The following is a 111,230-nucleotide window of genomic DNA, read 5'->3' on the forward strand; positions in this document are numbered from 1 at the left end:
GTTGATTTATTGATGATAGCCATTTTGACTGGGGTGAGGTGGTATCTCATTGTGGTTTTTATTTGCATTTCTCTGATGGTTAGTGAGGTTGAGCATTTCTTCATATGTCTGTTTGCCATCTGTATGTCTTTTTCAGAAAAATGTCTCTTCAAATCCTCTGCCCATTTTTTAATTGGATCGTTTGTTTTTTTGGAGTTGGGTTAAGTTTTCCATAGATTTGTGATATTAATCCCTTATCAGATATATCATTGGCAAATATCTTTTCCCATTCAGTAGGATCCCTTCTTGTTTTATTGATGGTTTCCTTTGCTGTGAAAAAACTTTTTAGTTTAATATAATCCCACATGTTTATTCTTTCTCTTAGTTCCCTCGCGCGAGGGTGTATATCAGTAAAAATCTTACTCCGGGTAATGTCTGAGAAGTTTCTTCCTATATTTTCTTCTAGGTATTTTATGGTTTCAGACCTTACATTTAAGTCTTTAAGCCATTTTGAATTTATTTTTGTATATGGTGTAAGGAGGTGGTCCAACTTCATTTTTTTGCATGTGTCTGTCCAGGTTTCCCAGCACCATTTATTGAATAGACTGTCATTACTCCATCGTACATTCTTGCTTCCATTGTCGTAGATTAAATGGCCATATAGGCGTGGATTTATTTCTGGACTCTCTATTCTGTTCCATTGATCTATGTGTCTGTTTTTATGCCAGTACCATGCTGTTTTGATTACTGTAGCCTTGTAGTATAATTTGAAGTCAGGTATTGTTATACCTCCCACTTTGTTCTTATTTCTCAAGATTGCCTTTGCTGTTCGGGGTCTTTTATGGTCCCATATAAATTTTAGGATTATATGTTCTATTTCTGTGAAAAACGACGTTGGCAGTTTGATAGGAATTGCATTGAATATGTATATTGCCTTAGGCAGTATGGACATTTTAACTATATTAATTCTTCCTATCCATGAACATGATATGTGTTTCCATCTATTTATATCTTCCTTCATTCCTTTCATCAGTGTCTTATAATTTTCTGAGTATAGATCTTTTACTTCTTTGGTTAAATTTATTCCCAGGTATTTTATAGTCTTTGGAGCGATTGTAAATGGGATTGTTTTTTTAATTTCTCCTTCTGATGTTTTATTATTGGTATATACAAATGCAACTGATTTCTGAATATTAATTTTGTATCCTGCCACTTTACTAAATTCATCTATCAGCTCTAATAGCTTCTTGGTGGAGTCTTTAGGGTTCTCTATATATAGTATCATATCATCTGCATACAATGATAACTTTACTTCCTCCTTACCAATCTGGATGCCTTTTATTTCTTTTTCTTGTCTGATTGCTGTGGCAAGAACTTCCAGAACTATGTTGAATAGAAGCGGAGATAGTGGGCATCCTTGCCTTGTTCCTGATCTTAGGGGGAATGGTTTTAGCTTTTCCCCATTGAGTATGATGTTAGCTGTGGGCTTGTCATATATGGCCTTTATTATGTTGAGATAAGATCCCTCTATTCCCACTTTCTTAAGGGTTTTTATCATAAATGGCTGTTGGATTTTATCAAATGCTTTTTCTGCATCTATTGATATGATCATGTGATTTTTATTTTTCATTTTGTTAATGTGGTGTATCACATTAATAGATTTGCGGATGTTGAACCACCCCTGCATACCAGGGATGAATCCCACTTGATCGTGGTGAATGATCTTTTTAATGTATTGCTGAATTCTGTTTGCTAATATTTTGTTGAGGATTTTTGCATCTATGTTCATTAAAGATATCGGCCTGTAGTTTTCTTTTTTTGTGGTGTCTTTGTCTGATTTTGGGATCAGGGTGATAGTGGCTTCGTAAAAAGTGTTTGGGAGTCTTCCCTCCTTCTGGATTTTTTGGAAGAGCTTGAGGAGAATTGGTGATAATTCTTTTTTGAACGCTTTGGAAAATTCACCTGTAAAGCCATCTGGTCCAGGACTTTTGTTTGTTGGGAGACTGTTGATTACTGATTCAATTTCCGTGGTGGTAATCAGTCTATTCAGGTTTTCTGTTTCTTCTTGAGTTAGCCTTGGAAGGTTGTACGCCTCTAGAAAATTGTCCATTTCTTCCAAATTGTCAAATTTGTTGGCATATAGTTGCTCATAGTAACTTCTTAAAACTCTTTGTATTTCTGCAGTGTCCGTTGTCACTTCTCCTCTTTCATTTCTGATTTTATTAATTTGGGTCCTCTCTCTCTTTTTTTTAATAAGTCTGGCTAAAGGTTTGTCGATTTTGTTTATCTTCTCTAAGAACCAACTCTTGGATTCATTGATCTTTTGTATTGTTTTTCTGGTTTCTATTTCATTTATTTCTGCTCTGATCTTTATTATCTCCTTCCTTGTGCTCCCTTTGGGCTTATTTTGCTGTTCTTTTTCCAAATCCCTTAAATGTGAAGATAAACTGTTGATTAGTGATGTTTCTTGTTTCTTTAGGTAGGCCTGTAAAGCTATGAATTTCCCTCTTAGGACTGCTTTCGCGGCATCCCATAGATTTTGGATCGTCGTGTTTTCATTTTCATTTATCTCGAGATATCTTTTGATTTCTTCCTTGATCTCCTGCTTGACCCATTCATTATTTAGTAATAAGTTATTCAGCCTCCATGAATTGGTGTGTCTTCCAGTTTTTTTCCTGTAGTTCATTTCTAGTTTCATAGCATTGTGATCAGAGAAGACAATTGGTATGATTTCAATTTTCTTAAATTTATCAAGACTTGTTTTGTGGCCTAACATATGATCTATCTTGGAAAATGTTCCATGTGCGCTTGAGAAAAAGGTGTATTTTGCAGCATTGGGGTGAAATGTTCTGAAAATATCGATTAAATCCAAGTGGTCCAATGTATCATTTAAGGCTGTTGTTTCCATATTGATTTTCTGTCTGGAAGACCTGTCCCTTGTGGTCAGAGGTGTGTTGAAGTCCCCGACTATAATAGTGTTACTGTTGATCTCTGCCTTTATGTCAGTCAGTACCTGTTTTATATATTTAGGTGCTCCTATGTTGGGTGCATAGATGTTTACTAGGGTTATGTCCTCTTGTCGGATCGATCCCTTTATTATTATATAGTGCCCATCTTTATCTTTTAGTATGTTCTTCATTTTAAAGTCTATTTTGTCAGAAATAAGTATTGCAACTCCAGCTTTTTTCTCGTTTCCATTTGCATGAAATATCTTACTCCAACCCTTCACTTTCAGCCTGTGTGTGTCTTTTGTTCTGAGGTGAGTCTCTTGTATACAGCATATACAAGGGTCTTGCTGTCTTATCCAGTCAGCCACCCTATGTCTTTTGATTGGAGCATTTAATCCATTTACATTTAAAGTGATTATTGATAGGTACATAGATATTGCCATTTTTAAATTTGTAGTTAGGTTGTTTTGATCTTTCTTCTATTTACAGAAGTCCTTTTAGTATTTCTTGCAATGCTGGCTTGGTGGTAATAAATTCCTTTAGCTTATTTTTTTCTGGAAAGCTCTTTATCTCTCCATCAACTTTAAATGATAGCCTTGCTGGATAAAGCAATCTAGGTTGTAGGCCTTTGTTTTCCATCACTTTAAGTATCTCCTGCCACTCCCTCCTGGCCTTCAATGTTTCTGTAGAAAAATCATTTGATAGTCTTATGGGAGTTCCCTTGTATGTAACCCTCCGTCTTTCTCTTGCTGCTTTTAGGATTCTCTCTTTGTCTTTAAGCTTTGCCATTTTAACTATAATGTGTCTTGGTGTGGACCTGTTTGGGTTAATCCTGGTTGGAACTCTCTGCACTTCCTGGACTTGTATGTTGGTTTCCTTCATCAGGTTGGGGAAGTTTTCAGACATTATTACTTCAAATATGTTCTCAATCCCTTGCTTGCTCTCTTCACTTTCTGGTATTCCTATGATGCGCATGTTGTTGCGCTTGATGTTATCCCAGAGGTCTCTTAGGCCATCCTCATTGTTTTTTATTCTTTTTTCTTTCTGTTGTTCCGTTTGGGTGATCTCTGCTACCTTGTCTTCTAAGTCGCTGATTCGATCCTCTGCTTCATCTAGCCTGCTGGTAATTCCTTCAAGTGAGTTCTTAATTTCGGTAATTGTGTTCTTTAGTTCCAACTGGTTTTTCGTTATGATTTCTACATCCTTCTTTATGTTTTCTCTAAGCTCGTTTGTTATGATTTCTACATCCTTCTTTATGTCTTCTCTAAGCTCCTTAAACATTCTTATCACCAGTGTTCTGAACTCTGTCTCTGAGAGGTTGGTTACGTCTGCTTCATTTGGTTCCAGTTGTGGAAGCTTCTTCTGTTCTTTTATTTGGGACGTGTATCTTTGTTTCCCCATTCTGGCTGACTGTGTTTATTTTGATATATTAGGTAGATCCCCTAGAGTTCTTAGTTCTTGCTAGGTTATCTTATGTAGTATGTGTCCTTTATATTTGACTCGCACCACGTCGTCCTCCTCTGCATGTGCTCCAAAGGTGAGTCTTGTGTTGTGTATACTGTCCTGTTCAAGAAGATCTTTAATTGCTTCCCGCTAGTGAGCAGGTGGGGTCAACTCCTGGGCTGACCTGCCGTGAGACTTGGCTCTGCCCCCCGCAGGGCACTCTGCTGCGTGAGGGTTGACCACCCCAATGTGATTTGGCCTCTATGGGCTCCAGAGCCTGCCGAGAACCCCCTCTAGGTGTGTGACCTGCAGGTCAAACCCGGCTGCACTCCGATTTGGTCTGGAGTTGGCCCCCGGATATGCCGAGTCCCGTGCCACCCAAGCTGGGCCCCGGCAGGGAAGTCCCAGAACAAGGCAAATCACCAAGCACAGCAGCAACGACAACAGCAAAGAAAAAAAAAAAAAAAAAAAACAGCCGATAACCCCCGCTCGACACCGGCAAAGATATCAAAGATACAAGACAAAGCAAAACAAAACAAAGCAAAGCAAAACAAAGCAAAACAAAAAGCAGCGACCGTCTCGGCCTGAGCCCACCAAGCAATGACCAGGTTGTCCTCTGCTGTACCAAAGAGCCCCCTGCTTATTGCGCAGGCAGAGCCGGTCACCTGGTGCTCAGAGAGACTTTGGGACTGCAGACTTAAAAGCGTGGGCCTGAGGGGTCTGGATGATAGTCTCCACAGAGTCAGTGCAGCTTCTGCCCTTGTCCGCACGTATGCACACCGAGAGTAGCACCACCAGTCCTTTGTCCAGAGCTCCAGAGTCCTAGGGCACTCCTTCAGTGTGTGTGTATGGGTGCGGGCGGGAGATTTCTGATCTGCTGACCGTGCCTCACAAGCTGGGCCCCGGCAGGGCAGTTTCAGAACAAAGCAAATCACCAAGCACAACAGCAACAACAACAACAAAGAAAAATATCAAATACGTTCACATGCAAAACCACCTGATAACCCCCACTCGACAGAGGCAAAGATATCAAAGATATAAAGACAAAGCAAAACAAGACAAAACAAAGCAATACAAAAAGCAGCGACAGTCTCGGCCTAAGCCCACCAAGCAATGTCCAGGTTGTTCTCTGCTGTACCAAGGAGCCCCCTGCTTATTGCGCAGGCAGAGCCGGTCACCTGGTGCCCAGAGAGACTTTGGGACTGCAGACTTAAATGCGTGGGCCTGAGGGGTCTGGATGATAGTTTTTACAATGTCAGTGCAGTTTCTGCCCTTGCCTGCACAAATGCACACTGAGAGTGGCACCACCAGATACGTGACCAAAACTCTTGAGTCTTAAGGCATCTCTTCAGTGTGTGTGTGTGAGTGCGGGCGGGAGATTTCTGATCTGCTGAAAGCCCAGAGCTGCGCCTGCCTCACTGCTGATCTCCGGGTGTGTCTCGGCAGCTGCACCCACCCCACCCTAGGCAAGCCAAGAAGGGTGGGGGCTGGGGATGGAGGGGTCTTCACTCTCCCAGCCCAGCCGCGCGTCGCCCTCTTCCCGCAGGCCAGAAAAGGTGGTGGCTGGGGGTGGAGGCGTCTCTTCTCTCCTAGCGCAGCCAAAATCACGCACACTGCCCAGTCTGCCTGGGTCAGGGCTGCCCGTCAGGCTTCCCAAAGCGTGAGCCTTAGATACCACTCCTCGGTTCAGGGGCCGTTTTAAGTCTCTGGAAGGGCGGGGTAAGATTGGAAGAGCGGGGCGGGGGAGGGGCCCAGGTATGGAGTCTGCACCCCCCGTCTTCGCAGGGCGCGCCGCCTTCCCGCCTTCCCGGCGGGAGAAATCAGCCATGGGACGCAGGGAAAGAGCCCGCCTCCCGGTCTCTGCACTCTCCGCTCCGCCTGGGCTCCCGTGCGCGCCCGGCACAGCGGGGCTCCACCGCGGTTTCCAGTCCCAGTCTCTGGAAGGGCGGGGTAGGATTGGAAGAGCAGGGCCGGGGGGGGGGGGGGGCCCAGGTATGGAGACTGCGCCCCCCGTCCGCCGCAGGGCGCGCCACCTTCCCGGCGGGAGAAATCAGCCGTGGGACGCAGGGAAAGAGCCCACCTCCTGGTCCCCGCGCTCTCCGCTCCGCCTGGGATCCCGTGCGTGCCCGGCTCAGCGGTTTTCGGTTTTCGCCCCCGCCAGCTGAGGCTCCGTTGGGGGCTGGGCTCTCCCGCCGCTGCCGGCCGGGCGCTCTCACGCCGCTCCTCTTTCTCTTTTCCCTGCTCGTCCAATTAGCATACCTTCAAGAATTTCTTAGCTTCAAGTAATCCACGAATCTCTCCACTATTCTGTGTGGTGAGCGAAAACCTCCTTGATGGGTTATAGGTCCCGTTTGCAACAAGATCCGGAGGAGCACTCAGAAAGTGCGCCCTGCTGCCGCCATTCCTATGACGTCCCTCGACATCATTTTTAATATAGGTGTTTACAGCTATAAATTTCCCTCTAGGCACTGCTTTAGCTGTGTCTCATAGTTTTGGTATGTTGTGTTTTCATTCACATCAAAGTATTTTCCAATTTATGCTATTACTTTCTTTGACCCATTGGTCATTTAGGAATGTGTTTGTTAATTTCCAGATATTTGTGAATTTTCCAAATTTACTTGTTATTGATTTCTAATTTCATTCCACTGTGGTTGGAAAACATACTTATGATTTAAATCCTTTTCAAATTTTTGAGGCTTGTTTTGTGACTTTACATATGGTCCATCCTGGAGAATGTTTCATATGCACTTGAGGAGAATGTGTATTCTGCTGTTTTGGGATCTAGTTTTTTAAAAATGACCCTTGCTTTAGTGTTGTTCGTGTCTTCTATTTGCTTGTTGATCTTCTGCCTAGTTGTTCTATCCATTATTAAACATGAGATAATTTTTTAAAAAACACATAGATAAGATCAAAGGACTCCAAACCTTAGAAGGTTCACAGGTAGTAGTGCTGAATTACACTGACAGACAAGGAAATACAAGTGTTGCTCAGCATGCAGACAGCCCACGGGATTATGGTACAGTCTGAGTGCTCTGTGATAGAATGAATGGTGAGAATAGAGTTGTAAGGCTTTATATACAGCAGTGGAGATCGTGGGGGCTGGATATACAGAGAACAATTTCATCTTCTTGCTACACTCTATCAAGAGCCACTTCAGTAAGATAGATGTAAATCCTAATTCAATGCCTCCACCAAAGCTTCAGAAAATCAAAAATCTCTTAAGTCCACACCACACTGTTCTGTTAATTTTTGGATTCTCTGCAGTTCGTCGACAACCTCTGATCCCAGAGTAGTGACCTCGGGCATAGTTGTTTGCAGCTAACCAGCTGCTCTGGGTTAATGAGTGAATAGTACCTTCCCTGTATGAATCCCATCTATAACAGTTGTTTCCAGGTCTGAAAAGATTGCTCTGGTCACACGCCTCCCCGCTCTTGTCTCACAAAAGAAGGTATCGAAAAAATGCATTCGTATGCTACATCTAAGCATTTTCCAACTGATCCTTTTCACCACAAGAACGATGCCATCTGGCTGGACCCCATGTTGCAGGTCACAGAGTTCCCAGCAAGCACCCCCAATCTGGATGCCACTTCTGCCAATGTGATTGGAAAGGCACGCCTTCCTGCTGATCTGAAGGTGGCGATACTGTCCTGTGGTAATGACTCTGAATTGTGTTTCTTATAGACAGCACATAATTTGATCATACTTTTAAATATATTTTTCCAGCTTCTACCTTTTGATAGGAAAGTGTATTGCATGTGTATTTAACATCATTACTATGATAGGATTTGTATCTTTCATTTTGCTATGTTTTCTGTATATCTTACGTCCTTTTTATCTCTCTGTATCTCCGTTACTGTCTTCTTTAGTGTCAGATATTTTAGTGTACCATTCCCTTCTTGTTTCCTTTATCATGTTATTTAGATTTTATTTTCTTAATGGTTGCCCTGGTAATTACAATGAAACTCTTAAAATAATCCAGTTTAGATTAATACCAACTTAATTTCACTAGCCAACAAAAACTTTGGCCCAGTATACCTCCACTTGCTCCCCTCTCCTTTGTGCTATTGTTACACAAATTATAAAAATTACATCATTAAGCGTTATAAGCCCATTAGTACAAAATTAAGTAGTCAGCTGGTAACTGAACAGACATCTCCTCACATGACTAGAACCAGGAAATCTCCCAGCCTTTGCTGAGAGGCTGTGTGTATGTGGGGCACACCATCAGCACTCTGGCAGTTTACAATTCTGCCTTAGCCTTCACATCCTGTTTTCCGGGACCTCCAGGACAGCCGGAGATGAAAGATTAGGGCCTTCACAGATCTTTCCTGGGTGTGCACACAGCCCTGAATGTGTGCATGGCCTTTTAGAACCTCAGGCGTTTGCTGGAGTTTTTCAATGAAATCTATGAACATCATTCTCAGATTTTCCTATTAAACTGTTTTCCCCAACAGGTATCACCACCTCAGGAAGCTGTAATGTTAAATAATTGTCATGATTTCTTTCAGCAAGTACCCTGGGAAAAGAGTTTTTGCCCCTGAGCAAGCTCTAAGTCAAGTCAAATAGACACAAGCCCTGTGAATGGGGCTTGCCAGACAGGTCAAATAGTTAACAATTCTCTGGCAATGGAGCTTTTTGAGAAGCTGAGAACATTCTGCTACTTCCCCCTGGCTAGTAGGCCACTGGTCTTCACAGCTAACATCATTCTGAGTGAGGCTGCTGATTTACAAGGCTACAGCAGAGCACCAGGGGATGGAATAGGGAAAGTTAGAACACTGCAAAGCTTGAGTCTTACCAAGATTCAGCTGATCTCTTGAATAAATGCTCTTCAAATTGTTGCAAGTTCTTGATTAATTCCCAGAGTTCTGAAAAAGTTGATTTTGACAATTTTTGCCAGTGTTCTTGTTGATTTTATAAAGTAGGTTTTCAGAGGCCATTACTCCACCATTCCACGATTACTCCTACTGTTTGTGCATGTAGTTTTATGGCAGAAGACATGGTTATACCAACAACTAAGAAATGATAAAGCATGTCATTTGATGAGTTAAAGAGAGATCCTAAGAAGAAATTTTACAAATATGAACATTTAAATACACATTGAAATGACTTAGCACCTATACTATGAAATGGATCAAAGGCTCCCCATAAATTTCTTTTGAGAAAGTTTATATTCTGAATTCTCTCCTTTTCAATACCTTTATCTAAAACAGGACATTTCTTCGCCTCAATGATGTTAGTGAAATGTACTATCCTTACCTCCATTATTTCCCTGACCAAATCATCCTCTCTAGTTAGCTATTTTATTCTAAAATAAACAGGACTGTGTGATTCAACTGCTCTTAAATTTTTAAGAGTCCAACCTCTCACACAGCAACTCACAACGTCTATGCTGTGTCCCCAAAATACTTTTCCAAGTTTATTTCTCAGCTCCCCCATGAATGCCCTAAGCTCCAGCCAAATTCTTGTTCTTTCCCAAATCTATCCTTTGAGCCCTCTTAATTTCCATGGCCTGGAATACCTTGTTCCAGTTCCAAACAAGGGGAGTCCCACTGCTCCTCTAAAATGAGTCAAATGTCTATTCCTCAACCTCACCCCTCCTCTTTGCTTCCTCTTTGTGGTGACATCCATTATTATTTCTCTTCTTATAGTTTATTACATGCTGCATCATCCTCAGGGTGCCCGCAGGGCAGTAAACACATTTGTCTTTGCATTTCCCTTACACATATATAGACATATTTGAAGAAACATTTGTGGCATTGAAGGGATACTTAGACATTTGTCTCTTTAATATCTGCCATTTAAAAACAAGAATGAAAATAAATACTAACTTAGTATGCCACAAAATCGGATTCCCTATTTTCACAAAACAGAAGTTGCTAGGTATTATGTTTAAAACGGGGTCTTGCTGTCAAATTTGGCAAATGTTGGAATAAAAACTAAACAGGTTTCTCTTCTAGAGCACTTTTTAGGACCTTTACCATCTAATATGCATGATCAATCTCCAATTTAGCATTCATTACTTTTCAAACAACTAATCACAGGATTCCTTTTGTGCTGAATATCCCAAGGGACTAGTATTCAGCAGAACACATTTGGAAAATACTGGCCTAATTCTTTATTTAAAATAGTTGAGTATGAATAAAATGATCTATTCTTTGTTCCCTTTAATTATCCAAGTTTGCTTCAAACCTAATTGCTGTGCCTTTATTACTGAATCAGCTAAAATTAAGTTCTATTATAAAATAGGAAACCCAAAAAGTAGCAATGGCTTGAATGTGTGGCAATGGTTCTCTTTAGTATGTATTAGAATAAAGTAAAGCACTTGTTAGAACACAAATTGCCCAGCTTCACCCCAGACATTCTCATTTAGTAAGTGTGAGGTGGAGCCAAGAATTTGCCTTTCTGATAAGCTTCCAGGTGATACTGAGGCTGCTGGTACAGGGGCCACACTGTCACTATAACGTAAGGGTTTTTATCTGAAATAACATGAAATCTTGAGACCAGTACAGAATCGTGAGAGACATCAGCTCCCTCTAACTTGCTGCTCCATCATCCCAGTTCCCGGGCTTCATCCTCGAGGTCACTTCATTATGCAAGCAGGCTATTCAAATTAGAACCACAGTGTTAGTTCCTAGGCAATAGGAAAGGGGTAAAGGCAAAAGGGCACATCTCTCAGCAAAGTCACCTATGTTTAAGGAGACTTATTTGCAAGAACCTAGTCAAAAGGCCTCAAATAATGTATGGTGCCAGCTGCATACTAGACTAAATGGGGGATTCATGTTGTAAATTATATAAATGTTTAACCACTATGCTGTACACCTGAAACTAATATAAAATATTGACTGTCAACTGTAATTGAAAAATCAAAATTAAAAAAGGCCTCAACCAAAAGAGAAAAGGGTCAATGTAGTATTTTAGCCAAATACAGTGCCACCCAAAGAGAACTGGAATCTATTACGTATGTACTAAGAAAAAAAGGAAGACTGGATTTTGAATATGCAACTACAGACTACCATTCTTTAGTCTACATACACTTCAATCCCAAGTCTAACTGATTTGTCTCCTAATTATTTCATAAATTTGTCCCATATGTTTCATCACTATTTCTACTTCCCAAGATGTGTTTTCATTTCTCATCTACTTTATTATAATAGCTTTCTAACCAGTCTTCCTACCTCCTATCCTGGTGGAAGGTAGAAGATGAATTTTGAGGGAGCTAAAGCTGTTTAAAATTCTTCAATGACTCCACGTTTCCTATAAAATGATTAGGTATAGCCTTTTATTATTTCCTACAAAGCCCCCATCTGCCTATATGACTATTCCCTGCCTCAGATTTTATACTATTAAACACAGCAAGCTGTTTCTCCCTTCAGTGCTTTCATCACGCTTTCTCTGCTAATGAAGATGCTCTTGCTCCTCCTTGACCGTCACTACCGACTCATCCTTTAAGATTTAACTAAGGTAGTGCTACCCTCTTCCTGAAAGCTTTCCCTGACACCCTTCTTCCACTGGATAAGTACTCCTCCTCTGTAATCCCATAAAGCTGTTTCTAGAGCTATTACTAGATATTCTATATTGTATTATGAAGATCTGTTTGTATCTCTGACTTTCTCAATAGATTGTTTGCTTTGTAAATGTAAGGACTGTGTTTTTGCTTTGTAAATGTAAGGACTGTGTTTTATTTATCTTCACACATCCTCAGAACTGGACACAAAGCAGATGCAAACTATCATTTACTGAACAAAAGTATCACCCTTCATCATCGGGCGGCCAACATACTGACAATCTGTATTGGGTCTGTCCAACAATCTAATAATCTTTTCTATTACAAGTATAATAGTCTAATTATGCAATTTCAAAAAGTAATTACAGACAGAAAACCCTTGCTTAACACCTCCAGTTAAATGAAATTTCAAAGTATACAATTTTTTTGCATAGCCAAACATCTTTTATTTTTCACTACTGGAATACCAAAGACACAACTAGCTCCAGAATACTTCCACATTTTGTTTATTTAACCAAACTAAACAAAGTTTTTAAAAGGAACATCTGCAACAACAAAAGAATCCTAATCTACCAATCAAAGTTGGCTTCACCACTTCTTATCTTTTCCTTATATTTATCCAAGTTCTCCATCCTTAATTCTTCTTCATCTTTATCTTGGGTATATTCAGTTTCTTTTTCTGGGTTTGGAGTTGATTTCCCCTTTGGTAGCAAGAAACAGTCAGCATTCAAAACTTGCTCAGCAGTCATTGAACTTCTACAACAAATCAAGCTACAGAGGAGGGATTTGACATTATCATCCTGCAAGAAAAAAGAGATGTTATAAAACCAAAACAAACCAGTGAAAGGAGAAAACTGTAATAATGACGGAGGATCCAATTCAAAAACACTTTTAATCAATGATACAGAGCTAAAATCAATGTTTTCTATTTAGATTTTTAAATATTTCTACAAAATTCAATTCGTTTTTATTGAAAAGGGATTACTCCAGTAATAAAACAATGGAATTGAATTACAGGGAAAAAATGTAAAAGGAACAAAAAGAATCACAGCTGAAATATCTCAATAACAAATGAAATTACAAGAAAGGACACTTTGTGACTTCCTTTCTTCCCTCTTTTTAGGGCACTGGTCAGAGTACTAGCACATGGAAACAACACTATAATATTGCTCCTCTATTATTTCTACCTCCCAAAGCACCTGGGAATGCCTTCCCCCTCCACCCCTTTTGGGACTCCAATGAGAGCATGTTTCACACTAAATGAAAATCACCTGTTTATTACTAGTGTCCTCATCAGACTCTAAGATTCTTAAGATCAGAAATTTTACTTCATCACTTCATTCCCAACAACTAACAAAGTCAGGAAAATAACAGACACTCATTTGCTAAACGAATTAATTCCAATGCCCTCACTGCACTCTACAGAATTTTTTTTTTAATACTAGATATAAACAATTAAAAATTACAAAATCTAAATGAGAAAAAATACCACATGCTCTTGAAAAGCACCACGGTAGATTTAGAACAAGTAGAGAGAATCATATTTTTGGACAAAGGGACTCTCATCACAAATACAGCAACTTTCCCTACGCTAATTTATAAACTTTACATGATTCCAATAAAATACAATCAACAAAACTTCTGAAAAAGAAATACAACAATCCCACTTAAAAAAGCATCAAATAATAAAATACTTAGTAAAAAATTAACCAAGGCAGTGAAAAATCTGTGCATTAAAAACTATAAATCATTGATGAAAGAAACTAAAGATACAAACAATGAAAAACATGTTTCATGTTCATGGATTCAAAGAATTAATACTACTATTAAAATATCTATATTAGGGTTTCCAGGTGGGAATTCCCGCCCTTTCTCAGGAATTTCTTTCACTTTCCCGTCCCGAATCCCAAGAAAAGTTGGTTGGGAAATTGGGAAAATTGGCTCTTTAACCCAGTAATAGCCACAATGGAAAATAAATGTACTACTCACAATGTATCTCTTAGACATTTTTCCTATATATCGCTAGGGTTTCCGTGCAGAAATTCCCACCTGTTCTCTGGATTTTTTTTCGCTTTTCCGTTCCCAAATCCCGAGAAAAGCTGGTCGGGAAATCAAATTGGCTCCTTGAACCCAGGTTGTTGGTAGCATCGGCCATCACTTTGTGGGAATGATTCATCCCGTGGAGAACAGAAAACTATTTATATCTCGGGATTCAGGAATGGGAAAGTGAAAAAAATTCCTGAGAATGGGCGGGAATTCCCGCCTGGAACCCTAGTCTATATTACCCAAGATGACCTAAAGATTCAATGCAAATGCTAAAAAAAGTTCCAATGGCATTTCTCACAGAAATAGAACAAATCCTAAAATTCATATGGAACCACAAAAGTGATCTTGACGAAGAATTAGCCAAAGCAATCTAACAAAGAATAAAGCTGGGGGCATCATACTTACTGGTTTCGAACTATTATAAAGCTATAGTAACCAAAACGTATGGTACTGGCATGAAAACAGACACACAGATCAATGGAACAAAACAGAAAACCTAGAACTAAACCTACACATATATGGCCAACTGATCTTCGGAAAGAATGCCAACAATACAAAATGGGGAAAGGATAGTTTCTACACTACATGGTTGGAAAACAGAATGTACACACGCAAAAGAATGAAATTGCACCTTATCATATATCATGCACAAAAATAAACTCAAAATGAATTAAAGACTTAAATATAAGACTTGAATTTATAAGACTCCTAGTAGATATCAGGGGAAAAGCTTCTTATGCAAGTCTTGGCAATGGTTTTTTGGATATGACACCAAAAGCACAGGCAATAAAAGCAAAAATAGACAAATGTGATTACATGAAACTATTTCTGCACAGCAAAGGAAACAATCAACAAAGTGAAAAGGCAACCTGTGGAATGGAAGAAAATATTTTCAAACCATACATATGATAAAAATTAATATAGAAGAGATGTAAGGAACTCTCACAACCTACCAACAACAAAAAATAACACAATTTGAAAATGGGCTTATAAGGACTTGACTAGACATTCTTCCAAGAAAGACAGATAAATGGCCAATAAATACATTTAAAAGGTGCTCAATCACTAATCAGGAGGGAATTGCAAATCAAAACTATAATGAAATATTACCTTACACCTATTAGGATGGCTATTATCAATAACAACGACCAAAAAAATGGCTAAATGTAGAGAAAAGGTAACCCTTGTACACTGTTGGTGGGAATGCAAATGGCTACAGCCCCTCTTAAAAACAGTATGGAGATTCCTCAAAAAATTAAAAATAGAACAACCATATGATCCAGCAATTCCACTTCTGGGTAGATATCCAAAGGAATTGAAATCAGGATCTCCAAGAGATATCTGCATTCCCATGTTCACTGTGGCATTATCTGCAACAGCGAAGACATGGAAATATTCTAAATTTTCAATATATAAATTGATAAAGAAAAAAATATGGTATTTACATACATTAGAATATTATTCAGCCTTTAAAAAGAAAGAAATTATGCCATGTGCAACAACATAGATGAACCTGGAGTACATTATGCCAAGAGAAATGAGCCAGACACAGAAATACAAATACTGTGTGATCCCCCTTTATGAGGAATCTAAAATAATCAAACACACAGAAGCACAAAGTAGAATGGTGGTTACCAGGAGGACTGGCTGGGAAGGGGGGAGTTATTGGTTATACAAAATAAGTAAGTCCTACCGATCTACTGAACAGCACAACGCCTATACGTATTTAACAACACTTTACTGTATACTTAAAATATTACTAAGAAGGTAGATCATACGTTGAGTGTGTGTGTGTGTGTGTGTGTGTGTGTGTGTGTGTGTAAACATAGTGAGGGGGAAAAAATAAAACAAAATTTATATAGAATTGCAAGGGATCCAGAAGAGCCAAAATAATCCTGAGAAAGAACAAAACAGGAATACTCACATTTCCCAATTTTAAACCTTTAATACAAAGCAACAGTAATCAACAGGTGTGGTACTGGCACAATGACAGACTTATCATACATATCAATGAAATAGAACTGAGAGTCCAGAAATAAGCCTGTGTATTTATAGTCATCTGACTTCAACAAAGGTGTCAAGACCATTCAATAGAGGAAAAACAGTCCTTTCGACAAATGGTACTGGGATAATTGGATAGCCATATGCAAAGGAATAAAGTTGAAATCCTACTTTATACAACATACAAAATTTAACTCCAAAGAACTAAATGTGAAAGCTATAACTATAAAAACTCTTGAAAAAAACTTACAGGTAAAACCTCATGACTTTGGATTTAGCAAAGGACTCTTAGAAATGACACCAAAAGCTCCAGCAACAAAGGAAAAAATAGGTAAGTTAGACATTATTAAAATTTAAAACTTTTGCTCTTCAAAGAACACCATTAAGAATGCAAAAATGCAACCCACAGAATGGGAGAAAACATTCACAAATCATGTATCTAATAAAAGATTTGTATCTAGAATATACATAACTCTTACAACTCAATAATATAAAGACAAGAACCCAATTTTTAAATGAGCAAAAGTTCTGAATAGACATTTCTCCAAGGAAGATATATAGATGGCCAATAAGCAAATGAAAAGATGCTCAACATCATTAGTCACCGGGGAAATGCAAACCAAAACAACGAGATACGGCTTCACAAGTTATGCTTCATGATATACATACTTTTGTTTATAATCTAAACTACTTACGAAGTTGTTTAAAACAAAAAATAATAAAATCTGTATCATAATCAATGCAATAAAAAGTGTCCAAAATATGAAGAGGTATTATTTTCCCAACCAAAAAATATCATTAAGGTAGCAATTCTTCAAATTATCCTATAAATTCAATATACTTCCAAAGTCTCAACAATGTTTTTCAGAGGACTTCAGTTGGTGCCAAAATTCATATAGAAGAATAAAGTGACAAGAATAACCAAGACAATGTTAAAGAAAAAAGTAAGAAAGGAAAGCCAAAACCCTCTATAAAGATACAGTATTTAAAACAGTGTAGTGCCGGCCCAGGGATCAATAAACGAACAACAGAACAGAGCCCAAAACAGATTCCTGAGTACATAGAAACTTGGCACACTATAGAGTAGCATTATTAGTCAGTGGAGAAAAATTGACTATTGAATAAATGGTGCTGGGTCAACTATCTGTTCACATATAAAAAGATAAAATTAGATCCTTACTTCGTATCATATATAACAATGAATTTCAGAGAGATTGAAAATATAGGGAGGGAATGGAGGAAAAAGGACAGTATAAGAAATGGCAGATGAAGAATATTTACTAGAAAAAATATAAAACCAGATTCATTCATTCATTTAAAACATTTATTAAGGTCCTACTCTGTGTCAAGCGCTGCTAAAGACACTGGGGATACAATGATGCATAATATAAAGTCCTATTTATTGAGCTTACGGACCAAACATAATTTACTTAAATTAAGAAAACAATAATCTATTTTTAAAAGGATACATACATAGGCTTTTCTAGAAGGAATCACAAGAAACTAGCAATAACGCTGGTGTTTCTGGCAAAGGGACTTGAGTAGCTGACGAACACACTGATAGGGAGATTACTTTTTACAGTATGTACTTTCTCCTGTAACTTTTGGATTTTGTATCATAAACATATTATGTGAAAGAATATCTATTTGAAGGAATGAATCTTAGAATAAATAATAAAATGGGTTGCTCTAAACCTAAAAGTACTTAAGCAGAGGCTGAAGGCCATTTGTGGGGAATATTCCCTAAAGAAATTCTTCTGAGGGCTATAGACTAGTGAATTAATTATCCTCTAATACCTCTTTCAAATGCATGATTCCATGATTTCTCTCCACCTGTGATATAGCCCCTGTAATATTCAGTCTATAGTTCCCTCATTTGTTTGATAACTGTGTAATCACAAAATGTAGGTAAACGACAACTCCATTCCCAGCACTAATGGCTGCCTCAAATCATAGAAGCAAATACTACACAAGCCAAGTATGCTCATTTGATGTCCACAGTGGCTGCTCACCTTAAATAGAAACTTCTACTTACAACAAAGTTGAAGAACTTGACAGTACCCAACTCCCTAAATATACACCTAATAGAGTGTCTCACACATAGCTGACAGATGACAACCTGGTAGGCAGACTTCTAAGGTGTCCCCAAGTGATCCCTACATCCTGGTATTCATATCCTAATGGAATACCTTCCCCTTGAGTGTAGGCTTGACCTAGTGAAATTCTTCTAATGAAGAAAAAAAGTGATGGGATGTCACTTCCATGAGTTGTTTATGAAAAACTGTGACTTCTGTCTAGCTAACAGACTTAGTGCCTTCTCTGCTCGTACACTTTGATGAAACAAGCTGGTATGATGAATATATGGCAAAGAATTGAGGACAACCTCTGGCCAACAACTAGAGAGGAACTGAATTCTCCCAACAATCATGTGAGCTTGGAAGCAGATTCTTCCTCAGTCGAGCTGTAAGATGAGTACAGCCCAGTCAACATTCTAGATTAAAATAAGGAAAACACAGCTATGAAGATCAATGTCAGGCAATTGATGAAATTTTAATACCAATATGAATGAACCTTGAAAACGTTAAGTGAAAGAAGCCAGTCACAAAAGACCACATATCATGTTATTCCATTTATATGAAATACCCAAATTAGGCAAATCTACAAAGATCAAAAGTAGATTAATGCTTTCTTTAGGCTGGGGAAGATGCCTGGGTAGAGGAGTGATAGCTAAAGTGTTAAGAGGTTTTTTTTGAGGTGATGAAATGTTTAAAAATGGTGGTGATGGCCACACATACCTGTCGATATTCTAGAGCCCTTGATTTGTTTCCTTTAAAAGGGTGGATTGCATGGTATGTAAATTTTATTCTCAATAAAGAAGTAATTTTAAAAAGCAAAACAAGAAAACATAATACCACTTACATTAGCACCCCCAAATTTGAAATACTTCAGTATAAATCTAACAAAATATGTACAAGATCTACATGAGGTAAACTACAAAACTCTGATAAAAGAAATTAAAGAACTAAATGAAGAGAGATATTCCATGTTCATGAATAAAAAGACTCAATATTATCAAGACAGAAATTCTTCCCAAATTGACCTACAGATTTAATGCAATCCCAATCAAAATCCCCGCAAGAAGTTATTTTGTGGATATCAACAAACTAATTCTAAGGTTCATGTGAAGAGGCAAAAGATCCAGAATAGCCAACACAATATTGAAAGAGAACAAAGCTGGAGCTTTACTATAAAGTTACAGTAATCAATACTGTGTGGTTTGGGTAAAGAATAAACAAATAGATCCATGGAACAAAATATACTCATATAAATATAGTCCACTGATCTTTGCAAAGGGGAAAAGGCAATACAATGGAAAAAAATATAGTCTTTTCAACAAATGGTTCTGGAACAACTGGATATCCACATGCAAAAAAAAATGAATCTAGACACAGACCTTACAACCTTCACAAAAATTAACTCAAAATGGATCACAGATCTAAAATGTAAGCAAGACATAGATGACGTATTATACAAATGTACCCTTGAAACCTATATAATTTTAGTAACCAATGTCATCCCAATAAATTTAATAAAAATTTTAAAAATAAAATAAAATGTAAAACAAAAATCTATAAAACTCCTACAACATAACTTACTAGGAGAAAACCTAGAAGAACTTGGGTTCAGCAAAGACTTTCTAGACACAACACCAAAAGCACACAATCCATGAAAAAAAGAACTGATAAATCGGACCCCATTAAAATTAAAAACTTCTGCTCTGCAAAAAATACTGTCAAGAAAACAAAAACATAATCCACAGACTATGAGAAAATATTTGCAAAGACTTATCTAATAAAACACTGTTATTTCAAAATGTACAAATAATTCTTAAAACTCAACAATAAAAAAACAACATGATTAAAAATGAGCCAAAGACTTTACCAGACACCTCATCAAAGAAGATATACAGATGGCAGGCAATAAGCATATGGAAAGATGTTCCCCATCACATGTCATCAAAGAAATGTAAAATAAAACAACAAAAAGATACCACTACGCATCTTTTAGTATTGAAATCCAGGACACTGACACCACCAAACACTTACAAGGATGTGGAGCAAGAGGAGCTCTTATTCATCACTGGTGGCAATGCAAAATAGTACAGCCATTTTGGAAGACAATTTGGCAGTTTCTTACAAAACTATACATACTTTTATCATATAATATAGCACTTGCACTCCTTGGTATTGACTCAAGGAAATGAAAACTTATGCCCTCACAAAAACCTGCACACAGATGTTTATTGAAGCTTTATTCATAATTACCAAAACCTGGAAGCAACCAAGATATTCTTCAGTAGGTGAGTGGACAAATAAACTGTGGTACATCCAGACAATGGAATATTTTTCTACAACAAAAAGAAATGAGGGGCAGGCCAGGTGGCTCAGGCAGTTGGAGCTCTGTGCTCCTAACGCTGAAGGCTGCTTGTTCGATTCCCACATGGGCCAGTGGGCTCTCAACCACAAGGTTGCCAGTTCAATTTCCACGTGGGCTAGTGGGCTCTCAACCACAAGGTTGCTGGTTCAACTCCTTGAGTCCCGCAAGGGATGGTGGGCTCCGCCCCCTGCAACTAAGATCGAACATGGCACCTTGAGTTGAGCTGCCGCTGAGCTCCCGCATGGCTCAGTTGGTCGGAGCGACGGCACTCAACAACAAGATTGCCAGTTCAATTCCTCCACTCCCACAAGGGATGGTGGGCTGCGACCCCTGCAACTAACAATGGCAACTAGACCTGGAGCTGAACTGCGCACTCCCCAACTAAGATTGAAAGGACAACTTGACTTGGGAAAAAAAGTCCTAGAAGTACACACTGTTCCCCAATAAAGTCCTGTTCCCCTTCCCCAATAAAATCTTTAAAAAAAAAAAAAAAGTAAGAAAACTTAAGTCTCAAAATTATTAAAAAGAAAATTCTGTGTAATACTATAATGGCGGGTACATGTCATCATATTGTCTAAACCCATAAGAATGTACAACACCAACAGTGAACCCTAATGTACACTACAGACTTCGATGATAATGAAGTATCAATGGAGGTTCATCAGTGGTAACAAATGCACCTCTCTGGTGGGAGGATGCTGGTAATGGATAGACTATGTAAATGTGGTAGAAAGATGTATATGAGAAATCTCTGTACCTTCCTCTCAATTTTGCTGTGAACTTAAAAACTGCTCTTAAAAAATTGAAGTCATAAAAACACTTGTAAAATACTATAAAATATTTTCTTTTTTAAAAAATGGCATGAAAACTTTTAGAGCCTAATCACTGTATTTTCATAGACTCATTTATTGCCATATTTAACCTTTAGTCATACTGGACTATTCCATTTCAAAAGAATTCAATATTAATATTTTAACGTCTTAGTGCAGACAGTGCAGTACTGTCTTTATCAGAAATGCCCATAACCACACTCTACCTCACATAAACTACTAATTCAATCTTGAAGATTCACCTCAAATAATTAGTTGGTGGCATTTGTGACCTACCTCTTGCCTCCCCCTTTCTCTGCAGAATTAACACTTAACTTCTTCCAAAGTACTTCCTTAATACTCTATTTGTAGATCTTGGTTGTTTAGTTGTTCATATTTCTAAACTATTAATTTCTTCAATGCTGCAATCTTAGTAACCCAGCCCCTACTTCAATTCCTGGTATAGAACAAGTACTCAAAATATGTTGGCTGAATACACAGTACATGAAGAGCAAAACAATATGAAAAACATAAACATTTGACAAAGGGGAGATATAACTATGTGCTTATAAAGAGAGTGAAACATTAATTATAATATGATCTTGGAAGATATAGCAAAGACTATTTTTTCCTTAATTATTACTTACCGTGTTTCACCGAAAATAAGACCTAACCAGAAAATAAGCCCTAGCATGAGTCTTCAGGATGACATCCCCTGAACATAAGCCCTAATGTGTCTTTTGGAGCAAAAATTAATATAAGAGCTTGCCTTATTTTTGGGGAAACACGGTAGATTATTTACATAATTTGTGTGACAAACATATATCCCGCAGTTTTCTCTAGCAGTACTCACTGGCAATGGGCACATACTTTTTTTTTTAACGTTTCTTTATTGTGAATATTGTTAGTGTCATTTTGCATTCTTACAAAAATTAGAGGACATTCAGTCAAATATTTAAGATTACGTTATTGCTACACATCTATATCACGTTTCCAACTAGTAAATGACAAAAAGGTCACATACCAAGTGAAACTGATCAACTTTTGGGATTCCATCTTCATTTGTCTCCAATTCTTGATTTTGAACAGAAAGCTGTTAAAGAAAATGAGAAGGAATAAATTTATAATGTACCAAAATACTGACCCTATAGCAGAGTCAAGTCTGAAACTCTTCAGATTCTGGTGAGAAGAGCTAACTCAAAGCAAGCACATTATCCCTTAAAGGATAAAAACACTTACATTATAATAACTACTTGTTCACAAGTAACCAGACAGTCTCTGGGTTCCTAAAGTATCAATCAGAGTTTATGCACATAGTATAAGTACTTTCAGTACTTCCTCACCTTACAAATTTATTAAAATTTAGTAGCTTACGAGGTGAGACAATTAAGTTCAAGAACTTGTCCTCGAAAAAGTGCTACATACCTCACTGCTGAATATCACTATGGTCACCTTTGAACTACTCCCCTTAGGAAGCTATGCACCGACAACAGCACCTAGTCCACCCTTCAAAGCAATTTTGGAACTCTTTTTCTGGAATGGCCATCAGAACTGTCGTTGTATTACCCTTGATGCCCTAAATGTCATCAAAATGTCTTCCTTTCAATATTTCCTTTATCTTTGGGTAAAGAAAGAAGTCATTGGGGGCCAGATCAGATGAGTAGGGAGGGTGTTCCAATACAGTGCCATGTGAGATGGTGCATTGTCATGATATAAGAGCCATGAGTTGTTGGCGAAAAGTTCAGGTCATCTAACTTTTTCACACAGCCTTTTCAGCACTCCCAAATAGTAAACTTGGTTAACTGTTTGTCCAGTTGGTACAAATTCATAATGAGTAATCCCTCTGATATCAAAAAAGGTTAGCAGCATCATTGCAACAAGTTCATGAACTTAATTGTCAGACCTCATATAACATATTGGTTTCCCCAATACTCATACATTAAGTACAAAAAAAATAAATCAGGCAAGTTTTCCTTCCTCCCTAATACCTAACTTGTGCTCAAGAAATAAATGTTAAACTTTTTTAATTGATTAAATATGGATAATTTCTTACATATACAAAGATATTCTGAATCCTATGTACTCATCACCAGCCCCAGTAACCATCAACCAATGACCACTCTTGCCCTATGTGCAAACCCATGTATTTTATTTTTGAGACAAATCCTATATATCTCATAATTTTATCTTCAAATATTTTAGTACATATTTCTAAAAGATAAAGTATATTTTGACACAATCACAGTATCACACTAAATATTGATACTTGTTTAAAATACCCAGTTTTTGAATTTTACTCATCTCATAAATATCATATTTACAATGGTACCTCAGTTTTCATTACAATGGTACCTCAGTTTTCAAACATAATCCATTCCGGAAGACCATTCGAGTTATGAAACATTCAAAAACCAAGGCACGATTTCCCCATAGAAAGTAATGCAAAATGGATTAATCCATTCCAGACCTTTAAAATCAACCCCTAAAGCTGCAAATTTAGCATGAATTTTACTACCTAATGATACCATAGATCCATAAAATTTACAGCATTTGTAAACTGAAATGTTCATCAACAGAGACGTTCGAAACCTGAGGTACCACTGTATTTTTCTTTTATATAGTTTATTTAAATCCAGACCAAAATAAGTTCCACACAATAAACTTAAAAATGAGCAGAAGTATTATTAGAAAGAAAAAAAATAAGAAGGACTTATGGTTTCTTCCTGACTCTTACCACTAAATACAACTATGAAGCTGGAAATAACATGAAAGGACCAAAGGAGATCTCTGAAAGGTCAAGAGAGGAAGTCAAACTGGTTAGAGACCCCAAGACTGGAGGAACAACATAGTGACAAAGGACCTTATGACCTTATGACTCCCACCCATTCAAAAAAAAAGTGACACAAATAAAATAAACTCAAAATTAATGAAATTTTGAAAATTAAAAACAAACAAGAAACCCTTGAAAGCAACCAAAGATAAACAAAACAATACCTATAAAAGAATACCAATTTTAATAATAGAGAAGGTCACATGTGAAACTATGGAGAACAGACGAAGTGACAAAACATTTATCAACTGAAGAAAGGAAACAACTTTCAACCACAAAATCTATATCCTGTAAAACTATCCATCAGGAATGAAGATGAAATCAAGAAGTTCTTAGATAAATGAAAACTAAAAAAATCTGTCACTAGAAAACATACTCTTAAAGAATGGTTAAAGGAAGTACTTCAAGTAAAAAGGAAAATAATTTTAAAAAGGAGCATCAGATCATCAGGGAGGAATAAAAAAACAATAGAAAAAAACAGAAATATGAGTAAATGCCAATGACTATCCTTCTTATCCTGAGCTTCCTAAATCAAATATGATGATTGAAATAAAAGTTATAACACTATCTGATGCTCAAGACAATGATATTTACAAATGGGTAGGGTAAGGAACCTGAATGGAAGGCTTCTCTACTTCACTGAAAGCATTAAAATTCTGATATCAGTATAATGTGATACAATACATATGTATATCTTCATACCCAGACCAACCACTAAGAAAACTATAGAGGGAAATACACTTAAAAACACTATAAATAAATCAAAATGGACTCAAAAAATGCTCATACAAGCCAAATGAAGGCAAGAAAATTGAAATAAATTAACACAAAACAGTAACAGCAAAACAAATAATAAAATGGGAAACAACCCTAACATATCAATAATCACCGTTAAGTGTAAATGATTCAAATTTCCCCAATTAAAATGCAAAGATTAGACTGAGAATTGCCTGAAATCTTGCTGAATTGAAGCCCTACAACTAGGAACATACAGAAGCAGCTACCTCGAGACTGGTAGGAGGGGCAGAGATGTGGAACAGGCTGGCCCTACACTCATGTGTGGCTGTTAAAAATCAGGAGAAATATCTCCTCCGAGGAAGTCCTCCCCAGAGGAGCAAGGGGTCCCAGTGCCAGACCAAGTTTTCCAGCCCAGGGTTCTAGTACTGGGGAGAGAAATCCCCATAATTTCTGGTTGTGAAAACCAGCAGAAATTGTGGCTGAGATAGAGGGCAGCTACAGTTCCAGGCGCTCCTCCTATAGGACCTGTACACAGACTTACCCACTGACAGACTCACTCACTCTGAGCTGTAGCACTGGGGCAGCAGCTTAAAAGGTGACAGAGACATACGGGGAGGAACTAGTGTCTGGCTTCAAGGTGAGGGCTGGCGGGGCAGCTTTCTCCCAGATGGAGGAGCTGGCGAAAGCCATTGTTTCTTTGTTGAGCCCTCTCCCTCCCTGCATGCAGACACAGGCAGACACAGACAGCCACCATATCTGAGTCTCCATCAACCTGGTAAACACTGTTCATTCACCCCACCTTGCTGATTCAAGACCCAGGCCCATCCAACTTTCAGACACACCCAAGCCGCCTCCAGTGGCTTTTTCATACAAACTGTCTGCCTTGGCTCATGCCTTCCCCTAAAGTCTCTCAAAAGTTTACAAACCCAACAAGCAGCATCTGGCTTCAGCATGTCCCATACCTCTGGATGAGCAGCCCCAGGGCTAGCACTAGCTACAGCAGGCCTTGCTTTGGGGCTTGGCCTCTCAAGACATGAATAAGCACAGCGCGGGTGGCAGTCATCTGTAGATTGCCTTGTGGCTCACGCTAGGTGGCCCCAGGCAGAGTACAGGCTGTGGCTGAACTTGGCCGGCAGCAGGTATGCTCCCAGATTGCCCTGGGGCTGGTATGCCCAAGGGCCAGCCTCAAACCGAGCTGGAGCATCACCTGGCCACCTCCTAGAATGATACACCCAAAGGGAAGAGCTCTGCTAAAGCAAATCCTATTCCATCGGGTCAGCCCCTGTACAACAGCTCCTTCACTATAGTCATGGCCAGTCCTCACAACCAGTGAGGCCAAAGGTCAATCCCTCCCACTGATGTGCAAATAGCAACCAAGGCTCAACTACAACAGGAAGACAAACACAACACACTCAAGGGACACACCTGCAGCACCTGGCACTGGTGACCATGAAGACCACGCCACTGGCACCCACAGGACACCTACTACACAAGGCCACTCAACTAAGACCAGGAGACATAGCAGCCCTGCCTAATATATAGAAACAAAGACAGGGATGCAGCCAAAATGGGACAACAAAGAAACATCTCCCAAATAAAAGAATAGAACAATGATCCAGAAAAAGAACTAAACAAAATGAAGACAAGCAATCTACCAGATGCGAAGTTCAAAACACTAGTTATAAGGATGTCCAATGATCTCAGGGAGAACTTCAACAAAGAGATAAGAAACATAAAAATGTAGATAGAAAACAAAAAAAGAACCAGTCAAAAATAAAGAATACAATAACTGAAATGAAGAATATATTACAGGGAATCAACAGATTATATAAAGCAGAGGATCGAATCAGAAATTTAGAAGCTAAGGTAGCAGAAAACACCCAAACAGAACAGCACAAGATTGTCATCTGATTTCTCAACAGAAACTTGACAGGCAAGAAGGGATTGGCATGAAATATTCCAAGTGACAAAAAATAAGGACCTACAACCAAGACTATTCTACCCTGCAAAGCTATCATTTAAAATTGAAGGAGAAAGAGCTTCCCAGACAAGAAAAAGCTAAAGGAGTTCATCACCACCAAACCAGTATTACTACAAAAATTAAAGGGACTTCTTTAAGAAGAAGAAGGGTGGAAAAAAAAAAAATGTAAAGACAAATAATAAAATGGCAATAACTATGTACCTATCAATAATCACTTTAGATGCAAATGGATTAAAAGCTCCAATCAAAAGACAGGGTAGGGTTGGTCCGGTGGCTCAGGTAGTTGGAGCGCCATGCTCCTAGCGCCAAGGTTGCTGGTTCGATTCTTACATTGGCCAGTGAGCTGCACCCTCTACAGCTAAGATTATGAACAACAGCTCTCCTTGGAGCTGCGTGGCTGTGAGCAGCCAGAGATTGGCGTGAGCTGCCGTGGGCTGCCATGAGTGGCCGCAGCGTGAGTGGCCAACAGCGAGCATGAGTGGCTGGCAGCCATCATGGGCTGTTGTGTGCTTCCGTGTGCTGCCATGAGCAGCCAGTGGCCAGAGTGAGTGTCTGGCAGCCAGTGTGAGCAGCCAGAAGACGGCAAGAGCTGCCGTGAGCTGCTGTGAGTGGCTGACCAATGACTGGCGACCGACTGCCTCAGCCGTGGGAAGAACAAGGCTCATAATACCAGCATGGGCCAGAGAGCTGTGTCCTACACAACTAGATTGAGAAACAACAGCTTGAACTGGAGTGTGGGGGGAGGCCTTCCCCCCACAAGGGGAAAAAATAGAATAATGTTAAGACTTTACACAATAAAATGTAATAAATGTTGTTGCTAACTTATGCATTTTAAAAAAAAAGACAGAGTAGCTAAATGGACATATATGCTGTCTACAAGAGACCCACTTCAGATCAAAAGACACACAAACTGAAAGTAAAGGGATGGAAAAAGATATTTCATGAGAATGGAAATGAACAAAAAACTAGAGTAGCAATACTTATATCAGACAAAACAGATTTTAAAACAGGCTATAGTAAGAGAAGGGACATTACAGAATGATAAAGGGATCGATCCAACAAGAGAATATAATCTTTGTAAACATTTATGCACCCAACATAGGAGCACCTAAATATATAAAGCAAATACTGACCAAAATAAAGGGAAATATCAACAGTAATACGATCATAGTAGGAGACTTTAACATCCCATTGACACCAATGGACAGATCCTCTAGAGAGACAATCAACAAGGAAACAGCACCCTTAAATGGCACACTAGACCAGATGTTGAGAAAAAACCCTAAATCATGAATTTAACATACTGAAATATAAATATACATATATAAAAATGACTGATCTGTTTCAATTAAAAAAATAACATACCCACAATAAAAGGCAGCCATAAGCATACAAGTCAGAACTTGGAGAAGCAGGTTTTCCCATTTTCAACTCAGGTGATCTCAAACTCAAGTCACCAACCATCATGTTCACTGAACTTCGCTGACTCTACAAAAACAACAGGTTAAGTATCTTAGAGGCAACACAGTTAACATGGCTATCTGTGAAGTACTCAGCATTTAATCAACAACAACAACAAAAATTCATTTGCAATATGTCATTCTTTTTTGCTTTCAAGAATTTTTACCTAATTTCTGCTATCATAAATTGCTCCTAAAATCAGTCTCATAAAATTAACAGTGAGACTTTGGTTACATTTCACATTGCAGACTCAAGTAGATTCAAAACTAAGAACCACTGATTCTTTAAACATTTGGTACTTTAAAAAAAAAAATAAATTTCATAAGGGTAAGAAGGAGTGTTATTTTCTAAATCTAAAAATTCTAAGTAACTTTTTAAAAACTGAAAGTCTACAAAGTACATTCCTTCCTTACTGACCATTTTCTAAGTATACCTTTTCTATTGTGTTGAAGAATGATCTGTGACAAGTACGTGAACACCGGATTCAGACAAACCTTGGCTGAAATTCCCCCCCCCCCCCACTTACTTGCTGTGTTGCCCTGGGCTTTAACCTCTTTAAGTCTAAATTAATTATTTTGTAAAATGGAGATAATATCTACCTTGCAGGTTTATTGCAAACCTAAAGGTAATTAGCAAAATAATTACCTAGCATACATCACTAACTGCTAACCATCTCTTCTCCTCCTACTATCTTTATCCTTGCATCTCAGTGTGTGGTCCAAAGACCAGTAACCACAGCATCACCTGGGAGCTTCTCAGAAATATAGAATCTCCATCCCAGAAATGCTAAATAAAAATTTGCATTTTATTTATTTATTTAATTTTGACATTAGTGCAGCTCAAGTATACTTTATTTGGATTCACAAGCAGTAGTCCTTTAAAAAATAAAAGAGAACAGAATGGACAAGAAAGAATATATTAGAGTGCATCATGAGTAATAAGGGTTTGTAGTTTTATCAAAGTAAAATGTCAGGTCTATGATCAAAAAGCTTGAAAAAAATTGACCAAGGCTCTCATATTAATTATAATAATCTTTTATAGTGTCAGAGCAGGTTTTGAGTGCAAGTAGTTGTATCTTTTCTGTTTTGAAAAGATTTGAAAATAGATATCTTCTAAAATTCTGCACTTTAACAAAGATCCCTAGATGATTCATATGCACGCTACAGTCTGCAAAGCGGTCATCTTGACCACAGACTAGTTTTCAAATTTCTCTTCCTGCTTAATATTTCAATCTGAAAATGGTGTGAGAAATAAAGCAAAAGGTGAGTTTAATCAATAAATATGCATTTCAGAGTAAATAATTTTAAAGATTAAAACAGTTTTGTGAGATAATACAGTTGACCAATCAGTATTAAATAGGTAGAATAATTCTTGGAGTAGAAATGGTGTCTACAGCTGTGCAAATGGCATGCTTAAAAGGTAAACTAACCAGGATCCCTAAGAATTTAGAACTTTTTAAAATTCATAATTTAGTTATTTTTAGGATGTTATTTAATTTTCAGATAAATTAATACGATAAATATTCCAGCAAATCTACTTTGTGTAAATACTTTATAATCCAGCATTTCATTACAGTTCTACGTTGTCATTTTATCTTTTTGAGCTACTATACGAAAATCATTAACTACATATATACAGGTGGCATTAACTTGTGACTCGCAGATGACCAAAGGATAAAGCATTATGATTTATGTTATCAAAAGGGAACTGCTCAGACAATAAAATGTTGGCAAGGATGAAGACAAATTGGAATCCTCATATACTGCTGATGAGAATGTAAAACAGTGCTGCCACTTTGGAAAATAAGTTTGGTTCCACCAGAAGTGAAACACAGAGTTACCATATAATCCAACAACTCCACTCCCAAGAGAAATGAAAACATATATCCACACAAAAAACTTGTATACTAATGTTCATAGCATCATTATTCATAATAATCAAAAAATGGGAGCTACCCAAATGTCAATCAACTGATGAATGTAAAAACAAAATATGGTATATCCTTACAATGAAATATTAACTTGGGCATTTTTAAAAGAAATGATGTTTAGATGCATGCTGCAACACAGATGGACCTTGAAAACATTATGCTAAGTGAAATAAACCAATCACAAGTAGCCACATATTATATGATTCCATTTATAGGAAATGTCCAGAGTAGGCAAATCCAGTGACAAAGCGGATTCAGTGGTTTCCAAGGGACTGAACAGAGGAGAAAATAGGGATTGATTGCAATTCAGTATGGGGTTTCTTTTGGGGGTGATTAAAAATGTTTGGAATTATATAGCGGTGATCAATGTACAACATTGTGAATGTATTAAAAACTACTACTGAATTGTACACATTATATGTGAATTATGTCTCAATAAAGCTGTTATCTTAAAACAGAGAACTGCTCCCTCACAAGTATGTCTATTTTAGGACTGCCCATTCTACCAAAAAGAAATAAAAAAGATCACAATATGCTCATTAATTATCTGATATTTGCTATCTCTACAAACTGCCTGTTGTGAAGTAAAATGGGACCAAATTAACAGCCAATGTAGTTGAACTAACACTTAAACTAAATGTTTTCCATTTAGTCCAAGGTTCCCAAGTTTCTTAAAATGCCCATTAATTAAAAAAATAGCAAAGTATGTATATCTAAATTTAATCTATTGAGCGGAGGGCACCAGCAGTGGGGGAGGTAGGAGATGGTCACCTAGTTTTCCCTGTGTATTTCCTAGCAATTAAATGTTTCTTGATGATGATAAAATAATTAATGATCAATGATGTCAGCGCCATTGACTATAATGTCAGCCTACTCCTAAGACTTATGGCTGAAAAACATAATGCACAAATTTAGAAACTATTGTTCCAGCCCCTAGCAAATTACTTGTACTACATGACACACCTTAACTGAAGGCAAAGATCTTATAATAAATTACATCATGTAAATGTGCTGAACTACTGCCTACTAATATTAAATGAAGTCTAGAACCTATTTGTAAAATCACGGTATTTTACCAAAGATTTGGTGAAGTCAAAATCTCCAACAATTCCTTGTTCACGGTTTAAAGCAAATACATTGTTCTGATGAAGTGATCCATGGATTATGTCAGCCTTGTGCAATGTATGCAGGCCCTGGGCAACACCTTTCATGACCTTTAATGCTTCCTATAGATAAGTACACACAAAAGAAGTCAGAAAGTACACAAATCATTTTAATACACGAATTTTTTCTAATTAAAAGATTTTTCCAGAAATGAGTATGGCTTCCTCCAAATGAACCAGCACAGAGAAACAATTAAAGGCCAGAAGGCCTGATTATGTAACTGGTCACATCATATATTCTACATATGACTTAAGAGACTTCAGTCTCTAAGAAGACTTAAACTACATATAATGACTATATAAAGCATCTAGAAAAAAAAGACACTAAAACAAATAGTGTTAAAGGGTAGAAAGAATCATCAGGGCATCCTTTATGGTTATTACTAATTCACATTTACAATAGAAATTAAAGCTATCCCTTAGCATTTATAATGCCAAGTGCTATACCACGCAACTTATGAGTACATACAGTATAGCTTAACAGTTTCAAGCATAAGCTTTGGTACCAAAAAGACCTAATTTCAAGTCCCAACTCTGCAGCTGAGTGAATATGTGCAAGTCATTTAATCTCTGTGAGCTTCATTTTTCTTATCTGTATATAAAGGGATAACTTATATCACAGGGTTGATGTGACAATTAATTAGAATAATAGGAATCAAAATTTTACATAGCATAAAGCATGCAGTTTGCCCTCAATAAACATTAGGTATTATTTTCTCATCCAGTATATCCATGGAAATAGTGTTCTTTACTTACTTCTAAAGTCAGAGGCACACTGGCTTGAATAGCACTCAGGTTTGCCCTAGGATAGTAAGGGACCATCAGATAAGCCATGGGATCGGACTAAGAAGCAAAACAGAATGAGAGCCAAAGTAAAAAATTCTTCAGTATATTTTTAGTGTGCACTGATTGTAAAAGATAACTTTTTCTTTATGTTAAAAAGAACGAAATCCCTCTCTAAAACTTAGAGCTAAAACTTTTTAAAATGTTTTCTACAAGAGATTAGTATAAGAACTTTACCTTACACAAAAATAGGAATATCAGTGGTAGTAACCCAGACTCTTCTTTAGTTTCTCTCCAAGCTCTATGATAGGTGGCTGCTCTCTGAATCACCCCAGCTTCTGTGTCAACATCCACAGAATAGCCCTTGTAACAAAAAAAAAAAAAAGACACTGGTAATTCCAAGATTAAAAATCCCACTTATTATAATAATACATCACTCCAGCTTAAACATAATGATTTTTATGTAAATTACACTACATCTATTTTATTTTTAAATTGTTTAAGTACTTTTTCTATCTGCTTTGAATGCTATGATTTAGAACAGAAAGAACAATTCTATCTGTAGTTTAATATACATTCTATAATGCGTTGCTACTAAGGCCAAATTAATTATCCTATTATCATGATTAACAGTTTCCCAAATCAGTCAGAAGAAATCCCGGAAGAAATCAAAGAATAGAAGACTGTGTTGGCAAAACAGTTAAGATTTCAAAGAGAAATTTTTTTAAAAAACAAGAATTTTATAAGGCTGTTGGATAGAATATAATAAGGTCACCTGAAAAAGGAAAACAAGTATATCCTACTAAAGATATATATTATTTAGGAAATGAGGGAAGTTTTATACTCAAAATTAGTTCTGGCAATAAAACAGGAAGTATAATTATCATGTCAGTCAACTCATGATTTAGAAAACAAATAGTAGGTTTTTAACTTTCCTGTAAAGTAACACAACCACTCCCCATTATATTTCTCAATCTTCCACAATTCAGAAGAACTTCAACTTACCTTTAAAAGAATTATCTGTCCATTAACTTCAGAACATACCAAAGGACGCTTGCTGCTAAGTTCCTTCATGGGCTCAGCATCAAGAAGGTCCCGTTCCAAGTTCATTGTAAGAAGACCACCAGAATTCTAGGCAAAAGTTTTTGTTACAGTTGAAGTATCTAAACAATCCAAGTACTTTTAAATCATAAATATAATTAGTTACATGCTATTAGATGGACTGGACATCAACATCCCTAGTGGAGAAACCACTAAAATAGAAATATCTAAACTACATAAAATAAAAATATCTAAAGTTTCACATTTTTTCTAGATCCTGTCTTTGAACTCCTCCCACCCAAAGTGTTATCACTATACATTTAATTGCAGCTACAGTTCTAGAACAGATTCTGAAGATGACTGGGATTAACCAAACATGCTTCCAAGGATCCCTGATGTTTACTTGGAAAACTTCATGTATTTCCTAAATACATTAAAATGATAATAAAAAGGAGATTGTAGAATGGGAATGAGAAATCTAAAAATTATGACTACGATGAAATAATTCTAACACTTCTGTCTCTGTTTGAAGTGGAATCCTCAGAAGTGAAAATGGTTTTCAAATATTTTAATTCTACTTAGATATTTCTGCTACTTTTTAAAGGAATAATTTTTTGCACTAAAACGCATCAACAGTTTAAATCAAGCTAAGTTTTATTGTGGGGTAGTTTTAGTAAGAAGGGTTGTAAAATGGTTCTTTGGTTCTTTTTGTAAATGTTGTCAGTATATTTAAGTAACCTACAATATAAACTCAACCCACAGGGTTTTCTAAGTATACATCACAGTTAAACATCTTAAAATCATTAAAGATACCCATAAGCCATGATTCAAACCTTTTATAATCTTCCACAATAAAATAGATTAGCATTTTTAATTCAATTTCAAGTCTTACACAGCACCACATATTCACTCACCCATCCTACATGAGATAGACTCTAAGCCCGAGTTAAACAATTGCAAGGGAAAACCCACATTATTTTAAAGTCTACTCTGAAAATATTCTACAGTAATTGCTTTAACAATTTAAAGGATTTTTATCTTACATATTTATGAGTTCATAAGTCTCTGTAAATACCATTTTTAAGTTATTATCATGGATATAATGACAATCTTAAAGAATAAATATTGCATGTAGTCCCTATCCCTAGCAAGCAATATAAAACAAGATCTCACAGATTCTGCCGAGAACCAGAGTTTATATCCTGCTCCATAATGCACGTATGTCTTAATACACTGACCTCCCACACTTTGAATCCTGCTTGCCTAGAAAACTAAACCCGCATCAACATCTCTACCTTAACCAACTTCTCTTTTTCCAACCTGCTTTAACTTAAAAGACACATTCCGCTTAAAGTCCTCATGACTAGCAGTGTCCTACTTTTATTCTAAAGCTTGGAACAGCAGCTAAAACTACTTGTCATTTCAAAAAATAAACACCTGTAATTCAAATAAGTGCCATGCAGTGTATTGAATGGCTGTGAGAACCCACAGAAAACATGCCAATTAATATAAAAATTAAAATATACTATGCCAGTATTAAAGAGTGTTTTGAGGAAAAGTTCTAATAATACCCAGAAACTATTCATCAGAAATATTTTTATAGTAAGGATATTATACATTTAACACTGACACAATTTTAACATCATCAGTTTTCAACACTCTCTGCAAGCAGTAATTCTCAGGGGAAACAAAGCTTACCATGTACTTAAGTAATCCTATTTCAGGATGAAGCAGAGGTACCTCAGGGAACCACTTCTGTGTCAAGCTACTCAGCTTTTCCTAAATTTAAAAAATTATAGATCAATATATATTCAATTGTGATATGTTGGTCTTCAGGAAAAAATAATATACCAGTATCTTCCTTATTATATATCTAACAATATGCATAATCTAATAAGATGTATAACTTAGTAAGATAAATAACCACTGATTTTGCCTTCTATTACAAGAAATATCAAATAAAAACCAAGAATCATCTTGGATCTAAATTACCATCTTAGTAACAGAATAAAACTTAATTATCAATTTTAAGCTTGGTGTACATACACAGGCACAAAATCCTGCCTAAGGTGAAAGTCTGCACTCACTTCCAAGCTAAAATGAAAAAGTGTGCTGATATACCTATTTGAATCATAAAACTGTCTTCATTTCTCAAAAAATTAAGAATACAATGACATTTTTAAAATAATGGCTATTTCATTTATGAGGGAAAAAAAGCATAAAAGCCTTGAAAGAAAAAATGAATATGTAGCTCTATAAAAGCCACTTTGATGCAAATGTGAAAATTGAGATCCTTAGAAAAGTCCTTTACCACATGTTAATTAAATAAAACTTCTAGACATTTGTCAAGTCACTGGGAGATAACTATTTTATCCAAGGTGAATAATAAAGTACACACAAGCATATGAGTTTGCTAAATGAAACATAACTTAAAATGTCTATTATTTTCATACTATTTTTATTTTTCAAAGCAGTGTTTAACTTATTACGTCTTCCCTGAAACAAAAAAATACAATATTCTTTCCATTTTAAAGAGAAAACGTGCTGACTGACTCTCCAAAGGTCACAAAAATTAGTGGCAGACTGGAGACCTAAAGATGTAACTTCCCCCAAAACCAAGTAGTTTTATTTTGTTATATTCTTCAACTAAATTATACTGCTGCATTAAGGCTGTCATTTCAGGCAGCATTATGTTAAAATGATGTTCATATACATATTAATAAAGGAAAAACTTTTAGGCTTTATATTAAACAGAATATAAGCAATGTACAAATTGTGTTTATGCTATAATCTCAATTCTTGTAAAAACCAAGCAGAAAAAGACTAAAGCAAAGTTAAGTCAAAAATTAACAGTGATCGGGCGGCCGGTTAGCTCAGTGGTTAGAGCACAGCGCTCATAACAACAAGGTCTCCAGTTCGATTCCCACATGGACCAGTGAACTGCGCCCTCCACGACTAGATTGAAAACAACTTGACATGGAGCTGATAGGTCCTGGAAAAACACCCTGTTTCCCAATATTCACCAATAAAAATTTCAAAAAAGGAGGAAAAAGACAACTTGCTAAAAAAAATTTAAAATAAATAAAAATTTAACAGTGATTCCTACTCTTACTACTGAATGAAAAAGTTGTAGGTAATGGTTTTTCTTCTTTATAATTTTCCACATTTCATACAACGGTTCTGAATTATTTTGTCATCAGAAGTTAATCTCTAAATTCACATAAATATTACTGTCAACATAATTTGTATTTTTGTGATTACAGTCCACTCATAAAATGGATATATTAATTCAATTTCTAATAAAAACTAATTCAAAACTTCAAAGAATCAAATACTTACATATTCCTCCTGCTCATGATAAATTTCCTGAAAGACACGATTGCGCAATTGAGTTATTTCTTGTTTTAGTTTCTCAATTTCAGATCCATCATGGTCATCAGACTTTAATCAGAAAGAAAAAAACGTGACCTTACCGGCTTGTTAGAGTAGACTGACAACAACTTTTCCTAGTAAGAATTCATGCAACTTCTATAGCAAATCACTTTGTCTGATTTCTATATATCCTTCTGTACCTAGCACATGATAGACCCTCATAACACTTGTTGAATTATTATTTATTAGTTTCTTCTAACACTGACTTTTCCAAAACCTACAAAAAGGAATTATAAAATGTAAAGACATAAAATCAATTACATAGATTTTTCTCATGTCTTAATTTGCTATCGACTTATCTCTACGATAAAGATGACCAACTGCCATAACAAAGTAAATGTCAAGAACAGGAGCCAGAATGCAATTAAATTCCCTGGATTGTTTTCTACAAGAAATTTGTTTTCTACAAGAAATGTTTTGTTTTTTAAATGAATAAATGTATGGCATGTCTACTAGAGGAAAGACAATGCAGGACTCACAAAGACTCCAGGAAATTCCAGTGATAATAAATAAGCCACCTTAAAAGGCACGTTTTCAAAGTTAGATGTATTTCTCCAAAAGTTAACAAATTAAGCTGAAAAGGATACCACTCCCCACAGTCCAGAATATGATAAAACTGGAAAAATCTTAAACCATTATATTAGTTTCATTGCATATCCAATTAAGTGCTTCAGAGAGAACTAGAGCTAATTCAAGTTGGATTAAGATATAATATAAATGCCTTTTGTTACCTAAATCGAATTCTCAAGGGAACACAAAGAATTACCAGTTTCAAGCCTAAGGAAGGAGGCAAGTCCATATTAGAACGTTTTAGCTCTATTACTATATGAAAACAACTTAAAATATTTAGGAGAAATAGTATGTCCAGCCATTAAAAAAGAATAAACAGAAGACATCATGATATTAAAAGCACTTTATGACAAAATTCTACCTTTCAGGGAGCACCCCATCACTTTGCATGTAGTACTGGCTTGTAATAAAATATACATTTTAACAGTCCAAACCAAAAGTTTTTTAAATTATTCAAAAATATCTTTTACTGAAAACTACTGCGGCAATGTAAACTGTTTTTAAAGAACATTTAACGACATGCGAAAATGTTTACACTATTAATGTAAGATTTTATTTACATACACAGAGGAAAAAAGACAAAATATGTAAGACAAAATGTGAATAATGGTGCTATTTTAAAGAGTGCATTTATGCATTAGTTTTATAAAGCAGAGCCCAAGTAAAATGAGATACACATAAAGTTCAGTAAGAACTAACTGTTTCCTTACTTCTTCCAAATTATTCTTTTCAACCAATTTCCATCTCAGTCGAGCTTTTAAGCTTTTCAGTGTCTTTTTAATGGACAGCAAGTGATCCAGACTGGGGCTCTTATTTAAACATTCGGTAATCTGATTCTTAAACTAAAAAAAAGAGTTATTATATTTTCAAAACACAGACAACATAGTCACTTACTATTTATTATTTCTCTATTAAGATTCAACTAGTATTTACTGAGTTCGGATTGAAATAAGCAAATCTACAATTTTCAACTAGACAATTCTGCCCACTGATTTCTTAATTACCCATATTTCTATTTTTAAAAACATCAGTTCCAGCAATCAAAGTAGCAAAGGTAAAATAAATATTTCAAGCTGATACATTCAGTAAGGCATACTTTGCTAGAGAGGATGCAAAGTGGAATTTCTAGTAATGTAAATTGAAATTACCCTTCCCAAAAGTAGTTTGGTAATATGTAGTAAGTTTTTAAGAATGTTCACTCCTTTTGACTTGGTAATTAATGATTTTTGGGAATTTGGGGAAACAGACACACAAAATTATGTACAAAGATTATGTACAGTATTATTGATGATAAAAATAAATTGGAAGTAACCTTAATGTCTAAAACAAAGGAAAATAAAAGGAAAAGTTAAATAATGCTGTACATCTATACAAGGGATGATGTCTTAGTCACTCCAAATGACTCATCATATGGGAAAACTGTTCATAATACAGTTAAATGGAAACACTTTCAAAATACCTTACAAAATGATGCAATGCATACAGTATGCACACATACATATAAGTCACCATCCAAAAAAGAAATACAGGCATAGTTCATTTTATTGTCCTTCTTTTTATCGTACCTCACAGATATTGCGGTTTTTTGTTTTGTTTTTGTTTGGGTTTTTGTTTTTTGGTTTTTTTTTTTGATAAATTGAAAGTGCAGGGCAACCCTGTGTTGAACAATTCTATCGTTGCCATTTTTCCAACAGCATTTGCTCACTTCTTGTCTCTATGTCACATTTTGGTAATTCTCAAAATATCTCAAACTTTTCCATTATTATGATATTTGTTATGGTAATCTGTGATCAGTGATTTTTGATATTACCATTGTAACTGTTTTGGGGGAGCAATAAGCCACACCCATATAAGACAGCAAACTTAATGGATAAATGTGTGTTCTGACTGCTCCACTGATTGGCCATTCCCCCATCTCTCTCCTTTCCCTCGGGCCTCCCTACTCCCTGAGACACAATAATATTGAAATTACGGCAAATAATAATCCTATAGTCACCGCTAAGTATTCAAGTGAAAGGGTGTCACACATCACTCTCTTAAAAGTTAGAAATGATTAGGTTAGTGAAGAAGGCACATTCTCGAAAGTTGAGATAGACCAGAAGCTAGGCCTCTCACACCAGTTAGCCACGTAGTGAATGCAAAAGAAAAGTTTTTGAAGGAAATTAAGAGTACTACTCCAGTGAACACATGAATAAGAAAGCAAAACAGCCTTACTGCTACTCTGGAGAAAGTTTTAGCGTTCTGGATTAAAGATCAAACCAGCCACAACATTCCCTAAACCAAAACCTAATCCAGAGCAAGGCCCTGACTGTTTTCAATTCTATAATGGCTGAGAGAGGTGAAGAAGTCGCAGAGTGAATTTAATTATATACCCAGATAACAATGGTTATAGTACTTTGCTAGCAATAACAAATAATTTACCTACACATTGGGTATTAAACTACTTGAGAAAAGTTTAAATATTAAAAAATATAAAGCATCAATATATAAGACAAAATAAAACATAATCCAACCTCAATACTGCTCTTGTACTTGGACTGGACTGTGGCAATAAGCCTTTCCTCTGAATGAATCTTTTGTAGTACTTGACTATATGTATTTAAAATGATCTCCTTGTCTGCATCACCTTGCTCCTAAATGAAACCACACACATGGAATTATACACAAAGTTAAAACCTTAAAGTCAAAACAGTTAAAACCTTCAATAACAATGGATAAACTTCAAAATGATACCTTTAACAAATTTCTATATCTATTTCAAAATATTTCTTAAACACAAATATCTTTCTAGACAGAAGATTGATGTCAAAGATGTTCATGTGGGAAATTTTACTCTCATTATACTATTATTCCTAGAGATGTCTGAAATAGTAGAACATTCTAGGAAACTGGGGATACTACACTACATGTAAGAACTAAACATACAGAACTTCAACATTTAAAATTATTTTTAGAAATCATCTATTAACAACCACTTCTAAAATCAAGTCTGACAAAACCATCTAAATAAGGACTATTTGACCACAGGGAAATACAGTAATGCATATATATTTTTAATACCAATCTGAATAAAATCACTGAAGGCTAAAAGAAACAAGTAAAATGAAGAACATTATCACTGAGACTTTGGTAAACAGCCTGAAAAACTGCAAGAGTTCCAGTGAGCAATATTAACATTACAAAATACTCTACACTAATTTTTAGTGTAGAGCTACACTAATTTTTAACTTGACATAACAATAGAGAATATACACAATAGAGAAAGGGAGCTACTAACCAACCTTGTATCTCTACTTCTAAAGCTCTCCCAATTTTTATTTCAAATTTTCACAAACTCTAAAGAGTCTTTTCTTACAATCATGAGATATGATGGACTCATATCCAATATATAGAAAGCTGTTACACTCAGATTAAGAGAATTTTTCCTAAAATTAAACATAAGATTTTATTTATTTTTGAAATGTCCTATTAAAATGAAAATACCACCCTGTGGAAGACTGAGATTTTGCTTTGTGTTTGGATTAGAACTTGACAGTGCTACTATTTCAAATAGGCCTATAAGAGGCTAAGATCAGTCTTGATACTTTCTAACCAGCAAGAGAAACTATACTGCTTCAAAGAAAGCAATAATAAAGAATACCAATACTCACAATCAGAGACATCTCCAGCTCTTTGCATACACTTGACTCAGTCTTCTCTAGGATTTCATCAATATTACCAATTGCGTCTTCCGAAGTCAGTGATTCTTCCACAGATAGATCAAAAGCCTCATTGGCAAAAATAAAAGTAAGAAGCATCTCATTTAATTATTTCAGTTATTATTGTGTCCTTATACCTGGAGCAGAGCATTAGCCTACACACTGGGCAATGTGGCGGAAAGAAGGATACACAAGATGTAGTACTTCCCTCAGAAAACTTATGCACCAGGAAAAACAGGTACATACACATCACACACCTAAAAAAAACACGGATTTTTAAAATGTAGTTAGTGGTTAACAGAGGTGGGAGGACAACACAGAGAAGTATGAAAAAAACAGAGACAAGACCAGGATGTTTTCTGAGAATTCAGTAAAAGAAGCAGTCTGACTAAAAACTGGTAAGGAACCTTGAATGTTCAGCTGGCATCTTTAAACCTGTAAGGTAGAGGCAGACAATGTTAATTCTTGAACAAGGAAGGAATATGATTATACCTGGTATTTACTGGTGACCTACGAGTAGTTAGGTATCTGGCGATTAAAAGTTAAAGACTAAACTCAGATGGTTCCATTTCATTAGGAAAACAAAGGTATTTTCTATCAGGAAATAAACTTTACAATAATGTATTATATAGAAAAAATCAGGGGCCCAAATTATAATACAGAATATAAATGTTACAAGCAGTCACTTTGATTTCAAATATTCACATCTCTGACTAAGGAGATCTGGATTTGGGAAACAGCTGTGGAAACAAAAGAAAAGGGTAATTGCTAATTAACCTAAACAGGAAGACAATTAAAATCATTAACAAAAAAAGATAAAGAAATAACTTAGTTATGTTACTGTAGCCATAAGAAAGTACCAAAAATGAAGAGTTCCAGAAGTGGCTAGAAACTAAAGTTTTTTTTTCCAAAACAAAGCTAGAAATGCATATTTTGGAAATCATTCACACAAATAAATGACAATATGGGTGTGCTTGTCCTTGCTAAGAAGTTGTAAAGCAGACAGAAAAACAGAATCAGTAATAAAATTAGTCTAAAATGTAATTAGAGTTCAGAGTACTTTATACAAAACAACATGCCCCCAAGCCTTTGGAAAATTACATGCTGTTTTTATAATAATAAACAAGAATGAGAAAGAATATTCAAAACATCTTTTCTAATATCTAACATCAACTGAGACTAATATTCCCCATTTATTTTAGGTATCTTTAAGATATTTAAGATACCTAAAATTTATAAGACTTATTAAACACTGCCAATTAACATATAATTTTAAGCATGACTAGTTAGCCAACTATTAAAACACGTCTTGCTAAAAACGAAACCAAAAACTCTACTATCCTCAAAAGCACATGTATATATACATACCTTTATCTCTATACTATAGCTGTAAAATACACACTACTTGTAATAAACTCCGCTGATACTATCTTACACCTACAGCTTCATTGAAGTTGTTTTCAAATATGTCCCAGAAACCATAAATATGTAAATTCCTCATTCCACCATCCTGGCACACACATTCTCATTTATATTCATTCTCATTCTGTTTGTCCTCTCTCCCGCCCAACTCCCCTCTCTCTCAGCAAAGAAGTAAATTACATTTGGAACTTGTTATTTTTTTTAATTTCCTGGTTTATGCTATGACACTCCTGGGCAAGAGCTCTTATTACCTTTAAGCTGCTCTGGAACCATGCTACAAGACATTGTAGAGAAACCTCTGTTTCACTTCTAACACTGGTGAACTTCTCTCTTTTATCACACTTCCAGTCATAAAATTTCTTAAGTATTTCTTCAGAGCTTGTCCCTTTGTTGACCTGTCCATATACTGCTTCTAAAGACGTTGACAAATCCTGCAGAGATATATTTGTTTATTAAAGTTTATTAACTTCATATTAGGATTCAGGCACAGTATTAGAATCTGAGAGGCAGAAAAGTAGTATGCTGCATGCCTATCCTTGAGAATTTTATAAATAAAACTTAGAATAATTAGACATGAAAGCATAAAACTACCTAGAAGCTGATTTATTTGGACTCCAATAGTAAAAGTTTATTAAGTGAATTAAGGTTATAAATAGAAAGCTTTATATTCTTAGGTTTTTAAATAAATAGACTTTAAATTAGAATCACTACTGTTTTGTTCTGACATGGAAGTTTCCAAGACCTACTGCTAAATAAAAATAAACTACACACCAAAATATACAAATAATTCCAATTAAGGAAAGACACTAAACATGTATATGTACTTAAAAGCATTTTTAAAAGGACTGGAAGAGACAAGAGAGCCTGCTGGCTCTCTCCAGGAATCAAACTCTAGAAATGTCAGAGACAAAAGGAAAACTTAATAGATCCCAGAAATTTTTATCACAAAACTCGGAGAACCCTTGGAAAGACAGAAGACAGTTGGAGCTTAGTACTAAATACAGTCACTGTAAGTGGGAGAAGGCCTGCACCATCTGTGGGAAAAGAGAACTTTCCTCATATGCCCTTCTCTCTCCTTCACATGGGACAGGAAAGCAGCAGAGCAAGCAAGAGGCAATGCATTTACACAAGCGCAGCACAGGAAACTACATGAGGAAAAAACTGATAGCCAGTACAGAAGAGCTGGCCAAGCCCTAAGCATTCTCTTTTCTTCCCTTTTCCCTGAACACCTGGTAGCATTTACACCCAAGGATGGTGGCCCCTGGGAAACAGCAGTGGCTGAGGTACAGGAACTGGGAGGTCTACTGAAGAGTAAGATCATCTAGAAGAGAAGCCAACAGGAAGTAGAGCCCAGAGTACAACCCTAGAAGCTCTGAGAATCAACCCCATCGCACTCCCTAAACCCACCTGAAGTCTTTGAAGTTATGGTCCAAGCTTTCACCCTTCGCAGGCCAATCTACCACACTATCTCATACCTACACAACTGCACAGAATTGAGAGAGCTTATAGTTCTCCAAGGGAATATAAGACCTTGAAGGGAAGTACAGGGAAGGATGAAAGGTGTAACTAACATAAAGACTCTGAAAGAAATATAACAAACTAAGCCACCTTATAAAAAAGGAAACAAAATCAGTGGCCCAAATAATAGTAATAACTCAAAATAAGCATAACAAATATTCTCAACAAAAAGAAAGAATATTGAAAACACAAGCACAAGGCAATGCCAGTAGTTATAAATAATAACAACCAAAGTTATGTGGTATGAAAGAAGTGATCTTTAAAATAAAGAACACCGTGGACTGGCTAAATGGCAGAAGGGGATCAGATCCTGAAGCAATTAGTGAGCTAGACGGTTAAGTCAAGAATCTCTTCAAAAAGACACAGACAGGGATCAAAAGATAGAAAAAAATGGGTGGACACTTATGTAGAGGATAGAAGTTTCAATACCCATCTAACAGAAGTCCCAGAATGAGAGAAAAAGTAAATGGGATGGGTGTGAGGAGAAGGGAAAGTATCTTAAGAAATAATTATCAAGTATTGACTAGAGTTAAAGAAAAATATAAATCCTCAGACTAAATTGACTCATTGAAATCTAAACTTAAACATGTTTTAGTGTAATTAAGGAACAAAGTCAAGAGAAAATGTTAAACTTCTGGGAGGATAAATAAGATCACAAAAGAATAAAAATCAGACTGATATCAACAACTATGGAAACAAGAACACAATGACTTATTATTGTCAAAGGTCTGAGGGAAAAATGGCCTTTGGACCTAATATTTTATAGCCAAGTAAATAATTGTTTAAAGTGCTTAAATGTACACAATTGCTTAAATTAAGATATCCTGAGACATTTAATACCTCACAAAATCAACCAAAGAGCTCTTTGAAAGCACTCTTAGACAATATTCCATCCAATACTAGAGAAAACCAAAAGACATCCAAAAATTTATGAAATAAGAATGATAAAATAACTCTAAAGTTCATTATTTAATTGAGCTATTACATACAATATCCGTACAACCTCTGACTAAAATCCTAGACAAGAACTGTGTTGTTTGGTTTAGCTGATTTTGGGGAAGGCAATACAGAAAAGGAAGAAACACACCAAAGACCAGTGAGACTGTTCTAAGAAATTAGGGTTAAACAGTAGAAAAGGAGAAAAAAAGAAACCATGATAAACAGAAACTATATAATCACAGGAATACGTTCTAATACTATAAAACAGTAATTATAAATATATAAATCAATTTAGTTACACATCAAAAAACAGATTTATAGGATGGATTCTTTTAAAGATGTTCCGTGTGTTGTCTAAGAGAGGGAAGGGGGAAGAAAAGATATACAAAGCAAATATTAACCAAAAAAGACAGGTGGAACAAGAATTTTATAAAGAAATGAAATAAGATTTTATCCCAAAATACCTTAAGAAAAAATAAGGTCAGACAGTGGTTAAAAAGAAAACAGTTTAAAATACGTAACAATCACAAATATGTTAACATCCAATAACACAGCACTGAAATAGTTTGAACAACAATTTAAAGGACTAAAATATATTAACTAGAATATATAACAAAAATATCTCAAAACTGATTAACTGATTAGCCTAAAAACTGGGTAAAGATACAGAAGATTAAAGTTTAAAAAAACAGCTATATATCAGGAACTGCACACCAAGAGAACCTAGAATATACTTTCTTTTTGAACTTATAAGGAAAAGTCATTAAAAAATCAACGCTGTACTGTAGACCACAAAAGAAGTCTCAATAAATGCAGAGAAAATCAGAAATTATGACATTTTTCTTTGACCTTCATTATTGAAGTATATTTCTTAATTATTTGAAGAATATAAATAGAAATAAAACTATTTCTCAGCAAAATAAAGAGAAGTTTAAATATTCTGGTTGACTTAGGGGAATAAGTCTGGTTGACTTAGGGTTGACTTAGGGACACAAACCAGATATGGCAAAAACTCTTTTAAGATTAAACTTTAAAAAGCGCTTTAAAAATAACCTGATTGCAGACACTTAACCTATGTTTACTGACAATTAATGAGAAGAAATAAACCTTTACAGGGTAAAAGAGAAGTTGCATTGTAGACAGGTCAATTCTTGCTACACCCACAGCCTTTTATATGCAAGACTTGTTTCACCATTCTGGAAGAACTTATACTATTAATGCAATTCCATTTAAGAAAATGCTTCAAGCCAGGGTGCCAATGGTTCCTGAACCATACACTGTACCATCAAAGCAATGTCTTCATCCAGGTGGACAGAAAGAGACAGTGCCCAGATGTCCTTGAATATCCTTTTCTCCAACTCTCTCGCAAGCTCATTCTCTGGAGTCTAAGACAAGACAAGGATACCAGCTAACATAGCTACTACTCAACTTGGCACTAAAGATACTGACCAAAGCCATAGAAATTCAAAGATATATAAAAGGTAGAAAACATACAAGAGGGTTGTTTTCAAATGATATGACCACACAGAAAGCTCAATTTATCAATAGGCAAATGAGAACTAAAAGAGAGTTCAACAGAGTTGCCAGAGAGACATCAATATATAAAAATCAACAGTATTCCTGAACACCATCAAAAATAACTAGAAAATGGAAAGTAAGATAATATTCACAAAAGCAACCACAAGTATAAATATCTTGGAGTTAAATGAAGAAAACGCCTGAGACCTTTTAGAGGAAAATTTTAAATGTCATTAAAGGACATTTAAAAAGGATCTGAATAAGTAAAGAGCAATGTTACGTTAACAGGTAGACGAATAACACTGTCATGCTCATTCACTCCAAGTTCAAGTCTTTGCTGAGATGGCAGGTTAGGGCTGAAGACAAGGTCCCACAACATACAGCTATTATTCCAGCCTCTGATCGTGGATCTTAAAAGTCCTATACTTTAAGGACAAGGGTCCCTCTCCCTAACTCTGACAGGTGGCCTGACTGGATTTTCTGCTAGAATGTAATGGGCAACAGGGACTCAGATGCCTGCCACCGTTCCTGCCTCCAGGAGTTTTCCCAATGAGTGCTGCTCTAGCAAGTCTGATGTGTCTGACCATTTTACCTTGTTTGCAGAGTATACAAATATACATAAACATATTAAATATACCAAGGGTGCCAAAAAATGTACACACTTTAAGAGATGTTATCTATGTATTATTTTTTGAACTTGAATTGAATTACAGTAACAATGTGTAGTATGACGTTCACTCAAAAGATGGCGTTAATCAAATGAATGCTAGCGTCATTCATTGGATCACAATTTTAATACAGTTTTTTCCTTTCTTAAAATGTGTATAATTTTTTGGCACCCTCTGTATTAATATAAAATTTTAATTCCATTAAAAAGAAATGAGAATTCATCAAAGAGAAGAAAAGCTTTTGCAGCCATCAGTACTATCTGAAGTGTCAAAGTAAATGCTAATTACCCCTCTCAAATAATAAACATGTATATTTAATGTAATGTATATTTACTATCTTTTTAAATTCCAACCTGCAATGTTTTCAAGCGTTTGTTAAGAGATAACTCATCTACTTCCATAATAAAAACTTCTACTGCCATGTACAGCTTCTGTTGCACTTCATTTCTTTCGCCAATCAAAATATTCCCTTCATTCTGAAGGAAGGAAAAAAGAATAACCATCATTAATATGTCACGTGTTTTTTTACCCATTGACCTATATAAAAAAAAAACTGATCTCTTAAAAACAGTAAAATTTAAAAAAAAAAAAGTAAAATTTAACATTCTCCAAACACAGTAGCAATTAAGACAAACACCTCACCTTAGATCACCAAACTAAGAGCTTTCTTTCCCTTAATCAGAAATAAGATATTTAAATTCAACAATCCTGCTATGCTAATCTTTATTTTTTTCCCATTATTTCTGCAACAATGAAATATTTTTCGTAAGAAAATTATACAAGTTCCTATTATTAATTACACACTGCCTCCCTCTTACTCCCATTCCACCCTCAATTCCTTCATCTAGTTAACCTTCAAGAGTCAATTAATCTCTACCAGGATAATACCTGCAACTTGCCCAAGGGGCTGTTTGGAAACAGATTATGTAAGGGATATCTAAGAACCCTATACATTACCTTTATTACAGTACTTGGAAAACTATATTGATACTATCTATTTATATATCCATCCTGTTCCTAAGATAGAATTGTGTATTAAACAAATGTTGTGTCTCCACTACCTATAACAGTATCTGACACACACACTTAAAAGCTTGAATTTTAGGATATTCTTTTTCGATAAAGCTCAATCAGGCCATTTTATAACTGTAAAGACAAAAGAATCTCTTTCACCAAAACTATACATAGTAATCAAGTTAAGAAACTGTGCAAAAAACACAAATGAAAATAACAATACTGAGACCTAAAATAACTACAATAAGGAAAAAAATAACTTTGCGTGGCAATTATGACTCTATATTTATAATCTATAATCTACTCTTCAGTCTATTAAGTAAATTTTACAGCAGTGAAGACTAAGAGTAAGTCCTGAAACATCGAACAGTAGCAGAAACAAATATTTACTTCAAAAAATATTTTTTTACTAGAATACCATGTCCTAGAGCTATATTAAGCCCTCTCCCTCCGTCCTGAATTACTTTTCCTATGCTCAAAGCACAAAAACAAAACAAAAAGAAAAAAGCAGTTGTTTTTCATCTTATTACATAAAATATGTTATAAAGCATTTTAATGTTAGCAGTACAGTCTAAATGGAAAGAGAACATACGTTGCAGTCAACCACATCTGGGTTCAAATTCCATATTAACGTTTAGAACTATGTAATTTTGAGCAATTTTCCTAAACCCTGTGGGCCTGTTTCCTCATTTATAAAATAGGAAATATGTAAAAGTTAGTATAAGAAGGTTTATAAAGTACCATAACACTGCCTGTGTTTCATAGAGATTCAAAAATTATTACTTCTGTCACTTTTTTTCTTCTATAATCTGATGTGACCAGTTAGGGTCTAATATGTAAAATAAGCCAAATTTAATCATTCTCCCAATTAAAAATTCCTGCCATTCCCAAAGGCCTATTTATCCTTTCCACTTTCAAAGCCACTTAGGTCGCCAACTAGACAAGCTAGGTATGAATAGGGAATAAGACTTTCAAAGTACAATCCCCAGAGGCAGAAACCACCAATACTTAAGATGGGACGCCACACACAAGCATAGAGCTCAAAGATACTATGGAAAGCTATGATTGTTGTGCCAAATATCTCTGTATGAAAAACAAGGAGTTCTGCTCAGCTCAATATAATTCACTAAAGAAAATTTCAAGAGGAAATAAATATACTTGTACATACACTAATAAAGAAGTCATATGAAATATTCTATTCTTCATACCTCTTCCTTATCCACAAATAACCACCTCTCAATAATGGGTGGCTTCAGTACCACTGAATAGTAAGACAGAGTCCACTGCTACAGCATAAAACACGCCACTCAGACCAGGCGACAAGAACAGCGTTAGCAGGTGTGGAACACACCCTGGCTTATAAGCCCCATGCCCCTCAAAAGCCAAAATCTCTTATAGGCATAGCTTCCAGGGGCCCTCAGTGGGTATGTCCAGTTTTAACTGTTCCACCAAGAATTTATAGTTTATAGTTCTTGCCTGTCCAGATAAAATTTACCAATGAAGGGTTTTACTTACCTAAACAATGTTGCCTAGTAACATGATTGAAATATCATTTTATCAAATTTCCGTATTTTGCCATGTAAAATGCACATTTTGCCCAAATATGTGAGGGGAAAATAAGGGTGCACATTATACATGGGTAGTACTAATTCCATATCTACATAAATGTTTTTAGTTCTTTTATTTATGCTTATGAGTTAAAAGTGTAACTCTAGAAATCAATAATGATATCCATATGCAAAATAACCTGGAATACGATAATCTGTTTTGTTGAACTTACGATGAATTTACAACAAGGAAGAGTTCTTGGCCAGATATGGTAAATTTGTTACCAGTACATAAAATTTCTTGTACCTTGCATCTGCTCTTGTGTTTTGTAATTATTTGTTACATAAAATTTCTTGTACCATAGTATGTTAAAAAATAAACGCTAAAATTCCTTTATAATATAAAAAAACAAGTACCTAAATGTAAACAAATAAAAATGTGAATTAAAACGAAAGATTTTTTTCCCTTAAAGTTTGGGCTAAAAAATGTGGGTATGCATTATACACTGTAAAACACAGAACCAAGGAAACAATGAGAGTTAACCAAAGGTCAAATTCGCATGAAACCAGGAAAAAGATTTTGTTAATCCTTTTTCCACAATCACTATTTATCGACCTTATCTTTCTTACAAGGCAATAAAGGAATCAAATTATGAATATGAAGATACTGTAAAAGCTAGAGATCATGCAAAATATTATAATACCTGCATTCTTTCTGCTTTCTTGAAAAATAATATCTCCTTATGTTTTATCAACACATAAAAATCATAATAGAGAAAAACTCTTGACCCACCACATTTTGACAAGTTTTAATATTCTCCTGAGCCAGAATGTATTCTGCCCAAATTATCTCTAGTTCATTCAAAGAAGCTGGGGTAGTAAAGCACTCTTCATCCAATACTTGTATAGCATCTGAAAGCTCATTTCCAAAACGAACACTTATGTTGCGACGTCTATTTAAAAAAAAAAATAGCAAAACGTAAAAGATCCAGAAATTTCTAAGTGTGGTATGAGAAAAAGTTACACTTAAACAGTAATAGTCTAAAGTTACTATTTACAACACTGGCTATGAAGAGGTACTTTTAAAAATTTTATATAAAATAATAAATGATACAAACTTTTAATTAAAAAAATATATTTAACTGAGAAAAAAATTAAATATTTTTTTAAATCTTTCTATAAAAAGACAACTTCCAAAATCTGCAGAATTTAAATGATTATCAAATGGACCGTCAATTCTGGTCTACAATTACATTTGTAAATACTTTCTTAAAAATTTTAGACTTAGCTAATCTTGCTTACCAAGACGACAGGAACATAATCCTTGACCCTAATAAACTGACTAGCATTCGCGAAGGTTGGAAAAGAAATTAAAAAAAAAAAAGAAAAAGCAATCAGAGAGGCAAGCCAACTAGCAAAACCAACAAGGTCCATCTGTATTCTTTTCTCTAGCTTCCAATTAGATTGCCTCCATTCGAGTAGTAGCACATTATTTCCTCAATTTGATCCAAAGTCTGTCTCACAGCTTTGTAGCTATGTAGCTACTTAATTTTTGGCAGTTCATCAAAAGTTCATGAGGCTCTACTGGAAGCAAAATATTCAAACTATTCAGGCACTTATAAACCAGATGCCATTTGATGGATTTATACTGGAGAATATAAATTTCCACCAGACAAAATACCAACATGCAATATTCATTCAGGGCAACATCTCTCGGTTTTTCAAAGCACAGGGGAGAATTACTTACTGGCTTAAGTTCTGTGTGCAGCATGAAAAGGGAACTAGGCAGATTTGAGAACTATTTTTCTCCACATTCCAGGAAAGGTTGACAAACTATCCCTAACCAATAAAGCAATCCTCTATTAAGATACATTACCTACATAATTCACACACAGAGTCTGAGAAATGCTGAATAAACTCTGCACACGACTTGCTAACCAATTTCCTTTCTTCTGACTCCATGAAGACCATTTTTTTCTTTCGTCAGAGTAGTAATTTAGATTACTGAAATCTTTAGTTTAAGTACAGGCCTGAAAATAACATCAAGCAAAGCGACAAGACATAGTAGTTTTCCATCAACTACCACTTAGAAGTGATGTTTTAATTTCACTCTCATGGATGACTTTAGGACAATATAACAACTAGCAGTAACAACAGAACACTAACAAAACCACCACAAAATTTGTCTCAGGAGTAACTATTTTCAGTTTTTCTCTTTAAAGTCATAAAATTACAAAGATTAAGTTTCAAAGCAAAAATAATGGACATGCAATTTAAACAAAGCACCAACTAATTAGCAATTATTTTAAATTATCCATATTACCCAAAGCAATGTACAGATTTAATGCAATCCCCATTAAAAATCCCAATGGCAGTTTTTCAAGATAATTCATCAGATCTGTATGGATCACAAAAGACCCCGAATAGCCAAAGCAATCCTTAGGAAAAAAAACAAGGCTAGAGGTATCACACGCCCTAACTTCAATTTATACTACAAAGTGACAATATTTAAAACAGCATGGTATTAGCAGAAAAACAACCACACAGATCAATGGAACAGAATTCAGAATCCAGAAATAAGGCCACTTATATACAAGGTCTGACAATTAAGTTTGCGAACTTGCCACTGTGTGCTTACATTAGCAGCACTGTACATAACAGCTTGATAAGATTTCATAACCTTGGTATATCAGTGTCTCACAGCTGTGTTCATCTCAATGTGTGGCAATGTCTTGCTGAGTCGTGTTCATTATTGTTGCGTGTTTTTGTGTGCTGTCGTGAGAATGTCTGAACTTGAATTAGAGCAACAAACAAACACTAAATTTCTTGTTAAACTTGGCAAGAGTGTAAGTGAAATTAGGGACCTGTTAGTCCAAGTTTATGGGGATAATGCCATGAAGAAAATGGCAGTGTATAAATGGATTAAATGTTTTTCTGAGGGGAGGGAACGCGTCACTGATGAAGAGAGGTCAGGACAGCCAGGAACGAGCAGAACTGACAAAAACAGTGCAAAAATTTGTCGAATTATGCATCAAAATTGTCAGCTGACTGTGAGAAGCATAGCAGACCCAGTAAACATCGATAGAGAAACAGGAAAACCTTAACTGAAAATCTTAAATTGAGAAAAGTGTGTGTAAAAATGGTCAAATGAATGAATGAATGAATGAATGAATGAATGAATGACTAGGTCCCGAAGGAGCTCTTGTATCAAGACAATGCACCAGCTCACACCGCACTGTCTGTGAGGGAGTTTTTAACCAGAAAACAAATCACTATATTGGAAAAACCTCCCTACTCACCTTATCTGGTCCCCAATGACTTCTTTCTTTACCTGAAGATAAAGGTAATATTGAAAGGAAGACATTCTGATGACATTCAGAACATCAAGGGTAATATAATGACAGCTCTGATGGCCATTCCAGAAAAAGTTCCAAAATTGCTCTGAAGGGTGGACTAGGCGCTGACATTGGTGCATAGCTTCCCAAGGGGAGTACTTCGAAGGTGACCATAGTGATATTCAGCAATGAGGTATGTAGCACTTTTTCTAGGATGAGTTCATGAACTTAATTGTCAGACCTTGTATGGAGAGAGAATTTTTGACAAAGGAGCCAAAAACATACAATGGAGAAAAGAAAGCTTCTTCAATAAATGATGCTGGGAAAATTGGAAAGCACATGCAAAAGAATGACACTAGACTGCTGTCACCATATACCAAAATTAACTAAAAATGGATCGAAGACCTAAACATAAGACCTGAAACAAAAAATTGCATAGAAAAAAACATAGGTACTGAACTTACGGACTTTGGATTCAGAGAGGATTTTATGAATTTGATCTCAAAGGCAAAGGAAGTACAAGCAAAAATAAGTGAATGGGACTATATCAAATTAAAAAGCTTCTACACCAAAAGAAACCATCAACAAAACAAAGAGGTAACCGATTGAATAGGAAAAGATATTTGCAAACACCACCTCCAATAAGAGGCTAATATCCAAAATATATGAAGAACTCACACCACTTAACAAAAAAACAAACAATCCAATCAAAAAACGGGCAGAGGACCTGAACAGGTCCCAAAAAGATAGACAAATGGCCAACTGATATATGAAAAGATGCTCAACTTCATTAGCTATTAGGGAAATGCAAATCAAAACCACAATTAGATACCACATCACACCTGTTAGAATGGCTACTATCAAGAAGACAAGTAATAACAATTGTTAGAGAGGTTGTGGAGAAAAAGGAAACCTCATACACTGCTGGTGGGAATATAAACTGGTACAGCCACTATGGAAAACAGCATGGAGCTTCCTCAAAAAATTAAGAATAGAATTACCATACAATCCAGCAATCCCTCTTCTGGGTATCTATCCCAAAAATCTGAAAACATTTATCCATAAAGATATACGTACATCCCTATCCATAAAGATATATGTACATCACTGCAGCATTATTCACAGTGGCCAAGACATGGAAACAACCAAAGTGTCCCTCGATAGATTATTGAATAAAGAAGATGTGGTGTATATATATACAATGAAATATTACCCAGCCACAAGAAAAGACGAAATACTGCCATTTGTGACATGGATGGATCTTGAGATTATCATGCTAAGTGAAATAAGTCAGACAGAAAAAGTCAAGAACCATATGACTTCACTCACGTGTGGGATATAAGACTGAAAGCAATAAACAAACAAAAAAAATCACAGACACAGACAACAGTTTAGTGGTTAACAGAGGGTAAGGGGGGTGTGGTAGAAGAGGAAAAAGGGGGTCAAATATATGGTGATAGAAAGAGAACTGACTCTGGGTAGTGAATACACAATGCAGTATACAAAGGTCGGACAATTAAGTTCAGGAACCCATCCTAGAAAAAACATTACATACCTCACTACTGAATATCACCACGGTCACCTTCGAAGTCCTCCCCTTGGGAAGCTATGCACTGACGGCAGCATTTAGTCCACCCTTCAAAGCAATTTTGGAACTTTTTCTGGAATGGCCATCAGAGCTGTCATTGTATTACCCTTGATGTCCTGAATATCATCAAAATGTCTTCCTTTCAATATTATCTTTACCTTCAGGTAAAGAAGTTAATGGGGGCCAGATCAGATGAGTAAGAAGGGTGTTCTAATACAATTATTTGTTTACTGGTTAAAAACTCCCTCACAGACAGTGCTGTGTGAGCTGGTACATTGTCATGATGCAAGAGCCATGAACTGTTGACAAAAAGTTCGGGTCGTTTTCATCTAACTTTTTCACACAGCCTTTTCAGCACTTCTAAATAGTAAACTTGGTTAACTGTTTGTCCACTTGGTACAAATTCATAATGAATAATCCCTCTAATATCAAAAAAAGATTAGCAACATTGTTGCAACAAGTTCGGGAACTTGCCAGACTTCATATACATGATGTATTAAAGAATTATACACTTAAAACCTACATAATTTTACTAACCAATGTCACCCCAATAAATTTAATAATTTTTTATTTAAAAAAATTAAATAAGTTATCCTAAAAAGTATGCTTTTACCTACCTAATTTCTTTCAATATTTCAACATTAGCTGCCAAATTTTTCATTCTGGTACCTACACAAGTCTTCAGCGTGCTTTCTAAATGTTTAGTCAAATTCATGGTAGTTGCTTTCTCTTGCTGAAACAAAGAACAAACACAACCTAGTGAGGCCCCAATAGGAAACTATTTCTATTGTTAAATGATTTTTTAGGTGTAATTTAAAATTTAAAGGTTAAAAAATGTTAGGTCATGGGATAACAAACACTGATTTCCCTACTATTTGGGATATGAAAAAAACAATCTATTCCAGTTTTCTGCCCTCACACAGGTTACAGACTCATATTTCATCATAATAAGAAGTCAAACAAAAACAAAATTTCACATACTATGTGTCTTAATACCTAGATAAAAAATAAATAAAAATATCTCTACAGAAACCAAATGATTATCAATGCCAATTTCTGATAAAGTCTTACATCATTCTGCATTACAAAAGAATCAAAAATATCATTTCCTTCACCCAAGCTACATTAAATTCCTGATTCTAAGTGGTATCTCAAATATATGTCTACCATGATTATCCAAAATAATGTATAGAGTTGTAATATGAACAAAGACCTGGTAATTTTATTCCAATTATACTACAAACCAGATATTACATAGTTAAACATAGAACTTTTATTCAATAAACAACATGCACTCTAGTCCTCCCATTCTTCCCTTAGAGAGAACCAGCATATACTGAATGCCTATAAATAGTAAGTTACATTCAAATATGCTCATGCCCTTTTGCTCCCATTTGTTGGGTAAGGTGACCATGAAGAAGCAGAGATATTTGTCCTTAAATCTGTTTATATCCATAGTAATTGTTAGAATAATTACTCTAAAAATTACATAAATCTAAAAGACAGGAATGGGAAAATAACAAGTTGTTGAATCCTTGAAAATGTGTTAAATGCTTTGCAGAAACTCCATAAAAGCAAATTTTTAATACAAATTGCTTAGGAATTACATCTGGATGAGAACTCTAAAACACTGAGGAAAAGAATCATTTAAATCTAAAATAATCATGAACAGAAAGATCCAAGATGGTGGATAAGGTAACCGCTCTGTCTACTGTCTCCCAGGATCACAGAAAAATTACAAATAAATTATAGAACAATCAACCTCAAGAATCATATGAAGACTAGCTTGACAGAACTCCTATAACTAAGGATCTAAAGAGGCCACATTGAGACTGGTAGGAGGGGCAGAGACGCGAACGGTCTAACCCCAAATCCACAGACAGTGGTTGAACAACAGGAGGGACACCTCCTCAGCAGAGGGCCCCTAAAAAAGGGTGGGGTCCCAGTCCCACACTGGATCCCCCAACCCAGGAGTTCTGTGCTGGGAAGAGGAATTCCCACAACATCTGACTGTGAAAATTAGCAAGGACTCTGTCTGTTCATCCCAGTGAGACGGAAGCTGGCTGGAAACCCAGATGCCCTCTTTTTTTTGATTTTTGGTTTTTTGGTTTTTTGTGTTGTTTTTTTTTAAGGAGGGTGCAGCTCACAGTGCGGAGATCAAACCAGCAACCTTGGTGTTATTAGCACCATGCTCTTAACCAACTGAGCTAACTAGCCACCCCCAGATGCCCTCTTAAAGGGACCACACACAGACTCATTCACTTACAAACACTCACCTGGTTTCTGGTGGAGGGTGGCAACTCAAGAGGCGTCAGAGACACACAGGAAAAGACAGAGTTGTGTGGCTTCAGAGCGAGGACTGGAGGGACCAGCCATTGTCCCTGTGTGGAGTCTGCCTCATGTGTAGCCTATAGGAGAGCACCATCTTATCTATGTTGAACCCTTCCCCAAAGGGCCAAATCTGAGACTGCATTAGTGTGCTAAAATCCACATATATGCACCACGTTAGTGATGCCCTGGGTCCCCGTCCCACACAGCTAGTACTATACTGCCAGGGACACTGCCAGCTACTGAGCGTCCAGCCCTGCCCCATGGGCTGCAGAAGCTTTTTACAGCAGTGGACAGCCCAAGGAGGACGGGGCAACTTTTGGTGATGAGCAGCAAGCTACAACCTGCACCAAAGTCTCTCTTGGGTGGCTCTCAGGGACCTGCAGGCCTGAGGCGAGTGGTGGCTGGTCACAGCATTCTTAGAGCGTTTTTGCGAAGTCGTCACAGGCCCAGCACCAGTGCAAGAACCGAAACTGAATTAACTTTGTCAAAACCACCACCCACACTCAGTAACTCCTTGGAACCCCACCCTACTCACCTAGGGCTGCATTGCTGGGGCCACTTTTGGCTACTGAGCAGCAAGCCCTGCACCAGGAGCTGTGAAAGCCTTTTACAGCAGTGGACGGCCTATGGCAACCCAGGAAACTTTTGGTGGTGAGCAGTGAGCCACAACCTTCACCATAACCTCTCTTGGGCTGCTCTAAGAGAACTGTGGGCCTGAGGCAAGTGGTGGCTGGCCACGGTGTTCTCAGAGCATTTTTACAAAGTGGTCACAAGCCCAGCACCAATGCAAGAACCAAAACTTCATTAACTTTGTAAAAACCGCTGCCCACACCCTGTAACTCCCTGGAACCCACCCTGCCCACCTAGGGCTGCACTGCCCAAGGCACTCTCAACACCAGGTCAACCAGCCTCACTTTCACATCTAAGGAGGCTCTTTCAACAGGTGAGCCTTATAGGCAGCTGGCAGATGGCAACAGGCAAGGAGGGCCCTGGGCCTTTTGCTAAGCTGCCCTAGACCCAATACTGGTGGCATCCAACATCGGCTCACAGGGAGGCCACCCTATCATGCCTCCAGGCCCAGTACAGGCAGCAACCAACCACATATAGCTGTGTAGCTTCTATCAGGTGGCCCCAGGCCAGTCACAGGCAAGGCTGAAAGAGGCCTGCACAGGAGACCCTCATAAGAGACACACCAGAGACAACACACCAACAGGGTGACTTCAGACCACACTAGAGCACTACCTGGTTAGCCCCACAAGAGGCACACCCAAAGAGTGGATGCAGCCAGCACTAAAGCCCATGGGGGCAAACCCTACTCAGAGGGGTCAGCCCTCACACAGCAGCTCATACACTGTGGGCACAGCCAGTCCTCACAGTCAGCCTGGGAGGCAGTCAATCCCACCCATTGACGCGCCAAAAGTAATCAAGGCTCAACTACAACGGGGGAACACACACTCAAGGGACACTCCTGGAACACATGCACAGAAGATCAGGGAGACTGCACCACTGCACCACACAGGACACATACTACATAAGGCCACCCAGCAAACACTGAGAGACACAGGAGATCTACCTAATACATAGAAGCAGACACAGAGAGGCAGCCAGAATGAGGAAACAAAAACATATATCCCAAATAAAAGAACATTCAGAAATAAGAAATGGAGTCAACCAACCTAGAAAGAGAGTTTAAAACATTGATTATAAGAATGCTTAAGGAACTTAGTGACAATTTCAACAGAGACAGCAAAGATAAAAAAGGACACGGAAATCATAAAAAAAAAAAAAAAGTCAAAAATACTTGTAAAGAATACAATAACTGAAATGAAGAATACACTAAAAGGAATCAATAGCAGATTAGATGAAGCAGAGGATCAATCAGCGATTTAGAAGACAAGGTAGCAGAATACATCTAACTGGAACAACAAAAAGAAAAAAAAAGAAAAAACAATGAAGATAGTTTAGGGGACCTGTCGGACAACATCAAGTGTAACAACATTCGCATCATAGGAGTACCAGAAGGAGAAGAGAGGGAGCAAGGGATCGAGAACCTATTTGAAGAAATAATGACTGAAAATTTCCCTAACCTGGTAAAGGAAATTGACATACAAGCCCAAAAAGCAGAGTCCCAAACAAGATGAACCCATACAGGCCCACACCAAGATACAGCATAGTTAAAATGGCAAAGGTTAAAGACAAAGAGAGAATCCTAAAAGCAGCAAGAGAAAGACAACTAGTTACTTACAAGGGAGCACCCATAAGACTACCAGATTTCTCAACAGAAACTTTGCCAGAAGGGATTGGCAGAAAATATTTAAAGTGATGAAAAACAAGCGCCTACAACCAAGATTACTCCATCCAGCAAGGTTTTCATTTAAAATTGGAGAGATAAAGACCTTCGCAGGCAAGAAAAAGCTAAAGGAATTCATGACCACCAAGCCAGCATTACAAGAAATGTTAAAAGGACTCCTTTAAGCAGAAGAAAGGAAAAAACAAACAAACAAATGAAGATAAAAAATATGAATAATATAATGGAGATTACTATGTATCTATCACTTTAAATTGTAAGTAAATTAAATACTCCAATCAAAAGACATAAGGTAGCTGAATGGATAAGAAAAGAAGACCCATATATGGTGTCTACAAGAGACCCACCTCAGATAAAAAGACACACATAAACTGAAAGTAAAGGTATGGAAAAAGATATTTCAACAAATGGAAAAAAGCTGGGTAGCAAAACTCACATCGGCTAAAATATACTTTAAAACAAAGGCTATAATAAGAGACAAAGAAGGACATTACCTAATAATAAAGGGATCAATCCAACAAGAGAACATTAACCCTGGTAAACTTCTATGCACCCAGCGTAGGAGCATCTAAATATAAAACAAATACGGCATGAAGGCAGAGATTAACAGTAACACAGTCATAGTAGAGAACTTTAACACCCTACTGACACCAGTGGACAGATGTTCCAGACAGAAAATCAACACGGAAACAGTGGCCTTAAATGACACACTAGACCAGAAGGATTTAATTGATATTTTTAGAGCATTTCACCCCAAAGCAGCAGAGTATACATTCTTTTCAAGTGCACATGGAACATTTCCCAGGACAGACTACATGTTAGGCAAAAAAAACAAGTCTCAATAAATTTAAGAAGACTGAAATCACATCAAGTATCTTCTCTGATCACAATGATATGAAACTAGAAATCAATTACAAAAAATAAAACTGAAACACACACAAACCAAACACATGGAGGCTAAATAACATGCTACTAAATAATGAACTCCGGTACCTTTATATAATGGAGTAGTGTTCTGCCAGAAAAAAAGACTGAAATCTTACCATTTGCAACAACACGGATGGACCTAGAGAATATAATGCTAAGTGAAATAAGTCAGGCTGAGAAAGACAAATACCATATGATCCCACTTCTATGTGGAATCTAAAGAACAGAATAAACGAGCAAACAAAACAGAAATAGACTCCTAGATTCAGAGAACTGATGGTTGCTAGACGGGGAGCTGGGGGGATGGGTGAGAAAAGTGAAGGGCTTAGGAATTACAAATTGGTAGTCACAAAATAGTCATGGGGATGCGAAATACAGTACGGGAAATATAGTCAATAATGTAAAAACTACATATGGTGTCAGATGGGTACTAGACTTATCGGGAGATCACTTCATAAATTATATAAATGTCTAACCATTGCACTGTACACCTATAACTAATATAAAATTATACTGAATGTCAACTGTAACCCTACATATAACTATATAACTATATAAACATATATGAAATACATGTAAATATATATTTCTATTTATTTATAGATACACACACACACACATATATCGGGGTGCCAAAAAAATGTATGCAAGTGGACACTTTGGTCAGTGCTGCTCAAGCAGTAGTTCACCGTAATCAGAGGTGTCTGACGGTAACCACTTTGAGCACCTCTTGTAATTGCAGAAGTCACACGTGACTTGTATTCATCTTCTGTTATCAGTATATATTGAGTATTACAATTTAGTACAGTTTTCCTTTCTTAAAATGTGTATACATTTTTTTGGTACCCTCTTTATAAACAGAGAGAAAGAGAGAGGGATGTAAAGTACAGCATAAGGAGTATATAGTCAGTGGTGGTGTAATAGCTGTGTATGATGTCAAAGGGGTAGTAGACTTGTTGGGGTTATCACTTTGTGAGGGGTGTAAATGCCTAATCATTATGTTGTTTTGTACACCTGAAACTAATAAAATCAAAAAGATTCAGCTTCTGGGGCCGGCCTGGTGGCTCAGGCGGTTAGAGCTCCATGCTTCTAACTCCGAGGGCTGCCGGTTCGATTCCCACATGGGCCAGTGGGCTCTCAACCACAAGGTTGCCAGTTCAATTCCTCGAGTCCCGCAAGGGATGGTGGACAGCGCCCCCTGCAACTAAGATTGAACACGGCACCTTGAGCTGAGCTGCCGCTGAGCTCCCAAATGACTCAGTTGGTTGGAGCGCGTCCTCTCAACCACAAGGTTGCCGGTTCAACTCCCGCAAGGGATGGTGGGCTGTGCCCCCTGCAACTAGCAACGGCAACTGGACCTGGAGCTGAGCTGCGCCCTCCACAACTAAGAGGGAAAGGACAACAACTTGACTTGGAAAAAAGTCCTGGAAATACACACTGTTCCCCAATAAAGTCCTGTTCCCCATCCCCAATAAAATCTTTAAAAAAAAAAAAAGAGGTAAAACGTGAAAAAAAAAAAAGATTCAGCTTCACTAAAAAAATAATCGTGAACTTAGCTCGAAACATTTGTTTCTCCAGTGTCTTGAACTTATTATTAATCCACTTGTAAAAACAAAACTGGAAATCAGATGACAAATAATGAGTATGGTTTTTAAAACAAAGAACAAATAATACAAATGGAAAAGATGGCAAACTTGAACCCAATCACATCGATAATTACATTAAATGAAAATCAGGTAAACACTTCAATTAAAAGATATGAGATTATCAATCCGGATGAAAAAGTTTAGACTCAACTAATATTCAGCTTATAAGAAACATTATATGTAAAAATTAAAGCATATGAAAGATATACCATGCAAATAATGCTATATTAATATTGGGCAATGTGGACTTTTTGTCCACAAAAGTAACTGTACAAGAATATCTACAATGGCTTTATTCATAATGGCCCAAAACTGGAAACCTAAATGCCCACCAACAGGAGAATGGGTAAACATACTGTGGTGTACTGATACAATCGAATGCCACTCAGCAATGAAAATGAACTAATGATATACACAACAGATAAATCTCACAGACATTATTTTAACTGAATGAAGCCAGACACAACAGAGCATGTACACATATGAGAGGATTCCATTTATATAAAGTACAGGACCAGGAAAACTAAGCTATGATGATGTAAATCAAAATAGTGGGTGGAAGGAGAAGATAGACTGGTTAAGAGCACCAAGGAACTTTCTGGGCTTGAAGGAAACATTTTGTATCTTCAGTAGGTAAAACAGGTGACCTGTAATCCATTTATTCTCTTCATGGAAATGGACAGGAGAACACCCCCAAAGAAAAGAATAAAGGCAGATGACTAGTCTAATCTCCTGTCAACTAGACATCTAAAGAGAACAGACTATTATTTTCTAAGAGGAAGAGACTGTATCTCTGAGATGCCCCTAGCAGGAAATCCCTGCCTAAAGAACTGGTTATAGTGGATAGAACCCAAGATTTATTGATTTATGAGGCCGACCTCCCTGGAAAATGTCACATATGCATTTAAGGGCTGGAGTCTGAGTTCAATTACCAATGGTCAATGATTTAATCAAACAGGCCTATGTAATAACCTTGATTTAAAAAAAAAAAAAAAAAAAAAAAAAACTCAGAATAAGGTTTTGGAAAACTTCCAGGTTAGTGAACAAATCCATGTGCTGGGAAAGATCCCTTGCCCCCTACCCCCTACCCTGCCTCCGCTCCCACCATAACTTCCCCTACGCATCTCCTCCTTTCATTTGGCTGTTCCTGAGTTCTATTCTTTATACTAAAACTGTAATCTTAAGTATAGCCCTTTCTTGAGTTTTGTGAGTTGTTTCAGCAAATTATTGAACCTGAGGGCAAGGGGGGGAATCTTCAAATTTATAGTTGGCCAGGCAGAAATGTGGGTAGCCTAGGGACCTGATTTGTGGCTGGTGTCTGAAGTAAAGGAAGTCTTGTGGGGCTGAGTCCTTAACTTGTGGCATCTGAGCTAACTCCTGGTATTTAATGTCAAAAACGAATTGTAGGACATCCCATGGATATTGGAGAATTAGTGTAGAAATAATGCATTTGGTGCCAGAAAAAAACTACATATTTGAAAACCAAACAGTATTCTTGGTGGGGGGAAAAGAAAACTGCCCTGAATCTAAGCAACCTTGCGATCTACCTACTGTAAAAGTAAATGTGTACATGAAAGATAAAGGAGCCTGTTAAACAACTCAAGGATGTAAATTAAGCAACTTTTATCAACCAATATGCAATGTTTGGACCTAAATGGGCTCCTGATTGGAAGAAACCAACTGTAAAAGGGCATTCATGGAACAATATGGGAAATCTGAACATTGACTGGATATTAAAAGATATTAAGGAGTTATTGTTAAATTTTAAGTATGGATAGTATTACGGTTATGTGTTTTGAAGTTCTTTTCTATTAGAGATATATACTAAAGCATATACGGTAAAATATAATGAATGGGATTTGTTTTAAGATAACTTAGAAGGTTTAGATTTAAAAAGATTGCCTATCATCCATTGCTGCTTCCTTTACGCTTAGTTTTATATCACATGCTCAATAATACTACAAAAATTAATTTATTTAGTTTGAACATTACACTTTAGAAGCATATTTGTATTCAACAGGATTTTTAGGGTAAAGGAGGTGATAACCATTTCCTGAAAGGTTTGCATTGTGCCTGAACTCAAGGATACCCAGTCACATTTGTCAGAGGAACTTGGAAAGTGGAAAGAAATAAGACATATGAAATTAGCTTAGAACAATTCACTATTTCAAAAACATCTGCAAAAAGGGGCACTGAGGGTTGAGACTGAGGAAAATAGTCTTGACAATGAGATCTTGTTCTGGAAAAATCACCAAGATATATCTACACTGGTAAGTTTCCCCTTGACAGAGGAGTACTTAGTGTTCCCTGGAGAGGGTTTTCAGGCAAATTTTTACCTATGTGTTTAATACTTGTAAACTGGGTGATGGGTACATAGGGATTAATTATTCCATTCTCTCTCCTTTTGGAATATTTGAAAACTTCCATAGTTAAGTTTTTAAAAGAACATAAGAGGAAATGTAAATGAGAAATTATTAATCTTTTAAACATCCAATGAAATTCAAAGATTAGTTTGAAGCATAATAAAAAAATTCATCTATAAACAAATGTAAAGTAAGAAAGAAAGAATGACAGAGTGGGGTAAGGACAGGAAGAAAGGAAAAGTGACATAAAACAAGTAAGAGTAGATGAATACACAGATTTCCCAGTACCTTAAGCCATTGAACATACCATACCTGAAGTTCCTGGGCAGTCTGTTCTACTTTCAATTCTAATGCCTTGTAACTTTCAAGAAGAACCTCCTTCTCTGATTTAAGCTTTTCATTTTCTTCAATCAGTTTCTGGTCCTGCTTAATTTTTGCCAGGCTGACATTAGACCTTAAACTAAAATCACCAACAGCCAAATTTTCCCTATAAAAACAAATTCACTCATGTTAAAAAACAAACTGTGTAATGCTGACAGAGATCAGAAATCTAAACTAAATTATCTTAGGCTTTTTATACCAGAATATATCTTAATTTTGGAAACGAATCTAAAACCTTTACCTAGTTCAACATTAAAAAATATTTTACTACAAACTAGATTTTACAACTAAAGTCATACTTCAGAAACAATGCCTCCAACTCTCACAGAAAACATGTTACAACTTCCTCGTAGCAACACCAGCTCCAGCAAATACAGTAAAAACCATATTCTGTATCAGTATCTTCCGACCCTCCTCCCCGTGACCCTCACTCCATTTGACAGTTTAGTTCCTAAAGTGCTGATAAGATCCCAACAAACAGCTGCATACCCTAACACATGGCATCATGGCTTGGATCATGATACAGAAGTATATAAATGGCTTGGTACTTATAAACATCAAATCTGGTTTTCTGCTTCAAGTTTATAATTCAAAATTATCTAAAACACTCCATCACAATACGTTTTCAAAGAACAAAGAGCCTCTTTTCTATTAAAAGGAAAGGCAATTCCCTCACACTCATTATTCTTGAAGCCATAGGAAAAACTTCAAAGCTTATGGGAAATTCTAACTTTGCTTAAATAATTCAGATTTAGGGGTAGATCTTTATTTTTGATAAATGTATTCACGAGTTGGCATGAAGAGTTGGTATACAAAATTTAAACATTTCAGGAATGATTTTTCTTTCAAAATGGCTTTTAATGAAAATATTCCTGCTGAAAAAGAAAATAATACATGTTTGAGAAAACTCGAAATAATCACTTCCTCAAAATCACTGACATAGCTGAGGACTCCAAACACACATGCCTTGACTTCTACTATGACGAGGGTTTCTACCATGAATTCAAAACTAGGTAAGACTGAAAGCCTCACCCCAGTCTTACTTTGGAAATGTCACATGAGTTCCTGCGTCACTGTCACCCTTCAAGTCAAGCATCAGCCTCCCACTTAGGCGTGCCTTCGGCCGGCTGAGGGTTGACTGGTTCGATCTGTGCCCCCACAAGGGAATGGGGCCTTTGAGGTTCCTGAGAACAAGCTGACCAGGATCTGAATTTTGTTCCTCACTGACGTTAGCGCTGACAGTGAGGTTGCGTTTTTCTGCAAAGCCTTTCTTAGCCACCTCTTCCCCTATATCCACAGTGCCATATTCAGCCTGAGCGATAACTGTTCCATCGTGATAGGTTGCTTTAATTTTCATTTTTATTTCCTTTTCAAAAATCAAGCTCCCCAAAAAGGTTCTGCCCTAAGAAAGACAGGAAAAAAAGACATTAAACCAGCTATATCAACATGTTTTTCTTCACTTATTTTATTTCTACCCAGTTTTTCCAAGAATCTTATTTCTTCATTCTCAAATCTCTATAAAAGTTGTCTTACATTATTATTGGCTATATTTAAATATACTTCTGCATGTATATGAATATATTCCAATTACACACTTGCTGAAATCTTCCTTTCAGAAGTAGAGCTAATACCTGTATAGGCACACATATGTATAAATTTTAAAATGTGTATCAATTAAATGCCCTAGAATAATTTTTTTTAAATCAAGCAGACTGTGTTGACCATTTTGGCCCCAACTAAATATAATGGTGTCCTGAGGAGCTACAGCACATAAAAATGAATTTTGGTATCTAGAAAAACTGAATTTGGTATCTAAGATTCAACAAAATTTTAAAAATAGTTTCACTCTGGTTTTAAAGACAGACAAGAGCAGGAGCAAAAACCAGAAACTCAAAGCACAAAATATCAATTTTTTAAACAATAAATTGAAATTATAGAATACGAGATGTTAGAAATCCTAAATTCAAAACCCTCTTAAACAGAATTTTATTTAAGGGAGTAACACTTGCACAACTGGCCTATGAGAAGCCAAAAGAGAAATTAGGTACTTACTAACTTTTAATTATTGATTATCTATCCTGTCCACTGAGCACAGATATATCTGAAACATATTTGGGATTGGAAGATATCTTGAGATTTAATTTTAATAAGGATTTGCTTACAGCTCCAGAATACTGAAATTCCTAAAAGTACTTTGATACACTCTAACCACAAAGACACAACCCTGAACTTGGAACACATTCTGAATTTTCCTAAATTCTAACTAACAAAAATAATGACAGAGAATATGACACATGGGTATTTTAATATTATACTTTATCATAAATATATATCCTACATATTCTCTTTTCAATGTCAAATATTTAATTTTATAGAAAGAAATGTGTTACATTTCCCATTAAATCCTGTGTGCTGAATACATATATATATATATATATATATATATATCATACATATACAAACATATGTATGTGTATGTATTTTTTAAACATATTTAGTTATTTAAAAGGTGTAAAATTTACCTTTCAAATAAATCTGGCCATTGATTTAGAATGAGTTTTCAATCATTAAAAAAAGATAATGTCACTTTTGTAAGATGTTTCCCAGACTGGTAAGCTTTATTCAGAAACAAGAAAGCATTATTTGCTTTCTACTTTAGTCTACCTTACCTTGTCTGGATGTATTAGAAAACAGACTAACAGGCATTTAAACTCTTAAACCCAAATTTCAATCTCTAGCTCTCATTCTCTGAGTCTGCATAAAACTTTTCAAGTAAGAAAAGCATTTAGGACATAATTAAATCTTTGTTTTATCTTCAGCAATGTGTACCCATGATTCTGAGTATCCATTTCAACTGCAATAGCATAGTTGTGACAGTGTTGGTTTAAAAATGTGCTGAAGGTGTATTTCAATGCCAGGATACACTTTTTTTTTTTTTTAACTGAATAGCTAGTATTCATTCGTTTGTTCAAATGCTAAATAAATTGGATGCTCATGTACCACCTAACAGGTCAGAGAAAATTAGGCATAGAAAAATAAATAAAATACTTCCCTCTACCGAGACAGTCTTGTCTCTACCAAGTGCACTATCTGTGAGGAGGAAAAAATTACAGCTCGACCTGTCTTATACATGGAGTGACTAAAACAGCTGCAGGGGAATGGATGGTGGGTATTAGCAAAGACTTTATATAGAAAATTACATTTCAGCCTTGAGCTAAGAATTAATGGTTAATCATGAGCTTCCTAATAAGACTTTTAGCTCTTCCCGTAAGCGGCCTGAGGTGATCTCTGAAAATGGTTCACTACTCACCTGACCCAGAGAACCCCACAAAATCATGTAAATTGAAAGGTTCAAATCTCTGGGTTCATTTTAAGAACTCTCATGAAACTGCCCAGGCCATCAAGGGTATGCATATTCAAAAAGCCACCAAGTATCTAAAGGATGTCATGTTATAAAAGCAATTCCGTGTGCCATTCCGTCGCTACAATGATGGAGTTGGGAGGTGTGCCCAGGCCAAATAGTGGGGCTGGACCCAGAGTCAGCAGCCCAAAGAGAGGGCAGAATTTTTACTGCACATGCTTGAAAATGCGGAGAGTAATACTGCACTTAAGGGTTTAGATGGAGACTCTCTGGTCACTGAGCACAGCCAGGTGAACAAAGCTCCCAAGATGCAGCGCAGAGCTTACAGAGCTCACAGGCGGGTTAACAGATACATGAGCTCTCCCTGCCACAGTGCGATGATCCTCACTGAAAAAGGGCAGATTGTTCCTAAACCAAAAGAGGAGGCTGTACAGGAGAAAAAGATCTCCCAGAAGAAACTGAAGAAACAAAAACTTATGGCCCAGGAGTAAATTCAGCATCAAATAAATGCTAATGAAAGTAAAAATAAATAAATAAATAACTTTTATTCCAGAAAACATTCATTTTGCTAATTATAGTGAACACAACTCCAATCTACAATCTTTTTACTGAACTTAAGCATGCAAATACAAACAGTACCACCTATTAACAGTCTATGAAGCATTCAAAACATTGTCAATTACTGAAGTTTATTCCTTCAGTTCCAAAATTAACTTTTAAAAATGACTTTTTTCTTGATTCATGTTTGTTTCAATCAACATAAATTTTATATCACCTTACTATGAGAATAGCAACAAACTTGAGTTCTAGCCCTAGCTCAGCCCTAATTAGCTTTATGACTTTTAAAAAAGTCATTTAATTGAGATTAGATTAAGGTGTATAAATTTAAGACTCTAGGGTTCTAACCATGCAAGCAGTTCAAAACAAAATTCTACCTTGGTCTAAACATTTATATTAAAGAAAAAAGTTAATAAACTTTAGATTTTAAACCAAAAATATAGAGTGTAGCTTTACAATATATGCTTTACGTTTATTAGTCTGAGTTCTAATTACAGAAATGTTTCTTATAAATAACTACAGTGCAGACAAAACTACACCCAATAGCCTACAAGATTCTCAAAAAACGGGGTAAATAGAAGGTTTCCAAATTTTACTGTTCCGTATAGTACTGATTAAGTCATTTTTCACGTAAGTCATTTGAGCTGCTAAGAAAAATACAAATCTCATTATCATAATACTTTGCAATGTAATATCCCCTCAATAGCAATAACACTCACCAAAAGAACATCATTATTGCACAGATTTAACAGGTAGAATTCCTGTAAAACAACCCCTGAAATTATCAGATGTCTTCCAGAATTAGGTTACTAACCCAAAATTTAATGGAAATGAATACAAACTAGAATCTACATTAGCAGAACATCACTGCCAATTACCAAATCAAACAGTATTGAGCCTCTGCCAATATGATAAAATCTGTTTCATTTACAACTCCACTAATTTCAAATTTGTGGTATTTATGGCCATAGCCATGTTAAAGATCATTTTTAGTTAATAAAATACTTTCTTAAAAGCAAAAGACAACAGAATAACTATATTCATCATTTTTTCCATCATATGAGACTATCCTTTTAAGCTTTCACATCAGAAGAAACTATTTACATTTATTATACAAATATATATATACACATATAGATCACTTTTATCTGATCATCAAGATATTTACCTAGCAAAAGATGAACACAAATGTATCATATTTGCTTTTGAATTATCCTATAATTCAAATTTATCACTAATTTATACAGGTTTTTTACATTAAAGAAAATTAGTGGAATTTAACTACACATAGTTTGTTTCAAGCACATAGTTTTACTTCCATTAACAAGAAATATTTAAAAATCTGACTTGCCTGATCAAACTGGCTAACTTCTTGGCCAGAAGGAATCCGTAATCCCCAAAGTCTATACTTTTTGGCAACACTAGAAAATTGCAAATCCGAAGGAATCTCCACTATATCAGATCGATCTAGAATTTCAGTATTTCCATAGTCAATGTATCTGACCTGACACTGGGGAAAAAAATGAAATAAATACTGATATGGCACTTAGATTAAATATCTCCAAAGAAACCACCAACATGTTGCTTTCTGTTAATTATCTATAAATCAAGATAACATTTTACCTCAAATTGACAAAATGTATTCAGAAATGAAAGCACCCACAATATTCTCAAAATGAGGATAGTTTGACTAGTACCAAACAGTACTACTACCAACAGTACCATTTCTTAGTTTGGCTTTTTTTTAAAACTGGTATTTAAGTAAACAAATCTATGAAGGTTATGGCCCTCTCCTATCTCAAATGTTAAAATCAATCAACATTCTTAAATTCAAGTTAGAAACAATAAAATCTGAAAAGGCAAAGTTATCAAACTTCCTTTGATAAAATTAAACCCACTTCAGCTTTTAGACCTTGGAAATGAATCAAATTCTCCCTTAACTCCAGATCTATATCTGTTTAAAAAGTAAAAAAGAAAAACAGTTTATTGTAAGGTCAAAGTCATCTTGCCTTTTAATTTAAAAAGATAAAGCCAAATCAAAAACAAATGCAAAATATCATTTCCAGTTGTCAAACTGTGGGGAAAAAGTCTATTTCACTAAAATAAACCATTACCTACAACAGTAATAAATCATGAGATTTTGTTTTTAAATCTATTTGGAACATTACTCCAAGTGTTTAATCTTATCATCTTATTACACCAAGAAAAATATTTACAAAATTATGTATTATAAAATAGTTTAAATCCAGGGAAGCCACCATAAGGAAAGAAAACTATAAAAGAAAGCCTAAAGAGATACTTTTACACAGCCTGCAACGTACAATTGTCACCAAACAGCTATTCAGAATCCCCTCTCTACAAATCCCATTAAAAATCTCCCACAAATTCAAAAATAAAATAGCTAAACACAAAGAGAATTCATCACATTTAACCAAGGCATGAGAAAGTCGCAACCAATATTCATTATTAACAATATGCACATCAACTAAGTAAAAGATAAACATAACTTCAGGATCAATAAAATGTTTTCCTACTGAAACTTAATAGAATGAACCTTTAAAAGTTACTCAGCAAAAATTAAACATAATTATTAAGAACTGAGGTACAAAATGGTGGCATGAGGTGAGCCTCTGTAAAGCTCCCCTGGAATTTACAACTAATCGAACAACAATAACTCCACAAAGGACTCCCTGCACAGCAGACAGGCAAGACAAGGAGGCCCACTGCTGAATTCACCTAAAGGTGGGCGAATTGCACAAGCGGGGGAGGAGGGAAGGGAGAAGTGCAGAGACAGAACCGCGCGGGCGCAGGACGCAGACCTAGCTCAGTGCTCCGTGCTTGCTGCCTCCCGGAACTACCGCAGCTGTGGGAGAGGGAAGAACTCGGACTGCTAGGGCTCCGCTTATGGCCCACAGGGCTGAGGGGGCAGCATATAACACGGCTGAACCCAACGCTCACGGCAGAGACCTCGGAGAAAAGACTGAGGGAAGAAGGCTGAAAATGGTGGTTCAAGCCCTCACTGCCGAGCAGAGAACGGAAGCCTTGGGCATTGAGACTAGCCGCCCTCTCCCTACCCTCCCAGAGCTCATCCCGCCCCCACTTGCCCAGTGCTGGAAGCGGAATGGTGGCAGTGTCAGATCAAAGGAACAGAATATTTGCTGTTCTGAGAACTGTGGACCGCAGACACAGATTCATAGCCCAACTAGTTCCGGCAAAGGGAAGGGAGGTGTGGAAGCAGGACCGGCTGTGGTGGTGGTCGCTGCCATTGCTCTGGACCACCTCTCACAACTCACCCTGCCCCTGGACCCACCTATCTGGGTGGATCCCTGCAGGAGTAAACAGAACTACTGAAACATATGGGCTCTGAATCTGGTGCAGGAAGAGCTTTGGAACTTCAAAAGCTCTCCGCATACCCACACGGACACTGCTCCCTGTGACCCAGGCGCACTATTAACAGAGGAGAAGCCCGTCTCCCAGGGAATCCCCCATTGTGTGAGACGCTGGAATAGTGCAGAGAAAACATAGCACTATCGTGTAAGAGAGAAAAAAAAGGCTGCAGTCGGAGAGAAAATAAAACATTCTACCAACAAGTACTGGAAAACGAAAGACCTCCTCCTATCAACCTGTTGCAGACCACTCCTGTAGATGTCTAGGAAGAGAAATAATAAATCAGTAATTGCCATGAATAACCAAGGCAACAAGACAGCTCAGAACAAAAGTGAAAAGTCTCCAGAAAAGGAACTTAAAGATATGGAAATATGTGACTTAAATGACAGAGAATTCAAGATCGCAGTTCTGAAAAAACTCAACGAGATGCAAGAAAACGCAGAAAGGCAGTTTAATGAACTCAGAAACACAATCAAAGAACAACATGAGCATTTTATGAAAGAGATTGAAATTTTAAAAGAGAACCAAATAGAATTTCTGGAGATTAAGAACGCAATAGAAGAAATTAAGAATGAAATAACCAGCTTAGGTAGTAGAGTTGACCACATGGAGGAAAGAATCAGTGACATCGAAGATAGAAACCTGGAAATTACACGATGGAAAAAGAAAGAGACTTAAGACTTAAAAGAAATGAAAGAACTCTACAAGAACTTTCTGACTCCATCAGAAAGAGCAATATAAGAATAATGGGCATACCAGAAGGAGAAGAAAGAGAGAAGGGAACAGAGAATATATTTAAACAAACTGTCGATGAGAACTTCCCAAACTTGTGGACAGAACTGGATCCTCGAATCCAAGAAGCAAATAGAACACCTAATTACCTCAATCCGAACAGGCCTTCTCCAAGGCACATTGTATTGAAGCTGTCTAAAATCAACGACAAAGAAAGAATCCTCAAGTCAGCCAAGGAAAAGAAGACGGTAACCTACAAAGGAAAGCCCATTAGATTATCATCAGATTTTTCAGCAGAAACTCTACAAGCCAGGAGGGAGTGGAACCAATACTCAAACTATTGGAAGAGAGAAATTATGAGCCAAGAATAATATATCCAGCAAAGATATCCTTTAGATATGAAGGAGGAATAAAGACCTTTCCAGACATACAGAAGCTGAGGGAATTTTCTAATACACGACCTGCACTCTACACTTTAGTGTGCCTAGAAATACTAAAGGAGGCTATTCGACCACCATCAACAGGGACAATTTGTGGCAACCAAAACATAAAAACGGGGAGAGTAAAGGCCTGAACCGGAATATGGGAATGGAGAAAGTAAGCGTGCTGAAGAAAATGGAATACTCTAAATATCAAACTTTCTTTTACATAAACTTAAGGGTAACCACTCAAAAAAAATCCAGAACTGAAATATATACTGTAATAAAAGAAGAAACAGAGGGAAACATCATAGAATACCACCACACAGAAATAATAGACAACAACAAAAAGGCAAAGAAACAATGGAGACACAGCCTTACCAGAAAACTAAAGATAGAATGACAGGAAATCCTAACATATCAATAATCACCCTAAATGTAAATGGACTGAACTCACCAATAAAAAGGCACAGAGTAGCAGATTGGATCAAAAAACTAAACCCAACCATATGCTGTCTCCAAGAGACACAGCTCAGCTACAAGGACAAGCATAGACTCAACATGAAAGGATAGAAATTGACACTCCAAGCAAATGGTACCCAGAGAAAATCAGGTGTAGCCATAATGATATCAGATGAAACAGACTTCAGGGTGAAAAAGATAACAAGAGACAAAGATGGACATTTCATAATGGTAAAGGGGACTATACAACAAGAAGACATAACAGTCATCAATATTTATGCCCCCAATCAGGGAGCACTGAAATATACCAAGCAACTACTAACAGAACTAAAGGGAGAAATTGACCAAAACACAATTATACTAGGGGAACTAAATACATCACTGACAGCTATGGCTAGATCATCCAAACAGAAAATAAATAACGAAAAAGCAGCCCTAAATGACACATTAGATGAAATGGACATAATTGACATAAATAGAGCACTTCATCCTAAAACATCAGACTACACATTCTTTTCTAGTTTACATGGAACATTTTCAAGGATAGACCATCTATTGGGACATAAAATCAGCCTCAGCAAATTTAAGATTGAAATCATACCAAGTATATTCTCTGATCACAAGGCTTTGAAATTGGATATCAACAGCAAAAAGAAAGCAGAAAAAAAACACAAATACATGGAGATTAAACAACATACTTTTAAAGAACGACTGGGTCAAGAAGAAATTAGAGGAGAGATCAAAAGATACATAGAAACAAATGACAATGAAAATACATCCTATCAAAATTTTTGGGATGCAGCGAAAGCAGTTTTAAGAGGGAAATTTATATCACTACAGGCCTATCTCAAGAAACAAGAAAAATCCCAAATAAATAACCTCATGTTACACCTTAAAGAACTAGAAAAAGAAGAACAAGTGAAACCCAAGGTCAGCAGAAGAAAGGAAATAACAAAAATCAGAGCAGAACTAAATGAAATAGAGAACAAAAAGACAATAGAAAAAATTAATGTGACAAAGAGCTGGTTCTTTGAAAAGATTAACAAAATTGACAAACCCTTGGCTAGACTCACTAAGATAAAAAGAGAGAAGACACTAATTAACAAAATCAGAAATGGAAAAGGGGCAGTTATCACAGACACCACAGAAATACAAAGGATCATCAAAGAATACTATGTAGGACTATATGCCACCAAATTCAATAACCTAGAAGAAATGAACAAGTTCTTAGAACATATAGCCTTCCAAGGCTGAACCATGAAGAACTGGAAAATCTAAACAGACCGATCACCAGTTAAGTAAATTGAATCAAGTCATCCAAAACCTTCCCAAAAGCAAAAATCCGGGACCAGATGGCTTCATTAGTGAATTCTACCAAACCTTCAAAGAGGATCTAATACCAATCCTGCTCAAACTCTTCCAAAAAATTGAAGAAGAGACAGTACTCCCTAACTCATTTTATGAGGCCAACATTACCCTGATACCAAAACCTGCTAAGGACAACACAAAAAAAGAAAACTACAGGCCAATATCTCTGATGAATACAGATGCAAAAATCCTAAACAAAATTCTAGCAAATCGAATACAACAATGCATTAAGATTATTTATCACGACCAAGTGGGATTCATCCCCTAGGCACAAGTATGATTCAACATCCGCAAATCCATCAATGTGATACATCACATAAACAAAATAAAGGACAAAATCATATGATTATATCAATTGATGCAGAAAAAGCATTTGACAAGATACAACATCCATTTATGATTAAAACACTTAATAAAATAGGTATAGAAGGAAAATACCTTAAAATAATAAAGGCCATATATGAAAAGCCCTCAGTTAATCTCATAATTAATGGTGAAAAACTGAAGCCCTTTGCTCTACGTTCAGGAACACGACAGGGCTGTCCCCTATCACCTCTGCTTTTCAACATAGTGTTGGAAGTCCTTGCCAGAGCAATCAGGCAAGAGAAATAAAAGACATCCAAATTGGAAATGAAGAAGTTAAATTATCACTCTTTGCAGATGACATGATGCTATATATAGAAAACCCTAAAGACTCCACCAAAAAGCTATTAGAAACGATCAACGAATACAGTAAAGTTGCTGGCTACAAAATCAATATACAAAATTCCATTGCATTCCTATATACTAACAATGAAATCTCAGAAAAAGAAATACAAAAAACAATTCCTTTTGCAATTGCAGCAAAAAGAATAAAATACCTAGGAATAAACTTAACCAAGGATGTGAAGGACCTATATGCTGAAAACTGTAAGACATTTTTGAAAGAAATTGAAGAAGACACAAAGAAATGGAAAGACATTCCGTTGCTCATGGATTGGAAAAATCAACATAGTTAAAATGGCCATATTACCCAAAGCAATATACAGATTGAATGCAATCCCCATCGAAATCACAATGGCATTTTTTAAAGAAATAGAACAAAAATTCATCAGATTTGTTTGGAACCACAAAAGACCCCAAATAGCCAAAGCAATCTTAAAAAAAAAGAACAATGCTGGAGGTATCACACTCCCTGACTTCAGCTTGTACCACGGGGCAACAATAATCAAAACAGCATGGTATTGGCAGAAAAACAGACACATAGACCAATGGAATAGAATTGAGAACCCAGAAATAAAACCAAATACATATGGACAGATAATTTTTGACAAAGAAGCTAAAAACATACAACGGAGGAAAGACAGCCTCTTCAATAAATGGTGCTGGGAGAATTGGAAAGCTACGTGCAAAAGAATGAAACTGGACTGCTATCTGTCACCATGTATCAAAATTAATTCAAAATGGATCAAAGACTTAAGCATAAGACATGACACAATAAACTGCATAGAAGAAAACACAGGTACTAAACTTATGGACCTTGGGTTCAAAGAGCATTTTATGAATTTGACTCCAAAGGCAATGGAAGTAAAAGCTAAAATAAACGAATGGGACTATATGAAACTTAAAAGTTTCTGCACAGCAAAAGAAACCATCGACAAAATAAAGAGGCAACCAACTGAATGGGAGAAGGTTTTTGCAAACAGTGCCTCCAGTAAGGGGCTAATATCCAAAATATACAAGGAACTCATGAAACTCAACAACAAAAAAAACAAACAACCCAATTGAAAAATGGGTAGAGGACCTGAAGAGTCATTTCTCCAAAGAGGACATACAAATGGCAAATAGACATATGAAAAAATGCTCAACATCATTAATCATCAGAGAAATGCAAATAAAAACCACAATAAGATATCACCTCATCCCAGTCAGAATGGCTATCATCAACAAGACAAATAGTAACAAGTGTTGGAGAGGCTGTGGAGAAAAAGGAACCCTCATACACTGTTGGTGGGAATGCAGACTGGTGCAGCCGTTATGGAAGGCAGTGTGGAGGTTCCTCAAAAACTTACGAATAGAATTACCATATGACCCAGCAATCCCTCTCCTGGGTATCTACCCAAAAAATCTGAAAACATTTATACACAAAGACAGGTGTGCTCCAATGTTCACTGCAGCTTTGTTTACGGTGGCCAAGACATGGAAACAACCAAAATGTCCTTCGATAGATGAATGGATAAAGAAGTTGTGGTATATATACATAATGGAATACTATTCGGCAGTAAGAGAAGATGATATAGGAACATTTGTGACAACCTGGATGGATCTTGAGAGTATGATGCTAAGCGAAATAAGTCAGACAGAAAAAGCAGAGAACCATATGATTTCACTGATATGTAGTATATAAACCAAAAACAACAAAAGAACAAGACAAACAAATGAGAAACAAAAACTCATAGACACAGACAATAGTTTAGTGGTTACCAAGGGTAAGGGGGTGGGGGGTGGAAGATGAGGGAAAGGGGGATCAAATATATGGTGATGGAAGGAGAACTGATTCTGGGTGGTGAACACACAATTGGATTTATAGATGATGTAATACAGAATTGTACACCTGAAATCTATGTAATTTTACTAACAATTGTCACTCCAATAAATTGGAAAAAAAAAAAAAAAAAAGAACTGAGGTACAAACCCTGTTTGAGAAGTGTCCTGGAAACTGATTTGGAAAGCAAGGATTTTTTGAGGAGTGCACTAACCATTTGCCTTTCCCAGGCCGCTGTTCTACCCTAGATCCTGAACTTGAGCTGTAGCCACCAGCCAGCCTCCAGCTAGCCCCCGTCATTCAGATTGGCACATGCCAATAACTTAATCTATCCTGTTGCTACTGTTTCTTCTGATAGGGATTTTTGTACGATTGGTTTTTTCATATTGACAAAAACTTATTCTTTGAAAGCCAGGGAGGATTGTGCCAGCAACCAAGGACCTCAGTTTACTCCTCAATCAGGTTTGTCTTCCTACTGCAAGTTTTATAGGTCTACCTGTCTCTTGTTAGGTGTGCCACTAAATGGTGTATAGACAGAAGCTTACCACTCCCTAGATTCTCGATTCAATATATTCTGCAATATCTATCACATTCTTAAAGCTATCAGTCCATCTCTACATTTCAAAAGAGGACTTTGTAGCCACCAGTATTTAATGGTAAGATTTGGTACAGCAAATTAAAATCTAAAAATTCAACTTAAATGTTTTTAAGAAAAAGCAAAAATATAAAGTGAAAATTACCCATGTAAAAACAAAAAATGAGAACTGAATACAAAGAACCAACTAGTTACCAAAAATAATCCACAAATTATGTAATCTATTCGTGGACAATCTGGGGTGTCCAAGTTATATAACAACTTAAATTCAGAAGAATGTTCTCAAATCTGACCTGAATTTTTTTAGGCAATTCATTTCTTTTATGTTCACCAGGGGAAAAAAAACGTATGTTTTAATCAGTTTACAAGTTCATTGAACCAGATTTTATTACTACTATGAATAAGCAATGAAGGGCTAAATAAGCATCAAATTTTAGAACCACAATAAACGTTCCTCAGGGCAAAAGAACTGAACACTGTTCCTGCCTTTTCATCATTGACGAATTTCAGTACTTTGCATCTGTACCAACATTTATCTTCAGAAAATAATCCACCATAAATCTACAGAGAGAAAAAAAAAGGAAAATTATTTGACATTTTAATGAATCAAAGCATGCTAACTAGATAAGAATAATGGTTAGCATTTATTAAGCACTTACTATTTGTCAATAAGCACTTTATATATAACTTATTTTATTCTCACAACAACCCTATGAGGCAGGTACTTTGTTTTCACCATTATATGCCCAATAGTCATAAGCTAGTAAACAGCAGAACCAGGATTCAAACTAAGGCAATCTGACCTCAGAGTCCATTATGCTATTCTGCCTCTCCAAAAAAGGGAGGAGGAAAGACATAAAAAACAGGAAACTCACACAGAAGGCACAAATTAGCGTTTTCATATTCTTTTTAGATGTATGCACCCCTGCATTCATTAAAGCATTATTTACAATAGCCAAGATATGGAAGCATCCTAGGTGTCCATCAATACATAAATGGATAAAGAAGATACATGAATGGATAAAGCATAGATGACATACAATGGACTATTACTGAGCCTTAAGAATGAAATCTTGTCATTTGTGACAACATGGATGAACCCAGAGGGTATTACGCTAAGTGAAATAAGTCAGATAAAGACAAATAAATATCGTATTATTTCACTTATATGTGGAATCTAAAAAACAAAATAAAGGAACAAACAGATCCAAACTCATAGATACAGAGAACAAACTGATGTTTGGGGGGGTGGGCAAAAAGCGTGAAGGGATTAAGTTCAGAGTTCCAGCTTTGAAATATTTAAATAAGTCATGGGGATGTAATGTACAGCATAGGGAATATAGTCATTAATATCATAATAACATTGTATAGTGTCAGATGGTTACTAGACTTATCATGGTGATCACTTCATAAGCAATATAAATGTCTAATTACTATGGTGTAAACCTGAAACTAATACAATATTGTATGTCAACTACACTTTAGTTAAAAAAAAAGGTACAAACATCAAAGACTTGAAATCATGCCATTTCAATGTATGAAAACATAACTAGTAAAATTAATTGCTAAAACATAAAAATGCCAAGTACATGCCACTTAAGTCTAATTCTCAACCATGGTGAGATCCATATGTCCTACCAGCCAAAAAAGATTTTTATACTTCTTACTTTATATATAAGGACTTTAGAGCTATTATGTGGACAAAAGTAAATTATATAATATCCTTAATACTGAACTTTCATTTATTTTAAATTTATAATTTACTTTAGTTTAATAAAATAACAAAAAGAGGAGGTGGCCAGTTAGCTCAGTTGTTACAGCATGGTGCTGATAACACCAAAGTTGCCGGTTCCATCCCCACATGGGCTACTGTGGGCTGCACCCTCCTTTAAAAAAATTAAAATAAAATAAAGAGGAAAATGTATATACTTGAAGTCAATTCCTTAACCTCAGCACCACTGACATTTGAGACAGGCTAATTCTTTGCAAGAGGTGAGCGGGAATGGTTGTCTATCCACTGTAGGATGTTTAGCTTCATTCCCCCCGAGTCTCCACCCACAAGATACCAGTAATACCCCCTCAAGTTGTGACAACCAAAAAGGTCTCCAGACATTGCAAAAATGTCTCCTCAGAGTGGGAGTGGAAAATACAAAATCACCCCACATTGATAACCACTTTGAATCATTCATTCTCAATGAGGGAAATATATTCCCAAGGGAGTGAAAACTCGTCCTTGGGGGTGGGGGAGCCTATCTTAGATATTACAATGGCTTGTAGCCCTCCAAAGTTCAATCCTACCTGACAACACCAACAGATATACAGTTTATCTATGCTGTTAAAACATTCTCAGGGAAACAGAACCATTAGGGAAAACATGCCTTAGAAGGGCATAATTAAAAAAAGGTTGAGGAACACTGCTTTAAGTGACAGAGTATAAAATTAATTTTAAGTGTATCACACTGAACTAGGACAAATTCACAGATTTTAAAGCAAAAAGGAAGACAGTGTGAAACGTAAAAATCCTCAACTCCCCAAAGCAAAAATGTACAAATCAAGTCAGACACACAAATGGATATCTAGCAAAGCAAATGCCATAAAGGACAGGTATATTCAAGTAGCACTTGACTCTGGTTTCCTCAGCTATCATTCAACAGCTGGAGGGCAAGAGAGGGCACAAATGGCATGGTACCCTCTCCCAACAATCTTACTTCATTTTTCAGCAAGCAAACATGTTTAAGCAGCAAAAATAGCTGATAATCTACAGTCCTATTCAATTTCAAACTCTGCAAAACATCATATTATCTTTAGTTAAGACTTTGTAATAATATGCCTATAAAATGAACAGCAGAATATAAGCCAAGTGATAGAAATGGTGTATCACTGCAACCCAGTCCAGGTAGGAACAGAGCTGAGACCCAAGCGTGTTAAGGAAGCTGACGTTCTTGACTCTGCTGGTGAGCATGATCACAACCATCATAAATACAAGTCTCTCCCAAATAGATTTATTTGTGTCTATAACATAATCCCATCGTGCCTGGTCCCAATCTTCTCCTCTCACAACTCCACTATTCATAGCCCATGACCTGTCTACATGGTGAGAGGGACAGAACCATTCAATCACTAAGGAAAATTTACAAAGTACAATCCATTCATGGATAATCAGAAGTGACTGAGTAATCATTAACACTGAGAAGTCTATTATTGAAACTAGTTTGAATTTTTTGTAAAGCAACTATCTATTTTTCATTCAACAGAGGAAAAGCAGGCATGTCTTAATTTTTAACACTATTAAAGATGGTCATTGACTACCAGAATGCCAAAAAAAAAAAAAACCTAAAAACTAAAAATTTCATTACCTTATCCATTCTGATGTTCAACTCCAAGTTACATTGCTTCCTTCCTTCTAAATTTCTTCTTTTACACATTTTTATATATGCCATTGGGATTTTAATTATTTTAAAATAGAGGCATGTTATTAAAAGAAAATCGAAGTATACCAAAAGGGATAAAGAATAAGACTTTCTTCCCAACATTCCTCAACATGCACTCTGAAAATAATTTTACATTAATACTTTTTACATATATACTAGATTATATGTTTATGCTTTATTTACACAAATGGGCTCGTTTTATACATACTATTTTGCACCTAATTCCACAGCAAAAGAGACCTACCTCCGTCATTTAAATAACTAGAGCATGGAGCTGGTTAAGGCAAGCGAGGCACCCAGCGCATAAAATTTAAAGAGGCATTCACTCTAAGCTACCAAGCCTGCACCACCATAAATGCCTCCTTAAATTTCATGTTTACCTTACCATAGTATCAGTCCCAAAAATGATTATTTAGTATTCCAAAACAAGGATCTACCACAATTCATTAATTATTGCAATACAGGGTAACAGTTAAGGAAGTGGGCTCTGTGAGTTTGAATACTTGAACCACTATTAACTACCTGGTAACTTTCATAAGGTTATCCTAGCTGTGCCTCAAGACAAACAACTTTGAAAATGGGGAAAAGATTTAAATAGGCATGTCACAAAAAAAGATACCCAAATGATCAATAAAATTATGAAAACATGCTTAAGTTCAGTACCCATCAGGAAAATAAAATTAAAATCACAAGTTAACACTACATACTGGCCAGAATGGCTAAAATTAAAAAGACTGACAATGCAAAGGATTGGTGTGGACATGGAGGAACTGGAACTCTCACACTTCGCTGGTAAAAACACAAATTGTTTTGATACTGTTTGCCAAACGGTTTGGCCAGTAGCTACTAAAGAAAACCATGCTTACCCTACAACTTAGCAATTCTACTCCTAAGTATATACTCAAAAAAAATGTTAATACTCATACACCCAACAGAAGGCTTGTATAAAAATTTCATAGCAGTTTTATGCACAATAGCCAAAAATTACAAACAATCCAAATGTCCATAAAGGGAGAACAAATAAATTGTGATATATTTATACAATGAAATAATGCATAGCTAGAAAAAGAACAAATTACCAATATACCAATACACACAATAATATGGATGAAATCTCAAAAAATATGCTGAACAAAAGAAGCCAGATATATATTAAAAGTACATTATTATATGATTTAAGAACTGGAAAATGAATCTATGGTGATAGAAGCCAGAACAATGATTAACTCTCTTAGGAAGACTACTGACCATGAAATGACTGAGAAGAGACCTGAGAATATTTTCTGGGGTGATGGAACTGTATCTTGATCTCAGTGGTGATTATACAGATGCATACATATGTAAAACCTCATCAGGCTGTATACTTAAGAGATACACATTTTACTGTATGTAAGTTATACCTTAGTTAAAAAAAACAATCATCAAATTGTTCTCCATATAGATATCTCTTACAGATTTTTTTGTGAATCACTGTCAGAGGCAAGGATTCTGTTTTGTTCACCATTGTGTATACTCAATGCTTAACACAGTGCCTGGTACATAGCAGATACGCCATAGTATTTTTGAAAGAATAAATTTATTATGACTATAGTTTACACAAACTCTAAAATTTTTCCTCTTTCTTTCAAATACATCAAAAATTTCAAAAACTGTAAAATTTAAAATATAGGAAAGATAATAGGAGAGATGGAATAATTATATCAAAGAATATGGCTCACCTTCTTTAGATCAAGATTCCCAAAAACTGAATTGGCATGGGGACAAACTTCAGACAGTGAGCAACCAATCTTCATAATATCCTTATTTCTATTGATACTCTAGAAGAAAGAACAGATATAGTACAAGATTCAGTAAATTATTTGACAGTGTTACACAATTAAGGGTCTAAGCATAATACTTAAAAATTTGGAGAGCATTAAAAATTAAATTTTTATGTCAGTGTTTTTTCATAATTCAAATGAGTTCTTTATAAGAAATGGGACTAGGTTATAGAAAATATTTACTTCCCAATGAGTTCAAATTCCTTGAAATTCAAACCAAGATACTAAATATTATGAAATCATATGAAGAGGTAACTTTAAACAATTGTCTCTGGCTTTTACTTTAGATCAAATTATAATTGCTCAAAATGAATAGCATATTTTGGCCAAATGACACGGGTCTTCTCACATATTTGTTGTTGTGTAAAGGTAATGATGTAAAAACAATTTCAAAATGTACACATTCCTCTGTACACAAATTAAAGCTCTTTCAAATAAAAGTGGAAGTCAAATACTTAAGATTCCTTCAGCTGCCACTCATCCAACTAAGTCTACCAAAAATTCTGAAGTGTTCTCACGTAAGTGGCTTATCTGGCAGAAATCCAAGTGGCAGAAAAACAGAGAATATACATGAGCAGATCTCCATCTTGATCTGTCTACATATATTTCTAAATCTCTATTTACTCTTCATCTATATCCCATCCCAACCCCAAATTTTACAGTTTGCGTCTTGAAATCATTCAATTCACATGGATGTCCTTAGTAGTTTTAATCTTTTCATCCATTAGACACATTTCCTAACTTTTTTAATTGTGTTTAAATTTCTACAGGGGCTTCAACTTCACGACTGAAATCAGAGTTTGGCAAATTATTGGCCTCTGACACCCATTTTGATAAACAAAGTTTTAATGGATCACTGCGACACCTATCTCTTTATGTATTGTCTAGGGCTGCCTTTGCACTACAATGGCAGAGTTAATAAGAGCTGAACAGCTGTGACAGACTCTGTTTATATTTTAAGGTTTACATAGCCCACAAACCTTAAAATATTTCCTATCTAATCTTTTACAGAAAAAGTTTGCTAAAAAAAAAAAAAAAAGTTTGCTGACAACAGATTTCAAAAACTTAGTATGAAAAAAGGAAAATAAAATGTCTTGTTAATATATTTGTGCTGATTAGTTTGAAATAAAATTTTGTATATTTTGAGTTAAATAAAATATATTTATTAAGATTGATTTCACCTGCTTCTTTTTATGTGCAAGCTAAATTTTAAATTACTTATCTAGTTCACATTATATTTCTACTGGACAGTGCTGGTCTAGAAAACCTTTTTTAAGCTAATAAATGTTGTTCCTATATAATGAGTTTAAACATATAATTTATCATACAACCTGTTGAGAGGGACACAGGTGCTATTAATACAGAGACAAAGGGCAGAGAATCAGAACACATGGGCACCCTTTAGAAAATATATTCATAAGAAGAGACAAATTTGCCACTCGTTTTCTATGAATATCACCCTTCTACACTGTTTTTCTATACAGATTTAAGAACTCTGGGTTAATCATATTCTTCTATAATTTTTCTCCTGATAAACTCTATTTCCCACATTGTCAATTCACTCCACCACACACACACACACACACACACACACACACACAAAAGGAGTTCTAATGCTACAGAAAGTATAGAGAAATGTCATTCCCCTCCCTCCCATATCATGTGTAGTTCACAAAATTAAAAATTAGTGAGCACTTGTGTCCATTAGAGGGATGCCTTCTTAAATCCTGGAACATAGGGACTTCGGTGCCTTGTTTTGTATTTAAAACTGAGTAATTTATCTGACTTGAAGCCAGCCAACAGAAATTTACTAGTAATGTTCCATTACTGCTTCCAATTTTATGAGATACTATATCTCAAATTCCAAATTAAGCCATTAGAAAAAAATGACTATTTTAAAACTTAATCTTTCAAGAAACAATCTTATAAAAGACCCCTAGATGGAGCTATAACTTCACAAATATAACAGTTCTCACAATCTTTACGCAGCCTAGATTGTTGGTATTGAATTGAGTGTAATTCTGAAACCACAATTAAATTCTTGCTGTTTTCTTTATTTTACCTCAGTGTGTTTTGAGCATCCTACTCATAACTCAGGTGTTAACTTCCAGCTGTACCCACTTGTCCAACAATAATAACGATCAATAAAAATTAGGAATTGAGAATGACGATATATATATTCTGAAGTTTGTAATTTCTGTTTTTGTTGGGGACGACCTGTGTTAGTGGACGAAGGGGTGGGAGAGGAAATCAATCAGGCTTCGGTTTACCTGGGCCCAAAATGTTACTGCATCTTCCACGTGACTTCCAACCACATCTTCAACTAAACCAAATCACAATGCAAAGAAAATTAGAAATTACTCAAGATCATCTAGCTCTTACATCCAATAATAATTTTTAGTGCCAGTACCTTTATTATAATGTGTATCTTCATCCATTTGGACAATTCCTGAAAAACTAAAACAATTTGGTATCTTGAATTAATTAAGTTCTAATAATCTGTCCATTAACAGTGAATAAAGACTAAACCGTGTAATGTTCAAACTCCTACAAGTATGTTTTGTCCTAAACAATCAAAATTCAAACTCTATATTAAAAATGACCTCAAAGATATTTTCTTCAATAATTATTTTGAGTATGTTGCATTTTGCAATTTCATTCTATATCATCTCTACCTTTGAAATTATCTCTTAAGCCAGTCTTTTACAAATTTACACTAAAGTGGGTAATTCATGCATATTTTGATCAGTTACATAAATCAATACCTCGGAAAAACGTGCATATTCTTTTCAAATAATTGATGTCTTCCCAAAGCAAGAGTAGGACTTCCACAATTTAGACAAAAAGAAACACTACAAATATATATGGAACAAATGCTTCAGAGTGGTAATCCCTTTCATTTAAAAGGCACAGTGATTTCTGCTTTTGAAGATATCCTGCAATTAAAGACTGCAAAATGAACCAAATTTTGCCCATTACTTAAAAATTAATTTTCATTACATATTATGCAGGCTGTCACGCAGGGTCTCTGGTCCCACTCCCCACATAAGAACGCAGGATATGGTGAGGCCAAAAAGGAACACCCACGGAGACATAGGTAGGGCAGTCATACCACTATATTCTCGCTGGCGGCTGGGTTGGAGACACAGGAAGCAGGTGCCACACTATCCACAAGTGCCGTCCACTTCTCTCTGCCACTCTCTCTCTCTGCCAACCTCACTTGCTAGCTGCAATCCGCCGTGCTAACTGCCATCCGCTCTTGCTAGCTCAGCCACCATCTTCTTGCTAGCCCCCCATTTGCTGCTAGCGTAGCCACAGCAGTTATATTTGTGGCCGATGGCTCACGGGTTACAGCTGACAGCCAACTAGCCACAGCTGATGGCCATCCAATCACAGTTGATGGCCATTTACTACCTGAGCCAGCACCTTTCCACGTGAGGCCGAGAGCCTGGAAAAGGCACTCCTGGCTCTGTCCCCACAAATATTTTCTCAACTGCAAAATATTTCAAAATAAACGTCTACTAGTTTATAATTTTATCCGTAATACACTAGAATATTGCATTTTACACACTAAGTGTGAGTTCTTTGAAGGAAACTGAAAATATAGATTCTTTTAAGAGCTTTAAAAGTTATCTAAAAGTTATCCGAAGTTTAAAATGCTCTCTGAACTAGGAAAAGTTCATTCTATGTCACAGGGGGGAAAAGGTCATAATTTTTAAACTTTGTTCTTCTATTTTTTAGTACAGCGTAGATTTTTTTTTCACATACACTAAACAGCATCAAAACATCTTCAAAACAATTATTCTTCCTCAAACTCTTCCAATATCAGTAAAAAAATAGTTTTTAAATTGAGTAAGAAAGTTGTAAAACCAAATTGAAATCTGTTTAAGGACTCTATGTCCCTGGAAAAATTTAGTAAATTTTTACTAAAATTTAGTAAAATTTAGTAAAATTTTACTGGCTTAAATTTAGTAAAAATGAAAATGTTTACTTTGGAAATCCCACTGACACTCTAAGAAGCTATTTCTATAATAGTTTTTAAATCGTATTTTAGAGGTCAAAAAGACTGTTCCTGATGGTTATGAGGGAACTAATGCTGCCCCCAGTCTTCTGCAAACCTAGATTACCAAATGGCACTTCCAAATCTCCAATTCACGGCAAGATTTGGAATAAGTGAGTCCAGGTCACTCCTTGAAAACTATTTTGGGAGATTTTGAATTTAAAATGGCACAGAATTTGCGGGAAAAGAGAATCCCACCCCACAACAGGCCTGCGTGTTCCATCATAAAAGAGAACCCTCAGACCTGAGCTATCCGAAAGCCGATTTCAAATCCTGGCACCTCACTCCGAAGCTGGGGTGCCCGTCACCCTCAGAGGTAGGCGAGCGGCATGAAGGCGAAGGCAGGCCAGGAAATGGGCGTCACCCTGTACTGGGAGACCTAAACAGCAACCGGGGTAAAACTACCATCCTGGAAGCGCCCACCATCGAACCTACCAAGAGGACTACTACTGACCTTACACTTTCCGCCACAGAAGCCCTAGAAAAGAGCGCCGGTTCCCACATATTGGGCCTTCTGCCCTCCACCCGCCACTACAGCTCCCGGATGCGCACGTGCAGGCTCACTGCGCATGCCTGAGCCCCAGGGCGCCTGCGCACACCGGACTGCACCATCATCCGGGTTACACGAGAGCCACTGGCTTGATGGCGAAGCAGCCGAGGCCTGTGGCCTGGGGCCTGCCTGCTGCTGGGTGCACTGAGCGGGGCAGAAAGTAGAGCACAGAGGTTGTGAGTGGGGGGTTATGGGTGGGGGTAACACGTAACACCCCCTCCTTCCACACATGCCGGCTGACGGCAGGTTTTTCACTTTTTCACGAGGCCTTGAAGAATGCCGTAAGGTAGTGGCATGGATTTCGTGGTCTTTCTAATTTGTTCACGCTGATTTAAATTTTAAAACAGCCAAATTAGAAGAATCCCAACATTCTATTTACCAGATGGAAAGAGGAAATAACTTTGGTAAATGAAAATGTTGTTTTCAGATTAGTAGCTTTAGAAGCATTTCTCAGCCCAGCTTTAGCATCCATGTCTCTCATCTGTGGCAGAATTTTTCATGACCTGGGGGGCAGGGAGGGGAGAACTAGCTTAGGTGTCCGGTTATATGCAGATAATACAATTTGTAACAAACCTTGCACAACAGTAAAAACTATCTCCACTAATTTAACACCTTGATTGAGGTATAATTAATAAACTGCATGTATTAAAGGTGCACGATTTGATAAGAGCAAACATGTATACACTGTTGAAATCACCCTCACCATCAAGGTAACACTCATTGAAAACAACAAAGGAACAAGACAAATGAAGAAACAAAAACTCAAAGACACAGACAATAGTTTAGTGGTTGCCAGAGGGTAAGGGGGTAGGGGGTGGTAGATGAGGGTAAAAGGGATCAAATATATAGTGATGGAAGGAGAACTGACTCTGGGTGGTGAATACACAGCATGATCTATACACGATGTATTACAGTATTGTACACTTGAAACCTATGTAACTTTACTAACAATTGTCACCCCAATAAACTTTAATTTAAAAAAAAGATAATCATTTCCTTTAACCCCCTCTCCCCAAAAGTTTCCTTATACACCTTTCTAATGCTTGGCTCGTCCACCTACCCAAACTGATAGACACTGCTTTCTGCCACCATAGTTTGCATTTTCTAGAATTTTATATTAATGAAATCATACAGTATGAACATTTTGTCTGGTTTCTTTTACTCAGCATAATTATTTTAAGATTTATTTTGCCTTATGTATCAATAGTTTGTTGCTCTTCATTGCATAATATAACACAATTTATCTTTTGATAGACATTTGGATTGTTTCAAATACAACTGCTATGAACAAACAGGTGCAAATCTTTGTATGGGCATATGCGTTCACTTCTTATGGGTTAACACCTAGGAGTCGAATGGTTGGATCATATAGTTGAGTGTTTAACTTTTTAAGAAACTGCTGGACTGTTTTAGAAAGTAGTTTTACTATTTTATATTCCCACCAGCAGTGTTTAAGAGTTCTAGTTACTCTATATCCTCACCCATCATTTTATGTCGTCACTGTTATTAACTTTAGACATTTATGTATAGTGCTTATCTCCTTGTGGTTTTAATCGCATTTCTCTATTGACAAAATGTTGAGGAAGCATCTTTTTGCACTTATTTTCTATCCATATAACTTCTTAGGTGAAGTCTCTGTTCAGATTTTTTCCCCATTTTTTTTGTTGAATTGTTTTCTTATTGAGTTTTGCAGTTCTTTATATACTGTGGGTACAACTCCAGATTTGCAAATATTTGCTCCCAGTTTGTGGCTTGTCTTTTAATTCCCTAAAAAGGGTATTTCAAAGAGCAGGAGTTCTTGATTTTGATGAAGTCCAATTTATCAGTTTTGTCATTTATGGTCCATAGTTTTGTGTTATATCTAAGAAGTCTCTGGTTAACCCAGACCACAAAAGTTTTCTCCTATATTTTCTTCTAGAAGTTTTACATGTTTAGACATTACATTTATATTTAAAATCCTTTTTGAGCTGACTTTTGTATAAAAGCATGAATCAGTTTATTTTTTTACATAGGAATGAATATCCATGTCACTCTCTCCTATCAAGCCTTATATTCTACCCCCTGATCCAACACCCTCCAGATATGCCCCAGACATATTTCCTGCCAATACATTTTAACCAGAACCCGCAATTCATTCAGATTGTAACCTACGCTCCTACAAGAAGGACTATTTCCCCACTTAGGATATGCTAAGATCTGATCCTAGTTGCCAGTTTGAAGTTAGTGAGAGGTGGCAGGCATGGGTATTGAGGACAAGTGTCATCTTACAATGCAAGCGCCTCAGATAAAGTCTTTGTAGCATCTCCAGGCAAATGCAGGTTGCTCTCCTCTAGCAAAATGGAAGAGGCTGCTTCTGCCAGCTCAAAGGTTCAAGAAAACCTGACGGTTCAATTTCAGGTTCACCAACACAAATGTCCCCATCCCATGATTCAGGGTTCCACTCTTATCTTCAGCATGAGGACTTTGTTGGAGGAGATGATAGATGCTGTGCATTGTTTCCTTTGCAGCCTTGCCACTTTACTATTATTAGGTTGGTGCAAAAGTAATTGCTCTTTTTGCAATTATTTTTAACCTTTTAAACTGCAATTACTTTTGCACCAACCTAATAGATTTTGGCCAATGGTCAGTGTAGATGGTCTACATTTGCAGATGAGACTTTCCTTAAAGGGTGATACTGAGGCACTCTGGCTTGCAAAGCATGCCTTGACTTTAAGTAGCTAATATGAACCTGTCATTTTCTTTTTTCAAGGTTTCTAAAGCAATTAACAATAGCTAACCAACACCTCCATCTTTATAATTTCCGTTATCCCCATTCCAATGTAGTGCTATAGTTACTGTATAACCTAACACTTCACCTTCCACCTGCACTTCACCCAAATTCACTACAGTTACTGTGATGCATCTACATGCCAGGAGTTATCACTACCCCACTCAACACCACCTGTGGGGTCTTTGCTGTCATCTGTCCAGTGAATGATCCAGTCACAGAATCCCATCCTGAAGGTTTGCTTTCTAAGTATGTTCCTGGTACCCATTAGCCTGGGTTTACCCCCCACCCAAAAGCAAAGTCTAAAACAAATGTTTACATACAGGTAATTTATTTGGGAAGCGATCTTAGGGAATCTATTCATACACACAGACCCAGGGAAAAGCCCCAAGACTGAAAATCTACCTCTATAAACGGAAGGCAGGGAAAGATCAAAGAAAGAGACAGGCCACTCCATTCTGGCAATTAACATTTTATTAAGGGAAAGTTACATACGAGGTGTGTCTTGGGAGGCTGCAAGACAAAGTGGATATCCTCCATGCCACTTGGTACCAAAGAATGATATAAAACGGGGTGGGATGGAGGTGGGTACTGGTACATGATCAGTCCCAGGGAAGGGAAATGCCTTATATGCTTACCTAGGTCAGGAAACTGCCCTGTTCCAGGAACCAGCATGATCTGGGACACAGGGGAGAGGTACTGCTTTATGTCAGAAGGAAAGTATCAATTTTGATCAGATAGTCTCTGAGAGGGTTTCCAGGAAGCAATCTTTGCTCTGGCCCAGGTCTGGCTTGTGGGTCCAGTAGCAGTCATATCACAGAACAGTCTCTCCTCCACAGAACCAAAAGGAGGGACCAGGAAGTGGAAAAGAGAAAAAGAGAAAGCTAAAATAAGGATGTATTATGGAGTTGGCCATTATTATGGGTGACTAGTATTCAATTCCATAAGATTTTCTGAGGAAGTTTATGGAAGTCATCTCAGAATTGTCTTCCAAGCAGACAGAAGGGAGAGCATTTATCTATTGGCTTACACCTCCCATTAGTGAAGGATGGTCCCAAGGTCATTATACATGTATAATGCAGAGGGTTTCCAGGGGGGCATCCCAAACCACAGTTGTCAGAGAATCCCTGGAGAAGAAAGCAAGAGTGTCAGACATGGTCCCAAGACAAAGTGCCATCAAATGGCTTCCACATGAAGCTGTCAAGAGCCTACTTGGAAGTGTTTCGCAGCAGTATGAGTAAAAGGTAGGGCCAAGAGGATTTGAAGTGGCACACAAGAAGTCAGTAGAGTTATATACAGTGCATAGTTAACAAAACAACTTAAAAATCAGTAGATACTGCTGCAAAATGATTGGATAATTTTGAAATATTTTTTATTTAAAAACAAAAATCAATGTCACAAAGTTTAAAAAATAAAAAATTAAGGAATTTAACTTACTATTTTGAATGAAACAGTGGCCCTTATATATTTGTTCAAAAACCTCAATAACATCTTTAATTTCTCAAATAGCTTGGAAAGTTAAATTATCACAGACTAAAATATCTACTGTACTTTCTTTCAGGTTTTGACTAATATGAAAATAACCTCATTTGTTATGAGAAACAAAAAAGTGTATACAAAATAGTAAATCATGAATTTTTACAAAAGTAATATAAGGTATTTTTACTTATGTAAGTAAATTAAGGAAACATTCAAAAACACATTTTTATACACTAAAAGTAATTTGAGACTCGAAAATAAACTATATTATTATATTTAAATAAACACCAAAAAGAAATATTTGGATGACGGTTTTAATTTCCCAAATAGTCTTCATGAAGGTTTTGTATTTGGTGGCAATGGTGCTTTTCCTTTACGCTTAGCAGCCTTCTCCTTTTTTATCTATAAATTTAAAATATGTATTGATATAATAATTCATAAAGCATCCTAAAGAAAAAAAAGATTGCACCTACCTCATTTGTATTCATGTTTTATTTATTACAGCAATTTCACAGTTATTTAGTAGTTATTAAGCTGCTAAATACTAAAGCCAAAATCTGATAGTTGAAGGGACTAATTACATTTTTCAAAGATGGTTTGATTTCAACTTTACACAAACATTTTAATAAAAATAACATAATGACTATTGCTTTGGAGAAAATGAATAAATTAATTTTAATTGCCACTTTTTTTTTTTTTAACTGAAATACCTAACCTTATTATCCAGCCTAAGCACATTCCTCATAAGGTTACAGAATATACCTAATCCAGCTGGATTATCTCTGGAACATGGACTGCTTTAAGGATAGTTTCCTATAATTCTGGTTTCTACATTTCCACAGTTCCTTTCCTAAAGGTTGTGTTCCTCCACTACAACTGAAGCAGAGAAGAAGCTTACATACTCGTACCTTAAATAGCAGCCTTCTGATCTTTTACAAACATATAAACCCTTTCCATGGGAAGAATGACCCCATCTGAGCACTACCACAGACAGTCACACATACCAATTCCCAGAGGCAGCCCCACTGCCTCACCCCTGCAGGAGAAAATACTGGGCATGGTAGGTGGAGGTAAGGCCTTCTACCTTCTAAGGTGATAGGAATAATATCAAGAAACCAGAAGGGACCTGGTAAGACCACTCCACCAAATCTCATCAAATTACAAATAGCTTCCCAATAATAAAATTGGATGAATCTCACCTGTCTCTTCCCCATTTTTCCCCTCTCTCTGCTCTTTGAGATCGTTGGGAACCTCATTCAGAAATCATACACTCATATCACTCTTGCATACTGTATCACTCAACAGATCATCTGAAGGACCCCCAAAGAACACCCTATTCTAAGGTAAACAGTATACGCTTTGGAGTCAGAAGAGTATTTGAATCCTACCTCTACCATTTATTAACTATTTGAGGCAAGTTACTTAACCAACAGTTTTCTCGTTGTCACAGTAACAGGCACTTCTCATGGTTGTCCTCAAGGTGTAAATAAGTTCATATACTGTATAAAAATCAAGGTATTTACGTAACAAGCACTCAACAAATGCTAGTCCCCTTGCCCCTCTCATTTAGGGCCACGTGTTAGATTTATAGTAACATCAAAAAAGAGCAAAAATGCTTAACAAACAAAAGTCAAGAAAGTGTTTGCTCATTTATTGTAGGTTTACCTCATTTATTGTGCTTCTCTTTATTGCACTTCAGAGGTGCTGCATTTTTTACAAACTGAAGGCAAGACCTTCCACCAGAAAACGACTAGTACTCCTTTTATTGTGATACTTGCTTTCTTGTGGTGGTTTGGAACTAAGTCCACAGTATCTCCAGGTATGTCTGTACAAACATAACATTGCTTTGTAAAGGGGCTCTGAACCCTCAGATTCAGTTTCCTAAGTGTCCCTTTTCCCTCAATGGTGCATGTCTTCGTTTTTTTGGAGTAAAAGAAGAGTACTAACAATGGTATACGTGTCAGCTCAGAAGTTGTGTAGGTTTAAGCTTCTTAGTTTTTGTACTCCATTAATCATACAGGCTAGAGAGTTTATATACCGTATCTCATAAATCCATAAATTCTAGTTCTGTTTATAATAAGCAGTTTGTGTGGGCCAGATATATGCTCAGAACATTCACAGATAAGAACTCCTCCCATTATCTTCCCACAAGCAAATACCACTGGCATGTTTTCAAGGCAGTCAACAGTACCTGGGCTTCTGGAAGGGGGAAGAAAGGCCCTCCTTTGCCTTAGAACCCTTTGCCTCATAAGTCTGTGAGGAAAAACTAAAATTCAGCTGTGAACGAGCGTTTCAAGAACAGACTGATTTGATTAAAAGTCTACCCTTTGATGATGATGGAAAAATAGCCTTTTCTTTTCTCACTTTAACCATTTCATCTCCCTCCCTGAGATCCTATTACCACCTCTTTCCCTTAGACCAGAGGTTTCCAAAAAACTTTCTGCCCTGTCCAATAAGGTAGTCACTAGCTATGTATGGCTACTGAGCCCTTGAAATGTGGCTAGTGTGACTGAGGAAATAAATTTTAAATTTTAGTTTATTTAAATTAGACTTATAGAGCCACATATGATTGCTAGAGATACAGAACATTTCCATCACTGCATAAAGTTGTTTTCTAGCTCTGCCTTAAACCATATGAGGATTCTCCCCTCTTCTTCAAAATTCTTCATCAAAAAAACCAAGCCATTCTCTCTGTCCCCTACTCATTTCTTCTACTCTTGGATGGTGAATTTATTTAATGGTTTCCACACCTTCAATCACTCAACAAGTTCTTGTCTAAGAGTTATAGAAGGTACAACAAAAAGTGACAAGAGTCTTTTCTGTCAATGGCACTTATCACCTAATTGGAGAGAGAATAAATGCCCACAAAGCAACCATAAAATAATCCTAAGGAAAGCACTTTGGGGAATGTGCCATTCTCTATACCTCATTAAGCTAACATCCTTTCACTTGGCTATAAACAAAAACAAAACAAAGCTCTCATATGAACACCACCATGAAACATATCAAATGTGTAAGTAGATGACATGTATGAAAGCAAATACTACATCCATTTATTTTTTCAATTTTCCGTAAACATCTATTGAAAACGTATTATGTACAAGGCACTGTACTTAGCTCTTGTAAAAACACAAAGAGGACTAAAATACTACACTTATCCCTAAGGAGTTTACAGTGCGGTGGAGAACTGATGAAAATTATCATTACTGAAATCTGGGAATACATCAATAGTGTAATTGCTGAGCCCTGGAATTTGTTAAAATACATTTATGTTTAGTGTTCTGTTTCTTAAAGACTATTAGGTAATTTTAACTTGAGTCTGGATACACCTAGAAGAACTATATGTTATAAATTCAAGATACATATAACTTACAAATCTGCTGATGGTTGATGGTTATTATTGACAATTTTATTTGCATTATATATTTAATTGATCTTAATGACCTCCATAAATTAACCAGTGTATTTATATATATATATCATATTATTCGTTAGTCCTGTTTCTCTTTGAATTGTTCTAAATAAGCCTCACAGCCTAACTAAATAAGCCTAGCTCTAAGTAAAGACTTTATAACTTATTTTTAATGACAATCCACAATCAATATATAATCATTCAATAGTGTCTTTGTTACAAGTAAATGCTTAATATAAGCAGATTTCCCAACAGACTTACCCTTTCCTGGTATCGTCTTTCAAAGAAAGACATATCGTCCTCTTCAGGTCTCTTTAAGGAAGAAACTTGACTACTTGTACCTACTAATAAGAAAAAAAAAATTCTAAGTGACATATTTCTATAATTATAAATTCTCCTGAAATAAAGAAACAGAAAGAAAGCATTCCTCCTACACAGTGATGTTTTTTTAAACCAGAAATGATCTCCATGGAGAATTGATCCTACTACCTAATTCTTTTTTAGAAAGCAGAGCATCATAAGACAAAAGTAATTTTCACTGGCAAACATTCTCCAAGTATTCAACCGGTTCATATCAAATAATATCATATAGCTATTTCATATAAGAGCACATTTAGCTTGGTTCAACTACTATTTACATGTTATAGCTAAACTAGAAATTCATGTAACACTGTAACAGATCATGAACATTAGTATTATAGAAGTGCTGTGGTCTGAATGTTTGTGTCCCCCCAAAAAATACATATGCTGAAATCCTAATGCCCAATGTGATGGTCTTAGGAGGCGGGGTCTTTGGGAGGTGATTAGGTCATGAGGATGGAACCATCATGAATGGGATTAGTGCTCTTATAAATGAGACCCCACAGAGACCTCTCAACCCTTCCACAATGTGAAGACAAACAGGATAGCGCGGGCTATGAAGCGGGAGAAGGACCTTCGCCAGAACACAGCCATGCTGGCCTTGATCTTGGATTTCTCCGCCTCCCAAACTGTGAAAAATAAATTTCTGTTGTTTATAAGCCACCCAGCTTATGGTTATTTTATCGCAGCCACACAAACAGATTAAGACAGTTTGTGAAGGGAACCGTAAGTGATGATACTACCTGTTTTGAAATTTTTCAAAACTAAAATAATTTTAACCATTTTCCATGGTACTCACTTTTTCAAACTAATCAAGCACTAGTTTATGTGCCAGGAGAAATTTTAAATTGCTTCAGAAGGAAAATCTGGTTTTCTTTGTAGGTATACCAAGAGCCCAGTTTCATGGAAAAATCCACTGTCATTTGAGATGAATGTCTTGGTTGGGTCCCTTCATATCCAAAATAGAGTATCAATCTGAACACCTGTTCTAGTTTTCAAAACACACGAATCCACTCTCAAACAACAACACAAAAATCACATAACTCCAGACAATCATCACAGAGTATATAACCACATTCTGTCAAGTATCTAACAAAAAAAGCCTTGTTGAGAAAAATAAGAAAAATTGCATAGAATATGTGCTGCCTATTCATTCGTCTGAAAACTTTCCCTGGATCATGTCATCTGAGCTAAGCCTCTGGCAGAATCACCTTCAATGAGTTGCATTTTAATGGTGTATTACCTTTTATCTGGTGAAATGGTGTATTACCACTTTTATCAAAGGTGACTATTAGAAAAGAGCAGTATCTGCTGTATTTGCTGAAAAAGACGTTTCTAAGGACTTTGGGCCATGCATCACTGAGGGTCTCTACACAGACGTCTTTAAAATGCAGCATTGGTGTAACTTTCATTAGCATTGAGGAACTCATGTTTCCTCCTTTCTAATTATGAAAAGTATTTAACTGATCGCACCTTCCTTTGTGCTTTGGCTGCCACTATATTCAGTCAAAACTGAAGGTTAACGCAGCAATTACATCACCTTAAAAGTTGACACAATTGTGTCCTTTTACTTGGTTTTGATTTTCTATCTCTGTTTTATCACTACTTCATTGTATGTTGCTTTTGTAAGCATCAGCCTTAAAATCTCTTGTGGAGAAAGTCTGCGTACATGAAAAAGTTGTATGAAAATATAAATAAAGAAAAATCTCATTTTAAAATATTTTTTAATACTAAATACCTAATAAAACAAATTCCTTCTTCAATGCTTTTATTCTTGCTTTCAATAAAGGAAACAGAACACTACTGCTTAAAAATGAATTCATTTTTAATGTAATTTATAAATGATAAAACTTTGCTACCCTATAATTATCACTGGATTACAGCCTGTTTAGGAGTGCCTAAAGGATCAAGGCAATTAGTCCACTGGAGGGCTCTCTTATTCAGACACCACAGCAATAACATGAACCAGAATCAAGTTTTAAAACTTGAAAGTACTGTATATTAGAATCCGCATATTTCTCAGATGTAGCAATTTTTCCAAATTAAAAAAAATGAAGTTTTTTGCTTTTCTCAGTGCCTGGTCAATACGAAAATAAAATGATAATCAAATGATGGAAGGAGAACTGACTGCTGGATGCTGAACACACAATGTGATATATAGATGATATATTACAGAATTGTACACCTGAGACCTACGAAACTTTACTAACAACTGTCATCCCAATAAACTTTAATAAATAAATAATTAATGAATTAATCAAATTGTGGCAATACTGGAGAAAAAGAAAAGTATCTAGAAAATTAACCAATCTATATTCTTATTTTCTATATCTGAAAAATACTTCTCAATTTAATTTCATTACCATCTGTTAGTGTTTCTGGAGAAGAACTAGATGATGCTTGAAATGCTTTTAGAAATGGGTGGTCCGTGGCCGTAACTGGAGAGTCTAAAAATTCAGCTGAAGGTGCACCTGATAAAATACATGAAGAATGAAACTTAAATCTATATTTGTTAGGATACAAAGATGTTATTTCAAATGTGAAATAAATTAGAACCTCAGCAGAATCATTAGAAAAAAACCTTTCTATAAAAAGGAAAGCTTGATTTAATTCTTACCTGCCATAGAAAGTAAAGGCAAATGGGTAAAAATATGTCTGTATTTCTCAGAGACATTTTTCACACACACACAAAAATTATGCACAAACATAAATGTCAGAGAGGAAGTATAGAACCTTAACATAGTTACAAAACACTATCAAAAGGAAGTCATTCGTGATAAAGAACCTCTAGTCGAAGAGGGCAGAATATTTTTACTCTATTCCTCAGTGGAAAACCATCTAAAAACAAAATATAAAAACTAAAGAAAACCTTTTCAATGAAACGAGGAAACATCCCCAAACCACAAACTACAGACCAACTGCTAAATACATTAACTTTTAGACCAAAAGGAAGGAAGCTACAGAGAAAATTGATTAGTGCTCCATCTTTTTTCAAAACCACCACCTTCCCCACATCCCTCTCTCCATCCCGCGGGTACAGGGAAAGAAAATAAACTTTTAAACCTATTTGGTTTTAAAAGTTAGTCCTTTCTTATAATGTAAATAGCGTGGGGCAATTGCTCAGTCTTTTAGATTCCCACCCGCTCCTTCCCCAGCTGCTCTCTCATGTGGCTTGTGGGAGGCTCAGGTGCAGTCAATCCCATGTGCTCTCCTCTGATTGCTGCGTGCACTCCAGATCTCAAATGCTCAAGGCCGGCCTAAGTTGTAATTTAGTGTTTCAGCTTGGTAGGGCCTGGTAAACTCACACTTGCTCTCATAGAAGCACAGGCCCCTCAATGCCTGTCACTTCTTCATTGAATCCTCCAGGGCTCAGGAGACCCACCTCTAATTCTACTCTGGGTCACCCTTCCCTTGCCCCTTGCTATGACAGATGCCATAGCAGGCCCAGTGCCTCACAGCTCAGTTAAGAGCTGGGCATTATTGGACTCCTTCCACATTGTAAAGGAAGCCAGTGTCAGCAGTTATCTCTGTCCAGGATTCTACATGGCTAACAGAGCAGAAGTCCCTCTTCCCCAGCCTCCCCTACATCTGAAATCAAGATAAAAATACGTTATGCTTCCTCTCCTCACTCTCACCTTCCTTCACCTCACCTTCCCTCAGAGGCCAGGACAGGCAGATTTTCTTTCTTTATATTATAAAGATGATTAAGTGATAAAACACTAGAAGACACAAAAAGGCAAAGATGCCAGCTACTACCACTATTACTTAGCATCGATGTGAAAGTAACAGCCATTTTGTTTAGCCAAGAGTAAGAAGAATCAACTATTGGAAAGGAAGAGGCAAAAACATCATTTACAAAATCAACTAAATGTTTATTTAAAACTCTAAGATTAAGTAGAGTAATAATGACTGGTAACAAAAGCAGCATAAAACATTTGCTTTTTTATAAACAATGATCAGCTAGAAAACATAAAGGAAGGGGAAAAACCCATTTATGCTAGGTATTAAAAAATGATGAAATACCTAGAAATAAAATTAAGAATTGTGTGGAACTTTTATGAAGTTAACTGCATTCCACTTAGCTACAAAGAAGACAAATCAGGCAACTTAATATTTTGAAACATCAATTCTTCCTACATTAATCTATACATTACAATGCTTTTGTAATAATAGAATGTTTTCAAAAAATGATGCCAAAATTCTGAAAAAATTAAAAGGTAAGAATTAGTCAGAAAAATTCTGAATAAAATGAAGTCATAAATATTAATTTATTATAAAGCTGTAGTAATGAAAACAATATGGCAGTTACACAGAAATAGACAAAGAGGCAGACTAAATAGGAACAAAATTTGATAGAATATGATAAAGGTAAAAGTTTCAAATTATTTGGGAAAGATAATTTGCCATCAATTTGAACAAAAACTGAAGTTACACACACCTCACACTTGCACAAAAAATAAATTCCAGAGCCATGAAAAAGCTAAACATAAAAACAAAAAAATTAAATATTAAAGTAAAATGAAAGACAACATACTTATAAAATTGGAGCAGGCAAAGCCTGCCTCAAAAAAAAAAAGACTAAAAGACATATGACAGATTGGAAAGAAATATCTGCCAAAGAAAATAACAAAGGATTAGTATATAGAATCTATAAGAAGACTTTCTATAAATCAATGAGAAAAGATAAAAATATGAAAATGGGCAAAGTATATGAACAGACAACTAACAGAAAGTAAAATGGCCAATAAATACGAGTCTCATCTCACTAATAACCAAAGAAATCAAACTGAGACAATAACATTTTCACACATCAGACTGGCAAATAATTAATGATATCAATGATCAGCATAAATGTAAGGAAATAATATTACTAGAGGAACTGTAAACAAATAAGCATGTTTGGTGGGCAATTTGACAGAATGTATTATAGTTTCACATGTGCACACACTTCAACCCAACAATTCTACTTCTCTGTATCTACCTTTGAGTCAAATTCACATGGTATACAAGGAAGCAAGTTCAAGGATTTTTTTTCAGCAGGACTGTTTGTAAACACAAAATAAAATGGAAACAATCTAAAAGCCACGAACAAGGAAATGGTTTACATAAACATATATCTATAATATGGAATTCTATTAAAAAGAATTAAGTAGACTTCTGTGTCCTAACATATAGACCTTCAAAATTTTTCTAAGTTAAAAAGAAGTAAACTATAAAAATGTGTGTTAAAAACTCATATCAATTGATGACAGCAAATTACCCTGTGGGAAAGAATCTGGGGTAAAGACAAGTGTTCAAGGGGGCCTTTTACTTTATTTCTAGTTTTTGAATCTTTTATAATAAGAAAACATTCATTTATATATATGTAAATTTTGTAATAAAAAGTTAGAATACATGCTTGTTTTAAAAAAAAAAAATCTACACACACAAAAGTATTTAAAGTAGATAGAAACCATATTCTTCTCCCCAATTCCACTCAACTCAGAAGGATCCAGTTACCTGCAACGGTTGGTGATATATCCAATTGAACTCTTCCCTATATTACTTAAAACTTCTATGTATACAAGCAAATATATGTATTACATACATATAGACATACATGCATGTAAGCATGTAATATAGATGTGATTATATAAGTGATTATACACATATGCATATTCACACATGAATATAAGCTTTTGTTTCCAAAATGGGTAAAATGGCAAAAATTGCATATAATAGGGTAATTGTTAGGTAAACTATATCATATCAAATAAAGGAAATATTATTCAGCTATCACAAACAATAGGGCTGTGGATTGGGATTTGGATACAAGAACTAGGATAGGAGTGATCTTTTACGTTTTCTAAATTTTCTGTAATTACCATCTACTGTATAGTGGCAATAAAACCTTTTTCAAAAGATAAAAATCAAATGAGAGAATGTTTTCTGGGGGAAAAAACATGAAGAATATAAAGTGTTAAACAAATAGAAGGCTTCACTATTGTTAGCACACACAAACAATATGAAAAGCCCACACCACTTACCAATTCCACTGTCATCTAACCGCATGTAGCCTTCCGCCAGTGAGCTGAAGCCAGTCAGTCCTCCCATTGCTGCATAAGGAACATCCCGTCCCACTGGTTTTCCTTGAGCCAGTCTTTCTTGCTTAGTCTCCACTACTGTGTCGTGGGCATATGCAGGCTGACCACAAGCACAAGTGAAGCAGCTATGGAATCCTGAACACTTCGAACCTGAGTCAAGATGTAAAGCAAGTAAATGTTTTTAAATGTAGGTACTGAGCTGTCTGCCCTAAAAATGTTCAGCTTGGTCAAAATCACCCGACTTCTAGGTCCCTTCTACACTGTCCTCTGGCTCCTGTCACTCTTACCTCCAGCCTGTGAACTCCCTCCCAGCCACTATTCTCATGTCTAAAAGACACTAAAGTGGTAAAGGAGTATATAACAGAAAAACAATATTGGAAAAACCAACTAGGACTAAAAGAAATTGGGCTAAACACTGAAGAGCCAGGAAATGCAGTCCTCTCCTCGAATACTTAGTTAAAAGCAGGTATGGTGAGGACAGCCCAGTGGCCCGGACAAGGTGAAGAGATGAAACCTCCCTAAGGATCAATGCCCCATCGAAGCCATATTGGAAGGTCAACCCGTAGATATAGAAAGGATGCAACGGAATACTGTTTTAAAAAGGAATGAAGTACTGACACATGCACAACATCAATGAATCAAAAAACATTATGCTAAATGAAAGCAGTCAGTCACAAGAGACCACACATTCTATGAGTCCCTTTATGTGAAATGTATGGAAAGGGCAAATCGATAGAGATAGAAAGTAGGTTATTGGTCACCTAGGACTGGGGGGAGGGAGGAATAAGGAACAACTGCTAATGGGTATGGAGCTTCTTTTGGGGATGACGAAAGTATTCTAAAATTTATTGTGGTGATGATGGTTGCACAACCCTGTGAATATATTAAAAACCATTAAATTGTAACCTTGAAATGGGTGAATTGAATAGTATGTGAAATATATCTTAATAAAATTATTACATATAAAAAAAAACAAGCACTATTGAAGTGGAGGCCAGAATATGCTATTAACAAAATCTTTACACATTCACACTTCTGACAAATGTGTACGGGAACCAAGGCACATAAGCTTTTTCCAAGTATATTCATACTTAGCCAATGAAACATATTTATTCCTGCCACTGCTATTAAAAGTGTTTTATATTTCATCATGAGATTTCAATTCAAACTACTACAAAAATAAGTGAAATACTATCTCCTGAATAAAAAATACTGGCCTAATATCCTACTTATTTCAAAGGGTTTTTTAAAGGATGATCCAGTGAAAGGGCATATGGGATGGGAGCTGCAATTTGGGTATAGGTATTGATGTAAGGGTGCTATTGCATATAAAGTGTTAAAATTATCATGTTACATTTTGCTTTTCCCATCAGCCTATGTTTTAGGCAATAGCATAATAATCCACCAGCAAACCATAAAATTTTTCTCAACTTACAAAATCCTTTTATAAACCTGTAAATAGAATTTAGTTGATAAAACTCCTACTATTGAAAAATTTGAATCCAATCATGTTTCGTGATTCCTTAAAATCTATTACTATTATTTGACTTATTTGAATTACATGAGATCAGGGTTTACGATTGCAAAGGAAACAAATAACTCGGAGTTTTTCCACAAAAATAAAATTTTAGAGTAGCTATCCATCAAATTTTTCTTTGTTGTTTCATATTGACTCTGTAGCTGAATAAAACTGGCACAAAGACACCTTAACTATTCAATAAAGAAATAAAACCATTCTGTTGGTGTGTTTATAATAATGCAACTCACAGGCATTGCACATAAAGCCAGGTGCAGCACTGTGTTGATCTGCAAAGTGCTTGCACCTGCAGCGAATGGGCTGTGCCCCATTCAAAGGGACAAACAGGTAAGCCCTGCACTGGCAGCCGGTCACTCGACAAGGCAGACGAATGGGGCGCTGCTGTGGAACCGTTTCAAAGTCTGTTTGATGTTGCTTATACCTAAAAAATAAAGGGGGAGAAGGAAAAATAAAAACACAATGCAGAATTGCCAGAAATTACAATTTCTATTCTGTTAAGTGCAAAATGATTCTTTTTTATTTGGGTTTCATTGTTCTTGTTAGTAAGGTGAAAATAAACTCCCCTACTTGCAGTATTTCTGCCAGCTGTGTTGCTCTGGTCAGAGAAAATCACTTGTAGATTATTTTTAGTTATGTATAGTTATTTATATATAGAAGAATTTTCACAATAATATACAAAGAAATAGCATTTAATTCCCTTAAAATACATACCACTGTAGATTCTTTAATATGGAAGCCTAACTTAAGAGTATGAAAAAAGTCATTTACAAAAATTCTTTTTATCAATGTGCATTACTTACATTTATTTTTACAGGTTTGCTATTTAAAATTGAAATAAGTTCAATAAACATACATTGATGTAACTTATTTTAACTTATTTTTTAATTTTTAACTTCAAAATAAATTATCAACATTTTTAAAAGCTAAAGCTCTTTGTTGTCTTAAATAGGCTATTCGCTTCCTTTTCATAAGATGATACTCAGCAAAATAATATTAAATTTATTATTATTCTCAATATTAATGTCGGTAATAGAAGTTAAAAAAACAATGAGATACCATTTTTTACTTAGCAAAGAGAGCCAAAGTTTTTTTTAAACAATATATAATTCACAATGCTGCCAAGAGTGTTACAAAAGCACCAATCCCATTTAATGTTTTAAGAAACTTCAACAGATCCATCCTTTAACCCAGACAGTTCATTTTTTGAAAATACAACCTAAGAAAATAATTCCAAGTATAGAAAGAGCTTTGTGCATAAAGAGTTTTAGCAACAGTACTTACAATAGCAAAAACTATATATGTGTATATATACACACACATACACACACATATATATATGCACACACACACATACTTACAAATACACATACACACTACTAATAACAAGGGAATGGATAAGTAAATTACTAGACAATGTTTTCAAACTTTTTATCAGTGAAATCCTTTCCTCAAACAAAATCTTTTACAGAACCATGATATATAAAATAGATAAAAGCAGAATTGGTTAGAGCAAGGGAAAGTGCCAGAAATGGAGGCCGCTTTTCCCCTAAGCTGCCTTCCCACTTGGAACACCTCTAGACACCCTCACGGGTCTAGGGAACACACAATGAATACCACTAGACTAGCTGGAATGTCAAGCAGGTATTAAAAAGCATGTTTGTGATTACTACATAACAAACTACATAACAATGTGGAAATACGTTTCTGTGATTCTATCATGAAAAACTGGTTTAATATTTATACGCATACATACTTAACTAAATTACCTATGTAAAGAAAAAAATTACATGAATATAATAAAATATGTTAACAGCAGCTGGCTTTGGGTGGTGAGTCATCTTTCTACTTCTCTATATAATCCTCATTTGTCTTAATAACCATGTTTCACTTGTGTAATAGGGGAAAAAACTGTAGACAGAGATCTCACTGAGTGGCCTGTACTAAAGAACTTTTCCATTGAAGTTGAGTTGGGCCAATTTTTAAGGTTAATTCCAGGTTGTATAATTATACATAGATAAGAGACGGGGCACTAAATTTGTACAGGAATAAATACTGAAACTGACAGAAATTGACTAAACTCCTCTTCAATTCTGAAAGCTATCAACATAACCCTCACCTGCACTCCTCCAGTGTTTTTAGTTGGGGTTGCTAAATAAATTCCAAGTCAACCTATATATACATTACTCATCCTAGCAACTGCCTAACAACCTTCGGCAAACTACAAGTCTGTAAACAGCAACCATACAAAGAGTCTCTCATGAAAGAGCCCCAGAGACTATCAGAACAGGGCGGTTCTCCTTCCACGGTTCCTTTGGAACAGAAAGTTGAAGTTGTTACCTAAAAACACATAATGGGTTCAGTGAGTTTTCCACGAAGCAGCTTTGTTCTTTGAGCTTTACAACTGTGACCTGTAACCATAGTAAAATTTAAAGTAGAACATGACCAACACAGCCACCTGCGAACTTCTGGTACAGGCAACACACAGCAAGGATCCGAGCCTCGTGTATTTCCTTTGCTCCATGTGCTCTGCTCGGAAACAAACCATTTGTATTGATAATAAACGGACCATTTGTATTGATAATAAAAGACTGTGGGCTGAGTACTTCTGTTTGTTTAAAGAAATGTAACAACACAAAATGTTTCTAAAAGTATAGAGGGAGATTAGTAAATTTGAGGAGAAACGCTTTTATTTGGAGATTGGTAACCTGTTCAGTGTGGGTCATCTCAAGCAGTTCTGCAGTTTGACAACCAGTCCTCTACCACGCTGTCCAGTGGTGGGAGAGGTCGAGTCTGTTCCTCAGCCTCACTGAAAGGCAAAGCCATACGGGCACCCATATCTTTTTTACCAATGGCAAGAGAAGGTACTGAAGGTACTGAAGGTGATGGACTCTATAATACAGAGTTCTAACAGGATATAACAGAAATTTTTAAATTATAGCAAAAAAATTTTTAGATAATTTCTAGTGCATAATATAAAGACCTTTTAAATGTTTCTCAATTATCACAAGTAATATTATTTATAGAAGGAAGCTATTCTATGCTACAGTTTTATATTTTCTAATCACCAGAAAACTTAGCAATAAAATATCTTACCTATGTGTACAAAAACACAGTGTCTCTGGACCCACAAGTTTACAATCCATTCCAGTTGGTGATTGCCAGCTGACGAATAATCTGTTCTGTAAGCGCATAGGTAAAACTTTTCTTTTGTATTCTTCATATTCTTCAGGAGTAAAAAGTTTCCCTCCATCGTCCTCACCTACAATTCTACACAACAACAACAACAAAATATATATATTTCTCTTAAACCTTGAGTATTTATTTTCCAGGGTAAAAATACTAAACTATACTTTCCAGGTTAAAAATTAAACTACACTTGTATAGTCATCAGCTTTGTTTTTTATACTTTACTCATAGGTTCATGTTAATAGCAAAATTACACAATAGTAATAAAGCTCTTGATTCCCATATAAAAAAGGATTCTAAATGAGAAAGTCAAAGAATTCCTAACATCTGACTTTACTGACCAAGGTTTACCACTGAAAAATGACCACATATTCATTGCAATTTCTCCTTGGATTCTGAAGCAAACGTGTTCTTTCTTAGTAAAAGCTGGAGCTTAAATTTCTAAAAATTCTAACAATTTCTGCCTTGAAAAATAGTACCCCCAAAAAAATAACACAAAAAACAATGTAGAAGACATAACTGATATCCACACCTGATCCCAAACCCTGGCCAGTTTAAACTAACGTGGGACCTGAAACACCCTTGGATCTGCACAAGCTCAAACCCACATCTGTTGCTGAGTAATCAAGTGCATCATTGCCTAATTCCAGAAATAAGACCTCAATACTTTACGGGGGAAATTAAGCCGCTATTTATTAATTTCCTAAGAAATTAGGAGTTGGCCTCCCTCGAGGAAAAGGAAGCACAGTTAAAAGAATTTGTACAAAATTGAAAAAATTTCTCCTTGGAAATACCCCCATTTAAGTTATGAAAAGTGTTTGCAGAATACTACCTAATTTTTTCTGTAATCCGTACCTTTTTCCATACTCTCAAGCCTTTAACTGAGGTAGATAAATAAAACCAATTCAGAAGCTATGAAACCATCGCAACCTCCATCCTTACTTAAAAAATTTAGGTAGACAATAGTGAAAATACAAAGGGCATTTTCTTCTAAGATAATTTTTGGGCCATTTCACTTTATTATAGCTACCAAGTAATATACCAACAAGTAATGGAAAGAAAGACCTTAAGATTAATGCAGGTCTTTAAAGAAAGAGATCGTTTGTATTTAAATTCTAAACCAGTGCAGCCTAAACTTTATTGTAGTTACACAAACCTCAAGGGATCTAGTTCAAATGCAGATTAAGATTAATGGTCCTGAGACTTAACATTTCTACTAAACTCCCAAGTGATGCAGACACTTATGGTCCAAGGCTCTAACTTTTACAGGGAATTGCTCCTGGTTATTTATTTGCAAAAATAATTTTCCACCAAGCCCTAACAATTTCTGGGCCAAGCAAGAGGCTACAACAGGAGGCCCACAATCCACGTATCTAAACATCTAAATAACTAAGTTACCAGTCAACACTGGGGCCCAGCAACCTCGTTCCTGGGAAAAGCCCTGGAGATCTGGAGGCTAGCGAGGCCGGCTCTGCCGCGAGTGAGAGCTGGTGGGAGCTGTTCTGGGTACCGGACTCCTGGTATTACCTGGACCCACCTGAACCTGGGATGAGGCCTAACCCATCAAGCTTTTCATCTCACTTTTCTGTTATCAGAATTACCAGGCATTCCTAGGTGTTCCCCAAAAGTATACCACCGAGACAGTCAGAGGGAGTGCACTCAGCAAGGGAACCCGTTGGCCGGAACAACCCTGGATGATCTGTGGCGACCACCTTTATGCAGAGCAGCCCCTCTCGCTCAGATTTCCCAGGCGGAGCTGTGATTGCCTCTTTTCTCTTGTGCACCAACACATTCCCCACCCCCACTCCCAACTCCGTATCTTCCTGTCTGTCCCTCTCCAGTAATTCCCAATCACCCAGTTCCTGAACTTTAAAAAACCTTCCTTGGAAAAAAGAACACGTCGCCGCAGGCGCACCAACCTTTGTCAGGACCCTGGGCAGTGAGTCACCTCCTCAAGCCACGGGGCGGCTGCCTCTCCAGTTTCTGGAGAGGAGTATCTATCTCCAGAACCACGGACACTACACCAATCGGTGTCTCTCTCCCAAAACCAGCACCTAGGGATTGGGCGCATGTTCAGAAAGTTCACTTGTCCCATTGCCACACTAACATGTAAATTTAATGTCTGCTAACTTTTATAGGCCTCCGGTACTCGAGGTGTAATTCTTCAATGGGACATTTAGGAAAAATAACTGGACCTTTGCATAAATCTAGAATTATTAATCCTTCTTGGAAGGGATCAGAGCCGGAGACCTCTTACATAGCCTCGGAAGAGGCTTACTAGAACTGCATGTCTAGTATTCTGTAATTAATTACAGAAACACGAAACTGGAAACCACTGTAAGCCTCCCTCCGCAGCCCGGGAACGGACTCCAGGGCCCCGGCGGGCGAGCCCCAGGACCCTGCCCGCGCTTCTGCCGCAAGGGGGATGGGGCCGCGCCAGGCGCCCTCGCCCCGCGGAGCTGCTGCCTCACCTCCGGTACTCCAGGTACTCGTCCACAGCCGCCGCGCCGCCGGGAGGTAACGTCAGCCGCTCCATGGCAGGCTAGGAAGCGAGAGGCGCCGGCGCCGCGCGCTCTGGGCCCGCCCCGCCCGCGAGCGGACCTCGGAGGAGCCAGAACCGGCCCCGCCCGGGCCGGCCGCGCCCCCTCCTGGCCGCCTCCGATTGGCCCGGCCCGAAGACGGCGGTGACGCCGCTGGGCTCGCGCGCTTCCACCTGGCCGCCGACGCGGGCGCTATAAACCCGCGGTCTGCAGGCGCACCGGGCCCCGCACGTGGGGCTGTTCACCGCGGTGCATAATCCTTTCTTCTCGCTTTTCCTAGTCTGGCAGGTCTCCTTGTACACTGACATGTGACAGAGCAGTGCAATGCCTTGTGTATAATGGACGCACAGAACATGGCTTACTTCTTTGTACAGCGGTTTTCACCGGTTTTGAGAAGTTTCTGGCTGTGGCCCGCCTCCCCATACTTTCCAGCCGTGTTTTCAAAATTGGCGTTTTTAAAACTCTCATGTAAAATTAATAATCCGGGGTGTCTGCGTCCTGTTTGGGTTTCACTAAAGCTACATATTCTTCAAGGGAAGTGAATAGCAGGTTTAAGGGGATACAAGTAGAAACAATTTAGTTATGATTTTGGAACATCTTTGGAAATATTCATAAAGTCTTTTTTAAAGTTGAATTACCATGCGATTGGTAATTGGACCATAATTTGATTTAGGAACCTGGATAATCGGTAGGAAATCCATCACTGCTCAGGAGTAGTTAAACTACTAAGCTTGCGCGCCCTCTATAAATTATCTGGGCGGGAGAATCTGCAAACAACAAGAAAAATAATTCGTTGAACTACAATACTTAATTTTAAAAGTACTTTCCTGAATATTTCAGGTCCCAAGGCAAGCCATTATACAGAGAGACTGTTTCGGTGGCCCCCCTCCCCTCCTTTTCAGTGCCCTTTTTTCTCTTCTAAGGTTGGTATTCTTGCTTAGGCCGGTCCTATTCCCACTTTAATATACCCACTGCTTTTTGTTAATTATAGTTGGCTCCTCAAGGATGCAGAGATTAGAGGTGCTGACCGCCCCCCCCACCGACCCTCCTTAGAAATATACATGTAACTTTTTGACTCCCCCAAAACTTACTCTTAATAAATAGCCTACTGTTAACTGAAAGGCTTACCAAGAATATACAAGTCAATTAACACATATTTTGTATTATATACTGTATTCTTACAATAAAGTAAGCTAAAGAAAAGAAAATGTTAAGAAAATCAAAGGAAAAAATACATTTACAATACTCTATTTATTGAAAACAAAAAACACATATAAGTGAACTGACGCAGTTCAAACCTGTGTTGTTCAAGAGTCAACTGTACTCTCCACTAAAGTGTTATGTCGTAGCTCAACTTTAGTCCATGAATTTTGAAGCCTCCCAGACACATTTGCATTTTATAGAGAGACTTTTGTGGTTAAAAAAGCTTTCAAGAAACAGAGGGAAACATCATAGAATACCATCACACAGAAATAATAGACAACAACAAAAAGGCAAAGAAACAAAGGAGACACAATCTTACCAGAAAACTAAAGCTAGAATGATAGAAAATCCTCACATATCAATAATCACCCTAAATGTAAATGGACTGAACTCACCAATAAAAAGGCACAGAGTAGCAGATTGAATCAAAAAACTAACCCCAACCATATGCTGTCTCCAAGAGACACATCTCAGCTACAAGGACAAGCATAGACTCAAAGTGAAAGGGTGCAAATTGATACTCCACGCAAATGGTATCCAGAGGAAATCAGGTGTATCCATACTGATATCAGATGAAAGAGACTTCAGGGTGAAAAAGGTAATGAGAGACAAATATACACAATGGAATACTATTTGGCAGTAAGAAAAGATGAAATAGGACCATTTGTGACAACATGGGTGGATCTTGAGATTATAATGCTAAGTGAAATAAGTCAGACAGAAAAAGCCGAGAACCGTATGATTTCACTGATATGTGGTATATAAACCAAAAACAACAAAAGAACAAGACAAACAAATGAGAAACAAAAACTCATAGACACAGACAACAGTTTAGTGGTTACCAGAGGGTAAGGAGCGGGGGTGGGAGATGAGGGTAAAAGGGAACAAATATATGGTGATGAAAGGAGAACTGACTCTGAGTGGTGAACCCACAATGGGATATATAGATGATGTAATATAGAATTGTACACCTGAAATCTATGTAACTTTACTAACAATTGTCACCCCAATAAACTTTAATTTAAAAAAGAAAAACTCAAAAGTCAGATAAAGGAGTGATCCAGAAATGGGGTTATTTTAGGGAAGGAGCCCTGCTC

General features: G+C 36.4%; 2 protein-coding genes and 1 pseudogene across 6 annotated transcripts; 1 reads left to right on the forward strand and 2 right to left on the reverse strand.

Annotated features, from left to right (window-relative positions):
* Positions 1 to 12,301: 12,301 nt before the first annotated feature.
* STK31 (serine/threonine kinase 31) lies at positions 12,302 to 85,406 on the reverse strand. The gene is made up of 23 exons (XM_033088928.1): positions 85,367 to 85,406; positions 85,227 to 85,279; positions 82,855 to 82,953; positions 78,192 to 78,266; positions 69,570 to 69,728; positions 65,343 to 65,701; positions 64,231 to 64,405; positions 54,961 to 55,076; positions 50,214 to 50,373; positions 47,213 to 47,335; positions 42,468 to 42,647; positions 40,747 to 40,863; positions 39,610 to 39,729; positions 37,807 to 37,938; positions 36,434 to 36,535; positions 34,793 to 34,873; positions 33,059 to 33,184; positions 32,291 to 32,416; positions 32,027 to 32,113; positions 31,184 to 31,333; positions 28,082 to 28,204; positions 22,192 to 22,260; positions 12,302 to 12,674 (listed from the first exon to the last, which is right to left on the reverse strand). The coding sequence occupies exons 1-23, from the start codon at positions 85,392 to 85,394 to the stop codon at positions 12,444 to 12,446; spliced, it is 2,991 nt and encodes a 996-aa protein (XP_032944819.1). The 5' UTR covers positions 85,395 to 85,406; the 3' UTR covers positions 12,302 to 12,443.
* Positions 67,594 to 68,151, forward strand: LOC117012562 (60S ribosomal protein L17-like; annotated as a pseudogene).
* A 5,390-nt stretch (positions 85,407 to 90,796) lies between the features above and the next one.
* FAM221A (family with sequence similarity 221 member A) lies at positions 90,797 to 108,989 on the reverse strand. 5 transcript variants are annotated; one of them, XM_033088933.1, is made up of 8 exons: positions 108,862 to 108,989; positions 108,310 to 108,444; positions 106,298 to 106,471; positions 103,435 to 103,625; positions 101,611 to 101,817; positions 97,948 to 98,055; positions 95,486 to 95,568; positions 90,797 to 91,460 (listed from the first exon to the last, which is right to left on the reverse strand). In XM_033088933.1, exons 3-8 carry the CDS (start codon positions 106,393 to 106,395, stop codon positions 91,311 to 91,313), a joined length of 837 nt encoding a protein of 278 aa, XP_032944824.1. In that variant the 5' UTR covers positions 106,396 to 106,471; positions 108,310 to 108,444; positions 108,862 to 108,989; the 3' UTR covers positions 90,797 to 91,310. The 5 variants fall into 5 exon arrangements, with proteins under 5 accessions (XP_032944824.1, XP_032944821.1, XP_032944820.1 ...); XM_033088930.1 differs by lacking the exon at positions 108,310 to 108,444 and having other exon boundaries at positions 95,486 to 95,565; XM_033088929.1 differs by lacking the exon at positions 108,310 to 108,444.
* Positions 108,990 to 111,230: the final 2,241 nt, after the last annotated feature.

The sequence above is a fragment of the Rhinolophus ferrumequinum genome, chromosome 20 (assembly GCF_004115265.2).
Source record: "Rhinolophus ferrumequinum isolate MPI-CBG mRhiFer1 chromosome 20, mRhiFer1_v1.p, whole genome shotgun sequence".
Classification (NCBI taxonomy): Eukaryota; Metazoa; Chordata; class Mammalia; order Chiroptera; family Rhinolophidae; genus Rhinolophus; species Rhinolophus ferrumequinum.

Bases quoted from the DNA above. Each gene is read 5' to 3' on its own strand.
- FAM221A (XM_033088929.1), bottom strand. From the start codon at position 108,926: ATGGAGCGGCTGACGTTACCTCCCGGCGGCGCGGCGGCTGTGGACGAG. The intron at 106,472-108,861 runs GTGAGGCAGCAG...GTTGTTGTGTAG, and splicing joins GAGTACCTGGAGTACCGGAG to AATTGTAGGTGAGGACGATG. The intron at 101,818-103,434 runs GTGAGTTGCATT...ATCTTGACTCAG, and splicing joins TGGCTTTATGTGCAATGCCT to GTTCGAAGTGTTCAGGATTC.
- STK31 (XM_033088928.1), bottom strand. From the start codon at position 85,394: ATGGATGAAGATACACATTATAATAAAG. The intron at 39,730-40,746 runs GTGAGTATTGGT...GGTTTCATTTAG, and splicing joins AGCTGGAGATGTCTCTGATT to GAGCAAGGTGATGCAGACAA. The intron at 12,675-22,191 runs GTATGTGACCTT...TTTTTCTTGCAG, and splicing joins AAGTTGATCAGTTTCACTTG to GATGATAATGTCAAATCCCT.